This window comes from Bactrocera tryoni, unplaced genomic scaffold (genome assembly GCF_016617805.1).
Source record: "Bactrocera tryoni isolate S06 unplaced genomic scaffold, CSIRO_BtryS06_freeze2 scaffold_232, whole genome shotgun sequence".
Lineage (NCBI taxonomy): Eukaryota > Metazoa > Arthropoda > Insecta > Diptera > Tephritidae > Bactrocera > Bactrocera tryoni.
In genome coordinates, this window is record NW_024395958.1 from 181,394 (window position 1) to 325,572 (window position 144,179).

Consider the following 144,179-nt stretch of genomic DNA (forward strand, 5'->3'; position numbering starts at 1 on the left):
ATAGTTGCGCAGAAAGCATGGCCAACCAGCAGATTTGACATCCTGGTGTGTTATCAACTAATGCATTAGGACGAATTTACACAATCCACCCGAAAAACGACGATTGTTTCTACCTTCGGTTGCTATTGATTAATGTACGCGGTTCAACATATTTGAGTCATTGCGTACTGTGAATGGTACGGTGTGTGCAAATTTTGGAGAAGTAAGCCAGCAATTACAATTGCTGGAACATGTTAATCACTGAAATAAAAATGAAGTACGCACACTTTTCGCTATAAACATTTAGACAAATCAGCCTTCAAATCCGCGTCTAAAAATTGGAAATGGATCAATTCCGGTGGTTCGATATCAATTCCATCTGTCGTTTATCAATTCACGAAAGATGAACTCATCACGAATGTTCGGACATTGGCCAAATTATTGTAACAGTGATTCCTTAAGTGCACGCGCAATGTTAGCTGCCAAAAATACCGATGTAGAAGATTCAAAAGTCAAATTCCGGGAGACTTGCGCTCATACAAATCCAGTCGATCGATCTTGACCAATAGAAGACGACGCCGTGAATTATCCAGAGGAATTTCTAAATTCTTTGGAGAGGATTGGTATGCCACCGCATCATTTTGCGTCTCAAAGTTGGGTCTGTCGATATTATGTTCCCGCAATCTGCGCTATCAAATACAAAGGGGCAGAATGCTTGATTCTACACCGAGAATTTCTTTGAGTTCTAACGATTTGCCATTTTCAATTCAAACGAATTCCGATTTCGAGTGAAAATTGCATTCAAGAATGACAATCAACAGGACACAAGAATAGTCGCATAGTGTGTGGCACAAATTTGGAAATGCTATGTTTTTCACACGGTTAGATATACGTGGCGTGCTCTACGAGTTGGAAAACCATCTTTTCTGTACATCGGAACAAAAACCAAAAAATGTTGTCAAACACACTTAATTTCAATGCAGGACAACGGCTTCAGGGTCAAAGAGCACTACTAATGAAACGGATAATTTGCGGACACGTATAACGTCGATTCGTATTTACTTTGGATTCACTTTCATTTTAGAGAAGTTCAACTAAATAACACTTAATTTTTGTAATCGAAATGAATTTATAATCCATTGTGAAATGAAATATAATTTTTCCTTTTCAAATATAAAAACAAAAAAAACAAGTAAGGAAGGGCTAAGTCTTGGAAGTCACCGAACATTTTATACTCGCATGGTAAAGTGATAATCGAGATTTCATAATACGTCATTTACATTATTTTCAAATACCGTATTTTTGTAAAGTTTTATTCCGCTATCATCATTGGTTCCTAATGTTTATACTCGTATTATACAGAGAAGGCATCAGATGGAATTCAAAACAAGCTTTATATTGGAAGAAGGCGTGGTTGCGAACCGATTTCACCCATATTTCGTACATGTCATCAGGGTGTTAAGAAAAAATATTATATACCGAATTTCATTGAAATCGGTCTAGTAGCTCCAGAGATATGGTTCTTGGTCCATAAGTGGGCGGCGCCACGCCCATTTTCAATTTTTAAAAAAAGCCTGGGTGCAGCTTCCTTCTGCCACTTCTTCCGTAAAATTTAGTGTTTCTGACGTTTTTTATTAGTCGGTTAACGCACTTTTAGTGATTTTCAACATAACCTTTGTATGGGAGGTGGGCGTGGTTATTATCCGATTTCTTCCATTTTTGAACTGTCTATGGAAATGCCTGAAGGAAACGACTCTTATAGAGTTTGGTTGATATAGCTATAGTAGTTTCCTGAGATATGTACAAAAACTTAGTAGGGGCGGGGCCACGCCCACTTTTTCCAAAAAAATTACGTCCAAATATGCCCCTCCCTAATGCGATCCTTTGTGCCAAATTTCATTTTAATATCTTTATTTATGGCTTAGTTATGACACTTTATAGGTTTTCGGTTTCCGCCATTTTGTGGGCGTGGCAGTAGGCCGATTTTGCCCATCTTCGAACTTAACCTTCTTATGGAGCCAAGGAATACGTGTACCAAGTTTCATCATGATATCTCAATTTTTACTCAAGTTACAGCTTGCACGGACGGACGGACAGACGGACAGACGGACGGACAGACAGACATCCAGATTTCGACTCTACTCGTCGCCCTGATCACTTTGGTATATATAACCCTATATCTGACTCTTTTAGTTTTAGGACTTACAAACAACCGTTATGTGAACAAAACTATAATTACTCTCGTTAGCAACATTATTTGCGAGATATAAAAAAATTTATCTTTTAATCACCAAACGAAATGTTACATAAAATGAAGCAATTTGGTGGCGAAGCGGAGTTCGCCGGGTTTCTAGTACGAGTATATAAATGATCAGGATGACGAGAAAATTTTATTGTAAATCTAGGTAAAAAATTGAGATATCTCTATTAAACTTGGTTGGGTTCATAAACAGAATTTCGATTTCGTAGCTGGAATTGTAAGCGGAATACTCGCCCAGAATAATTAACCGAAAACATATAAACTGCCATAACTTAGCACAAAATTAAGTTATAAAGCTGTAGTTGGGTAAAACCTACTAAAAGCGCGATAAATCAATAACTAAATATGCTAGAGACACTAAATTTTACCATCCAGAACCCAATATATTACGACTAATTTATTCTTATTGAAAATGCCCAAGTTGTGTATAAGATTTTCTTCTTCTTCTTTATTGGCGCAGTCACCGTTTACGCGATTATAGCGGAGTTAACAACAGCGCGCCAGTCGTTTCTTCTTTTCGCTACGTGGAGCCAATTAGATATTTCAAGCGAAGCCATGTCTTTCTCCACTTGGTCCTTCCAACGGAGTGGAGATCTTCCTCTTCCTCTGCTTCCTCAGGCGGGTACAACGTCGAATACTTTCAGAGATGAAGAATTTTTGTCCATTCGGACAACAAAACCTAGCCAGTGTAGCCACTATCTTTTATTTCGCTGAACTATGTCAATGTCGTCATATATCTCATACAGCTTATCGTTCCATAGAATGCGATATTCGCCGTGGCCACCGCGCAAAGGACCATAAATCTTTCGCAGAACTTTTCTCCAGAAAACTCGCAACGTTGACTCATCAGTTGTTGTCATCGTCAAAGCCTCTGCCATATAGCAGGACCGGAATAATGAGTGACTTATATAGTTTGAGTTTTTTTCGTCGAGAGGGGACTCTACTTTTCGATTGCCTACCAACTCCGATATAGCAACTGTTGGCAAGAGTTATCCTTCTTTGGAAATCCAGGTTGACGTTGTTATTGGTGTTTATACTGGTTTCAAGATGGATGAAATTATCCACGACTTCAAAGTTATGACTGTCAACAGTGACGTAAGAGCCAAGTCGTGAGTGCGACGACTGTTTCTTTGATGACAGGAGATATTTCGTCTTGCCCTTGTTCACTTCCAGACCCATTTGCATTGCTTCCTTGTCCAGTATGGAGAAAGCAGAACTAACGGCGCGGGTGTTGAGGCCGATGATATCAATATCATCGGCATACGCTAGCGGCTGTACACTCTTATAAAAGATTGTGCCTGCTCGATTTAGGTTGAAGAAGTCGCACGATAGGGAGTCGCCTTGTCTGAAACCTCGTTTGGTATCGAACGGCTCGGAGAGGTCCTTCCCGATCCTGACGGAGCTTTTGGTGTTACTCAACGTCAGTTTACACAGCCGTATTAGTTTTGCGGGGGTACCAAATTCAGACATCGCGGCATAAAGGCAGCTCTTTTTCATGCTGTCGAAAGCAGCTTTGAAATCGACGAAGAGGTGGTGTGTGTGGATTCTCCTGTACTGTTCTCTCCATAATTTTAAAACGCTCTGTACATCAGTTGCTAGATCACATATTGGGGGTTCCACGGGAATATGCTTCGGTTTTGTGACCTTGTGATAGTCGCCGCTTCTTTTCGTAGAATTTTCGAGCGTCATCCTTGTCGGCCAGCTGCTCAAGCTCTTCATAGTCACGCAATTCGGCCTTTCTCTGTTTTTTGTCTGCAAATGCCTCTCGCCTTTCTCTTCAGCTTTCGGTATCTATCTTATCCCGCACGTTTTGTAGTCGATTGTAACGTTGCGAGGTAGGCATTTTGTTTTCTCTCCGCTGTGACACGGTACTCCCCATCGTACCAGCTGTTCTGTGATCAGGGAGACGAGTAGAGTCGAAATCCGGATGTCTATCTGTCCGTCCGTCCGTCTGTCCGTCCGTCCGTCCGTGCAAGCTGTAACTTGAGTAAAAATTGAGATATCATGATGAAACTTGGTACACGTATTCCTTGGCTCCATAAGAAGGTTAAGTTCGAAGATGGGCAAAATCGGCCCACTGCCACGCCCACAAAATGGCGGCAACCGAAAACCTATAAGGTGTCATAACTAAGCCATAAATAAAGATATTAAAGTGAAATTTGGCACAAAGAATTGCATTAGGGAGGGGCACATTTGCCCCTACTAAGTTTTTTGTACATATCTCGAAAACTACTATAGCTATGTCAACCAAACTCTACAGAGTCGTTTTCTTAAGGCATTTCCATATACAGTTCAAAAATGGAAGAAATCGGATAATAACCACGCCCACCTCCCATACAAAGGTTATGTTGAAAATCACTAAAAGTGCGTTAACCGAGTAACAAAAAACGTCCGAAACACTAAATTTTACGGAAGAAATTGCAGAAGGAAGCTGCACACAGGCTTTTTGTAAAAATTGAAAATGGGCATGGCGTCGCCCACTTATGGACCAAAAACCATATCTCAGGAACTACTAGACCTATTTCAATGAAATTCGGTATATAATATTTTCTTAACATCCTGATGACATGTACGAAATATGGGTGAAATCGGTTCACAACCACGCCTTCCTCCAATATAACGCTATTTTGAATTCCATCTGATGCCTTCTCTGTATAATACGAGTATATACATTAGGAACCAATGATGATAGCGGAATAAAACTTTACACAAATACTGTATTTGAAAAATATGTAAATGACGTATAATGAAATCTCGATTATCACTTTATCATGCGAGAGTATAAAATGTTCGGTGACACCCGAACTTAGCCCTTCCTTACTTGTTTTGGTTGCAGATGTACGTACGGACCTTGAAATGGAGTCTCACAGTTCCCTTATATCGAGTTGCTGATGAGTGTTCTCAGAGAGCAAGGATGCAAGTCGGGTAGAAAACCAGTCGGCTGGCTGGTGTGATTTTAGCTTCTCGATTTCGAACTTTCCGTTAAAGAGTGAAGTCGCCAACCACGTTTTTTAACTAGATGTTCAACCACAATCTCTGTCTTACCACGAATCCCGCACCGAATCTGGGCTTCTTTATATGAGCACTGTAGGAAATGCCACAATTACCTACTCGCCTCAGCCCTTGCCCCGTCCATCACATTTCTCGGACGGCGGTGATGTCAGCCTTTACTCAAAAGAGGACATCAACCAGCTTGACAGCGACAGTTTCCCAAGTAAGGGACCGGACATTCCAGGTGCATGTCCTTAAATCGTTATCCTTTATCTCATCCATGGCTGTATTTTACTGTTCATTGGGGGCTTTAAGCGGCGAATGCGAATAGCTGGAAGTTAGGGTTAGTTTCTGTATGATTGGTGTGTGTAAGTGATGTGTGTATGGGGTCCAACCCTTGGCCACCAGTCCAGAGCCGTATGGAAGCTCAACTGGTAGTAGTTTCGGCTACGAGGTCTGACCGGAGACTCAATTCTGGTACCACGGGCAGGAGCTCTTGGAAGTAACTCCAACCTGCTCATGCGGACTGGCCACTCGGGGAGTATCGTGGTGGTTGTGGTTCAAGCCCAAATGCGGGAAGAGCTGACCTTGTCAGTTGAATGTGGAGTTGCATTGCAACCGGGTGCCGGACCCAAAGTACGGCAAAGGTTTTAGATGGGCCTCGAACCCTACCAATGTGGTTAGTGTGTCCATTCCACACTGCCAATTGGTACTGAAAGTGCTTAGCATTCTCAGGGCGCTGATCAACGCATTGTTTTGATCCGCTGTGCTTTTGAGCGCCGTGGAGTAAGGCTGTCGTCAGCAGGTGCCCACGTAAAACACACCGGACGTTGTGCATTGGGGGCGGTTTTTACGTGGCGTGTCCCAAGCCTATAGCACAACCCTGTACAGGGGATGTTTCGCTTTCTCACTTTAGCTCGCCTTCAAACGGATGTTCTTTGGATTCCTAGAAAATACTTGATCTAGGATTGGAAGTCATGAGCTGCTTGAGCCATGTGTAAAATAATCGGTTACTTCCGCTTGACTACCGAACCAATTCAGGATATATGAAAATCGTTAAAGGATTATACACATAGAAATTTCCGAAAGGGTTAACAGACGTATCAAGATGAGGTGAAGACGTGGAGAGGAAAGAAAATACCAAGATTTATAAGCGCACGATCTCGAAAAGATAGCAGGGTGGTTGTTGGCCTAATCACAGGCCACAACTTGCTGGTGTCACATGCATGCCGTATGGGCAATATATACGAGTGTAGAAAGTACACGGAAAAAGGTACGAGAGAGACGCTAGAACATCTCATCTGCTTATGTTCCACCTTACCTAGAACACGGCTTATATAACTTGGATATTCGTAGTTCAATGACTAGATGAAATATCAGAATTATACATCAAGCCTCTATGAATCTACGCAAAAAGCGTTGACGTCGTGCACTACGTAAGCTTCAATTCGTATTAATAAACATCCATTAGCATTACAATGGACCTATAGGACTATGTATGGTGTGACAGCAAGCGTTTGTAACTTAACCTAAGCTTATTCATCGCGGTATTTAAATCCGCGGAATGTCATTCAGATTATTTCCTAACTTCACCACTTTTCTAAAGGATGTGGTTTCACTTGTTCGTCCCAGTCAGTTCTACTTAGTCTAGCCATAATTTTTGTATTCGAACTTACGCTTGTGATGTATGAAAAATAATGAAATATTTTGTTGTAATTTCCTTTTCGAATAAGAAAATTCGGGAACAAAAAATTTTTGTTTGGTATATTTTATAACATATTTGGGAAATATTTTTTATGGCTTGAGGGATTGTATAACTTATGATAGAGATTCGGATAGATGTAGAATCTGTGACTTCTAAACAGAATATTGTTTACGTATGTTTGTGTTTTAAACCCGAAAAATTCTGAATTGGTATTTTTCGCCACTTCGTAAAGGATTCGAATTTATTAGTATGGAGCAGAGTTAACAAAGACGGTCACTTTATTAATTTGAGGTCATGTAGTGTCTTATCATCTTGTTGATATAAATGTAGTGTGGTAATTATTCTGGGTATCCAGTCTTAATTGGTTTAAAATTTCAAATTAGAAATATAAATTATATTTTTTAGTCCAAAGTAATTTTCATCAATACCGGTATGACCAGTTTCATTTTTATGGTAATTATTGATTAGTTTAAAAGCTTCTTCTTCTGTTTCAATATCTTTTGCATGATATGAACAACGAACGAATCTGATATTTTTAAATCCAGCAAATAATTCTGTTAATTTATTTTGTAAAATATTATATTGATTGTAATCTAACTCTGTATTCAAACTTTTCCTTTTGTTAAATGTTCTTTTAAAATTGATTCTAAATTATCGAAATCGAAGGGGTTTAGATGCATTTATCATGTTAATTTCGTTAGTGCCTGCATTCATTCTGCTAAGAAAGTCCGCTACTAAGTTTTTTTTGCCTTTAGTGTAAGAAATATTTATATTAAATTCGCTTAACTTGATTAACGACTTGGACTCATTTTCCCCTGCGATTTAATGAAAAGCCATTTTAAGGGCTGATGATCTGATAGAATATAAAATTTGGTACCGTACGAGAATGGTTTAAAATAATCAGTAGCCCAAGCAATAGCAAGCAGTTCTCGTTCAATAGCCGAATAATTTGTTTCGTGTTCGTTTAACGTTCTACTCGCATAACATAGAGGATGGTTATTTTGTTGTAATGCACCGCCGAGAGCATCTTAACTTGCATTTGTGACGAGCTGAAACTATTCAATTCCCCCGGTTCTACGCACCGGAATTGACTCGAATTGGATCCGACCAAGGGATGTTTTTTCGGCGATCTAACACCCTGTGGATCGGTAAGTGTTAATCTTTGTTTGCCATTATTGGAGCAATGCCTTGAATCAAAGTTGCTCCGTATCCTCCTTACTCGTGCTGGCATTGAGTCCAACCCGGTCCCGGAGAAATTTTTCAGCTGTGTTTGCGCAAAAAGGCTCCATCCAAATTCTAACTCCGTCAGGTGTGTTGCAATGGATGAAGCCATCTTAAGACCTGCTCAGGCCTTAAGACTCAAAGGGAGTGGATCACGAGTTACGTGACCCTCTTTTGCCTACGCAATACTGCGACACTAGCCTCTACGCCTGTGCAATCTGCACATAGTTCGCGCGCCCCGCCGCCACTCACTCCGAGTGGCCAACAGAGGACCTCCACGTTCCCCAGGAGCTCAAAGAGGCGACACAGCTCCCACTCTAACTTGGACCACCCCCTTCCACCCCATCCTTCATCCCGCTTAAATATTCGTGCAAGAAGCAATTAGCAATTCTTGGTTCTTCGCACAGTCTGTTCCGTGCGTCAGACCCTCATACGTCGGAACGTCACATCAGTTAAGTGTTCCGGCCTGCGCACCACGCGTGAGTGGAGTGAGTCTCCCCATACTGCAGGAGTCTGCCCCCACAACACACAACAGTGGCCTCGCCAATCAAGACCACAGTGCGACAACCGCCCCTGCGGGTGCTGCAGCTGCAACAAACACCACCTACACGCCACTCCCTCAACCACAGGATCACCCACGGACACCAGCGACAAACCTGCGTTCTTCAATTTAACTGCAACGGACTCCAGAGTAAGATCGAGGAGATAGTTGCACTTATGAATCGGGAACGCGTATCGATATTTGCAATTCAATAAACCAAGTTAAACAGCCGCTCAAATCTTATGAGTTGCGCCGGTTCCAACGTTATACGTAAGGATCGCGAGCAAGATAATGGTGGTGGCCTAGCCTTCATATTGCACAACACCGTTCAGTATCGTCTAATCGATGAAGATATCAACCGCTGGGATACTACCCTAGAATGTCAGGGTATAGCTATCCGGTCAGGCGATGTCGAGCTCGAAATAGTTAATATATACATCCCCCCAGTTACAGGTTGCCCTACAGGATATCACCACGATCTTTGGTACTCCTGCCTGTCAAGCGATCGTAGGGCGATGGAGCTGGCGGGACAGATTGACGATTCGACATTCTGCACAATGAATAACGAAGCCTCCACCAGAGTTATGGGCACCTGTAATAGCTCACCCGATATTACCATTGCTAGCGGGAGTCTGATAAATAGCATAACCTGTTGTATTTTGCTAATTTTAGCATCAGACCATGTGCCCATATTTATCTCCATCGGGAAACCTCTTGATTTTGTTTCCGTGGACAACCGCACCTTCCTTAGCTTTAAGAAAGCTAACTGGGTCGGCTTCACAGAATTTACTGAGAGCACCTTCAACCCTTTACCCATTCCTACAGAAATATGCGTTGGCGAACGTCGCTTCCGCGGAATAGCGGAAATCCGCCCCAATTTCATAGCCGAAGCAGCCGTTTTAGCTAATGAGCGCGACACTTTACGCCATGCCGATCCCGGGGATCCCCGAAAAATGGATCTCAACTTAGAGACGCGGCGAATGGTAAACCATCATATTCGGACGAAATAGATAGAGCACATGAAGTCTTGCAACCTCTCCACCGGTGTGAGTAAGTTTTGGGCTACTGTCAAGGCTTTGTCTAACCCGAATAAATATTACGGCCAAGTTGAAGTTCAATTCAATGGTCAGGCTTCTTCGGACTTGAAGAAGTGCGCGAGCTATTTTAGCCGGCAATTTACCCTGCACCCTTCGGTATACAAAACCAAGCGATGTGTTAACCTACAACTGCGCAAAATGCCAAACGACTGAGCGCCACTTACTTTCACCGATGAGGAGGTTCAGAATGCCATCAACAAATCAAAACCAACTAAATCCATTGGTCCTGATTGAATCAACATGCTAATGCTAATGCATCTAGGCTCGACGGAAGTAAGCTATCTTACCAAGGTTCTCAACCTGTCGCTGACCACTCATCAAATACCCGATGTGTGGAAAGTCCGAAAAGTGGTCCCACTACTGAAAACTGGGAAACCCCCCCACACAGCGGAGCCCTATCGTCCATTAACTCACCTCTCCCTAGTAGTGAAAACACTTGATGCCTTGCTACTCCCGACCTTCACTCAGCACCTGAGCCTAGTCAGCCACCAGCATGGATTCTGAAAAGTGCACAGCACCACCACAGCACTTAGCGTTATAAACGCTCAGATAGTTCGTGACCTCAACCAGAAACCACCCTGTGAGAGAACGATCCTCGTAGCGTTGAACTTTGCAAAAGCTTTTAAGAGAGCCAACCACACAACGCTACTGCAGGACATCGAGAAAACTACGTTTCCTCCAGTACTGAAGAGGTGGACCATGAACTACCTGAGCGGTCGACAATCATCCGTACTATTTCGAAGGGAAACATCTAAATTAAGAAGAATTAAACAGGGGATTCTGCAGGGTGGTGTCCTCTCTCCGTTACTTTTTAACTTCTACATCTCGAAACTCCGCCAACCACCAGATAGGGTTTCCATAACCTCGTACGCAGATGATTGCACGATATTGACGTCGGACAATGCAATCGATGGCATGTGTTCAAAAGTAAACAACTACCTCTCCGACCTTTCTCGTTTCCTCACTGCACGGAACCTCACACTTTCTCCCCACCAAATCCACAGCAACCATTTTTACGAACTGGACAAAGGAGTATAGACTTGAACTTAATATTGCAGTCGATGGCCTCAAAATTCCTACCGTCAATAATCCTAAGATTTTAGGTGTGACTTTTGATAGTCTATGCTCCTTCACTCCCCATACGACCGCGATTATCGCCAACGTATACAGCCGCAACAAAATCCTCAAGTCGCTAGCGGGTAGACATGGGGAAAAGACAAAGAAACGTTGTTGGCAACATACAAGGCAATCGGCTGGCCGGTCCTCAATTACGTAGCACCAATATGGTCGCCTGGATGCAGATGAAGAAACTTCAGACCTGCCAGAACACTGCACTCCGGAGCACGACGGGATGCCTCTTGATGTCTCTCATCGATCACCTACATAGTGAGACGCTTATGCTCCCTGTTAAGGAGTATAATGAACTCCTCTCCAAGCAGTTTTTGCTGGGATATTTTCGTAGAAATCACTCTTGCAGCCACCTGCTTGGAGTGGAACCGTCTCCAAGGAGTGTCAAGAAGTCTTTCCTTGACTACGTCGACGACGTCGTACAGTACGCCGACCGGTCTTCGGACGCAACTGACAGGTACTGACCGTCATTCACACCTTCACCGACTCCGTTCCATTGAATGGCGTTCTTGGAGTCAAATCACCATTTATCACAGACGAAGAGCTCGAGTTGCCGCGAGAAACGCGAGTGACCCCAGCGCAGCTTCGTTCTGGATATTGTAGCAGGTTAAACTCCTACTTATCCAGAATAGACCCCGATATATCCAATATATGTCCTGCATGCACTGAGTCTCCGCATGACACTGGCCACCTCTTTGCATGCCCTGCCAACCCTACTCATCTAACACCCCATTCCCTTTGGTCCGACCCCGTCGAAACAGCACGTTTCCAGGGCCTCCCGCTAAGTAACGTCGACGAAAACATGGATAACCCTTACCATCTTAACGGGGATTGATAACTGTTAAAACAACAACAACAACAGCTGAAACTGTTTTTCAAAATCTGGGTACTTAAGCCCCAGGAATTCTGGTATTACTCTCTTAAGCTTTTCTAATGAATTAATAAAATTTGGGTCATTAACGTTTAATTTAACACCTGTTTTCAAGTATCTAATCATTGGGTAAGCTACTTTTGGAAAACCTTTTATAAATTTTCGGTAGTAATTAGTAACACTAAGAAACGACTTAATCTGTTTCACAGATTTTGGCAATTCCAATTTCAAAATTTGATCGATTTTACTAGTATTTGGCCTAAATCCTTCAGGGGTTAATATATAACCTATGTACAAAGTTTCTTTTGAAAGGAACTTGCATTTATTTTTTTGTATCTTTAAACTTGCCTCACGAAGTTTTGTTAGAACTCGGTTTATATCGTTAAAGTGCTCTTGAAGACTTGTTGAGAATATCAAAATATAGTCTAAATAGACCACACATATTTTATTAATAAAATCTTTCAGTAGTTTGTTAATAAATCTCTGAAATGTGGCAGGCGCATTTTTTAGTCCAAATGGCATTCGGTTGAACTCGAAATTTCCACATGGAGTGGAAAAGGCAGTTTTCGGCCAGTCTTCTTGTTTAACAAGAATTTGGTGAAACCATTTTGCCAAATCAATTGTAGTTAAATATTGTAATATGTAATATTGTTTAATTTCCTGTAGTCGACAACAAGCCTCCATTTCTTTTCACCTGCGTTGTTTAATTTCTTAGGAACGACCCATAATGGGCTCTTGTATGGCGAATTACTTTCTCGGATGATACCTTGTTTAAGCATGCCGTCGATTTACCTACATATTTTTTGTTCATGTATTTGGGGATAAGGATATATTTTCGAATATACCGGCCTGTCTGATACAGTTTTAATTTCATGATTTAGGTCCTTATACTTATTAAGAATTTTTCTTAAAACTAAGTTTTCTTGTTTTTGTAAGCCGCTAAATAAATTGTCAAGGACCTGCTTATCCACATTGATTTCTTCTAAAATATGAAATTCACTAAAAATGAATGGTTCAAAAAAAATTATTACCATTAAATGTAACAATTCGACTGTACATATCAATAAAGCTACGCATTGGACTCAGTATATTCTGACCAATAATTGCATTAAAATATTTTCTCTTAAAATCTAATAGTTTCCAAGTCATAGTTGCGTTTTCACTAAACTCTAAAGGAACATTTGTAATTATTTCTTCTGTAATATAAGTACTATTATTCAATGAATTAAGGCAAATGTTTTGTAGAAGTTGTATTCTATCACAAAAGGTCTATCAATGCTAAATTTTTTCGTAACTATTTGTAACTTTAGAATTAACTATAACCGAAGCTCGGTTTATATCAATATTATTTAAAAAAGTACGTAAAATAAATTTATCAATACGTTGTGGTTCATACTCCACTGGTTTTTCATCGTCAATGCTGTGTATAATAACTTACAATGTTGTTGTTGATAATTGTATGTGCACATTTCAATAGCTCGTCATATGTCTCCTTCACTCCAAAGTTTTTGTTAGCGCTCGTTTCACACACTCCCACGTTGGCGATGCACCCAGCGTTCGTAAAATGTGAATAGCAGGACCTTGTTATTTATTGAGAATTACATGTTGATAAATGTACGTTTCGAGTGTAGGTTGCTCTCCCACTAGAGTTTGTATTGACTCCACTTCTCTTATAAATGATGATAATTGCATGTGTATTGCCGTCTTTATAGATGACAATTGATTGAGCATCTTTGATGATGTTGCTCACAGTTAGCTGCAATGCCATGGTGCACTGCTAATTTCAATATTTTGCTGTTTTTTTTTTGTTGCCAGTACTTTAACAAATCCTTTGGCTTAACTCTCTCACCCGGGCGGAGTACTTTTATATATATTTATGTATGTATATTAGACTGTGCCAAATAAATAAAATATTTTTTTTTTCGGTCCCATATCAAAATTTCGTTGAGAGTCACGAAAAAAAATTTGTGTAAAAATTTGAGCCCTTTATCTTCATTTTTCAGTTAGCACTCGCAAAAATAAGAATTTTCGTCAAAAAATGTCTTTTTTCATTCATTTTTTGGTTATAGATAATTTAAAATACCAAATATAAAAAAACCCTTGGTTTGGTTTTGTAGGAAATTAAATTCTATACAAAAATGATCCTTTCTCGAATTTATAGAATCAACACCGTTTTCTTTATTGCGCATTCAATTACAATTTCTTCTATGATTTTTATTTTCAATTATTGATAAACACTTATTAAACTTCTTTCCAACGAAAAAAAACAAACTAAATCAATTTTTCTAGGAATGTTTATGATCTAAACAAGTAGTTTTTATACTTTAATTGATTGTTATATGGTACAGTAAAAGATAAAAATAATTTTATTAACAAATATAATGAAGACAAAAAGATTAATCTTCTTACAATTTTTATTTATAAGTCTCGCGGACTTATAAATTATTTATGATGTAAAATGTATAAGATATTTCTTTTTTGGATCTTTTTATATGTACGTCTATACCAGAATAGAGCTTGTAACTTGAAACGGCAGTTATATAACCCCGCCAGGGGCGCAAAAATGACCTCATAGATGTCGTTAGTATAAGTATGTATGGTTCACAGCTGATTAGATGAAATTGGCTGCATTAGCTGACTAGTTTCTATTCTATAATTTGAGATCTGTGGATATTTATTGTTATTTGTTTTGTAAAGATATATTACTTATGTCGGAAAATAGTTCAAAATATGTTTATCTTTTGGGTGCCGTTCATAATAATTTGCCATCACGCAAGCTGCCTAAAAATGGAGATGTTTTTAATTATTTCATGTTTAAGTACAAGATCTTAAAGAAAACAATTCGTGAATGTGCTGCCGAGGTTATAGAAGAAGTTCAAGAGATTTTGAGTGTTATGAACATAACACTTATATAAAAACAACATGCTATCACAAAAATCTAAACGCTTTTTACAGAATGGAGAAATTTAGATAAAAGTCGATTTAAAAAACATTCTGAGTTTCATCGGTTGAAAATAAAAAAATGTACCAATAAATTGGATGAATTATTTGATATAAGACTCAAAAAAGATATATCTGATAACTCCTGTCCTGAAGAACTTTTTTTGTTAGTAAAAAAAAGTAAAGGCCGGTTAACACCTCTACCAGATGACGTAGAAGATAGGAGTTTTCCTCTTGGACCAATAGAAAATGATACTTATGAACATGGTAATTATTATAAACTTCGTATTTGCTGACAAGACATTAAAATCTAATTTTTCTGAAATATTATTATTTAAATATCTAATCACAATGATTTTTTTTCAGTCTTAAGTCAAGCTTTATCGGATACATCTGTTTCTTTTGGAGAATTGACAATAGCTCATCATATCTTTACTTAATGTACGCTTTTTAAGATATTTTGTTTGTAAAAACTATCTATTTCTATTAACATACCAAAGATTTTTCATAAAATCGAAGATTTGTGAAATTCTGACTCTAAACATGAATTTAACTAAGCTTTGACACAATAATAAGGACTAAAGCAAAAAAAGATAAAATTAGCATAAAATTAATTATTTCAAAAATAAAAAATATTAACTGCTTAAGAGTATTCACATTTATTAAAGTATAAAAACTACTTGTTTAGATCACAAACATTCCTAGAAAAATTGATTTAGTTTGTTTTTTTTCGTTGGAAAGAAGTTTAATAAGTGTTTATCAATAATTGAAAATAAAAACAAGTAAGGAAGGGCTAAGTTCGGGTGTCACCGAACATTTTATACTCTCGCATGGTAAAGTGATAATCGAGATTTCATTATCCGTCATTTACATATTTTTCAAATACCGTATTTGTGTAAAGTTTTATTCCGCTATCATCATTGGTTCCTAATGTTTATACTCGTATTATACAAAGAAGGCATCAGATGGAATTCAAAATAGCTTTATATTGGAAGAAGGCGTGGTTGTGAACCGATTTCAGCCATATTTCGTACATGTCATCAGGGTGTTAAGAAAACATTATATACCGAATTTCATTGAAATCGGTCTAGTAGCTCCTGAGATATGGTTCTTGGTCCATAAGTGGGCGGCGCCACGCCCATTTTCAATTTTTAAAAAAAGCCTGGGGGCAGCTTCCTTCTTCCGTAAAATTTAGTGTTTCTGACGTTTTTTGTTAGTCGGTTAACGCACTTTTAGTGATTTTGAACATAACCTTTGTATGGGAGGTGGGCCGATTTCTCTGTAGAGTTTTGGTTGACATAGCTATAATAGTTTCCGAGATATGTACAAAAAACTTAGTAGGGGGCGGGGCCACGCCCACTTTTCCAAAAAAATTACTTCCAAATATGTCCCTCCCTAATGCGATCCTTTGTGCTAAATTTCACTTTAATATCTTTATTTATGGCTTAGTTATGACACTTTATAGGTTTTCGGTTTCCGCCATTTTGTGGGCGTGGCAGTGGGCCGATTTTGCCCATCTTCGAACTTAACCTTCTTATGGAGCCAAGGAATACGTGTACCAAGTTTCATCATGATATCTCAATTTTTACTCAAGTTACAGCTTGCACGGACGGATGGACAGACGGACGGACGGACGGACAGACGGACGGACAGACAGACATCCGGATTTCGACTCTACTCGTCGCCCTGATCACTTTGGTATATATAACCCTATATCTGACTCTTTTAGTTTTAGGACTTACAAACAACCGTTATGTGAACAAAACTATAATACTCTCGTTAGCAACATTGTTGCGAGAGTATAATAAAAATCATAGAAGAAATTGTAATTGAATGCGCAATAAAGAAAACGGTGTTGATTCTATAAATTCGAGAAAGGATCATTTTTGTAGAGAATTTAATTTTCTACAAAACCATACCAAGGGTTTTTTTATATTTGGTATTTTAAATTATCTATAACCAAAAAATGAATGAAAAAGACATTTTTTGACGAAAATTCTTATTTTTACGAGCGCTAACTGAAAAATGAAGATAAAGGGCTCAAATTTTTACACACATTTTTTTTCGTGACTCTCAACGAAATTTTGATATGGGACCGAAAAAAAAAAAATTTTATTTATTTGGCACAGTCTAATGTATATACATATATAAATACCTATGCCACAAACTGTACTTTGGTTAAATTATTTATTAATGTCTTCACTTCAAATTTTAGCCTGAGTTAATTTACTTTATTATATACATAGGTTCGTTTTAAGAGACTGCGGCAGTTATAGTAAGTATAAATTATACACGATTTTATATTTTAGAAATATGTACATGTGACCTGGTCTACGAAAAGGGAGCTAACGTGCGAAAACTAGTTTTCTGGGAAAAGCTGTTAAAAATAATCGTCAGTTTCTCGTTATCTCATTAATTGTTCTCTTTTTTTTTGACACCTAAGCCCCCTTTCCGTAGACCAGGTCACATATATATTTTGTTAGAATTTATATGTAAATCAATTGGCACTGCTTAAAATTATGTTGTTTCTCCTTTCAAGTCCAATATAAGAATGAGGATATGAGTAATAAATAAGAATAGCAATATGAAATATATAACGGTAAATAAATTACAAATGAGAGGACTCAATTCTAGAGGTCACCTTAAAGTTATATTAAAAAAAGGATGTTGAGGAAAGGAGAAATTAAATTTTACCCCCGAGATGACAGGGCTTTAATGGAACCGTGGCCAAAATTAAACGATGGCACCGCCCACTTTTAGGTGAAATCACATATCTCGAGACTCACTCGATAAATTTCAACCAAATTTGGAACGTAACATTCTTCTAAGATTTTTAAGTCACAATGCGAAATCGGACTGCAACCACGCCTAATTCCATCTGACTCTTTCTTTTCCAGTATACAAATCAAGAAGCAATTATTATAAAGTTCAAGTCGAACAAAACCTGCTCTGGTCCCTCGGTACCGAATATACTTGTATGGTTGACATTTTAACGAAAACATTGGTTAATGTGACAGATTTGTAATTGAAATCCACAGAGAAAACATGATCTAGCTCCTGTATAACTAATATCAGGATTTTCGAACATCCGGCTGACTTTACTCCAAATGATTGGTAATTGTACGTAAGATACTTTATGAAACCCAGGGAATTTAAAGTCAATACTTAATATAAAGTTTTGCAAGCCCCTGAAGAAATTCCCTAGTCTTTGATCTTTGCAAGTAGTAAGAGTATAAAATATTCGGCCACGCCTGAACTTAGACCTTTTTTACTTGTTTAATATAAAGTATTGCCATCACCTGAAATAATTTCCCCGGTTTTTGTTCTTGCATGTTGCAAGAGTATAAACTATTCGGTTACACCCGAATTTATTACTTCTTGGTTATTCTTTTCGAGCCCGTTTTCTTTGTATATTAACTACCTGACGGCTGCGGGCCGATGCCCTGCGCGAAATTATGTATTTTGAATTGAAAAGACAAAAATTCATATTGTGTTGATTATAATTTTTTTCGTGAGCACGCCACGTACTTATATCTGGCCGTGTGAAAATTATAGCATTTCCAAATTAATGCCACACACTATGCGACTATCCTTGTGACCTGTCGATTGTCATTTCAAATGCAATTTTCCCTGGAAACGGAATACGTTTGAACTGAAATGGCAAACCGTTGGAACTCAAAAGAAATCCGTAGAATCAAGCATTCTGCCCCATGTATTTGATAGGTGCGTCACAATCATATTGCGAAACATAATAACGACTGATCCAACTTTGAGACGCTAATGATGCGGTGCCATACTAAGACTCTTCAAAGAATTTATTTAGAAATTCCACTGGATAATTCAAGGGGTTGTCTTCACTGTCAAGACGATCGATCGATTTGTATGACCGCAAGTCTCCCGGAATTTGACATTGAATCTTCCACAACATCGGTATTTTTGCCAGCTAACATTGCGCATGCATTTAAGGAATCGTACTAACGATAATTTGCCCAATGTTCGTATAAACATTCCTGATGAGTCCATCATTCGCGAATTGATAAACGGCATATGGAATTGATATCAAACCACCGAAAGTATCAACCGGTATTGACCCATTTCCAATTCTTAGCGTATACGATGTAAAATGTCTTCGGAAATGTAATTTTTGGTCGTATCCCATAACTGCTGCGAATTTGAAGGCGCGAAAAGTGTGCGAACTTCATTCCAGTGATTATCATGTTCCAGCAATTTTAATTGTAATAGCACTCGTATGTATAATATCAAGGTATTTCCGAATAGAGCAAGTTCTCGCAAACGGTTCGCTGACGAAAGTTGAGAAAAAAACTCGTAAATGTTAATTTTGTTGCTGGGGGTGTTTCCCCTGTCTGTACTGTAATCTCTGTGTTGAAATAGAATATTTGGTTATACTCCAAATTAACTGCGAGACGCACAATAGTCGGAAAACGTTCATGAATCGCAAAAGTAAATATCATAGAAAGCGCTTTATTGCGGTTCACGTATCAACCGTATCGTAACCGCCATGTTGCTTCCTTTGTTGACGTATTTACAAAAGTATTTTATCGATTACACCAAACTGCAATACGCAACATTGACATGACTTTTGAATGTGAATTAGACAACAGTGGCAAATATGGTACGATCCATATGTTGTCGACTTCGATGCGTTGTTAACTTCGATATTCACGCCTCTAAATTGAATGCTAAATGTTCTGCCATTGTCATCTGGTGAGCGACGCTGATACATTGGATATCCATCATTTCTAGTTTCTGTTTCCGAAAGAAAAGCACGTGGATAGTGTTTCGTGCATTTATTGTCAAACATACAAACCGAAGTGGGATTGTAGTGTCCACAAGGTCCATGTACCATATTGGTTTTCATCACTTCTTATAACACTGAATCTTTTTCTGCGTCAGGAATTTCCGCAGAAATGATTTCTTCAATTTGATCTGGTGTAACCACCATCTATCATCCAACGAAGAATGTGTACGTGCGAAAAACCTATCTGTTGTCACTCAACATAGTACATCTAGCATCTATCAGCACCACATATACCTACATTAATCCAAGATAAAGTCCTTGAAACATTGTAACTGTTGTTTGAAAATCGTGCTGTGGTATCGTGACATCGCTTGCTGAATGACCGCGATCCATAATTCCCCACGTATGTATGTCATCGCATTTTGGGAGTACTTTTTGCCTTGCCTTGCTTGGGCTGCCATACGTTGATGGCAAAAAGAATGCCGATCGATATACGTATTACGGCGACCTCTTCGTGGCTTCGTAACAAATTTCAATCTGCAACACATGTAAAGTTTTCACTGAATAATTTTCAATAATTTTTCTTTTAAATAGCCGGAATAAAAAAGCAAGCGACCGAAATTGAACGATTCAAATAATTTACAAATCAAAATATAAAAAAACAAAACAAACAAAAATTGAAAAAAAAAATTGTATGCAGAAAAATGCAGTATGTCAAGAATGAGTTTACACATGGAAAATAAACACACTTTTTCAATTTCAGTAGCAAAATATATTGCTTTTTACTTTAGTTTAACTTATTTTTTTGTTCGATTATATTTACATACAGTATTTACAGGGAATTGGTACAAAAAAAAAACGGAAAATTCAATGGAAAAAGCAAACAAAAAACAACAAAAGCAAATATCATTCAATTTTGTTAGTGTCAAGAAACTCTTTTCACTATTCGTTTTTTTCACTATATTAGCATGTGTTACACGATCAACGGTAATTTACCGTTAACTATTCTACGCAATGATATTTCAAATGATTTTGTCAATCAGTTGGTGATAAATTTTTGCTTTGTTCGCGTCTAATACTCCTCTTACTGTTTTGTTAATATGCCGGGCAAAAGGTTATCATTTGAAGTGGTCCAACTATTGTACTATAATCACCAATTAGGAAAAAGTGTTAGAGAATTATCAGAAATGTTTTCTGTAACACGTAAAACAGTGTATAATGTGATAAATCGTGCGGAAAATGAGGGAAGACTAGAACCAAAGCAAGGAGGTGGTCCTAGATTAAAACTTACTGACCGTGCACAGCGCCTAATGACACGAAAACTTGATCAAAATCCAAGAATTTCGGTTAGGGCTCTTACGAAGGAACTCAACGAAGAGTGCAATATTCAGGTTTCTCATGAAACTGTGCGCCAGGCCATGCTACGACACGAATATGCATCAAGATGTGCTGTCAAAAAACCACTGTTGTCTACCCAAATTTTGAGAAACGTGTTTTGTTTGCTAAAAAACTAATTTCGGAACCTGTGAACTATTGGGATGATGTTATATTTTGCGACGAGACCAAGATGATGATGTATTACAACGATGGGCCTTCTAGAGTATGGCGCAAGACATTAACTTCCCTAGAAAGGCGTAACATCATTCCGACCGTCAAATTTGGCAAAATGTCGGTCATGATTTGGGGATGTATCTCAAGCAAAGGAGTGGGAAATTTGGCTTTCATAGAAAACACTATGAATGCTAAACAATATTTACAAATTTTAAAAGCCAATTTGTGGAGCAGTGCTGTAAAATTTGGCTTTATAGCAGACAACAAGCCAAATTTCAAATTTTATGAAGATAACGACCCTAAACATAAGGAGTATAATGTGAGGATGTGGCTTCTATATAACTGCGGCAAAGTAATAGATACACCTGCTCAGAGCCGGACTTAAACCCCATAGAAAATTTGTGGGCATTTTTAAAGAAAAAAGTTGCAAAAAGGCAGCCAAAGAACATGACAGCACTTAAAACTGCAATTCTGGAAGAGTGGCAGAATATACCTAACAGCTACGACATGGAAAAGTTAATTCATTCCATGAAAAAAAGACTGCAATGTGTTATAAATGCTAAGGGTTATCATACGAAATATTAATTTTATATTAAAGCACAATTATTACTTAATATATTTAATATAAAAGCCCGTGTCATCATTTGTGAAAAGAGTTTCTTGACACTAACAAAATTGAATGATATTTGCTTTTGTTGTTTTTTGTTTGCTTTTTCCATTGAATTTTCCGTTTTTTTGTACCAATTCCCTGTAAATAATGTATGTAAATATAATCGAACAAAAAAATAAGTTAAACTAAAGTAAAAAGCAATATATTTTGCTACTGAAATTGAAAAAGTGTGTTTATTTTCCATGTGTAAACTCATTCTTGACATACTGTATATATAAGAAGATAAGGTATTCATTACACATATCGAGTTTTCATTGTTTTTAATATGTATTCTGCTATTCGGGGCGGAGACAAATCCAACGAGTCAATAACCATGAAAATTGGCTCAGCAGATCTCGAGTTATAAGTGTTCGAACAAACCCGTTTGTTTTATATACATATAGACTATCTGACCCCGCAGTCGTTGTCCTGCGTGAAATTATGTGTTTAGAAATGAAATAGTTGAATTTATCATTTCATTTTTTTTCAATGTATCGCAGCTTGATAAACAACATGTTTTGGTTTCTGTTCCGGTTTACTATAGAAAAGATGGTTTTCCAACTTTTGACCAAGCTACGTATATCTGGCCGAATGAAAAACATAGCATTTCCAAATGTATACCATACACTATGCGACTATCCTTGTGTCTCAAATGCAATTTTCACTGAAAACTGAATACATTTGAACTGAAATGGCAAATCGTTAGAACTCAGAGGAATTCGTAGAATCAAGCATTCTGCCCCTTTGTATTCGATAACTGCGTCACAATCAGTCAGGTCCAACTTTGAGACGCAAATGATGCGGTGGCATACCAAGCCTATTCAAAGAATTTAGAAATTCCACGATCGATCAATTTGTATGAGCGCAAGTCTCCCGGAATTTGACTTTGAATCTTCCAGTTTAAGTAAACAACATCGGTATTTTTGGTAGCTAACATTGCGCGTGCACTTAAGGAATTTTAGTTACCATAATTTGTCCAATGTCCGAATATTCGTGATGAGTTCATCTTTGGTGAATTGGAAAAGGGAAGATGGAATTGATATCAAACCGCCGGAAGTATCAACCGGAATTTACCCATTTCCAATTCTTAGCGAATACGATGTAAAATGTCTTCGGCAATGTCATTTTTGTTCGTATTCCATAATTGACGCTAATTTGATGGCTGATCATCGCGAAAAGTGTGCGAACTTCATTCCAGTGATTATCATATTCCAGAAATTGTAATTGTAATTGTGTGTATAATATCAAGATATTTCCGAATAGAGCAAGTTCTCGCAAACGGTTCACTAACGAAAGTTGAGAAAAAACTCGTAAATGTTAATTTTGTTGCTGGGGGTGTTTCCCCTGTCTGTACTGGAATCTCTGTGTTGAAATAGATTATTTGGTCATACTCCAAATTAACTGCGAGACGCACAACAGTCGGAAAACGTTCATGAATCGCAAAAGTAAATATCATTCAAAGCGCTTTATTGCAGTTCACGTATCGACCGTATCGTTCAAGATCAGTAACCGACATGTTGCTTCCTTTGTTGACGTATTTACCCACGTATTTTATCGATTACACCAAACTGCAATACGCAACATTGACATGACTTTTGAATGTGAATTAGACAACAGTGGCGAATATGGCACGATCCATATGTTGTCGACTTCGATGTGTTGTTAACTTCGATATTCACGCCTCTGAATTGAATGCTAAATGTTCTGCCATTGTCATCTGGTGAACGACGCTGATACATAGGATATCCATCATTTCGATTTTGTGTTTCCGAAAAAAAAGCACCTGGATAGTGTTTCGTACATTTATTGTCAGGCATACAAACCGAAGTGGTATTGTGATGTCCGTAAGGTACATAAACCATATTGGTTTCGTATAATTCTGCTTCTATCTCTGGATCAGGAATATCCGCAGAAATTCTTTCATCAATTTGATTTGGTGTAACTACCATCCACCATCCAAAGAAGAATATGTGCGTGCGGCAAACCTCTCTTTAGCCACTCGACAGAGTACATCCAGCATCTAACAGCACCACATATACGTTGCTTTAAGATAAAGTTTACAAAACAACGCAACTGTTGTTTTAAAAGTTGTCCTCCGACATCGTGACGATCGCTTGCTGATTGCCCGCGATCCATAATTTCATTCGTATGTCATCGCATCCTGGGAATACTCGGTCATGTGCCATGGGCTGTCAATATACATACTTATGTTGGTGCCAAAACGAACGCGACCTCTTCGTGGCATCGTAACAAATTTCAATCTGTAATTGAGCACTTTGTATGAAACACACATAACGTTTCCACGGAATAAATTTCAATATTTATACTCTCGCAACAATGTTGCTAAGGAGAGTATTATAGTTTTGTTCACATAACGGTTGTTTGTAAGTCCTAAAACTAAAAGAGTCAGATATAGGGTTATATATACCAAAGTGATCAGGGTGACGAGTAGAGTCGAAATCCGGATGTCTGTCTGTCCGTCCGTCTGTCCGTCCGTCCGCCCGTGCAAGCTGTAACTTGAGTAAAAATTGAGATATCATGATGAAACTTAGTACACGTATTCCTTGGCTCCATAAGAAGGTTAAGTTCGAAGATGGGCAAAATCGGCCTACTGCCACGCCCACAAAATGGCGGAAACCGAAAACCTATAAAATGTCATAACTAAGCCATAAATAAAGATATTAAAGTGAAATTTGGCACAAAGGATCGCATTAGGAAGGGGCATATTTGGTCGCAATGTTTTTGGAAAAGTGGGCGTGGCCCCGCCCCCTACTAAGTTTTTTGTACATATCTCGGAAACTTCTATAGCTATATCAACCAAACTCTACAGAGTCGTTTTCTTCAGGCATTTCCATATAGAGTTCAAAAATGGAAGAAATCGGATAATAACCACGCCCACCTCCCATACAAAGGTTATGTTGAAAATCACTAAAAGTGTATTAACCGACTAACAAAAAACGTCAGAAACACTAAATTTTACGGAAAAAATTGCAGAGGGAAGCTGCACCCAGGCTTTTTTTAAAAATTGAAAATGGGCGTGGCGTCGCCCACTTATGGACCAAAAACCATATCTCAGGAACTACTATACCGATTTCAATGAAATTCGGTATATAATATTTTCTTAACACCCTGATGACATGTACGAAATATGGGTGCAATCGGTTCACAACCACGCCTTCTTCCAATATAACGCTATTTTGAATTCCATCTGATGCCTTTTCTGTATAATACGAGTATATACATTAGGAACCAATGATGATAGCGGAATGAAACTTTACAAAAATACGGTATTTGAAAAATATGTAAATGACGTATAATGAAATCTCGATTATCACTTTATCATGCGAGAGTATAAAATGTTCGGTGACACCCGAACTTAGCCCTTCCTTACTTGTTTTTTTTTTTGAATAACCGGAATAAAGAAAGCAAATGACAAATTTGACAATTGAAAAACAAAAGGAAAAAAGTTGAAAAAAAATTTTTGTATGAAAAAAAGTTATTTTTTCCTCGATCCACAGCGAACAACCTCTGAAAACTTCATCAAGATTGTTTCAGCTGTTCTCCAGCATTAGCGTTACTAACAGCATTCATTCGTTTGTATGGGAAAAATAAAAGGGCTCTTTTTAGGGGTTTTCCGGCAATTATTAGAATTTTTTCGCCATAAAAACCATCCTTGAGCCTCAACGGACATTTTAAAAAAAGAATTGGCAAAATTGGTCCAGGCGTTTTTGAGTTATGCGCCAGCATTTAAAATCATGTTCGTTTTTGTTTCCTTTTTAAAATCGTATTTGAAAAATTATTTTCTTCATAATTTTTTTTTTCGGAAAATTTTCCAGAATTTTCTTAAGTATTCTCTTTGTTTGGGCGGAGACCTGTCCGAATTGGTGGTAATCACCGAAATCGGTTCAGGCGTTCTCCAGTTATAAGCGTAGTAACTAACGTCACTTTCTTTTATATATATATGTAGATTACATCACTTTGTGGAAGCATATATTTACTCATATAATTTGTACATATTTTGTATTATATAATTCTGTGTTTGTTTTATTTAATAAAGATATACAGTGTCGGACCAAACTCATTGGACTAACTCGAGTCTCACAGATATTAAGTCATAACTTTTTACATATGTAGATGCATTAGAATAATATTTTTTTTTGCAAAAGAAAGATGGCATGTTCTATACTCAGGTTCACGAAATCACCACTTCCAATAAATTACCGTTATCTGGCAGAAAAAGAATTTTACAGATACTTAGAATTATAAATCGTAGATCAGACTTATTCGAGTTTATTTTAATGAGAACGATCGTGTTGTGAAATATATAAACTTTTGCCGAATAGTGCTATTGAAAATCGTTTCAGAAAAAAATAGTTGGCAAAACATATTGAACTGCACTTAAATTATTAATTGTGCGCCAAACGGAGATTTGCAAAAAATACTTTCTGGCGATATCAACTATCTCTGCAATTTTATGCAAGAACAAAGCTGAAGGAACCGTTAATAAACTAAATATTGGGGGACGTTCTAGCATCAGCCACAATATCAGTAAAGGATGATTTGAGAATTGTGGGCGAGTTTAAAAAGGAGCCAAAGATGTCAGCAAAAACGTTGTAGATAGCTTATTTAAGAAAGAGTACGCGTACAGTACAACGACGCGCCGTTTATGCTGGTGTATTTAGCTTTCGTGCTGCGAAAAAAACATATATTACTGTGCCCAAAAAATAAAGTGACATTGTATTTATTTTGAAAATTCTTTATTTATTCTTCCAAATCAATTTCATCCCCTTCAAAGTAATCCCCTCCCAATGCAGTGCACTTATGCCAACGGATTTTCCAATCTTCGAAACACTGGTTATAGTCACTTTCCGGGATGGCCTTCAGTTCCGTCTTCGCTGCGGCTTGAATCTCCTCTATCGTATAAAAACGATGTCCCCGGAGCGGTCTTTTGAGCTTGGTGAACAGGCAGAAGTCGCACGGCGCCAGATCAGGTGACTACGGTGGTTGCGGAACGATATGGGTTGGCGAAATGATCACGAATTACGAAGGCAGTATGGGATGGTGCATTATCGTGGTGTAAAAACCAAGAATTGTCATTTAACAATTCCGGCCCTTTTAGGCGGATAGCGTTACGCAAACGACGCATAACAAATAATATTCCTTGTTGACTGTTTGACCAGTTGGAAGGAATTCATAATGCACAACACCACGATAATCGAAGAAAACAGTCAACATGACATTGATTTTTGAGCGACTTTGGCGCGATTATTTTGGTCTCGGCTCTCTTTTGGCACGATATTCGCTCGATTGATCGGTTGTTTCGGGCTCGTAAGCATAGATCGAAGTCTCATCGCCAGTTATAATGTGTTTCATGATACCCTGGTAGTCGGAAAGCTTCGTTTCATACACTTCAACGCGACGCCGTTTTTCCAAAAAATTCATTGTTTCGTTACCAGTCGAGATTTGACGCGCTTGAGGCCCAAAAAAATCCTTCACAATGGTATTGGCTGAGCCTTTCGATATGCTAACTTCAGCAAGGTCTCTAATTGTTAATCGACACCAAATCTTTGATTTGTTGAACGTGAGGTTGATGGTCGCCCTGGACGCTCTTCGTCTTCGACACGTTCACGGCTGGCTTGGAACTCACTATACTACTTGTAAACATTTTTTTTAGACACAGCTTCATCACCAAAAGCTTTCTGCACCATCCTCAACGTATCCGCAGCAGAAAATTGGTTCCGTAAACAAAATTTAATGCAAATTCTTTGCTCAACAAATTTCGACATCGCAAAAAACGAGAAACTCACTTTTAGCAGCTCTCAAAACGACACGTATCTCAAACACTAATGAATATTTTGACATGAAATTTGACATAAATGTGACTGACAGTACTACCTTACTTTTTGGGCACAGTAGTATTTCCAAAAAAATCAACTATCTGGTTTGGAATTTGCGAAACTGCATATTAATTTGGTCTTTAAATGGATGTCAGTACTGTTTTCAGATGAGTCCATATTTAATTTGCAGAACTCAGATGGAATGACACGTGTACGAAGACCAATAGGAAGGCGTTTGGACCGTCGATATCTACAGGGTACAGTAAAGCATGGTGGGGTAATATGATGCTGTGCGATTGCTTTTCTGGTCAGGGAGTTGGACCGATTTACAAAATATAATTGAACATGGATAGGTTCCAAAATAAAAAGATATTACAAGCCCAAATATTACCCGATGCTATCCAACAAATACCGCCTGATTGGTTGTTTCAACATGACAATGACCCCAAACACACGTCCAAAGTTGTGAAAGATTGGATTTGGAAGAACAAGTCTATATTATGAGATGACCCGCCCAGTCTCCTGACTTAAACCCGATTAAAAACGTATGGCAAATTGTCAACAGGCAGAAACACTGGGAAAAGGTCCACGGTAATAAAAACAAGCTATTTGATGCCTTGCAGCGATCCTGGAATGGAATAAATGGCACACATATTAGTAATATAATTTCATCTATGCCTAAAAGATGTGCTGCAGTCATAAAAACTAATGCTTACCCAAAAAATACTAATTTAAAACTAATTTGTTTTCATATTAAGCAAAAGTCCAATGAGTTATGTCGCACGATTTTTTTACTTGTTTCCTTTCTGTCATAATTTGTAAATTTTACATAAGGGATGATTTAAAAGTTTCTGAATATAGAATATGCGATCTTTCTTTTGCAAAAAAAATTATAATCTATGTAAAAAGTTATGACGGAATATGTGTGAGACTCGAGTTAGTCCAATGAGTTTTGTCCGACACTGTATATGTTTCGGCAGGCTGCCTACCTCGCAACGTTACGATCGACCACTACACGTGTGGGATGGGATAGATACCGAGAGTTGAAGAGGGAAGCGAGACGCATTTGCAGACAGAAGAAGAAAGAGGCCGAAATGCGTGAGTACGAAGAGCTTGATAAGCTGGCCGACAGGTGTAATGCTCGAAAATTCTACGAAAAAATGCGGCGGCTTACAGAAGGTTTCAAGACCGGTGCATACTCTTGTAAAACCCCCAAAGGTGATCTAGTCACTGATGCCCAGAGCATAGTTAAATTATGGAGGGAACACTTCTCCAGCCTGCTGAATGGCAGTGAACGCACAACACCAGGAGAAGGAGAACCCGATTCCCCAATCGATGACGATGGAGCAGACGTTCCATTGCCCGACCATGAAGAAGTTCGAATAGCAATTGCCCGCCTCAAGAACAACAAAGCGGCAGGGGCCGACGGACTACCGGCCGAGCTATTCAAACACGGCGGCGAAGAACTAATAGGGAGCATGCATCAGCTTCTTTGTAAAATATGGTCGGACGAGAGCATGCCCAACGATTGGAATTTAAATGTGCTATGCCCAATCCATAAAAAAGGAGACCCCACAATCTGCGCCAACTACCGTGGGATAAGCCTCCTCAACATCGCATATAAGGTTCTGTCGAGCGTATTGTGTGAAAGATTAAAGCCCACCGTCAACGAACTGATTGGACCTTATCAGTGTGGCTTCAGACCTGGAAAATCAACAACCGACCAGATATTCACCATGTGCCAAATTTTGGAAAAGACCCGTGAAAGACGAATCGACACTCACCACCTCTTCGTCAATTTCAAAGCTGCTTTCGACAGCACGAAAAGGAGCTGCCTTTATGCCGCGATGTCTGAATTTGGTATCCCCGCAAAACTAATACGGCTGTGTAAACTGACGTTAAACAACACGAAAAGCTCCGTCAGGATCGGGAAGGACCTCTCCGAGCCGTTCGATACCAAACGAGGTTTCAGACAAGGCGACTCCCTATCGTGCGACTTCTTCAACCTGCTCCTGCAGAAAATAGTTCGAGCTGCAGAACTAAATAGAGAAGGTACCATCTTATATAAGAGTGTACAGCTGCTGGCGGATGCCGATGATATTGATATCATCGGCCTCAACACCCGCGCCGTTAGATCTCCTTTCTCCATACCGGACAAGGAAGCACAGAAAATGGGTCTGGAAGTGAACGAGGGCAAGCCGAAATATCTCCTGTCATCAAACAAACAGTCGTCGCACTCGCGACTTGGCTCTTACGTCACTGTTGACAGTCATAACTTTGAAGTTGTAGATAATTTCGTCTATTTAGGAACCAGCATTAACACCACTAATAATGTCAGCCTGAAAATCCAACGCAGAATAACTCTTGCCAACAGGTGCTACTTCGGACTGAGTAGACAATTGAAAAGTAAAGTCCTCTCTCGGCGAACAAAAACCAAACTCTACAAGTCACTTATAATTCCCATCCTGCTATAAGCAGAGGCTTGGGTGATGACAGCAACCGATGAGTCGACGTTGCGAGTTTTTGAGAGAAAAGTTCTGCGAAAGATTTATGGTCCTTTGCGCATTGGCCACGGCAAATATCGCATTCGATGGAACTATGAGCTGTATGAGATAAATGACGACATTGACATAGTTCAGCAAATTAAAGGACAGCAGCTACGCTGGCTAGGTCATGTTTTCCGGATGGATGAAAACACTCCAGCTCTGAAAGTATTCGACGCAGTACTCGCCGGGGGAAGCAGAGGAAGACCGCCACTCCGTTGGAAGGACCAAGTGGAGAAGGACCTGACTTCGCTTGGAATATCCAATTGGCGCCACGTAGCGAAAAGAAGAAACGACTGGCGCGCTGTTGTTAACTCGGCTATAATCGCGTAAGCGGTGTCTACGCCAATTAAGAAGAAGGAGAGTATATAATTCGTTAAATCATTGGGCAGATAGAGCCAGTACTTTCTTTAGTTCCCATACAAATAAGTACCAATTTAATACAGGTATAAAGATTTTCGAACTTCTAAGTGACTTCATTTCGCACATATTGGCCATTATGTGAGTTATATGAAAATGAGAGAGTGTGTTTTACACATAACTGTATCTGTGATTAAAATGGATAAAATCGGAGCGAAAACAAGATTTTCGAACATCCGGTATGATTATTATATGATTGGTTATGGTATGGGAGGTACTTCAATGAAACCCAGGGAACCTTTTATTAGTCCTATGGTCGCCAGTGCAATGGTGACTCATGGAGTACGTGTGGATTGCTGCCTGGTCAATAACGCATTTCAGCCATAAATAAGGATCACCGCTGAAGACGATTTTTCGATGAAAATTCGGATCATTTTCAAGTTGTAGCTCAGCCAAATTCACGAACATACGACGATTCTGGTGGTCAAGCGGCTTCAGTTCTTGCGCCAATTTGATTTTGTAAGAATGCAGATTTTTTCACCACAACGACGTCTCTGAGATGTCCAAGGCTTGAAAACGAGGTGTGAGAGACTGATTTAGGTCTTCCTCAATTGCTCTTAAAGTTGAGGCCACTGATTCCGAATTTCGGAAGCAAATTTTAATAATTTTGACTCGTGGTTGGATTGTATATCATTCCATTATAAAATGGCAAACCTTACTGAAGAAAAATGGCAAAAAGCGGAAAAGATTATAGCGTCGCCTGCTGTCATTATTGGTCTACTTTTGCAGCGTCCCTATTAAAAACCTACAAGTAACAGAAGAATCAGCTGTTTTCCAAGAATTATATACAGCTAAAATCACCTGTTCGAAATCCTCTTTTTTTGACATAGAGATGTAAATAAAAGCAATACAATATTAAAACTTTTTGTGTAAAGGTATTTGTAATGGGAAACATTCATGAAATCTCTCAAAAATGTTTTCGAAAAATAAGCTGATTGCATATTTATACCGAACTTTTTTGAGTGTTCGATTCCCCAGGAGGTGTATATTCCCCATACAGTTCTAAACCAATCTTCTCTTCATAAAAAATAGTATATGAAAACAATCAATATAAATAAAAATGAATCGCCAAACTGTATGCACGCTCATAACTTTCATATGACTGAACCAAATTTGATAATTTTTTTGCTAATGTTCGTTGAGGTTCAAGGATGGTTTACGGAGATAAAAATTCGAATAATTGCCGGAAAACCCCTAAAAACAGCTCTTTTCTTTTTCCCATACAAACGAATGAATGTTTGTTTGTTAGTAACGCTAAGGGAACGGCTGAACCAATCTTGATGAAATTTTCAGAGGTTGTTCGTTGTGGATCAAGGAAGGTTTAGAAATAAAAATGCCTTATAATTTTCATGAAGAAAAGTCGGAAAATTGGATAATTCCAAAAAGTACAAATTTTTTTTTCAATTTTTGTTTGTTTTGTTTTTTCAATATTTTGATTTGTAAATTATTTGAATCGTTCAATTTCGGTCGCTTGCTTCTTTATTCCGGCTATTCAAAAGAAAAATTATTGAAAATTGTTCAGTGAAAACTTTACGTGTGTTTCACACAAAGAGGTCAATTAAAGATTGAACTTTGTTACAAAGCCACAAAGAGGTCGCCCTAATATCGGTCGGTGTTTTTTGTGTCATCAACGTATGGCAGCCCAAGGCAAGGCAAGGCAAGAAGTACTTCCAGGATGCGGTGACAAACGTGCGGAATTATGGATCGCGGTCAATCAGCAAGCGATCGTCACGATGTCACAGCATGACTTTCCAAACAAAAGTTACGATATTTGATTGAATTTATCTTGAAGCAACGTATATGTGGTGTAGATGGACGTGCAGGTGTATTATCAACTGATGCATTAGGACGATTTTGCACAATCCACCCCAAAAACGACGATTTTCAGTGAATGGTACGGAGTGTGCAAGTTTTGGAGAAGTAAGCCAGCAATTACAATTGATGGAACACGTTAATCATTGGAATAAAAATGAAGTTCACACACTTTTCGCGATAATCATTTCGACATATCGGCCTTCAAATCCGCGACAATTATGGGATACGAACAAATATGACATTGCCGAAGACATTTTACATCGCCTTCGCTAAAAATTGGAAATGGTACAATTTCGGTTGATACTTCCGGTGGTTCGATATCAATTCCATCTTCCCTTTATCAATTCACGAAAGATGAACTCATCACGAATATTCGGACATTGGACAAATTATCGTAACTACAATTCCTTAAGTGCACGCGCAAGGTTAGCTTTCAAAAATACCGATGTTGTTTACTTAAACTGGAAGATTCAAAGTCAAATTCCGGGAGACTTGCGCTCATACAAATCGATCGATCGTCTTGACAATGAAGACGACGCCGTGAATTATCTAGTGGTATTTCAAAATTCTTTGGACAGCCTTGGTATGCCACCGCATCATTTGCGTCTCTAAGAAGGATCGGTCATTATTATGTTTCGCAATCATGCCCCGAAACTGTGTAATGGAACCCGACTGATTGTGACGCACCTATCGAATACAAGAGGCAGAAACAGGACCTAAAGATAGTCGCATAGTGTGAGGCATAAATTTGTAAATGCTATGTTCTTCACATGGCCGTGGCGTGCTCATGAGTTGGAAAACCATCTTTTCTGTAGACCGGAACAGAAACCAGAAAATGTTGTTTATCAAGCTGCGTTAGATTGAAAAAAAAAAATGAAATGATAACTTTAACTTTCTTTTCATTTCAAAACACATAATTTCACGCAGGACAACGGCTGCGGGGTCAGCTAGTTTATATATATAATAAGGTACACTTCAAGAATAGCAATTAGATTAACAATATAATATCGGGTAGTCGAAAGAGTCGTTTCGTATTTTGTCGACAGATGTCGTTGCAGTCGTATATCTCCAGTGCTACCAATCACATTGTATCATACCATATAGTGTTGGAAAGGTGAGCTTCATTTAATAACAAAAACAATAAATTCGGGGAGAATACCACGCAAGCCACCAATGAAATTTGTTAAGTTTAAGTAGTTCTATTTACACTGATGGAATTATTTCGCTAAGTTGGTAGAACTGCCCTTAATTACTATGCCAAATATGACCGCGACTAAGGGAAGTATTGGTCCGATTCAATCCACGTTGTTTTCCTTCGATTTCATTCATTTTCACACTATCGGTAGTAGTTCTTGAAATTCTCGTACTGAGAATTTCGAATTTCGCCCGGACACGCCCACTTTTCAAAAAAATTTATCCACAGGTGCACCTTGCTACTGTGATCCCCTGTGCTAAATTACAGTTTTATATCTTAATTAAGTGCTTAGTTATGGCACTTTATATGTTCTCGGTTAATGGCGATTTGTGCGCGTGGCAGTGGTCCGATTAAGATTTTTTTTGTACTAAGGAACCAGTATGCCAAGTTTCATCAAGACATCTCAATTTTTACTCAAGTTACAGCTCGATTTTATTATTCCTAATTTTTAAATTTTAATATTACGCAAGTAGCGAGCTGATTGCATCATCTTTTTTTTGTAACAGCTTACAAATTCAATTAGTGCTTAAAATGGCTTCTTAGCAGCAACACATCCACGAACGCGATGTAAACTTTTATAAAAAAAACATGAAACCACCGGAAAAACGTTTACGTGTGCATTTTATGGCAGAAGGCATCTCCAGAAAAACAATATACTCAATATTAAGTACTCTAAAAATAGAAAGGCAACCGGGTTCTGGAAGAAAGCCTAATTATGACGCCCCAAAATATTCGGAAGCTGAAGACAATGTTCAACAATAAGGATTGCATAAGTCAAACTGCAGCCGTACGAAAATTCGAACGCTCAAACCAAATATCTCCAAAGCGTCTTCTTCTTCTTCTTTTTTGGCGTAGACACCGCTTACATGATTAAAGCCGAGTTCACACCAGCGCGCCAGTCGTTTCTTCTTTTCGCTACGTGGCGCCAATTGGATATTCCAAGAGAAGCCAGCTCCTTCTCCACTTGGTCCTTCCAACGGAGTGGAGGTCTTCCTCTTCCTCTGCTTCCTCTGGTGGGTTCTGTGTCGAATTCTTTCAGAGCTGGAGTGTTTTCGTTCGTTCGAACAACATGACCTAGCCAGCGTAGCCGCTGTCTTTTAATTCGCTGAACTATCTAAATGTCGTCGTATATCTCATACAGCTCACCGTTCGACGCGCAAAGGACCATAAATCTTTCGCAGAACTGTTCTCTCGAAACCTCGCAACGTCGACCCTTCAGTTGCTGTCATTGTCCAAGCCTCTGCACCATATAACAGGACGGGAATTATGAGTGACTTATAGTGTTTGGCTTTTGTTCGTCGCGAGAGGACTTTACTTCTCAGTTGTCTACTCAGTCCGAAGTAGCATCTCTTGGCAAGAGTTATCCTGCGTTAGATTTCCAGGCTGAGATTGTTGGCGGTGTTTATGCTGTTTCCTAAATATACGAAACTATCTAAAACTTCAAAGTTATGACTGTCAACAGTGACGTGAGAGCCAAGTCGCGAGCGCGACGACTGTTTGTTTGATGACAGGAGATATTTTGTCTTGCCCTCGTTCACTGCCTGACACATTTTCTGTGCTGCCTTGTCCAGCCTGCAGAAAGCAGAACTAACGGCGCGGGTGTTGAGGCCGATGATATCAATATCATCGGTCGGCTTGTCTGAAACCTGGTTTGGTATCGAACCTTTTGATGCTCAACGTCAGTTTACACAGCAGTATTAGTTTTGCGGGAATACCAAATTCAGACATCGCGGCATAAAGGCAGCTCCTTTTCGTGCTGTCGAAAGCAGCTTTGAAATCGTCGAAGAGGTGGTGTGTGTCGATTCTCCCTTTACGGGTATTTTCAAAAGTTGGCGCATGGTGAATATCTGGTCGGTTGTTGGTCCAATCAGTTTGTTGACGGTGGACTTTAATCTTTCACACAATACGCTCGATAGAACCTTATATGCTATGTTGAGGAGGCTTATCCCACTGTAGTTGGCGCAGATTGTGGGGTCTGCTTTTTTATGGATTGGGCAGAGCACACTTAAATTCCACTCGTTGGGCATGCTTTCGTCCGACCATATTTTACAAAGAAGCTGATGCATGCTCCTTATTAGTTCTTCGCCGACGTGTTTGAATAGCTCGGCCGGTAATCCAGCGGCCCCCGCCGCTTGGTTGTTCTTCAGGCGGGTAACTGCTATTCGAACTTCTTCATGGTCGGGCAATGGAACTTCTGCTCCATCGTTATCGATTGGGGAATCGGGTTCGCCTTCTCCTGGCGAAGGCGTTCGCTGCCATTCAGCAGGCTGGAGAAGTGTTCCCTCCATAATTTAAGTATGCTCTGGGCATCGGTGACTAGATCACCTTTGAGGGTTCTACAAGAGTATGCTCCGGTTATGAAACCTTCTGTAAGCTGCCGCATTTTTTCGTAGAATTTTCGAGCATTACCCCTGTCGGCCAGCTTATCAAGCTTTTCGCAGTCACGCATTTCGGCCTCTTTCTTTTTCTGTCCGCAAATGCGTCTCGCTTCCCTCTTCAACTCTCGGTATCTATCCCATCCCGCACGTGTTGTAGTCGATCGTAACGTTGCGAGGTAGGCAGTCTGTTTTTTCTCCGCTGCGACACGGCACTACTCGTCGTACCAGCTGTTCTTTTGCACTTTCCGAAAATCAATGGTTTCGGTTACAGCTGTACGTAAGTAGTTTGAAATGCCGTCCCACTGTTACCTTATACCGAGTTGTTGACGAGTGAGCTCAGAGAGCGAAGTGCAAGCCGAGTAGCAAATCGTTCGGCTGTCTGTTCTGATTGCAGTTTCTCGACGTCGAACCTTCCTTGTCTTTGTTGACGTGCGTTTTTTGCTGCACAGAGGCGGGTTCGAATCGTGGCTGCAACAAGATAGTGGTCCGAGTCGATGTTAGGACCTCGAAGCGCACGCACATCTAAAATACTGGAGACGTGTCTTCCGTCTATCACAACATGATCGATGTTGGTTTTTCGATCCGGAGACAGCCAGGTAGCTTGATGAATCTTCCTATGCTGGAATCTAGTACTACAGATAACCATATTTCGGGCCCCGGCGAAGTCGATCAGCCTCAACCCATTTGGGGATGTTTCCTCGTGGAGGCTGAATTTACCGACCGTAGTGCCAAGGATACCTTCTTTGCCCACCCTGGCGTTAAAGTCGCCAAGCACGATTTTGACATCGTGGCGGGGGCAGCTCTCATAAATGCGCTTCAAGCACTCATAAAAGGCATCTTTGGTCACATCGTCCTTCTCTTCCGTCGGGCGTGGGCGCAAATCAGCGATATGTTGAATAGCCTCGCTTTCATGCGGATTGTGGCTAGACGTTCATTCACAGGAGTGAACGATAGTATTCGGCGACGGAGTCTCTCTCCCACCACGAATCCCACACCAAACTTGCGCTCCTTTATATGGCCACTGTAGTAAATGCCACAAGCACCTACTCGTGTCTGTCCTTTTCCCGTCCATCGCATTTCTTGGACGGCGATGATGTCAGCCTTTATTTTCACGAGGACATCAACCCGCTGGGCAGCGGCACCTTCTCAATTAAGGGACCGGACATTACAGGTTCATGCCCTCAAATCATAATTTTTGTTTCGTTTGGTGTGGTCGTCATCAAAAGGGGGTCTCTCATCCGAGGCTGTCGTTTAGTTTTCATTGGGGCCTTTTTTATGTGGCGGGTCCCAAACCCTGTGTAGGGGATATTTCGACTTCTCACTTTAATTGGCCTTCGAACAAATGTTCTTAGGCTACCCAGAGGATACTTGGTCTAAAACCGGAAGTCGTGAGCTGCTTGAGCCATATGTAAAAGAATCGCTTCTGGCCACTCCCAAGTGAATGGCGATCAGAGAACTTTCCTCACTTGCGTTAACTTCTACATATGACGCCATTCTCCAGACTTAACGTTAAAGCCAGAGAAAAGCAGCGTTGTTCAGGGTATACCGAAGAGCAAATATATCAAGTTAAATCTCAATGTCGGTGGATGTGCAAGAATTTGAGTGGAAAATCATTCATTTTGGATGATGAGAACTACTTTTCACTCCGCAAATGCCGGGAAACGATGTTTATTACACAGATGATTTGTCTATAATGCCTCCCGAGATAAACTAAAAAAAAAAAAAAAAATTTGTCCAAAATTATTCTTTATAAAGCAGTGGACTGGCAATAAATCATGAGACGTACATCAATCAATGATTGGACAAAATTTTGGTTCCTTTCATATATAAACACCATAAAAACGATGAAATCGTATTTTGGCCGGTTGCCAAATCTGTATGAGGGCACTTGTTATCATAACAGAATCATTGACGCAAAGGCGTAGAGTAGGTAGGTCCGAGCTAATGTAGCGTATGTTTTGAGCTCTTGAAAAATTTGTTTTATCACATTGCGAAATGCCGTCGGGTAGGTATGTTCGAGCTGATGTAGCGCATGTTTTGAGCTCTTGAACTGTTGAACTCTTTTATGTGAAAAATAAAACAAAGGAAAAAGATTCTTTTTTCTACAAATGCATTTCTGGGAAAAATAAGAATTCATATTTTTGGACTACTGTATAATAATTTTGGCATACATTTTATGTACCAATTAAAATAATAAATTTAATATGAGCAACGATATTTTGATTTATGTTTGTATAAGTTTATCAAATATTAGACTTCGCCCATTCCCAATCAATTTTGCATAATTTTTCTGTAAATTAACAATATTAAACTAAATACTAATTTTTTGGAAAAATGTTATTTTGAAATGTACTTTATTTTTATAATATAACAAAACCGTGTTAATAATCTTTCTACTAAATTTAATATTCTTCTTCTTCTTTGGCGCAGACACGGCTTACGCGATTATAGCCGAGTTAACAACAACGTGCCAGTCGTTTCCTCTTTTCGCTACGTGGACGGGAGTAATTAGTGACTTATAGAGTTTGGTTTATGTTCGTCGAGAGAGAATTTTACTTCTCAATTGCCTACTCAGTCCGAAGTAGCACGTGTTGGCAGGAGTTATTCTGCGTTGGATTTCCAGGCTGACTGGTGGTGTTGGTATTGGTTCCAAAATAGATGAAGTTATCTACGATTTCAAGGTAATGACTGTCAACAGTGACGTGAGAGACTTGTCGCGAGTGGGACGATTGTTTGGTTGATGACATTAAATATTTCATTTTGCCTCGATTCACCACCAGAAAACCATTAGCTTTGCTTCCTTATCCTGTCAGGAGAAAGCAGAACTATCGGCGCGGGTCAATATCATCGGCGTACACCAGCAGCTGTACATTCTTATACAAGATTGGTGTTGCTAGGTTAAGTTCTGCAGCTCGAATTATTTTCTCTAGCAGCAGGTTGAAGAAGTCGGAAGATAGAGGGTCGCCTTGTCTGAAACCTCGTTTGATATCGAACGGCTCGAAGAGATCCCCCTCGGGGATTTGCTATCTTGACGTGATGAGGGGGCTCAGTAGATATAATGATCCAAAGAGCGATGCTGGCGGTAGCGTAGCTACCAGTAGGGCCACCCATGCCGGTAAGGTCGATGGTGAATATCGCAGCTAAAAGCAATCCACACCATATCAGCGTCTGTTACTATAAGTACGGCTGAAAGCGGATGTCTGTACTTGTATCAAGCGGTTCGCTATATAAATGTGTAAGGACGGAAAACAGTAAACCCTTCAGAAGGCAAGAGGGGAAACCACTGAAGTATACTTCCCAGCATATCATATGACAATGATAGTACAACCAAAACAATGGCCCTCGGTCTCCGGCAAATCGAGGGTGCTAAGAATCCCCGGAGGTAAAACAAAACAAACTTTAAACATCGGAACATGGAACACAAGAAGTTTATACGAGCCTGGAAAACTAGCTAATACGATTTTAGAAATGGAAAAATTAGACATCGATTTACTTGGCATAAGTGAAACATGGTGGCCAGATTGTGGAGATATTATTTCCCAAAATACAAAGTTCTTTTTCTCTGGCAACCAAACTAAAAATCACCGCAATGGTGTAGGCATTATAGTTAAAGAAAATATTGCAAAATCTGTCATCGGATTCGTGCCGAAATCTGATAGATCAATGATGCTAAAGTTATTTGCAAAACCACTGAATATTAATATTATTCAAGTCTATGTATGCTCCAACGGCCGACAAAAGTGATGACGAAATAGAAACTTTTTATGATGAACTAGACGAACTTATGCGAATAACAAAACCATACGAAATAAATATAATTCAAGGCGATTTTAATGCAAAAGTTGGAAGAGAAAAAGTCGAAGGAGTTGCAGGTCAATACGGCTTAGGTGAAAGAAATGAGAGAGGAGATCGACTAATTCAATTTTGTCAAGAAAACAAATTAATAATTTCGAACACATTATTTAGCCTGCCTCCCAGAAGACTTTATACATGGAAATCTCCATCGGACGCCTCTGATAATATCATCAGAAATCAAATAGATTATATTCTGATAAATAATCGATTCTGTTCCTCAATAAAAAAGTCAATACATATCCAGGAGCGGATGTAGCTTCGGATCACAACTTGCTACTGGCAAAATTGCATATTAGGCTAGCCGTAATTAAAAAAAGAAAGCCTAAATTTAATCTAAATGTTGATAAGTTGCAAGACGAAAGTGAAACGCCTATTTGAAATTGAAATCAATAAAAAAATAAACAATATCCCATCAGGGAATGCAGAAAGTGTATGGAGCGACTTAAAACGAGATAATTTGTACTACAGCAAAAAACTCTCTTGGAATAATAAAGAAAGAAAATAATAAAAATAATTGGATGGCATATTAAAACTAATAAGTAAACGCCGGGAATATAAAAATAAAAACACTAACATGTATAGACAACTGAATAAAAAAAGAAGGAAGATGATCCGTAATGCAAAAACAAACTGGATAAATAATGAATGCCAAGAAATTGAAAGACTACAATTTTTACACGATACCTTCCATTTACACAAAAAATTGAAAGAAGCCGCAGGTATTCATTGTAAAAATCCGCCCTCAATCCTCATAAATGAAAACAATGAGGTGGTATTTGATATAAATGAAAAGAAAAGTATATGGAAAAAATATATTGAAAACGTTCATCACAGACCAACTGGCAATTATATTACGAAAGGCGAAATAGAGAGAGCTATACAATCCATGAAAAATTACAAAGCAACAGGTCCGGATGAGGTTCCAGCTGAAATTTTAAAGTTAATAAATGACAAAATTATGACTCTTTTACTAAAGCTTTTTAACCAAATTTATGACAATGGCCAATATCCAAAAGACTGGTTAAAATCAACATTCATACCACTACCTAAGAAAAATAATGCGAAACATTGTAGTGAGTACAGACTAATTAGTCTAATGTCACACGCTCTTAAGATATTTCTAAAAGTCATTCACGCCCGAATATATAAGAAATGTGAAGAGGCAATGGGTAAGACGCAATTTGGCTTCAGAGAAGGACTTGGAACACGCGAGGCATTGTTCTGTATACAAGTCTTGGTTCAAAACTGTAAAGATGTCCAAAAAGATGTATTTTTATGCTTAATTGATTATGAGAAAGCTTTCGACACCATTAAACACGATAAACTTATGGAAATTCTTCATTCTATGGGAATAGATGACAAAGAGATTCGTTGCATAAGAAATCTGTATTGGCGACAAACTGCCCATGTAAGCATCAATGGTGATATAACCGAAGAAATATCTATTTCACGAGGTGTAAGACAAGGATGCATTCTGTCACCCTTGTTATTTAACATATATTCGGAAGTAATATTTCAAGAATCGGTAACCAGTATTGATCAAGGTGTGAAAGTTAATGGTATTTTCATAAATAATATACGCTATGCAGATGACACTACACTTATAGCCGATAGCTTGATGGGATTACAAGAACTTGTAAGCCGAGTTAACTTACGTAGTGACGAATATGGCCACGCATTAACATAAACAAGACGAAGTACATGATTATTAGTAGGAAAAACATACAATGACACACACCTCATGATTAATAACAGTCCAATCGAAAGAGTTAAAAATTTCAAGTACCTTGGTTGTCAGATCAATGAAAATTGGGATTGTTCAAAAGAAATAAAATGTAAAATGTAAATACAAAAACGTATTATGTAGCCATGACCTCAACATCACAACCAAAATACGTTTTTTAAAATGTTATGTTTGGTCAGTGCTTCTCTATGCGATGGAAACTTGGACTCTAAAAATCACAGATATGAACAAGCTAGAGTCCTTCGAGCTATGGCTTATTAGAAGAATCCTAAAAATCCCATGGACAGATCGAGTTACAAACAGTGAAGTTTTGAGAAGAGTGAACCGCAATAGAGAGTTGTTAAGGACTATAAAACAAATAAAACCAGCCTACCTAGGACATATAATGAGGCACTCTAAGTATGAGCTCCTACAAATAATTATCCAAGGAAAAATTGAAGGAAAACGGGGTATTGGCCGTAAACAACTTTCGTGGCTTCGAAACATTCGACAATGGACAGGAATCCAGAACATTGGCAACCTTATAGATGTGGCGAGAGATAGAGAGAAATATGCTGCGATAATTCAAAATCTGTGATATTTTTTATTTTTTTCTTTCAATACGCAATATATAGGATATATTTAACATGTAAACAATACATTATTATATTAATATTAAGCTTATTAATATTGTACATAGTACTAAATGTTATATGATCACCAATATTCGAATACGAATTGGCAAATAAAGAAGAAGAAGAAGAGATACTTCCCGATTTTTATTGAGCTTTTGGTATTGCTCAACGTCAGTTTACACAATCGTATTAGTTTTGCGGGAATACCAAATTCAAACATTAAGGCATAAAGGCAGTTCCTTTTCATGCTTCAAAAGCAGCTTTGAAATCGACGAAAAGGTGGTGTGTGTCGATTCTCCTTTCACGCATTTCGGACTTTTTCTGTTTCCGTCTGCAAATGCGTCTCGCTTCCCTCTACAACTCTCGATCTATCCCATCCCGTGCGTGTTGTGTTCGATCATAGCGTTGCGGTGTAAGCCGTCTGTTTCTCTCTGCTGTGACACACCACTCCTCGTCGTACCAGTTTTTTCCGAAAATCAGTGGTTTCGGTTGCAGCTGTACGTATGGAGCTTGAAATGCCGTCTCACAGTTCCCTTGTGCCTTGTTGTGTTATCTCATTTCTTGATTTAGTTATATGACTGCGAATGAGAAAACGTAATTGTCAATAGTGCCAAAAGTAAATCACAAAAAGGGTAATAAAAAAGCGATTGAAAGACGCATGTCATTCGCGCTCATACAAAAAGAAGATATAGGGATAAATTTTATGTAATTTTTTCACAATATTTTGAAAATAATTACTTCATTTGTTTTTAAAGCATTTGATAGCAGAGCAGAACTGGAAATAGCAGCACAGCAATATCATCAGAAGCAGCAAATGTAAATTGTTAAATACGTTTTTTTTGTTATTGAAACGTAACAAGGATATGATTTTATATTTCATTCAAATAGCAACTAGTGACTAACTTAAACTAACAAGCAATATTTTTCATAATTTATAAGGTACAACAATAAAAGCTCTATTTTAAGCTTTATTCAAAAACTAAACTTTGTATTAAAAACCAAATATTATAATATTTGTTATTTGCTTAAAAGGTCATGAAACATTGTTCTTTTCAGTCTTCGCCTGCTATTTCTAGTTTCTCCCAGATGTCGGGCTTCAGCGTTTACGTGATTTTATAACCTTGTTGCATGTTTCGATGCCGTTTCGTGAATGACTTCCCGAACCATTTTTATGCGGAGATCACGACGTAGATCTGAATTTCGTATGTACCACGGGGCATTTACAATTTTTTGCAGAACTTTGCTTTAGAATCTTTGCACCGCTTCGATGTATAAGGGTGCAGCGCATCCTCATAGTTGAATTCCGTATGTCCAAATGGGCTTCAACGTTTGGTTGTAGACTAGGAAATTATTTGAGGTAGTTAAGGGTGATTTCTTGCCGATTAACCAGTTTACTTTGTTATATTTTAGTTTTAGTTCTGCAAGCATTTGTATATTCTCCCTCCACCTCCACCATAGACTTCAACTCGTTTAGAGTAATGTTCCATTGTGTCCATTCTACAATTTGGTTGATTGAAGACTGCATTCTGTTCGACGACTCGGAGTGATTTGTATCGCTAGTAAATAGAATGTATAGAAGTGGTCCCAAGACACTTCCTTGGGCTGTAATGCAGTATACGATTGTCCCTGTTTGATTCGGAAGTAGCGGTTGCTCAGGTAAGAGGCAAGTAGCTCAGTTAGATGCTGTGGAAAGAGTCGTCTTAATTTATGAAGTACACCATGGTGCCATACTCTTACGCCTGAGATACGTCAAGAAAAACAGCTGTGCAATTTTATATCTGTTATTCGATGAACTTGATCGATTGTGGAATGTTGCGATCTAAATCCAAATTGATGAATTGGTATAAGGCCGTTCTCTTCACGTGTGTTTTGAAGTCTTCTTACAATTACAGCTTCAAGTATTTTGGAAAAATAGATTGGACGAAATGACGAGGCCTCCTGGGCGCTTTTTCCATGTTTTTATACCATAATGATTTCAGATACCTTCCTTGACAATGGGACGCATCTGAGATCTAAGCAAGCGTTTATTATCGATGTAAGTTTTTCTAATGCTTTTTGCGTTTTTTAGTGCATCAGCTATCACCAAGTCGAAGCTGGGAGCTTTTTTTGTCTTAAATCTGGTTCTAATGATATTATCCACTTCTTTAAATGATGGTCGTTGGATTTCTCCTTCGTATTGCGATCCTTCCAGCTGCGATAAAGTTCCATGGAACACAAAGAGACTAAACGTTTCAGTTAGTTTCTCTGAAAAAACTTCCGCTTTTTCTTCGTAGCTTTTGGCCCAAGATCCGTTTGACTTTCTGAGGGGTGTATTAGACAATATTGGTTTTATTGCATTTTCTACTGCTTTCCAAAGGGAATAATCGGAATGTTTGTTTGGCGTTAATTTCTCAATATAATTAGAAATATTTTGACCCGTGAATAACTTTATTTTGGTACTGAGAACCTTGGTTATATTATTCAATTCTGTTTTGTATTAAGGAACACGCGTGATTTGCCATTTTTTATGTAATTTTCTCTTTATCTTTACTATATAAGATCTAAAATGTCTGATGGATATTTAGTATAAAAGTTTGTTTGTTTAGGGACAGGAGTACTTTTCCAAGCCGATTCTTCAATAGTTTTCGTAAATGTATGAACCTCATCTTCTAAAATATCTTGAGTTGTTATATTTACTTTAACATTCAAGGTTTGATATACTGGCGAGTGGTCCAAATTCAAGTCCAATTCATTTTCCATGGTAATGAAGGTCTTGAATATTTTTCGAGTGATGACAAAGTAGATCAAGTCAGGTAATTTTCTTGTGTCGGAAGGCCAGTAAGTCGGCTTGCCAGTAGACATGAAGTCGCATCCAGTGGACATAGCAGCTTTAAATAGCTCTCTTCCCTTGGTGTCGTGACTCTTGAACCCCATTGGGAGTGTTTTGCGGTAAAATCACCACCATTCCACCAATAGCATTAGAATTTGTTTGATTTTCAGAGGAGCAGTATAAGCCGTTGTACTTAGGCGTTTTGGTTGTTGGTTATGTTCTCTATTTTTTTCGGTCGCGTTTCTAAGTTTTTGAGGTTGAAGCACACTTCACACACTTTGGTGGTTTACAACAATATTTTCTGGACCGAATGCCTGAGAGGACTTACATTGCGGCACAAGATTCGATGGCTTGATGGGCTCGAGTTTGATGACAAAATTTAAAATAGGCTTAATTTCGTAAATTTTCTTGATGTTCTCTGTTGATTCGAAGCACACAATAAACAAATTTAAAAGATTTTTTGTTTTATATTGAAGTTTGTTTACGACCTTCGAAACTTTAAAACCCTGCTTCTGAAGATCTGTGACAATGCTTTCAGGCTCACATGAGTGATGAAGGTCTTTTACTATTACGCGTATATCACGCGATTGCTTGTACTCGTACAAGTACCAAGAAATTTGTGATTTATTTAATTTCTTTGTGAGTATTCTGTAGTCTGAACTATCTGAAAGGTTTATTTTACATGAAATTGGGCCAGTGAGCTTAAGTGTGTAAGTATTCTCAACTTCAGCGTTTATCAACGAAAGCATCAAAGGTTGATTAAAATTCTCCGATGTAATAATTGGCGGAGGGCGATGACTTATTTTTATAGCTTTTTTACCTTCTGCTGTGTTTTCCGGACTCGGAGACTTCAGCGTTACATCCGGTGATGAATCTGCTTTGCGTTTTTTACTTTCCCTCTTTTTTTTCTTCTTTAATAGCCAATTAGTTTCATTTTCCAGCTCTTCTTAGTATGTTTCTGCTACAAAGGTCGATTTTGATGAAGAAGAAGACGTTTCGTTGGCATATTTGTTTAGTGATTTCCTCAAGTTTTCATTTTGGAGTTTAAGTGCCGCAATTTCATTTTTCAATTCCTTGCTTAATATCTCCATAATCGTAAGGCGTTCGAGCAGCATACCTATTTGGTTACATTGTGTACCCCCACCGGGAGGCGGAGTTTGTATGTCCATCACGATTTTATTGAATTGTGGTTACCTTAAGTAAAAGAAACTGCCTTACCAACTGCTTTACCGACTGCACTTGCAGATAATATAGTGTCCCTGGCCACCTAGAACTTTGCGCAGACAGCAGGTTTGCCGTGTGACAGAAACAGCTGATACCCACTTTAGATATTCGGAGGAGAACCTTTGCGCGAAAATTAATTGAGTGTTTTTTAATTTGGTATTATTTTTTGTTATTGTTTAAAATTTCCAAATGTTTATGTGATAAATTGGTTATGGTTTTTAGATACTAATGTAAATAATTTCAATTAAATTGATGTGTGACGTGGTGTCAACAATAAAAGGACCTCCGGTGAATCTGCCTGCGAATTGCCACAGCCTGGATTGCAGGTAAATTAAAAAAAATTGAGGAACAAACTTATCTGTTGACCGTACACTTTGACACTTTTTTTTTTTGCAATATCTTTTTTATTTATTGAATCTGCTTTTTGTTTTAAAAGCCTAACAATAAGTTTTAAAATCTTAAATCTATTTAAAAACTAGACAAGCTCAAGCAAGTGTTTGAGCTGTTTTGGTGATACGTTGCTCCTTAGTACGCAGGCATATCTCTTCTTTTAAGGCGTGTTTGATCGCAGGAATGTACCAAAGCATTAGCCAAAGGGTTTGGGTGATCTCGGAGTTTAGATATATATTTAATTCTGCTGTCTTCTACTTCTTTCTTTACCATAGAAATACCAAGGTCTTTATGGATATTTTCATTACGCATGTACCATGGTGAACACGTGATTGTTCTAAGCATTTTTGATTGGAACCTTTGTATTATATCAATATTAGTTGCATAGGTCGTACCCCACAGTTGAATGCCATACATCCAAATCGGCTTTATGGCCGCATTATATAAAAGCACTTTGTTGTCTAGGCTAAGTTTAGAGTTTTTATTTAAAAGCCAATTTAAATTTGCAGCTCTTATCTTCATGCAAGTTATTTTACTAGATATGTGTTTTCTCCACGTAAGTCTTCTATCTAGGTGAATACCAAGATAAGTTACGTCGTTCGCTTGGGGTACTAGAATATTGTTCATTTTTACTGCCGGACACATTTTAGGTCTTAGTGAAAACGTAACATGCTTGCATTTTTGTTCATTTACATTTATACGCCAGTTGGCTAGCCATTCTTCGACAGGCCTTAAGTGCTCGGCTAATATTCTTCATGCTATTATGTGGCATTTGTTACGGCTCACTAAAGCTGTGTCATCCGCAAAAGTTGAGGTCAATATATTATTAGCTGTAGGAAGATCTGCAGTATATATGATGTATAGAGTTGGGCCTAAAACACTACCCTGGGGTACACCAGCCCTTATCTGTCGTTCGTCAGATATGAAATCTCCCACTTTTACCATAAATTGTCTATTTTTTAAATAAGACTCCAATGTTTTATACAATTCTAAAGGTAGAATGTTTTTAATCTTATACAAAAGGCCTTCATGCCACACCTTATCAAACGCCTGAGCCACGTCTAGAAATAAAGCTGAACAGTACTCTCTTTGCTCAAATGCTTTTCTTATTTCGTTAGTAATTCTATTTACTTGCTCTATCGTGCTATGTTTTTCACGAAACCCGAATTGGTGCGTTGGTATTATATTTTTTTCGTGGAGGAAAGGAGACATCTTTGATAGTAACACTTTTTCAAATATTTTAGAAAGACAGGGTAGAAGACTGATTGGTCTGTATGACAGGATCTATCAAGATAATCTGCGACTTTTTCCATGAAATAGGATAGTATCCGAGATTAAGAATTGCACTGAAGAGCGAAGAGAGCACTTCTACAGCAATATTTGGTAACTCAATTAGCATTTTTGGGGTAATATTGTCATGTCCTGGTGACTTTTTTGGTTTAAGTTCTTTTATTATTCTAATAATTTCAGTAGGTGAAGTCTTAAAAGACCTCGAGTGACTCGTTAACTGTGTTAGTAAGCTGGACAACCTCGAAGTTGTTCTTGGGCAATTTGGTTGAAATACCTTTTCAGGTAATTTGCAAAACAATTAGCCTTTTTCCTCGTCACTTCGAGCTCAATTTCCGCCCATGTCTCTGTATAGGCATGTTGGAGTTAGTTGGCGGCTTCAGGGACTTTGGGCTTTCCAAAGAGAATTTTGTTGCTTGAATTTGGACACAGCTTCTTTTATACATTTCGGCATTGATTCTTCCTCACGTTTAAGCGCTTTTTTAGTTTACGTGCAGCTGATTTCAATTGAAGCTGAGTGGAAGGGGAGCGACTTATCTGCCATTCACGCCTTGCACGCCTTTTTTCGTTTACAAGCTTTTCTATTTTTCTGTTAGTACTTTTTCTGGCACCAAGTGGCTTATAGTTTTTGTTTGAAAGTGTTGCTAAGACAGCTGCTTTAGTTATTATATCATTGAGTTCTTCTATGCTTTCGTCGATATCTCTACCTGTATTTATTTTATACTCAACATTAATGTGGCTACTCACGTATTTTTTATATTTTAGCCAATTCGTTTTATAAGAAGTCAAACCTACTTTTGGATTAACGAATGTGGGTTGTTCACATAACTTTATTAGTACAGGAGAGTGATCAGAAGATAGATCAGTACTTGTATCAGCTGTTATAAGCGATTTATCTATATTTTTGATTACAGCAAAATCAATTAAATCTGGTATTTTTTTACGATCACTAGGCCAATATGTCGGCTTACCAGGAGATATTATGTCAAGGTTATTGTGCCTATTTATAATAGTCTGATACAGCTGTCGTCCTTTCGGATTAATTAGCCGTGAGCCCCAATACGTATGCTTTGCATTGTAATCTCCACCTGCTATAAATCTATGGCCTAGTGTTCCAAAAAAGTCTTTGAATTGGATGTCTGTAATTTTAAACCGAGGTGGGCAGTATATGGCCGTCAGATTTAAGTCCCCGCAGCGATTTTTAATAGTTATTGTTGTAGCTTGTAATTGCGCGGTGGCATTGTTGGTTGGTTAACACCGTTAGCATTCCATAAACAAATGTTCAATACACTCATTTTTTACTTAAAAAAGCTTGCAACATTTGGTTTTGTGATTTGATTACCTCTTGAATCATATTTTGCATTGAAGCCATAAATTGTGTCATACATTGGGTGAGGTTTAAAATCATAGTTTCAACGCTTCCATTTGGTTGGTTTTGGGGCAATTGCATTTGTGTAGTATTGCCTTTCACCACGTTTGCATAACTCCCTTGTGCGTAGCATTGTCCTTAAGATTTACTGGTTTTGAAATTTGGACGGGGATTTTACATATTTTCATTAGATGGAATATTCATCATTTGGTTACGACGTGCTTGGATGCCCTGTGACAACTTCGATTTTAAATCTTTGTATACAGGGCAACCCCTGTAGTTAGCAGTGTGATTTCCTCCACAATTGCTGCATTTTTTATTTAAATCCTCTTTTTTAGAGTACATTTTTGAAGTTGGATGTAGATCACCACATACTACACATACACTTCATGTAGGAGTGCAATATGCTTTCGTGTGTCCATACTCTTGGCAGTTTGTACATTGTACTGGACCATTTCTCTTGTGTGGTTCCTCAACGGTGATTCTGCGATGTAGAAGATATTTTAAATTGTAAATCGGGTGTATTTCATTTTTCTTTAATTTGTTGGAATCTGGCATCAATTCTATTTTGAACATTGGTTGTGGGACTTTGTTCTTGTTAAAAATATTTACTACTGATTTAATGCTAAAACCACCTTCTTCTAGTGTTTAACATCGTTAGAGTCTTCCATCGAAGACTCTATACCTTTTATGACAACAAAGGCCTTTTGAGCTCTTCAGTTGGTAAGAGTAGTAATTCTTGATTTTATCATTGACAGGAATTTCACAATTTCTATGAAACTTTTTTCAGTGTATGTTTGAATTTTTGCTGTCATCTATGTTACCTTTTTTCTTAAAGGCACAAATGTGGAAATTGTTTGTGCCTATTATATTGCTCATTTTTGAAACAAGCGCATTTGAGCTACGCTCACGCAAATAGATTGGAGGGGGTTTGGCATTCACGACCGTGGTGGTACCCTTTGCTTCGTCGTTAGGCCCTTTGCCACACTTTTGACAATCTTTCCCTTTGAGTAAGTGCGTGAAAATAAGTGTGTGTTGTTTTAAATTGGCCTGCGCAGTCCAATATAATACGCGAAAATAATTACATATGTACATACATATCTGCTTTATGTGTTTAAGGCGGCCTGCACAATCTAATATAATATGTGAAAGCTAATGCTTGTTTTATATTTTAAATGACCAGGTAATATTTATCATTTCTTTCAGATATTATTATCATTTTTATATAATTTATCTTTCTTTTTCTTTTATATATTAAGAGCAAAGACTACATATATTTTCTTGCTCTAATTTGCGAACTATTTTGGAAAACTATCTGTCACTCTTCGGTTAATAGAGTCCTTTTCTTTTGCTTTTTGTTTCGTTAGCCATCTCTTACTTCAAAAAGTTTGTTTGGTTAACGTTGTGGTCACCTATGGGTTCTAAAAAACTGGTCGTTGGGTTATTCCTTTGGTTATTCATATATAATTTTCTTTTTCCAATTAAAGCGCAATTTTCTAATTCATAGTTGTTTAATTTATTATTTAGAAAGATAAATATTTATAAAAATATCACTTAAGCTAAATACTAGCACGAGTTTGTTCTATTCGATATTCGAATAAGTGGTTGCCAATTGTATATTAATTATTATAATAAGAATTCGGATACCAATTCTAATCCCACAATCGGCCGTCCTGACAAGTTGTTCATCCTCGAATAACTAACCCAATTTCTTTATATTTTCTGCAACTGTAGTGTACTTATTAGGTCCTTCGTGGATTCCTACTTTTTCGACTTCATTTGGTTTGCAATTCTTATTTAAAACCTCTTCTATTTTCTTAACCGCAAAATGTCCTTGCTTGTGTGCTAACTATAATCTCCTCCCTCATATACAACTAACAACTCTTTGATGAGATCGTAATATATTAACTCATTTCTTATGTAAAGCTTCTCATAGGGCCGATTCTCTAACGCTATCCTTACTGCCTTAATTCAATCATTTTGCAATTGAGCTTCCTTCTTCAATCAGTAAAAGTATACACGACTTAATGCGTCTACATGTCTCCTTCGCGTTCCGGGTCTATACTGAACTACGTCGTTGTACTCCGACGTGTTATTTAGAATAATCCTATCTTTAGGCATTTCCCCAACTTGATCATCTATGTATCTTTGATATTCGTCAAAATCTTCTAAATGTGGCAGGTCTACTCTATCCGATTTATCATCCATCTGCATCTCTTTTTCACCCAAAATTTTAAATTCACTCTCATCATTGAAGCCTTGGCCACGACTTACCGTGTCCTTTTTCTTTACATCGATTTCTTTCCCCAGCTCTTCCGAACTACTACTTATCTCGGCACACTTGCTCTGCTGAAACCCTTTCACTCACTGAGATTTCAGTTTCATCGCCCACTTGAACGTATTTACTTCTAACCGCCAACTCATAGGCACTCGTGTCTACAAACACTTCTCTACCATATTAGGTTTTCTAAATTCCACACTGCCTTTTCTAAACTCCACTTCTTTAAGTATACCGTTTCCCAAGATTGCCGCGTATGGTATAACTTGCACTCTTACTACTTCAAACTTGACATTCATTGTCACACCTCCTACAGAGATCTCCGCTATAAAGTTGCCCATTGTTGTAACCTCGCCCTTTCCTATTCCATAGGACGCGAAAGTCTTGGCGTCCATCTTACATAGTTTTTTATCTATTTTACTATATGTAAGTGTACAATATAATTATTTTAGAAAATTGTAAAATATTCAAATTTACAATATCCAAAACATTGTTTCTACTTACGCTTATACATACAGTGACTCACAACATATTTCATGTACCCTTTTATTAGAAATTAAATGTGAAATCTTTTCCATATCTTATTTTTTTTTAAAGAAATCTTAAATGTATGTCAAAGCTAAGTTATTTTACATTATGAACACATACAAAAACAAACATTCAAAATTGTTTTAATCACTGCGCGACTGACTTACCATTTGCTACCTTTCGTCTTTTTAAAATGAAAGCCGGTTTTATCACTTTGTTTGTGTATTTGTTTCAGTATAAATTTCACTTAATTTGTATGGTGTTTCACTAATATAATAAACAAGATGAGTATTTTATTTAAATAATGATGATCCGCACACAATAAGCGATTTAAGTAAACTTCCTCAGTAAATTTTACGTAATTTGTATGGTGTTTCACCTATATAATCAACAAGATGAGTATTTTATTTAAATAATGATGATCCGCACACAATAAGCGTGTTAAGTAAAGTATGGAGAGGGAACGCTGCATAGCGGTGGCGGAAAGCGACGTGGATTCAAATGCAGTCGAATCAGAACTGTTCTGTGTATACGCTGACCCTTTTTAGTGGTATGGTGTGGTGTGTGTTTGAGTGTGTGGATTCTGGACTCTCGTGTGGGTGGTGTTGATGTGGACTGTGGTGATGTCGAGTTGAGTGTGGTGAGTGTGCGTGTTAGAGATGGGTGTAGGTGTTGTGTGGGGCAGCCGACTAAGGCTCATTTAAGTATAATATATACAACAAAAACAAAATACCAGGTAAATCAACGTCACAGCTTATTCTTAGAATTAAATGAAGTTTTTTGTATATTAATATTTTGTAGGGTAACCTTTTTGCTTTAAAACCAAACTAAATTGCCGACACCAGCTGATGACAAACAGCCCCAAACCATTACATGTCGTCCACAGTGTTTAACTGTGCCACGCAGATTCTTCGGTTAGGCTAACGCCATACAAAAGACTTTCAATCGGAACCAAAGAGGTTAAATTTGCTTTCGTCGGCAAAAATAACGTCTTCCCAATACGTTTCGTCTTTATTAATACACCTTTCAGCAAACTGCAACCTGGCCTTTTTGTTACGCTCACTAATAAACGGTTTGTTTCGAGCTGTCCTATCATGAAAATCAGCTTTGCACTGTCTCAACCTCTTTTGTCAAGTCTGTAGCATTTATAGATGGTTCTTTTTTAATTTTTCTTATTATCCAACTTTCTTCGGCGTCTGTGAAAATTTTATTTGGGGTATTACGACGTTTATCAATCACTCTATTTTTACGAACAAAGCGTTGGATGATGTATTGGACGGTCGAAATACTTAATTCCATAATTTCAGCAATTTTTTTCCATTTTTGTATTGTGCAATCACCAATTCGCGGTTTTCAATAGACGTACGACGATCCATTACGTTATATTCCAATTAAACTACGTGTCCACTAACTTTCAATCTACAAATAATACTAAAAAATTACCTAATGTACCATTCAAATCAAATTTGCCTGTTCTTACTAAACGGTGTACTGACGCTAATAACGGTAATAGTTTTCACACGAAATAAGCTGTGACGCTGATTTACCTTGTATTTTGTTTTTGTTGTATATATTATAATTAAGAAGGAATTGTTTTGAATGTTTGTTTGGTACAGTTGGTGCTGTACTAATTCTAAGTACTTCAGTGAATACAGTAGTATACCTACATGTTCGCTTATGTGTACCCAAAAAAACTTGAAAAAAAAAAATATCTTGCTTGTTCTGCTTCGTTTCTGCTCCCGCCGCTTACCCTCTGCTATTGCTTGCTTCTCTGCATCGCTGTATGTAAGTATGTATGTGTCGTCGTTGACTGCTAATACGCTTGGTGTTCTAACTCGCTTTTCCAGCTTCGCTTCTACTCCCGCCGCTAACCCTCTGCTATTGCTTGCTTTCTGCTACGCTATATGTGCGTATCAGAGATCTGCAAAACTCACTTTTTCCTTGAATCAGCTCAAAGTGTAAACACAATGGCTACGACAGACTGCAGCGGCACGGCAGTGAACTGAAAACGTCGTTGTTCATCTTACTACATGTACATTTTGAGAAGCAACAATAACACAATGGCCGGCATGTACACAAAACAACGCAGTTGTCCATTTTGTAAGTACACAATTTCGTTGTGGCCATACTAATACCTTTCACTTCAATGAAATTTTAATATTTTGTTCAAAGTGAAATTTTTTATGCAAAAAATAAGTAAATAGGTCAATATTTTTGCTTTAAATTATCAATTGTTATTACAAATGATATAATAGAGCTATAATATAGCTATTTTATGCTTTATTTGTAAAATAACATCAAGTTTGTTAGAGCTGTGAATAATTTTACATTTTACATATTAGTGGCATCACCACTCTACCTCCTCTTTCTATCTTCCATTCTACTGTCAACTCTACTGTCGTCGTACTGTCGTTGGCAAAAATAGGAGGATATTGAAGTTAGCGAGAACGACAACTGTCGGCCTGCAGTCGTGTAGTCGGGCAGCTGTCAAAATAACACTGCCCATTAGAACGTGTGTATTTTAATATTTGACAGATGTAGTTTGCAGTCTGTCGTAGCCATTGTGTTTACACTTTCATACGCAAAAGTTTCTATTCAAGTCCAATCACTGAGCGAAACACAGCGTTGAGTAAAAATCAGCTCATGTTGCCGAATCGCTCATTCGCGTACAATGTGAAAGTGTAAACACATAGACGGCGACAGACTGCAAACTACATCTGTCAAATATTAAAATACACACGTTCTTAAGGGCAGTGTTATTTTGACAGCTGCACGACTACACGACTGCAGGCCGACAGTTGTCGTTCTCGCTAACTTCAATATCCTCCTATTTTTGCCAACGACAGTACGACGACAGTAGAGTTGACAGTAGAATGGAAGATAGAAAGAGGAGGTAAGTGAAAGTGATGCCACTAATATGTAAAATGTAAAATTATTCACAGCTCTAATAAACTTGATGTTATTACAAAAAAAGCATAAAATAGCTATATATAGGCTCTAATTATATCATTTGTAATAACAATTGATAATTTAAAGTAAAAATATTGACTCTTATTTAACCCTTTTTGCATAAAAATTTCACTTTGAACAAAATATTAAAATTTCGAAGTGGAAGTGAAATTAGTATGGCCACAACGAAATTGTGTACATACAAAATGGACAACTGCGTTGTTTTGTGTACATGCCAGCCATTGTGTTGTTGTTGCTTCTCAAAATGTACATGTAGTAAGATGAACGACGTTTTCAGTTCACTGTCGTGCTGCTGCAGTCTGTCGGAGTCATTGTGTTTACACTTTCAGCCTTCGGTCCGAAATGCTTTGCTCACGTTTGCTCACTTCACGAAATATTTAGCTAATGCTCGCTCACTTTACGAAATGTTTAGCTCACTTTCGCTCAGTGATTGGAATTGAATAGAAACTTTTGCGTATGAGCTGATTTAAGGAAAAAGTGAGTTTTGCAATTCTCTGGTATGTATGTATATAGTTTTTGTATGCTTTGTTCGCGATCAGCTTATGTGTCACATGCATTGCACTAAGAATTTGGTACACAACTTATATTTTAGTATGTATTTGTCATCCCGTCGATATGGAGCAAGAAGATATTTTAGAAAAAATACGTACAAACGCCTACACATTGTCAGCCCGACATAAGGGAAGGAGCCATGTTTGGAATATATTATCTGAAATTATTAAAGAGGATGGCACTATTTGGAATGGATTTACATATATACTGCCAATCCTGTAACAATATTTTAAAATATTTGCCAAAAAATTCTTCAAATTTAAGCAGACATATGAATGTAAGTGCTGCAAATCGCTTAAGGAGACGGCGCTTTTATTCAATCACAGTGAGTTTATTCATATGCGTTGAGTTTGCTCATACCCATTGAGTTTGCTCATAGGCGTTGAGTTTCCTCTTTTGTGTTTTTGTTTTCATTCAACACGATCATTGTTGAGCCGAATGAGCGAACTCTTGAGTAGAGCTATTTCAACACGAGCGTGAATAAACTCAGCAAGCAAACGAATTTACCGCAATTGAGCTGAATTTAGCTCAGTGGCGAAAATATTCTCGAATGCCATTTTGAGCGCTTGAGCCGAATGTGCTGATAGTTCGGGTATTGATCGTGCATGGACATTTTTGCGCTCAACGGAAGCCGTTCTCTGGTGCGTATGTATGTCGTCGTTAACTGCTAATAAGACTGGTGTACTTACGTACATAAAGTTGTTGCTGCTCTTATTTTCTCCCGTGCTGATGCCGATTTCACGCTGCTCTCCTATTCTGCTTTGTTGGCCGTTGTATTTACCGTTAGGTTATGGCATTCAAGCGGTATCACCTAACGCTCCTTGGACTACAGGTACAGTCTCTTCTTGGTATTTTACTTACCGCCACTTTCATAAGAATTTTACAAACGCACATAATACTTTAGAAAAAATGTTCACTCGCCACTATGTCACTTAAATTTGGAAAAACGTTCACTTTTTATTTTATCGAAAACTTTGGTCTTGGACCATATCACTGTAAGTTTTTACCGAAAAGCTCGGTTTTGCTAGTATGCCTAATAAATTTTTTTTAGTCTTAAAATTAGTATATGCAGATGTTCATATAGATTTTTACCGGGGTAATCGCTTTTGGGCGATCCCGGACGAGTCCACATTTGTAGGATTTCCTCTTTCCAATTAAGATGCACTTTTCTAATTCATAGTTGTTTAGTTTATTATTTATTTATTTTTTATTTATTTATAATAATTCATATAACAAAAAGAGTTTTATTATATAAATACATAAACGCAGCACTGGCTACGAGGCCTTCAGCCGTCTTGTAATTATAACTAGGGGAAAAATTCTAATTGCTAAGGGTTAGTAAAGATGTAAGTTGCTTAAATATATTTTAACAAATCGTTGGTTTTTAAGAATCTATATACAATTATCACGTTATTTTCTGAAGGTTCACTTAGTAGTTTTATGAGATCAATGTTGCCAGAGTTGTGGGCTGTTGGGTGAAGCATCGGACAGAGTGTGAGTAAGTGTTTGATAGTAGCGGTGTCATCGCAAAGGGGGCAAATGGATGGGCTTTTACCCGATAGTAAGTGGGCGTGTGTTATGATAGTGTGTCCAATCCTTAATCGAGTATATGTCTTCATTGCGCTAGTTGGAACTGTTGACGAGTAGATTATACGATTTCTGGCTGGGTTTATGACCGCGTAGTGATGCTAAAATGTTTTCCATTCGCTTGCGTTTTTTTGATGCCTTTTGTGCTTAATAAGGTTAAGAATGTCTTGCTTGGATGAGACGTAGTATGTTAAGGCAGGAGTCCTGGCTACATTTTTCGCAGCGAGGTCTGCAAAGTGGTTGCCTGTAATACCAGCATGGCCAGGGATCCACATTATTTGGATTTTCTGAGGGGCACCAATGACCGCGTCTCTGATGACTTCTAGCCTTCCAGCCATTATTTGTGTAATTAGATTCCAGTTCAGCAAAGGTTTGTTGAAAGACTTCGTTTGGTGTGTTTTGCTTGGACAAAAACATAAGCTTGTTCTGTAGTATTTTATCATTGATCAGACAGGGAGGATGTCGAGTGGTGAATTTGCGTGTTGCGTTACGTAAAATATTATTTTCTGCAGCGAAACTTAAGCATCTCGAAATAGATGATTGTATTCTTGGAGTTTTTCGTCTTTTGGTGGCATGCGTGATAGTTGTATTTAGTAATGGGTTGGTGTTCTCGGCCGTTTTCGCAAGAATTTGAAGCGAAGAATCTATAATTTTATTTTGAATAGTTGGTAAACCAGATTCAACCATTATCGTTTTTATTGGCGAGGTTGGAAAGGCCCGGAGACTTCGCCGTATTGCGCAATGGTAAGGTGCATTTAAAAGGTTGATACTGCTTTTGGAGCAATTGCCATAGATTGGGAGCCCATAATCTATTTTTGAAGTTAGCAAAGCTCTGACAACATTGACTAGTGTGTTCGGATGAATAAATGAATGCTTAGACGAGAGATATTTAACAATATTTAATCGTGACATTAACGAGTTTCTGACATATTTACAGTGAGCATTAAAATTATAATTAGAGTCAAAAATTAATCCTAGTATTTTCAGCTGTGTTTTACATTCGATGTTAGTTTGGTTGTGGGTTAGTGAAATACCGTTGCAATTTTCTTCCTACATACATGAAGGATATGTGTTTTGTCTAAGGAAAGTGAAGCACCAGACTCCAGTGACCAAGTCTCAATTCTGGCGAGTATATTAGTAAATAAGGATTGAGCTAAATGAACGTCAGAGACTTTTGTGTAGATTAGGACATCGTCAGCATAGATGTGGTGCTCAACTCCTTTGTAATTTCTTATCATCCTACTAATATCATCGAAAGCAATGATAAAAAAGAATGCTGAAAGAGGTGAGCCTTGCGGCGTACCATTAGAAAGTGGGAGTGTTGAAGAAAGAAAACCATTTACGTTGACTTTGAGTTTTCTGTTTGTGAGAAAGTTAGTAATAAAACGTATCATATTCTGGCCTATTTTCCATTTTCTTAGTTGTCGAATAATAATATGGGCTCCAATTTTGTCGAAAGCTCTGTGAAACTCCAGAGATAGTACGGACACGTGGTTTTTGCTGGACAAAGCGTTAGTAATGAAGTAGTCTAGTTGGATTAAAGCATCTAACGTGCCTTGACCTTTTTTGTAGGCGACTTGATTCGGTGATATGAACTTGTTTCGCTGAGCGTACCACATCAAGCGGTTAGCCACGATCTTTTCCAAAATTTTGCCCGTACATGGAAGGAGGGAAATCGGCTTATAGTTAGCAAGTTCATCGGAGGATTTGTGTGGTTTAAGTATTGGTATGACACAGGACGTTTTCCAAAATTGGGGGTAGACACCAGTATTGAAAATTTTGTTATAAAGCTTCACCAATCGGAGCTTGAGGCTTTTTGGCATATGTCTGATAATTGGATAAGAAATTTTATCTTGCCCCGGGGACTTACCCTTAACGGTAGATGCAACGAACTCGAATTCAGACAGTGAAATGTTGGTTTCTATTTGTTTTGCAGAAAAAGAAAGAGGGGAGACAGAGTAGGAAGTGTCGGACAGTGTGGTGGTTTTAGTGGTTTGAAACTGTGTGCTGAATGAAATATCTGAGCTTGTTTCAGAATAGTGGTTTGCAAATAACTCGGAAATATCGGATGGATTGGTTACCAAACCTGTTGGCCCCTTTACGCATTGAATGGTTAGATTTCTAGGCACTCCAGAAAGTTTTTTTAAAGCGTTAAAGCGTTATTTTGCTTGTGAAATCCTGAAAACATTTACGCTTGGCCTGTTTCGCGGAACGACGGAAAAGAGCATTGGCTTTCCTGAAAGATATTAAGTTGACTAGTGATCGAGCGCGTTTGTATTCATACCAAGTTGTCTGTTTTTTTGCCCGCAATTCAGCGATTTCTTTATTCCACCAAGGAACACTCTTTGAACTTGCTGTTGGCTTTGTATGAGGAATGCTAACATTCGCTGCTGAACGGATAATTTTTGTTAACCTCGCACTTTCTTGGTTAGGGTTGTCAGATATTGGGGTATTATTGCCATTTATCTCGCAATGTGTCTGAAACTTCTCCCAATCTGCGGAATCAGTTTTGAATACCTTATTTATTTTGTGGTTTTTAGTTGTTGAACCTAGGTGCAATTTTAGTACAATGGGGAAGTGATCGCTTCCGTGCAGGTGATCGAGCATACCCATTCGCACTGTGTGGCAAGTGTGTCGGTGCACATTGTAAGATCTACATGGGAAAAAGTGGAGTGAGGGAAAAGTGTGTCGCGGATCCGTTATTCAAACATATTAGTTAGAGGAAAGTAAAGCGTCTTCAATGCATTTGCCCCTCTTGTTGGCTATTGAGAGCCCCATAGTGGACTCCATGCATTAAAATCACCAGCGAAAATTAAAGGAGTAGAAGCTTGGTTGATTAATTGCAGGGATGTCTGTACTGGTAAAATGTTCATCTGGTGCAATATAGGTGCAGATAATGGTGATTTTTTTAACTAAGATAATTTCGATCGACATAGCCAGCAAGTTGGATTGAATGGCATTAATTTTGTGTGGAATATCTCTTCTTATGAGAATCGCAACACCTCTTTTACCTGTGCTAATATGTGGAAGATTGTGAAACATGCCAATGTACTGCTTAGGAGTAAAAGCCGACAAGTTGAAAGAGATGTGAGTTTCATTTAAGAGTATAATAGCTGGGGAATGATCTTGTATTAATAATTGAAGCTCATTGTAATTATTAGTGTAGCTGTTTAAATTCCATTGCAATAATGGAATCATAAGATCTATGTAGGAAAAAGAAAAAGGGAAACAGAAGAGAGCTAGAATATCAACTCGTATGAGCAGTCAGTTGAAGCTGAGTGTCACCAATTGAGTACTAGTTCAAAAGAGAGTAAAGGCTAAGCGTATTTATTCAGAGTCAATTTCTATTTGTTCAGTATGTTGAGTAGAGTATTGATTATCGTTGGAATTGCTTGTTGTTGGAAAGAGATTTTCGTGATTAGGTGGATTAGACTGCACGGTAGTGTTGGTAGTAGTGTTGTTGAAGTCAGTATATTTATTAAGCGAGTTTAAGGAGTTGTTTAAGTTAGAAATGAGAGAGGCTGTTGTTGGACTGAAAAGTTTGGGATTTAAGAAAGAGGCTTGTTGGGTACAGTTGTCGCTGATATTTTTAGCTGAATGTGAGACGTTGTTGTAGTCTGAACTGATCGATGCAGGCTTGTTGATGGAAATATGTTTGTTGTTGGCGTTTGATGAGTGATTTTTTCTAGTTAAAGAGTTTATTGATGAGTTGGGAGCAGAGGTGACCTCTGCGTTTTGTTTTGATGTACTAGGCAAGTCATTGTCGGCAATTCTATTAGCATTTTTAGATTTTGTGAGATTGTTGATGGCTGAAATTTTTGTTGGTGTGGTGGATACAGAGGATACCTCTTTAGTAGGTTGAAGCACATGTGCAAAGCTAGCAGTGAGGGAAGGGAGGGAAGTGTTTTCTCTATACTTTTTAAGGGCTTCGTGCATACTGCACTTTTCTAGTGTCTTTATTTTTAAAATTTCTTTGGTTTGCATATACTTTGGACACTTATAGTCCGAAGAACGATGCTCGCCGAACAATTCGCACACATGACTCGGATGCAGTCATTATCGTGTGGAGAAGGGAAATTGCAAGTTTCGCATGTTGGGAAACCCTTACAATGTTTTTGCGTATGACCCAATTTTTGGCATGACCTGCAGCGCATTGGATTAGGCACGTATGGTCGCACAGAGGTCATCCTCCATGCGATGTTTATTTTACTTGGAAGGAAATAACTGTTGAATGATATTAGCATAACACCAGTAGGCTTTATAACACCTTCAACTTTGCGAGTGAACTTATAAACCGCGGAAACTTCGTAAGAACTCAGTCCTTCTATTATTTCGCTTTCAGGCACATCGTTTAAAAACGCTGCATAAATGGTGCCTTTGTTACAATTAAGATGTTGATGATAGCTAGCGCTAACAGCGCCAAAGTTGAAAAGACATTTCGTTTTTATAAACTTTTCTGCTACTTGCTTATTTTTCACTAGCAGTAATAGGTTGCCGTCGCGTAATTCACTAATTTTGTTTATATCTTTGCTCACGGTAAGTAAGGCACTGTAAACACGAAAACAAGAAACCTTCGAAAGGGGTGTAGAATTCTCGTCGGATTTAATCACAATATACTTTGGATCATCACTTTTTATTGGCGGTAAGTCAGGAAAAGCATCTTGCAGGTTTTGATACGATTTTTTACGTTTTGATTGGGGACCTTGGGCCAGCGCAGCAAACCTGTTGTCCCCGAACTGGAAGCCCGCCGGGGGCATAGTATAAAAGTTATAATACACTGATATAAGTATTGGATTATATTTCTCACTTAAAATAAGTATTAATCGCGTTACTTAAGTAAGCAGACCGTAGTGCAAAAAAAAAGAACACCAAAAGAGAGCTATATTAATAGCTATAAACTCAGAGAAAGACGCTAACACAACTGCTCAGTACGAGGTTTAGTCGGTGACTGAGTTTATTATTTAAACAGATATATACTTATAAAAATGTTACTTAAGCTAAACAGTGGTACGAGTGTGACTGTTGAGCTCGGCGTTACAATCAGGAAGATGCCAAACCTTACCTCCCACAAAGTTCCTGTAATCCACTATTCGATATTGGAATAAGTGGCTGTCAATTGTATATTAATTATCATAATGAGAATTCGGATGGCAATTCTAATCCCACATTCGTTGGCTACAGAAAACTAGTGCAACGGTTACTTGTTATTTATTAGTCACCAGTGCCTATCGATTCGGTTACCTTTTTCCTTATAATTAAACAATTGAAATTTCTATTTTACTTCTAACAATCATTTTTACAAATTTTTAGTATTTATTTTGGACTAGCTTTTAAACATTAACATATGCACAGGGAAATAGTACACTTACAACATTTTTTTAAACCATGTTTTTTTGGCAATTTTTGTCAAAATGTTAGGCATACTGATTCAATTTACCATAAATTGTGACAAACGGCACCACTTCATACCAGAAAACGCATGGTGTAGGGCATTAGATTATTAATGAGGACATTACTTTCACCATGTTTGAGGGGGTTTTTTGGTGCTTGGATTTAAGGGGTCAGTAGGGTAATCTGCCCTGTTTTTTTTACATTTTGTTTTTCATAGAAATTTCTATTCTCCAATAGAACTTTTTTCATATTTCATGAGGTATATCGTGCAGTGTATAAACAAATTTTTTCGGAATTTTTTGATGACATCCGTCGGAGAAATGGCTGGGTGAATGAGATGTATTTTTTCACTGGCGGACACGGTTTCTCATGTTTGGATCATCTGAAACCCAATTTATTCTTAAAAAGTACGTGAATGGTAATAAATAAAAAAAGTAATTAAAGTTTCTTTTTTAAATTTTTCCCGATGTTTTTTACATAAATTTTGTCATAATATTGTCAATAAATTATAAATCTAGTAGGGACGATAGTCAGGCATTTTGTGAACATGAAAAAAAAAATTAAGGAAATCGGTTGAATAGTTCGACTCGAATTATGTCAGCCAGTTTAAAAAAGTTTGTTTTGAGAAAAACGCGTTTAAAGTTTGAGGTAGTGTCAGGTATTTTTAGGCTTTTTTGAAACCTTCCAATGGTAAAGTGGGTTTCTACATTAATTCTAAGGGAAGAGAAAATGCAAAAAAAAAAATAATTTTTAAAGTTTACCTTACTGACTCCTTAAGAATTTACCTTCTGGAGGATGAAGAAACGTTCTACCTTTAGACCCAATTCGATTTACTTCTGTTTCATCGCCCCATAATACTCTTTTTCAAAAATTTTCATCATCAGAGAGTCTTAGCGAAATTAATCAGCGCTTTTATATTTTTTTTAAGTTAAGGAACGTATTCCTTACAATAGTATCAAACATGAAAGCAACCTTTTGTTTCAGTAAACAGAATGCATCAAAACAACTTAAGGTTTGAATACCATAACAACCTTATCTTAAAACAAAGCAAATGTGCAAATACGTAAACAAACCTAAACAAATAATATAATCCGTATCTTAACAAACTATCAACTAGTAATAAGTGAACATACTAGTTAGTATAAATAGAATTAAGAACCATGTAATAAGTTAGTCTTAAGAGTATTAATAAAGAGTAAACATTTCGGTGCAGCCCAAAAACGTATACTTTTCATTTTTACTTCTCGTAAAAATTAAATGGGGACTCAACCGGGATGGCAAATTTATTTGCTATCCAAAAAGCCAGATTTTATTCCGAAAGGAAACAAAACAATGCGGGTTTGACAAACCTGAACAAATTTATTTGCTATCCAAAAGCCAGATTTTTTTCTGAAAGGAATAAATCAAAAAAATTCCATGGGAAGTACCGGCACTGAATGCCTGAAAAAAGTGCAGAAACAATTGGCAATGGATAGAAGTATAAGTTCAGTAACAGCGGACAATACTTCCAGAATGAATCAACATCCTGAAAAAACGAACAGCGACGAATTCAGGAAGATTCACAACAGACCCTGAAACAGCGGACAGCGCCAATTTCTGAAAAAGTGAAACAAGGTAAAAAAGCGTAGTCCCTAAAATAATGGATAATACTTTCACCAAGATTCGCAATAGACCCAAAAACAGCGGACAGCGTTGAATCCTGAAAAATCCTGAAACATTGGACAGTTAATTATTATTAGGAAGAAGCAAAGATGGCCCAACTCCAAGCACAAGTAACTGCATTGGTGGTAATTATAAACAAGTAACAAGAGGAATTTATACAAAGATTATCCTCAATCGAAAAGTGAAATTTCCACAAGCAACACCAATTACCAAAAAAAGGCACCGAAGACAAGAAAAGCCAAAAAGGAAAATTGTTGTTGAATTCTAGAAAATTAACGCTAATTCAAAACTAACTGAAAGAAAACAACATATGATACACGAAAAATTAATTAAGTATATAATATAGAAAGGTATTAACTATGAACAAAAAAAAATTATCAAGCACACGAAAAGTGAAATTTCCACAAACACAGCCAATAATTCCACAAAAAGTCACCAAAAATAAGGCAAACCAAAAAGGAAAATGGTTATTGAATTCTAGAAAAAATTTACGCTAATTAAAAAGTAAATTATAAGAGAAAAGAAAGCATCATAAATATGCAAAAATAGTAATTTACTATATAATATAAAAAGGTATAAATTATAAACACAAAAAATAAATCAAGCACATAGAATAATTAATTATTATAAGCCGACTTCAAGCCTAGATGTTTTGAAATAAGGACATTTCATTTTAACAAAAGGGAGAGTTAAGGAATGTATTCTTTATAATAGTAACAAACATTAAAACAACCTTTTGTTTCGGTAGACAGAATGCATCAAAACAACCTTGAGTTTGAATACCACAACAACCTTATCTTAAAACCAAGCAAATGTATCTAAGCAAACAATATATACATACATATGTTCACAAACAAGCTGTGTCTTAAGAAACTATCAACTAGTCATAAGTAAACATACTAGTTAGTATAAACAGAAGTAAGAACCATGTAATAAGTTAGTCTTAAGTTTATTTATAAAGAGTACACATTTCGGTGCAGCTCAATAACATATTCTTTTGACTCATTTTTACTTCTGCTAAAAATTAACTCGTGCATAGAGCGGAGCGTCTTTGAGGCGTCTTTTGACAAGCGCGCTGGATATGTTTAAGCCAAATTCTTCATTAATTTCGGCCATAATGCCGCGGGAGGACTTCAGTGGATCAACCTCGCACTTTCTCATAATTGGTTTTTTTACGTGGCGGAGCCTTTCGGATTCTATTTTTTATTTTTGGCTCTGGATTAGAATTGGCTGATGTAATAGCATTATATAGTATACCATTTTTTGCAAACATTTCATTATTTCTGAGATTTGGAAAGGATTATTCCCGTTTCTATTCGTATATTACGAACCGTTTTTCTGGAGTACAAACACTTAAGCGAAAAATAAAGCTTTGACCTTTCTTAGAAATAAGGAAAATTTTGCCTCAAATATTTGCATCAATAAGGTCGATTTTGCAGTGTGCAAAGCTGTATATACATTAACCCTTTACTGCCTGCCTATATATCCCGCCATACGATTTTTTCGAAAAATTATTGGGAAGTTTATATAGGTCAAGAAGTTGCTCTGCGAAATTTCAGGTTTGTAAATTCAGCATAACTGAGATATGCGATGGGTTATAAAATACCCATGGATTAATAAGGGTTCTTAGTGTAATACATATGTATATAGTATGTGATAACCTGTTGATCGGCTGTTCGTCAAGTGCCGATCAAAATCAACTGTGTTACGAAGTAGATGCAAGTGAAATTGATGTGTTGATATTTTGTAATAAATATAAATATATATATAAAACACGCATAAAATGTATAGACAATGAAACTTTTAAGTATGCAAGGAACTGCAGTTGGATGTAGACAGCTGGAGCCACAATGATGAACCTCGACGGCATGCAAGAATAAATAAATAAAAATCGAAATGTCGTCGTAATAAAAACTGCAAATTTGAGAATCAACCCTACTATCAATGTAGAAACATCAAAATACCATAACGTCACATTCGAAAACTTACGATCCACAATTTGATTGGTCATACTTGGATATTTGGCAACTGCCACTGTGCGTGACATTAGCATCAATCGTGTTCCTTTATTAGGCATGAAAGAAATGAAGATGAAACCACGGGGAACCTCCGATTTGGTAATCGACAGAACTAATAATATATGTATTAGCAAAGCGCTGGAATAACAATTCAGTAATAACCAGATTTTCAAACAATTCCATTATATGACTCTTTTTTGATTGTTTTTTTTATTGATGAGTAACTTTTTGACACATACGCTAATGTGTCAGGTTAAAAGATACGACCGGAAATGACGATTATTGACCAACCCTTATTAATAAACGAATACAGTCAACAGATGGAAGGCGTTGACTTATTCGACAATGCTATGAACAACTACCGCATTAAGATATGTATGTGGAAAGAAATAGTACTGGCCGTTGCTTATATGTAAATATATGCTTATATGTAATGCAGCAATGGTAAATGCATGAAAACTAAACGTTTTATGTGCAAAATATGACAACTCCAGGGTGAGCTAACCTGTATTGGTCACCCAGAACCTACCGCGTGGAGGTGGCTGCTCTACGGGTTCCTCCCAAGCCCAACCCATCCAACCAACCATATGTCAGGCTTGTTTTAGTCTGAGTCTGTGTAAAATTTATTGATAAAATCAGATTTTGTACTAAACTTTGGCACTTGTTGCCTAGATTTCAGTGTAGAGCGTATAAAACGATCACGAGATTGGGAGCCAATAACTTTAGAAGATGCCTCTGTCACCAGTTTGACGGTTCTCGACTGCCACGGTGTGAGAGGGGAATTTACTAAATTTCCATACCTCTGCAGTGTCTCCCGACAGCCCTTTTATGAGTTCTTCGTTAGAAACTGAACAAAGAACTGGTGGAACAGTCAAGGTAATAGTCTTCCAGTTAATCATATCGTCATAATTATTAGCTTTGAAATTCAGCTTTGGCACTTTATTACATCTAACCCTTCCATTTACAGTGTCAGACTCTGCTTCTGACTTCTATCCGTTCGTCAGTCATCATATTAAGGAGAATATTTTCTGGAAGAGCAAAAAAAGCATTCTGTTGAATGGATGATTCGAAAACCTTGCGCAGTTTAGCAGGTAAGTATCTCGACCTTTGAATTGCAGCATAGAGATGGCGCAAGCCATCTTTGATTGAACTGTTGAATCTTATTGAGAACCACAAAGGTGAGTAAACTGTAAGTATGTACTTGACCAAAATCTTTATTTCCTTTGTTGGTTTGTCTGTAGAGATGTATATCTAATCTCAGAATTTTATTTGCATAGGTGAGCCAGCGAGATTTGCACATGTTACCTGGATGCATCGACGCTAAATCTGAAGAACATTGACCGGAAATAACAGCTTCTGATATTTTATAGAGATAAACTTGGTCTGTGCTAAGTTGGGTCGGTTTAATAACCTTAGAAGGCCATTGGCAGGATTGAAAACTTTCAAATTTGACAACAGGCAACATCTCACAATCAAGGAGCAGTTTACCTATGTCGCCAAAGAATGTATTTAGACTCTTTGAGACACAAACTATGTGTTCGAAAAGAGCACGAAATGGAAATTCGTCGAAATGTAGAAGAAAACAACCCTCTGTAATAGCCTACCTATTCTTTCTTCTAATTTCCGAATGATTCCACCTTTCCAACCTGTGTTCGTGTTGATGCCATCAGCACCGACAACTTCTAGATGTTCCACATCAACTGAATTGTCTTGTAAATGTTGCTATATAGCTTGCGTCTCATCCTCAGCTGACCCGGAAGTAGAGGTGACGTGGCCAAAGTAATGACAACCAGGATCCGCTATAAGAGAAATATGTTCCTCTTTGACAGTGTCGCGGTAGTACTTTTCACCTTCGATGATTTGTGTAAGTGTATTGTCTTTGCAGCCGTCAAAATACAGCCCATATACAGAGTCAATACTTTCGGTGTTTTGGAGCATAACTCCAACACTTTTTTTCGCCCGACTAAACTTGCATTTGTCAGTGACAAAGCTAGCCTGATCATCTGTTATCAAAAAAAAGCAGATGAAACAATCAAGGCCGCTGCATCATCAGCATCGTTTTTGGAAGAATCCATGTGCGACGCACCTACATTGTTGTCGTCTGTATGAGAGTCTGGCTGATCTGAATGGTCACGTGTTCTAGCTGATACTTTTCTGGTAAGTGTCGATGTTGAAAGACGTTTTGAAAGCTTTTCTTTACGTTCATTTTTCTTTGTAATCCTTTTTGTTTCAGGTAGATTAACACTTCCAATGCGACCAATTCTTGTGGTTCTCTTGTCCAAGAGAAATGGTTGTTCATTGATAGGAACTTTCCTTTCCTTTGGACAAGTGCAGGAAGAAAAATAAATGCATTTACAAGCAGCGATGTCAAATAATTTTCCGGCAGAAGAGACAAAGTCGTTTCTTTTAGAGCTCAAACCTATTGGGTTCCTAAAAAACATTTGGTTAAGAGTCAGAAATTTCTTATGGTATGTGGTGAGCATTTGTACAACTCTGCTGTGTGAAACTATCGAAACCGATGACTTTTTGAAAGTATTTTCAACCTTTTTTGCAACTATTTCTGTAACCTCTTTACTCCTAGGTTCATAGTTGTCGATGAAAAAATATTTATGCGGAGACCAGTCCGAACGTGTCGTATGGCGCAGGGAAATGAATGTAAGTGATAGAACTCGGCGAAATCACCGACAAGAGTGAAGGAACTCGATGAAAAAATATTTGTGTGTAGACCTATCCGAACGTGTCCCTTGGCGTAGGTGAATGAATGTGAGTGATAGCACTCGGCGAAATCAACGTCAAGAAGTGTGGCCGCAAGCCGATTTTCACCTTGCGCTGTTACGCGCCGCATTTTCGCTCGCATCTTGGGAACGGTTCGTCCTACGGCCATGATCACAACCATTTCGGTAGCAAATGACGTGACAAATAACTTTTGTTTTATACATTTTGCCATGAGATGCGTATTTCAGGCGCTAGGTAGACAATATCACGACTTTAGGCGAATTTCCGAAATTTCAAGGCCGGAGTTGGGGTTGAAGATGCAATCCGATCTCAAAACAAAATGTTGCATTGGAATCAGGAAGTACTAAGGCAACTTTTCCGCACTATTAGAAATCCCGAATCGAAAAAAGTCCGGAATCGACCCACCCTAATGAGTATTTCAATACCCAAGTGAGTATATTCAGCTCTAGGATCTTAGCGGGTTAAGAATATTTTTTGATGTGAAACATCTATAGGCGCCGTGGCGGTCGCCACGCTGTATTACATAGTAGTCTATACGTAGTCTATATGTAGCATATATATATATGTATATCTTTACGCGGCTTGCAAAAATCTGTGTCGATATGTATGCAAACTCATACATAAACATACATACATATTTACGCTGGCTTGTTGTAGAGGCTGTTACAGCAGCAACAACACAATGTTGTGACGCTTTGTCGTCGCGTCAGTTCTTCGACACATTGACTCTCGACAAAACGTGAGCTTCGCCATTGGTTGTATGTGACAACTGAGATTTCGCAAGAAGCAATAAGTGTACACATTTATATGTATACAAAGTTGTGTGTAGACAAATTTATAAATATTATACATATGGTCTGTCATTTTTGCTTACATGCACACATAATTACATACATATATACGTGAATATGCGCGACCGCTTGGTCTTTTAATATGTCATCAAACATATAAGGCCCAGCAAATAAATATGTATGTAAGTATGTAAATATATAACTTATTAAACCTACATTAATTAAATATTAAATTCTGCATGCAGAATTGAGCATTTTTGGTGTTATATGAGAAATATAATGCTAATTTCAATGTAAAGAAATGTACGCCTACTGATTCGTTTATTTTCTATGCGCAAACTACTCGGCATATACATACTTAACTAGCTGTGCCCGCGACTTCGTCCGCGTGGGATAGTGATTTTGGGCTTCGTCTTTATCTTCGTCCGCGTCAATTTCTGTTATCAAAGAACTTCTGCGTAAATTATATTATTTGTTCTATTTTCTGGTGGCAGAATAATATATTGATTTTCTCCGCAACCTCATCTTGACAACGCGACATATAATTGGCCATGTGAAAAGCAGTCTTGGCGTAAATCGATCCCCACGTGTTTAAATGTTTGCCCCTGCGATTTATTAATTGTAACGGCGAAGGGTAGCTTAAGGCGAAATTGACTTTTTGAAATTGAAAGGTATATCATTTGGGATCATCGGGATGCTAGGTATAAGTACTGTTGGACCAACTGCTGGACCAGTCAAAACGATTGCAACGATCATGTTATTGCGAAGAAATTTGACTTGAAGTAGGGTCCCGTTGCATAAATTAGGTGGTTTCAGATTTCTAAGTAAAATTATTGGGGCGCCTATTTTTAGCTTAAGGGAATGTGGAGGAAGGCCACTTGGGTTCAAAGAATTTAGGAACTCCTGTGGGTAATGGACCACATCTTCTTGATCCATTACATTATCAATAGATGTGTATGTGACTATATCTCCTTCAATTTTATTTAAAATTATGTCATTAATTTCGTCCACGCTACTGTTTCTCGCCGCCAATATTGCCCTTTGACCCATCCATTGGTGATCTTTATTTTCTATTTCGCTGATGTCAGAGTAAACTTTTGATATTAAATCCTCAATGTTACCTACTCTTACTCCTAAATCGCGGTCAATTTCAATTTTATTTTGAAAATGAGGTATTTTCCCGTCTCCTACTAAAAGTAATTTTGAAGGGAAAGTTATACTACCTCCCCCCAAATGGGCTCTCATATTTGTCCATAATTTTAAAATATTTACAAACTTCCATAATGGAGAACTTTTTAGGCAAGACTTTACAATGTCTGCTCTAGTTCCGCTTACTATTACGGGTAAAGTTTGTCGAAAGTCCCCAGCAAACATAACAGTAATCCCAACCATGATTTTATCACAGCTTGCAGTAACATCCTTAAATAAAAACAATCAGTTTGAGTTGGATGAATGTTGTAAACACGGTAAAGTTGGTTTTTTTTTTACACCGGGATATCCTTCAACATCTTGCCCACGTTTTCTTCTAGAAAATTAATTTCTTTGCCACACGTAATACTGAGGAACTTCGTGACATAAACGGGTTTTTGCAAAATCGTCGCTTCTGCAAAGATCAAAGAACGCTGTAAGTGTCGTTGATGAAGGATTGTTAACACGATCTTGGAGATTTTCCTTATTATAACAATAAACAATTTGTCCATTTTCCAAATTAACTGCTAAATGAACTACTGCCAAAACGTTCATGAATAGAAAATTGGAAAATTCTCCAGAACGCTTCCGAGGAACTTATATAGCGACCATTTAGGTATCTTTTTACTTCATCGTTATTCATTTGTAAAGAAAATGTGGCTTGATCAGAACCTTTATGAATATACTTACAGATGTACTTAATTGCTTTGACCGATTGACAAAACTCTACGTTAATGTGTGCATTGAAAATTCGTGATAGCACTGGATTATAGGGAACCACCCAACGATTATCATTTCTGTACCTTTGACACGAATAACTGCTGTGTTTCCACCATTATCTGGAGACCTGCGCCTGTAGGTTGGGTAACCGTCATCCCCGGTTTGTGTTTCCGAAATAAAATATTTAGGGTACTTTTTAGAACAAACGTTTTCTTTCATACATGGTGACGCAGGATTATGAAATCCGCAAGGACCATGCATCATATTTTTTATGACAATATTATGAAGAATTGGATCTTGTTGTATGTCAGGTATTTCAGCCGATATTATTGCATCTATAGAATCTGGTTGTACTTTGTTAGCCAGCCACAATAAAATGTGGGCGTGAGGTAAACCTCTTTTCTGCCATTCTACGCTTTAAACAAAGGCTTTCGATGGTCCAAATATTCTTCTTGGGTAGTAGGTCTATCATTTTCTTGAGTTTTAAATGAAATACTCTAGAAACCAAACCATGTCTGTCGTAAGAATGTTGATGAGGTAATAACTCAATTTTTAATTCCGGCCATTTTGAGTTACATGTAAATGTAATGAAGAGATCAGGTCTTTCAAATTTCCTGACATATGTCATGGCGTCTTGACTTTTTTCATTCATGAATCTGTAAATGACGACGGCAATATAACGTGCTGGCCAATATTAGAAGCGTTTATATTCCCATCATTTACGACGGCATCTCTTCTGCTCTCAATTTTTTTTTGATTTCTTTTGATGAAGTCAAGCCTCTCGTAAATCATTTTTGCCGCCATATCGACACAATATTGGTTGAATAATCCTTTGAAATAATGTATGCTGCTAAAGTCATTTATTCTCACCATGAGTCTAAATGCATAAAAGTACATACATGATACTGTTTTAGATCTATCAGTAGTATCCTGCTGTGGGATATTAATACAGTATCCGTCGTTTCCAAAGGGAAATAGTAAGGGATATTGAAGCGGGTCATAAGATCTATGAATTTCAGAAACTCGTTTAAGTCGACCATCTCTCTCAGTCAACACGATATCTCGGGGACCTTTGTCTTCTTCGATTAACAGAACAGCTACCTCATCTACTACCGGCGCATTATACCGACCTCGATGCTCGTTAGGCGGTTTCACATCAGCATGAAAAATAAGTTTTAAATCATTGGCGTTCTTTTTTCCAATTGTACTTAAAACTTTTAATATACGTATTATGATCGTGAAGATAGGTTTGCACAACGTCGATAAGATCGGTTTTCAAGCTAGGGTTTAAATTTGAGCGCAAAGATATCTGATCTGCATGGGAAACAAAATATATTTGCAACAATTCGGGTTGGGCCCTTTCAGCTGGAAGTAAAACACCGATCAAATGATAAACTTGCCCTTAGACTTTAAAAGTGGGCATAAAGTTTCCCTCACCAATTTCTTTGGCACCAAATGAAGTCATCTGAAATAGTGTAGTATATTGTCTTGAGTGCTTTAAGAAATGCTTTGATGATGGATGTGAGCCTGATATCAGTTCTTTTAAAACTGTTGTAGGTTGCGGAATTTTGGGTATATTTACTTTGCCACCACTACAACACAGTCCAGGAGCTTACGCCGCCCATTTCTTTGCTTGGCATAAGTTGCAAATTTTATCCATTCTACCAATATCAATATCATTTAACTCAGTATAGTCAAGGGTGCAATCATAAATAAACGCAGCATTCAATAAATTACTGCACTCAACTCGTTGCCTGTTGAGAACGTTCAGCGCTTGATTCCAGATCACGGCTAGCCAAAGTTCGAGTAACGTTGAGATCGTTCAGCGCTTGATTCCCGTTGTCGGTTCGCCAAAGTTCGGAAACTTTGGGAGGCGAGACGCTGCGAACGTCCAACGCTCGATTCCCTAGCACGGTTTTGTTCACTGATTGCTCGTTGAGTACCCAACTTATACATATTCTCATCCTCAGTTTCATTGCTGCGCAAAACTCGCAGGCGCTTTGCAGTAGCAGTCTGCCGAGAAAGCTGAGTTTTTTTTCTAGGCATTATAGTGACAAAGAAAGAACGTAGAAAATTAATAAAAATAATGTAGAAAAAAGAAATGTAAGATTAATAATCAGGGACCTAATTATTTTTAGCTGCACTTGGTATTTACGTAAACTGAATATTATGTCAAAAGAATTACCATAAAATGAAAATAAGGTAAACTAACCTATTTATTTAATTAATAATCTACATGAAAACAAAAAAAGGATTAATTACTATGAAACTATTAGAAACAAAGTAATATACTAAAACAAAAAAATATCTACTATATAGAAAACAACTACAAAATGAAAATGTGTTTAAAAAGAATTATTACGATGATAATATATCGCAAAAACAAATCAGCGCTGCGTTCGACCGTTCAGTACGGAGCCGACCGCGCGACTGATAGCAGAAACAGTGGAGAACGTGGAACGTAGGCCCGACTCAGCTGATACGACCTATCTTACGGGGCATCTCGACAGGATAAAATCTATGTCTTACTAACTGCCAAATCTATTGCTATTGCCATTGCCAAATCTATATGTGGACATTTGTTATCATAACATAATCATTTGCGCAAAGGCGTAGGGTAGGTAGGTTCGAGCTGATGTAGCGCATGCTTTGAGCTCTTGAAAAATTTATTTTATCACATTACGAAATGCCGTCGGGTAGGTAGCTGATGTTGCGCACGTTTTGAGCTCTTGAACACCCTAAATCTTTTATGTGGAAAAAAAAGGATAAAGATCCTTTTGTTTACAAATGTATTTCTGGGGCAAATAAGATAATAAGAAAGGGATAAATACCATTTTTTTAGAAATGTATTTCTGGGAAAATAAGAATTCATATTTTTGGACTACTATATAATAATTGTGGCATAAATTTTATATACCAATTAAAATAATAAATTTAAAATGAGAAATGATATTTTGATTTATGCTTGTATAAGTTTATTAAATTTAAGACTTCTCTCATTCCCAACCCGATTTGCATAATTATTCTGTAAATTAACAATATTAAACTAAATATTAATTTTTTGGTAATATTTTATTTTGAAAATGTACTTTTTTTTCATAATATAACATAACACAACCGTCTTAGTACTCGATCTTCTAAATTTCATATTACCGAAATGAAAATGCCGTCGGCATATGTGTAAATTAAAGATGTATAAATTAAAAATGTATGCTGTAATCAACTTTATTGACCAGGCCGTGTGCTCTGGCTTAAGCTTAACTTAAATCTAACTTAGAAACCTAGCTTAACCATTAAGACCTAAGAAAGCAAATCCAGTAGTCGATGCTGCCGGCTTTGACGTCTGCGTCGTGCTGACTCTGCTTCATCCAATTGTTTATCCAAGCAATTGTTTATGCAAGCATCAATCGGATATTGACACTGTTTACGCAATCTTTAGTGACGGTCGTTGCCCACACAATCTGCTGATGAGGCAGGCAAGATGTTGTATTGGCCTCACCACATTCGTACCCAACTGGAAATTGGGCATTATGTGTTAACTTGTAAATGGGATACTGTTACATATTTACGTACACATGATATGTACATACATATGTAGACTTGTGTATGCATTATTTGTGTGGGTATGTCATACGCACATATGCATGTGCATTAGAGTGATTCAAAAAAAAAATTTTTTTTTTTCGTTTGGTACTCGGAAAAATAGGTTCCTAGACACCTCTAAGAAAGCCTCTCCAAACATGAGTTTTTAATTGTAACGGGAAGGTCCTCCTACATACAGTTTTCTATTTTTTCTTATTATCAGATAGAAAAATTTATATCTCGCTTCCAACTACTTAAAAAAATATCTTGTTTCTTAGATTTTGTGGGAAATTGAATGCTCCACAAAAAAGGTTCAATATGATTTTTTCGTAAAATCAAACGTTTAAAAGATATTAACAGTTAAAGTTTGATTATTTTTGGGAAAATTTTTTATTTCTTATGAATTTTATACTTCAATGAAAAAAAAAAATATTATGAATAGATTTTTGGAGAGGCTTTCTTAGGGGTGTCTAGGAACCTATTTTTCCGAGTGCCAAACGAAAAAAAAAATTTTGTTTTTTTAATCACTCTAATGTGCATACGGCAGCTGCACAAGAGCTACTAAAGCAGACAGTATTTGAAAAAAACATTGATGTCGCCTTACTAAGACATATCTGGCAAGGCCGCAATATGATCATGTAAAGGACAACCATTTATGTCTCGCTCCGGAGGTCATAATTTTTTCACATGGCCAAATATACGAGGCATATACTTTGTTAGCTGCTATGCTCTTCCCAGTGCCTCAATTAAAGATTTGGAAGACTTCCTCCTGGCACTTGCTCTAGAAACCAGAGGCAAATATCCAATTATAATCGCAGGCGGCTTCAATGCGTGGTCGACTGGGCGTCTGATATTTGAATTCCTCTGCCAAATGAATCTTACGATCTTAAATAGCGGAACGCAAAATACTTTTCAAAATGGAATCAAAGGCTCAATAATCGACCTCATGTTTGCCAACGACGCTCTTAGCAGGCGCATTAAGTGGACGGTGACGGACACATTTACTCTAGTGACCACATGGCTATTATTGCTGAAGTCTCTTATGCCGGAGGGACGGAACGCCGCAGCAGGAGCACATGCCAAAAACGAACATGGAAACAAAACGATTTTGATGCCGAACTTTTTGAGATGGTCTAGAGTTCAGAAAATATACAAGGCGAAGACGCCATGTACTTGGTAACCTCAGTGCGAAAAGAATTGTTCACAGCATGCGACACAACCATGCGTAGGACAGTACACCACAACAAACCGAAGCCAGCGTATTGGTGGAATGAAGAGATAGCTGGGCTCAGAAAACTCTGCAACTCAGCTAGACGCCGCCTACAACGTGATCAGAGGCAAGAAAATGAAAGCAGTCTTAGGAATTTATTTAAAAGTCAAAAGAAGCTTCTGAATTCAGCCATTGGCCGCAGTAAAAAGAAATGTTTAGAAAAACTTTGTGAGGAAGCAAACGAAGACCCCTGGGGTACAGCATACAAAATCTGTGTGTCTAAATTCAAAAATAAGGCACAACAACCCAAAAGCGCATCCATTATGAGAAATATCGTGGAAACCTTGTTCCCAAAACACCACACTGTTTCTTAAGCTAAGCTCCGAACCGAAGTCGTAGAGCCACCACTGCTAGATAGTCATGAAGAAATATTGACCATAACCAGAAAAATTAAAAGCAGCAAAGCGCCTGGATTAGATGGCCTACCAAACAGAGCATTAAAGAAAGCCATGACTTTGAAACCAAAATTGTTCGCAGAAATCTATAATGCCTGCTTAAAAGAAGGAATATTTCCCGACCCATGGAAAGTCCAGCGTTTGGTTCTACTCCCAAAACCAAAAAGCCTCCGGAGGAACCTTCATCATATCGACCTCTGTGCATGCTTGACACTATTGGTAAAGTATATGAAAGCATAGTTAGAAACCGCTTGGAGTTAGTAATCTAGAAAGCCGGCGGATTATCAGAAAGACGGCTTTATGAAAAAGAAGTCCACTATTGACACATTATAGGAAGTCGTTGACACCGCGAAATGAGTAGTAAGTGGCAAGCGATGGAAAGGGGAACAAAAAAATATTGCGCGCTGATCACCCTAGATGTGAAGAATGCCTTCAACTCAGCAAAGTGGGCAAACATAATCAAGGCTCTGTATGACATGCGCGCTCCTCAATATCTTATGGAAATTTTCATAAGTTATTTTGAAAACAGGCGACTTTTATTCGATACAGATGAAGGCACCAAGAGCTATTAAATTAGTTGCATACGCAGACGACCTTATTGTGGTAGCAGTTGCTAAACACCTCGATGACCTCCGGAGCAAATGCAACGAGTGCATAAACGGTCTGCGCCAATGGTTCTCCTCAATGAGTTTAGAACTGGCGGAGCAAAAGAGTGAAGTCTTGCTCATAAGTACAAGAAAAGTGGAGGAAGTCATATCTCTCACCATAGGGGAGTGCCAGATTCATTCCCAGCCACACCTAAAATTTTTGGGAGTAATAGTAGACTCAAGGCTCAAATTTAAGGACCACCTAGAATACACTGCAGGTAAAGCGAACAAAATCCTGAATACCTTATCAAGAATGATGGCAAATAAAGGCTGCGTGCGTTCCAGCCAGCGTTTTTTTACTCGCAAAGGTAATTAGATCGGTTGTATTATATGCGGCTCCAATATGGATCCAGGCGCTAAGCATCAAAGTATATGCCAGGCAAATAAACACAGTGCCCAGGCTGTCGGCACTAAGAGTTATCAGTTCTTTCCGAACAATTTCAAGCGATGCTGCTGAAGTAATAGCCAGTATGATTCCCATTGACATCCAGGGTGACGAGTACGAGCGAGTGTAAAAACTATCAGAGCCAACTAGAGGAGCCAAAAGAAGAGAGAGTGAAAAGCTTAACTATATGGCAGCAGCGGTGGCAAACCTCACTCAAAGCACGGTGGACGTACATACTCATACCGGATATCCATTCCTGAATCGACAGACGACATGGGGACCTGGATTTCCACCTAACCCAAATACTAAGTGGACATGGATGCTTTAGAAGCTATCTGTACAGATTCGAGCAAGACATTAGTCCGAATTGTCCGTCGTGTTCAGAGTGCTTTGAACACATGTTTTCTTTTATTGCCCGCGCTTTATAAGTGCAAGGGAAAAACTTAAAACTACACTCGGTGGTAGTTTTACGGTGGAAAATTTGACGACACTCATGTGTAAGTCCACTGAGAACTGGAGAGCTTTCAGCGAAGCGGCAGCCTCAACCATGACAAAACTGAGACACGTAGACCAGAGTAGGCGTCCGTCAGTCCGTGCCATAGAAGAGACTTAAATGTCTTAACACTCCCACGAAGTAATACTTAATCAGGTGGTTCCGTGGGAGAGTCTGGCGTTGGGAGTAGGTTAGGTTTAGCGGATTAAAGTTCCGTACTCCGGCTTTTGATGCTTCCCCCTATTTAAAAAAAAAAAAAAAACAAAAACAAAAAACACATATGTACATACATATGTTCAAATAGAGCAGTGCGCGCACATTATATTACTGATAAACGATAATATCACAATTTGAATTTGAATTGTACTTACTAAAATGTAGATGCGTATGAAAATTAAAATGAAATGTAATAATGTTATTGATGTGAAACATCTATAGGCGCGGGTAAACATGATTGTCGCCGTGGCGATACAGGCCGTGGCTACGATCACCACGCTATATTATTATTACTTAATATGGAATATATGGGCGATCCGCAGTCTATACGTAGTAATCTATCCGTAGTCTATATGTAGCATATATGTATATGTATAGTATATATGTATATATTTACGCGGCTTGCAAAAATCTGTACCAAAAACACAGCTTTACCAACAAACTTGCGTAAATATGTATGTATGTGTATGTATGAGCGTGCATACATATCAACCCAGATTTTTGCTAGCCACGGAAAAATATTTTAGGATTGACAAATACTATAAATCGACAACAGCTATGTTGCCTCTTTTCTCACTTCTTTCTGTGAAGAAACATCAGAAAGTTGTTCAATTTAACCGTCGCGAAAAGACGGTTGTAGGCAAAGGCATGTTCAGGGAGATGTAATCGTGATTGCTTTTATGAATGACGCGAGTTTGCCTGTTGAAAGTGCCCTTGCGTTCATGAATGAAAATGTTGCTGTTGTGTGTTTTTCTACAAATTTGGGCATCGACTGTTTGGCTGCCATATTGACTTGTGTCGCAGCTGATGCTATTTGAGACAATTGTTGTTTTTCTGGAACAATGTTTGTAACTTTTGCGGGTGATATATCTACATGTGTACGCATATCTGTACTATGTAAGTTTGTATATGCATTAATTGTGTGCCAGTGTCATGCGAGCATATTTACATACATATGTATGTACATATGAGCAGAGCGCACTTGTTATTAATGATAAGTGATAATATGATTTGAATTCGCGAAAGTGAATATGGTCATGATACATGTGGATAAAAGTTTTGAATGATAAAATATACGATTTATGTACATTTATCACTATTGTAATATGTTTCATTTTGTTAATATATTATGATAGTTTGTTACTTACATACATACGTACATATGTATATAATGAAGTATACACATAAGCATGAATATATCAAATATCAGAAATAATTAAAAAATAGTCCTTATTTTCATATTAACTACGAATATTGCTTTGAAAAAGTAAATTAATTCAAATGTATTCAATTGCATTCATAAATATGCACCAAAAGAACTCATATGAATACACCGAAGTATTTGCATATAAACGTATAAAAATATAGGCAAAAGAGCTAACATATGTACGTCTGTAACAGCAATATATAGTTCTGAGCATAAATTTTATTCAATGCTCGACCGAGTTAGCCAAAAATATTTTTACGTTCTCCGTGCCGTGAACCTTCTCTATGATAAATGTTCTCTGCTACATATAGACTTCGGATAGACTGCTAATCGCCCATATATTCCATAATAATAATAATATAGCGTGGTTATCGTAACCACGGCCTGTATCGCCACGGCGACAATCATATCGATATGGGTATATGCCATTAATATCGTTCCTCCAAGAAGAATTTCAGTTGGAAATAAACAACAATCCGAGAGAATTTACTACAAGATATGGAACAACAATAGATGCTTTATTTATTAGATATTTTGATAATGTGATGTCTAATACTTATGTAACATACTTCAGTTATCATCGACCAATTGTCACAGTAGTACCGTCAGAGGCAACTTCGAATGTAACTATTACGGAAGTCACTGATAAAAATAATTGAGTTGACGTGATTTTAAACAAATTTTTGTAAAAAATTTTGTTTACAAAGAAAATAAATGTTTATTGAATAAACTATCTGTCATCATTTTCCTAAAAAAAATCATAATATTGTATTCTTTCATTGTGTACCATATTTAGTTCCTGTCATTATCTGTACATTTTAACCTACATATTACTTGTATAAAATAATTTCGATGTTTCACATCTGCCAGCTGTCAACTGACAGCTCACTCTTTTTTTCTTAGTTTTTGTTTGTTATGAAAATCCTTTACAAAAACCGGTTATGTTTAATTTTACAGGTATTTCTTATTTTCTAGTTTGCTGGAAAGCTTTGAAAATACATTTTCTGGTTTTTTAAAATGTCTCAACTTTGACCTTGAAAATGGGCACATATTAATCGAAATTTTGTCCTGTCTTATAAGGAGTGTATATTGTTTTACGTTTCCTCTATGAATTAGAAAAAAAAAATAAAATCGATATTTTCAAAAATTTGCGAGATACTCTTGTTCTTTGCGTGAACACTTTTGTGTGTATTTAAATACCCATCGGGCAGAAATGGGTTAAAAACACAACTTTTGGTTCTTCTAACTTTGCATAATTTACAATACTAAGGACATTAATTCACATGTATGTAAGCAAATTTAACAATAATATTTTAAATTATTTATTTTGGAACTATTAGTGTTGTGTTTGTATTTATTTAATTCTAATTCATTATAATTACATATGTATTAAAATAAAGTATTATACAATACCGAATATAAATGCACGTCTGTACTCAACGGTAGCGCAATCCAGAAGAAGGAAGTTGCGTTTTACAAAGTTTTACAAACTGACAGGGTTGATAACTGTTAACACTGAAATCCAGTGCTGTACATTTTTAAGTTCATATCACATCCCCCTCTTAATTATAGACTAATTTATTTATTTCTAAAATCAGGAGCCGTGAAACGAGTAACCTGCTGTCGTGATCCGTTGCTTCTACGAATCGGATTGTTTGAATTCTGATCTTCTGCAACGTTTTTCTCTAATTGCGATGGTGCACTGTTTTGGTCATTAAAATTGTCTTGCAACATAACCGTTGCTGAATGTGTGGATGTCGATTCAGGTACAGGTGTCCATTGATCTGGCAGTATAATGCTGGGTGTTTTGTTATTACCTCCTGTGTTTGATCTTGGTTTGAGTTGGTTAATATGACGTCTTATGGTACCTACATATGCTTCACTTTACCATAAACATTATTTTTTAATTTATTCTATCATATACTAGTTCATTAGGTTGAAACTTGTGTGTGTCTACTATCTTAGATTTTGACTGTGTTGGTGTCTCAAATAGTTGAGTTAACATGGTACGAACTGAACGACCATGGAGAAGTTCAGCAGGTGTTTTACCATTGGAATTAGGAGTAAAACGATAAGTAGCTAAAAATTTGACTGCGGTGTATCTGATAGATAGACCTTCGTTGATATTTTTTTGAGCTGCGGTTTTAAATGTTTGGACAAAACGCTCCGCGAGTCCGTGTCACTTTGGCTATGTCGTCATCGATGTTTGGTCACCAAACGTGATGTCGTGCTAATTGCTTCATTCTTACGGCTCCTCAATGTCCATCATGTAAGAGTTCTAGAATATTTTACTGTAATGATTTTGGAATAACAATACGTTTTACGTTTGCGTGTAAGCAGAGAAAATTTTGATGAAGAGTAAGAGATAAAGTAGATAAAGCTAATCTCCGAAGAAAATATGGTGTAACTTCGTTATAACCTGGCGATAGTTGTGTAGGCCAACCTGCTTTAACAAAATGTTTAACTTTACGTAGTATTTCGTCTCGTTCTGTGTGCCTACGAATAATATTAGCATTTATTGGTAATTGTATGTGTGTAACATTGTAGCATGCTTCCGATGTATCAAATTGAATATCGGTACTTACAGGTAAACGAGAGAGTGCATCCGCATTACCATGTGCGTGTGTATTACGATACTTGATATCGAATTGATATGCCATAAGTATGATTGCCCAACGCTGAATACGATGCGAAGTCATTTGTGGTAGATGCTTGCTTGGATTAAAAATGTTTATGAGAGGTTCATGGTCTGTGATTAGCTAAAACTTTCTCCCATGTAAATATTGGTGGAACTTCTTAACTCCGAACACTATTGCTAAACCTTCTTTTTCAATTTGACTATATTTAAGTTAATGCTTATCCATAGTTTTAGATGCAAATGCTATTGGACGTTCATTTCCGTGCGAGAGAACGGCGCCAATGCCAGAAGATGAGGCGTCGGTTGCTAGCGTAATTGGTAATTGTTCATTGAAATGTACTAACTGCGTAGCATTAATTATATGTAATTTAAGAGCTTTAAAAGCTTCTTGCTGCTCTGAGCCCCATGTAAAATGAACATTTTTGCGGCGTAGCTTACTTAGTGGAGCGGCTAACTGAGAAAAATTTGGAATAAAATTGCAATAGTAAATCACTTTACCTATAAAAGCTTCTAGTTGCGTTATATTCATAGGTGGTTTCAGTTGCTTAACTTCTTGAATGCCTGAATAGTCTGGAAGGATTCCCTTCGCGCTTACTCTTCTACCCAAGTACTCAATTTCTTCCTTCAAAAAGAAACATTTTTCCTTTTTGCTCTTGATACCGTTGTCTACTCGTTTTACATGTTCTTGCAATGACGGTGCGGTAATAATAATGTCATCCAAATAATTTCCACATCCTTCTTTACCATTGAGGAGTTGTTCAAGATAACGCTGAAAAATTGCGGGTGCGCTGGCAATACCATATGGAAGTCTTTGATACTGGAACAATCCTAAAGGTGTATTGACTACCATTACTTCTTTGGAATCGTCATCCGACTCCTTCGACCCAACTAGTTTTGGTACTAAGACAATTGGTGACGCCCAGTTACTAGAACGGTATTTGCCTGCTTTTATAAAATTCTGCATATAATGTTTTTGTACACTTTTGTAATTGCGATCTATTCAATAAGTTCTTCTCCTTAATTGGCGTAGACACCGCTTACGCGATTATAGCTGAGTTAACAACAGCGCGCCAGTCGTTTTTTCTTTTCGCTACGTGGCGCCAATTGGATATTCCAAGCGAAGCCATGTCTTTCTCCACTTGGTCCTTCCAACGGAGTGGAGGTCTTCCTCTTCCTCTGCTTCTCCCGGCGGGTACTGCGTCCAATACTTTCAGAGCTGGAGCGTTTTCGTCCATTCGGACAACATGACCTAGCCAGCGTAGCCGCTGTCTTTTAATTCGCTGAACTATGTAAATGTTGTTGTATATCTCATACAGCTCATCGTTCCATCGAATGCGATATTCACCTTGGCCAACGCGCAAAGGACTGTAAATCTTTCGCAGAAAACTCGCAACGTCGACTCATCAGTTACTGTCATCGTCCAGGCCTCTGCACCATACAGCAGGACGGGAATTATGAGTGACTTATAGAGTTTCGTTTTTGTTCGTCGAGAGAGGACTTTACTTCTCAATTGCCTACTCAGTCCGAAAAGTAGCACTTGTTGGCAAGAGTGCTCCTGCGTTGGATTTCTAGGCTGACATTGTTGGTGGTGTTTATGCTGTTTCCTAAATATACGAAACTATCTAAAACCTCAAAGTTATGACTGTCAACAGTGACGGAGAGCCAAGTCGCGAGTGTGACGACTGTTTGATGACAGGAGATATTTTTGTCTTGCCCTCGTTCACTGCCAGACACATTTTCTGTGCTTCCTTGTCCAGCCTGGAGAAAGCAGAACTAACGGCACTTGGTGTTGAGGCCGATGATATCAATATCATCGGACGTAGAGTGTAGTGTGTGTCGATGGTCCTTTCACGGGTCTTTTCCGAGATTTTGCGTATGGTAGAATATCTGGTCAGTTGTTGATTTGCCAGTTCTAAAGCCACACCAATAAGGTCCAATCAGTTTGTTGACGGTGGGCTTTAATCTTTCACACAATACGCTCGATAGAACCTTATATGTGATGTTGAGGAGGCTTATCCCATGGTAGTTGGCGCAGATTGTGCGGTCTCCATTTTGTGTTTCGACAGACGTTTCGACTGGTAATGTTGCAACGCCGAATACATTCTTTAAAAGTTCAAACAATTCCATACCGACCCATGACAGAAAAAATGATTTTTGCTTGTCTGGACTGCTTACCGAAAAGGCCATAAAATGTTGAGAAAGTTGTTCCAGGTAGGATTCCCAATTCTGATGGTCTTTATTAAATGCGTGGAACGGTGGAACCACTGTTGCTTCTTTTCTGCGATTAGGACTGTCCGCATTGAACATGGACTGCTGAATTGACTGCATCCACTGTTTCTGCTGTTCGAGCAACGATGCTGCGAATGCTTGTTGCTGCTGTACTAGCTCTTGTATAAGGCTGTCGCTTGTCATTTCGACGATTTTGCACTACGGCACTTAGCTTTTTCATTTAAAACGGCCAGATGATGAATTTAAACCCTCTTAGCCAATAAATGTGTTTGTACTTATTTATTTATAATTCATTATAATTACATATGTACATATGTATTAAAATAAAGTATTATACAATACCGTCTGTATTCGACGGTAGCGCAATCCAGAAGAAGGAAGTTGCGTTTTACAAAGTTTTACGAACTGACAGGGTCGACAACTATTAACACTGAAATAAAGTGTTGTACATTTTTAAGTTCATAACAATTAGTATTAAGTAATTTAAAATTTAATAATTTAAGAATGGAATAATGATTGGGCCCGACTTTTCCTCCGAAATTTGCAAATAATGCAAAAAATGAATAGAAAGAACAAATTTTTTTTTTGTTTTTGTATTGATTAAGGTATCTACATAATATTTTTATACTCTTGCAGCCAGTTGCTACAGAGTATTACAGTTTTGTTCACCTAACGGTTGTACGTTTCACCTAAAACTAATCGAGATAGATATACTTGTAGGCTTACATAAGTATGTATATGTATACTTAAACGATCAGGGCAGCTGCAGCTTTTTCTCATTAAAAAAATTGAATAATACATTTTAATATATTTTAAACCATAACTTTCAAACACATCCTTAAAAGAAATTAATAATATTATTAATACAAATTAGCACCAGAAAAAATTTTAATTTTTTAAACAACTGTTTTCAATTAGCTGTCGCACTTTATTCACGTTTTATATAGTAACGCATTCACTATTTGGGAAAAAATTAACAAAACGTCAACTGCGCAACTACAAAACTAAGCGAATTTAGTAGTACATAGGGTAACACAAACAATGCAAGGCTTTCAGGAATATAAATAACGGTATACCAAAACATTTAATCATTCTACTCATCAGCAACTTAAAAAATTTGAAGGTTTCGAATTAGCTGTCAACAGCTTTATATATATTATATATGTATGTAGGTGGTACACGATATTGATATCATCGGCCTCAACACCCGCGCCGTTAGTTCTGCTTTCTCCAGACTGGACAAGGAAGCTAAGCAAATGGGTCTGGCAGTGAACGAGGGCAAGACGAAATATCTCCTGTCATCAAACAAACAGTCGTCGCACTCGCGACTTGGCACTCACGTCACTGTTGACAGTTATAGATAATTTCGTACATTTGGGAACCAGTGTAAACACCACCAACAATGTCAGCCTAGAAATCTAACGCAGGATAACTCTTGCCAACAAGTGCTACTTCGGACTGAGTAGGCAATTGAGAAGTAAAGTCCTCTCTCGACGAACAAAAACGAAACTCTATAAGTCACTCATAATTCCCGTCCTGCTGTATGGTGCAGAGGCCTGGACGATGACAGTAACTGATGAGTCGACGTTGCGAGTTTTCGAGGAAGGAAAAGTTCTGCGAAAGATTTATAGTCCTTTTGCGCGTTGGCCACGGCGGGCTATCGCATTCGATGGAACAATGAGCTGTATGAGATATGTAACGACATTGACATGGTTCAGTGAATTAAAAGACAACTGGCAACGCGCTGGGTACGGAGGCCATGTTGCCCAGATGTGTACGAAAACGCTCCAGCTCTGAAAGTATTCGACGCTGTACCCGCCGGGGGAAGCAGAGAAAGAGGAAGACCTCCACTCCGTTGGAAGGACCAGGTGGAGAATGACCTGGCTACGCTTGGAATATCCAATTGGCGCCACGTAGCAAAAAGAAGAAGCGACTGGCGCGCTGTTGTTAACTCGGCTATAATCGCGTAAGCGGTGTCTACGCCAATTAAGAAGAAGACAAATGTATATAAGATATATGTATGTATATAACTCATGCACAGACCGATTTATTCGACATTAAACTTGCTGGAATATTGAAAATCATTATTAATATTGAGAAGATAGCTGTATAGGTATTTATATACCCTGCCCCCTATACTTACAAATGAATATGAGCTTAGTTCATTATTAGCAATGAAGCAAGGTGTCAAATTACAACAAGTAGAAACGACAAAGGAGTTGTTTGCAAAAAAGCAAGCAGACATGAACATCCACACAATGAAAAAAGGCAGCGCGCGTGTGGGTCCATTACAGGTAACTATTTTGCTGGTTGGCATTTGTTAGATGACTATTAAAAAAAAGTTTTTGGTATCCCATTTAAGTCAAAAACAGCAGTTTTCGATGATTTTATAAAATTCAAAGCAATGGTGGAGAATCAATGCTCGAAATATAAAAAAAGTCCTCCGAAGGGACAATGGACGCGAAATTGTAAATGAAGTGTTCGACAAATATCTTACGAAGTTAGGCATTATCCATCAGAAAACGAGACCCTACACCCCCGAACAGAATGGCAGTGCAAAGAGGCTAAACCGGACAATAACTGAAGAAATTAGATGAATGCTGCTAAATGCAAATTTGGAGGACAGATTCTGGGCCGAAGCTGCTATAACTGTGGCACATCTTCTGAATCGTACACCATGCAGAGATGTCCGGAAGAGTTGTGGTCCGGAAAAATACCAAACTTAAAAGACCTCAAAGCCTTTGGTTGTAAGGCAATGGTTCACGTATGTAGCTAAAGAAAAGCGCAGAAAGTTAAAATCTAAATTTCTAGAATGTGTTCTTGTAACCCTCTACTCTTGTAGTACCCCCAAAGGTGATCTAGTGACCGATGCCCAGAGCATACTTAAATTAGGGAGGGAACACTTCTCCAGCCTGCTGAATGGCAGTGAACGCACAACGCCAGGAGAAGGCGAACCCGATTCCCCAATCGATGACGATGGAGCAGACGTTCCATTGCCCGACCATGAAGAAGTTCGAATAGCAATTACCCGCCTGAAGAACAACAAAGCTACGGGGGCCGACGGATTGCCGGCCGAGCTATTCAAACACGGCGGCGAAGAACTGATAAGGAGCATGCATCAGCTTCTTTGTAAAATATGGTTGGACGAAAGCATGCCCAACGATTGGAATTTAAGTGTGCTATGCGCAATCCATAAAAAAGGAGACCCCACAATCTGCGCCAACTACCGTGGGATTAGCCTCCTCCACATCGCATATAAGGTTCTATCGAGCGTATTGTGTGAAAGATTAAAGCCCACCGTCAAGAAACTGATTGGACCTTATTGGTGTGGCTTTAGAACTGGCAAATCAACAACCGACCAGATATTCACCATACGCAAAATCTCGGAAAAGACCCGTGAAAGGACCATCGACACACACTACCTCTACGTCGATGATATTGATATCATCGGCCTCAACACCCGTGCCGTTAGTTCTGCTTTCTCCAGGCTGGACAAGGAAGCACAGAAAATGTGTCTGGCAGTGAACGAGGGCAAGACAAAATATCTCCTGTCATCAAACAGTCGTCACACTCGCGACTTGGCTCTCACGTCACTGTTGACAGTCATAACTTTGAGGTTTTAGATAGTTTCGTATATTTAGGAAACAGCATAAACACCACCAACAATGTCAGCCTAGAAATCCAACGCAGGATAACTCTTGCCAACAAGTGCTACTTCGGACTGAGTAGGCAATTGAGAAGTAAAGTCCTCTCTCGACGAACAAAAACGAAACTCTATAAGTCACTCATAATTCCCGTCCTGCTGTATGGTGCAGAGGCCTGGACGATGACAGTAACTGATGAGTCGACGTTGCGAGTTTTCGAGAGAAAAGTTCTGCGAAAGATTTATAGTCCTTTGCGCGTTGGCCACGGCGAATATCGCATTCGATGGAACAATGAGCTGTATGAGATATATGACGACATTGACATAGTTCAGTGAATTAAAAGACAGCGGCAACGCTGGGTAGGCCATGTTGCCCGAATGTGTGAAAACGCTCCAGCTCTGAAAGTATTCGACGCTGTACCCGCCGGGGGAAGCAGAGAAAGAGGAAGACCTCCACTCCGTTGGAAGGACCAGGTGGAGAATGACCTGGCTACGCTTGGAATATGGAATTGGCGCCACGTAGCAAAAAGAAGAAACGACTGGCGCGCTGTTGTTAACTCGGCTATAATCGCGTAAGCGGTGTCTACGCCAATTAAGAAGAAGACAAATGTATATAAGATATATGTATGTATATAACTCATGCACAGACCGATTTATTCGACATTAAACTTGCTGGAATATTGAAAATCATTATTAATATTGAGAAGATAGCTGTATAGGTATTTATATACCCTGCCCCTATACTTACAAATGAATATGAGCTTAGTTCATTATTAGCAATGAAGCAAGGTGTCAAATTACAACAAGTAGAAACGACAAAGGAGTTGTTTGCAAAAAAGCAAGCAGACGCGAACATCACACAATGAAAAAAGGCAGCGCGCGTGTGGGTCCATTACATGTTAACTATTTTGCTGGTTGGCGTTATTTATTAGATGACTATTAAAAAAAAGTTTTTGGTATCCCATTTAAGTCAAAAACAGCAGTTTTCGATGATTTTATAAAATTCAAAGCAATGGTGGAGAATCAATGCTCGAAATATAAAAAAAGTCCTCCGAAGGGACAATGGACGCGAAATTGTAAATGAAGTGTTCGACAAATATCTTACGAAGTTAGGCATTATCCATCAGAAAACGAGACCCTACACCCCCGAACAGAATGGCAGTGCAAAGAGGCTAAACCGGACAATAACTGAAGAAATTAGATGAATGCTGCTAAATGCAAATTTGGAGGACAGATTCTGGGCCGAAGCTGCTATAACTGTGGCACATCTTCTGAATCGTACACCATGCAGAGATGTCCGGAAGAGTTGTGGTCCGGAAAAATACCAAACTTAAAAGACCTCAAAGCCTTTGGTTGTAAGGCAATGGTTCACGTATGTAGCTAAAGAAAAGCGCAGAAAGTTAAAATCTAAATTTCTAGAATGTGTTCTTGTAACCCTCTACTCTTGTAGTACCCCCAAAGGTGATCTAGTGACCGATGCCCAGAGCATACTTAAATTAGGGAGGGAACACTTCTCCCGCCTGCTGAATGGCAGTGAACGTACAACGCCAGGAGAAGGCGAACCCGATTCCCCAATCGATGACGATGGAGCAGACGTTCCATTGCCCGACCATGAAGAAGTTCGAATAGCAATTACCCGCCTGAAGAACAACAAAGCTACGGGGGCCGACGGATTGCCGGCCGAGCTATTCAAACACGGCGGCGAAGAACTGATAAGGAGCATGCATCAGCTTCTTTGTAAAATATGGTCGGACGAAAGCATGCCCAACGATTGGAATTTAAGTGTGCTATGCCCAATCCATAAAAAAGGAGACCCCACAATCTGCGCCAACTACCGTGGGATTAGCCTCCTCAACATCGCATAAAGGGTTCTATCGAGCGTATTGTGTGAAAGATTAAAGCCCACCGTCAACAAACTGATTGGACCTTATTGGTGTGGCTTTAGACCTGGCAAATCAACAACCGACCAGATATTCACCATGCGCCAAATCTTGGAAAAGACCCGTGAAAGGAGAATCGACACACACCACCTCTTCGTCGATTTCAAAGCTGCTTTCGACAGCACGAAAAGGAGCTGCCTTTATGCCGCGATGTCTGAATTTGGTATCCCCGCAAAACTAATACGGCTGTGTAAACTGACGTTGAACAACACGAAAAGCTCCGTCAGGATCGGGAAGGACCTCTCCGAGCCGTTCGATACCAAACGAGGTTTCAGACAAGGCGACTCCCTATCGTGCGACTTCTTCAACCTGCTCCTGCAGAAAATAGTTCGAGCTGCAGAACTAAATAGAGAAGGTACCATCTTATATAAGAGTGTACTGCTGCTGGCGTATGCCGATGATATTGATATCATCGGCCTCAACACCCGCGCCGTTAGTTCTCCTTTCTCCATACTGGACAAGGAAGCACAGAAAATGTGTCTGGAAGTGAACGAGGGCAAGCCGAAATATCTCCTGTCATCAAACAAACAGTCGTCCCACTCGCGACTTGGCTCTTACGTCACTGTTGACAGTCATAACTTTGAAGTTGTAGATAATTTCGTCTATTTAGGAACCAGCATTAACACCACCAACAATGTCAACCTGGAAATCCAACGCAGGATTGCTCTTGCCAACAGGTGCTACTTCGGACTGAGTAGGCAATTGAAAAGTAAAGTCCTCTCTCGATGAACAAAAGTTAAAGTCAATAAGTCGCTCATAATTCCCGTCCTGCTGTATGGTGCAGAGGCTTGGGCGATGACAAAAACCGATGAGTCGACGTTACGAGTTACGGTGTCTGCGCCAATACAGAAGAAGAAGAGTTCTTATAGCCCACAGCACTGAATCAAAGACATACAGATTGTATGACCCCGTAGCGAAAAATATTATCGTTAGCTGTGATGTAGTTTTTATTGAATATCATATTAATTTATTGTTGCCAGAGCCATCTTTAGTTGCCAATTCAGGGGTGGAATGTTTGGAAAAATTACCAATAGAAAACGGAGTGATGCAACTTCTGGTAACAGCCACCCACATACAGAGGAGAACCATGAATCAATAATTGATGCAGAAGGAATAACAGATTTGGACCATGAAGGAGTCCGTCACTCTGAGCGATTGCTGCATATATTACGACCAAATTATAATCTCTGCATAACTGAATATGTAACATCAGATCCAAACACTGTTGAAGAAGCAATACCAAGTCTAGAACGTAGATGATGTCATCCTATTCGCCAATGATAAAAAGCTGCTGATCTGAAACTTTCAAAATGAAAGATTTGGGTGCAGTATGCGTATTACTCAAAATCTGACTGGGCAAATGATGTTAATGATCCCGCCCAACAACTATGCTATGTTTTTCTTTTAAGAATGTTGCCATTTCTTGGGCTACCAAAAAGCAACGTACTATAGCCTCATCATCTACTGAGGCCGAATTAATATCAATGGTGGCTGCAACACAAGAATCAAACTGGCTTAAGCAATTTGAAAAGGATCTAGTATCTAAAGCTTCGAAATCTATGACCTTATTCTGCGACAACAAAAGCGCTATATACATGAAAACAACTCATACTCAAGCAGAACGAAGCATGTAGACATCAAATCAAACTTCACAAAAAAAAATTTAAGATGGTCAAATTAAGTTATACCATATTGGCAACGATAAAATGATAGCCGATATTTTTACGAAAGCCTTATCGGCACGGAAACATAACAACTATCAAACTATTTTTTATTAAAAACTGGGTTTGGCAATTCAATGTAATTCTTTATTCCTGTAAAAGTTCATTTGATGCCATTATGTATTGAATTCGATTTCCTTTGTATGGCCACCACGAGCACGCTTGCAGAAGTCAACCGGTCGACGGTTTTCAAGCATAAATCAGCCGGTACTGCTGCAATTTAAAGTTCATGGTTCGTAGTAGTTCATCAATCGTCGCTGGCTTGTTGGCATACACCATAGACTTGACGTAGCTTCACAGGAAATAGTCGAATGGCGTCAAATCGCCCCACCGCACATAGGAGCATTTTCCTCCAAAAACTGGACAAAAATAAAAATTACAAACTTCAGCGACGCTACTCAAAATAGATTTTTTTAGTATCTAAGTAACCGTTCTACAATAAACCGATTAAATGAATGGCCTTCAGCCCGCTGTATTGTCACACAAGTAGTCGGAACATAGATTTCGTTCAGAACGCATGTGCTTATTCGCGAAACTCCCTATTGTTCTCGAAATTGCAAGTGATTTTTAGTGTTGCGTGAAGGGAATTCTGGAAAATATTTTTCATGAATTGTGGACAACGTATGTATTTAATATTGGTGAAATCCCATATCTCGGGACCGGACTAACCGGTTTCGACAAAATTTGGAACATAAAATTCCTTTCATATTCCTATGTTACTCTGTGAAAATGAGCGAAATCGGACTACAACCACGTCTACTTCCCACATAACACAATTTAAAATTTGATTTGATTCGTTCACTTTTTAGTACACAAATAAAGAATTAATTAATATAACGGAATAAAATTTTGCCATAAAATTCCCTTAAAGTAAGCCACCTTTTGACTAATAATTGCCCAAATCAAACCAAAACTGTTCAAGCCCCTAGGTACCGAACATGTGGACCCGATACCAATAGTTGACTTTTGACCGAAAATATCGTTCAATGTGTGAGATATGAAATTGAAATTCGCACAGAATCCTTTTCTGGCAATGGTATTTCATTCTGTCAAAAATGGGTTGAATCGGGTCAATACTGTCCTGAGCCTCCATATACCTAATATAAAGATTTTAGAACTTATAGGTAACTTTATGCTGGATATATCCGCCAATACTTGGGCCAACTCAATGAAAATTGCAGAACATGTTTTATTCATAACAGTGTTTCTTTGCGCCTAAAAGAGATACAATTGCGCGAAAACTTGAAACCCATCCCATATAATTATTACCCAGATTTTCGAATATCCGCTTGACCTTGCTCCATATGATTGGTGATTGTAGGTAAGGTACTTAAATGAAACCGAGTTACCTTTTTTTGGGTAGGTGGCATATTAATAGTATGTGGGATAAGCAAAAATAGATAAAATCTGGTCAGCACTACCTCCTACTCAAATACATTCAATAAAAATTGTTCGGTTGCACCCGAAATTAGCCGTTCCTTACTTGTTTTATTTTAATATAATGCATTATTATATTGAATCATGCATTTTATTCATTTCATTCATATAATCACTTTAAATAATTTTGTCCGGTTTTTGAGACCAAATGCTCCTATGTGGACCGATGCGGTCAATTGACTGCGCCATTTCGTGAGATAACACGTTCACGAAACTTGGCTTTCAATAAATCGATTGTGACACTCGATGTTTGGCTTGTGGTGCCGTCCTGTTGGAAGCACATATTGTCCAAGTTCATATCATCCAATTCTGGCCAAAAATATTTGCTTATCATTGAGCAGTAGCGGTCTTGATCATCACGGAAGAAGTACGGCACAATGACGCCGCCGGCCAATAAGCTGCACCAAACCGTAATTTTTTCGGAGTGCAATGATGACTCATAAGCATTAGCCTTATCGCTGATGATTTTTCGATGAAAATCCCGATCATATTCAAGTTGTTGCTCAGCCGAATTCACAAACACACGATGATTCTGGCGGTCAAGCGGCTTCAGTTCTTGCATCAATTTGATCTTGTAAGGATGAAGGCCAAATTTTTTTAAAATTTGCCACAACGACGTCACAAAGTTGCCCAACGCTTGAGAACGACGTGTGAGAAGCTGATTTGGGTCTTCCTAAATTGATGCGCTAGCGGCAACAATATTTTCGACATTACGGGCACTTCTTTATCTCGATAGCACGGGAACATTTTGCAGTGTGCCTGTTGATTAATTTTTTTCCACTAGACGCTCAATTGTTGATCTGAAAGGACCATTGTGACGACCATAAATTGGACGTAGCGCTCTTAAAGTTGAGGCTACTGATTCCAAAACTCGTTAGTAAATAATAATAAATTCGACGAGTTGTTCGATCTTTCCATAACGAAATATCAAACCTCACTGAAGAGAAATGTCAAAAGAGCAGGAAAAATATAGCATCGTTTGCCGTCCCTATCGGTCTACTTTTGCAGCATCCCTATGAAAGACCCTGGGACCCTAACGAATTATTATTTCTAAAACCATTTTGTAATGAACATAAATATTCAATTTAGGGATGGTGTTGAAAAAAAGGTAAATTTATAATCTTGCGAAACACCCTGTATATACCTTGAACTTACTACTGACAGATGTCATTATGAATAGGAGCTAAGTTCATTATTAATAAACTTCCTTCTTCCGTTTGATACGGTCTTCAAGTTAACACGCGTTGACTTTGCTAACAGTAAGTAACTAAGTAGTATACTATGAGAATTGTTGGTAGTATCGACCCGATTTTATATATTTTTGCCAATTTGCCAATACTACTTAACATACCACAGACTAATAATATGATAATATGCTCCCTGATAATTATTCAAATAGCATACTTATATGGAGCCAGGTCACCCAGATGTTATGTCTTATATGTTAGCTAGGTCAAGTATTCATCCGATTTTATTTATTTTAGGCACAAAGATACGCTGTTATCTGTCAAACACGCCCTCTCATTTTGATTGAAGTATTAGATATATAAGAGCCAAAGGAAGTATTGAACCTGGTCAACCCATTTTTGACACACATACAAACCATTGTCAGAAAAGGACAATTATTGATTTATCGCGCTTTTAGTAATTTTATCAGTGCCGTTATATATGGAGCGGGGTTATCATCCCATTTCATCCATTTTCAAACAGTCGGTAAAGGTTCTTAGATGTAAACCTTTTAGAAGGCGGGCAACGCCCATTTTTAAACATTTTTTGCCCCGCAGCTGCATTTCCCACAGCAATCCCCTGTGCCAAATTACAGTATTATAGCTTAATTTAGTCTTAAGTTATGGCACGGTGCACCTGGTGATAAAAAATTTTTAAATAGTGGGCGTCACGTAATGGGTTTAATGTGCATATCTCCTAAACCACTAAAGCTACAACAACGAAATTCGCTCAGCACGAATATTACAAGAACTACAAGTACTAATGTGAAATAAATGAAACCGAAAGAAAAACACTATATCTTTTTATTTATTGAATCTGCTTTTGTTTTAAAAGCCTAACAATAAATTTTAAAATCTGAAATCAATTTAAAAACTAGACATGCAAGTGGTTGAGCTGTTTTGGTGGTACGTGCTCCTTAATACGCGGGCCTATCTCTTCTTTTAAGGCGTGTTTGATCGCAGGAATGTACCAAAGCATTAGCCAAAGGGTTTGGGTGATTTCGGAGTTTAGATATATATTTAATTCTGCTATCTTCTACTACTTTTTTACCATAGGAATACCAAGGTCTTTATGAATATTTTCATTATGCATGTATTATGGTGCACCCGTGATTGTTCTAAGCATTTTCGATTGGAACCTTTGTATTATATCAACATTAGTTACACAGGTCGTACCCCACAGTTGAATGTTATACATCCAAATCGGCTTCATGACCGCATTATATAAAAGAACTTTGTTGTTTAAAAGCCAATTTAAATTTGCAGCTCTTATCTTCATGCAAGTTTTTTTACTACATATAAGTATGTTTTCTCCACGTAAGTCTAGAATAATTTAAAATGTCGTCGCGAAAGTGTGAATATGATGCTGATGCATTTTGTTATATAGTATATGGCAATTTCGAGATGTAAAATATGAACTAAATGCATCTCACGTTCTCTGTGAAGCCTACGAAGCATATTTTGACTGCCCTGTTCGGAATCAAGACAAGACTTGGGCTCCACATGTTGCTTATAGTTATTGTAAAAGATGTTTAGAAGGTAAAGAAATTTTTATTAAACGGTGAATTAAATACATTATAATAGACATATTAGTTTCTATATCTATATGTTAGGTTGATATCGAAATGAATAAAAGGTCTATGAAATTTGCAATACCATAAATCTGGCGAGAACCAAAATATCACGCTAACGACTGCTACTTTTTCATTGTGAATCCGAGTAAAAGGCGTAGAGGTAAAAATGAAAAACCTATTGAATATCCTCACCTTGAATCTTCTTCTGCTCCAGTTTTACACGATTTGACACGACCTGTACATGAGCCACCGATAAAATTATTGCAAACAAGTAAGGAAGGGCTAAGTTCGGGTGTCACCGAACATTTTATACTCTCGCATGATAAAATGATAATCGAGATTTCATTATCCGTCATTTACATATTTTTCAAATACCGTATTTGTGTAAAGTTTTATTCCGCTATCATCACTGGTTCCTGATGTATTTATTATACAGAGAAGGCATCAGATGGAATTCAAAATAGCGTTATATTGGAAGAAGGCGTGGTTGTGAACCGATTTCACCCATATTTCGTACATGTCATCAGGGTGTTAAGAAAATATATTATAATTTCATTGAAATTGGTCTAGTAGTTCCTGAGATATGGTTTTTGGTCCATAAGTGGGCGACGCCATGCCCATTTTCAATTTTAAAAAAAGTCTGGGTGCAGCTTCCTTCTGTTATTTCTTCTGTAAAATTTAGTGTTTCTGACGTTTTTTGTTAGTCGGTTAACGTACATAACCTTTGTATGGGAGGTGGGCGTGGTTATTACCCGATTTCTTTCTTTTTTGAACTGTATATGGAAATACCTGAAGTAAACAACTCTACAGAGTTTGGTTGGCATAGCTATAGTAGTTTCCGAGATATGTGCAAAAAACTTAATAGAGCGGGGCCACGCCCACTTTTCCAAAAAAATTACGTCCAAATATGCCCCTCCCTAATGCGATCCTTTGTGCCAAATTTCACTTTAATATCTTTATTTATGGCTTAGTTATGACACTTTATAGGTTTTCGGTTTCCGCCATTTTGTGGGCGTGGCAGTGGACCGATTTTGCCCATCTTCGAACTTAACCTTCTCATGGAGCCAGGAAATACGTGTACCAAGTTTCATCAGGATATCTCAATTTTTACTCAAGTTACAGCTTACAGGGTCGGACGGACGGACAGACAGACATCCGGATTTCAACTCTACTCGTCACCCTGAACACTTTGGTATATATAACCCTATATCTGACTCTTTTAGTTTTAGGACTTACAAACAACCGTTATGTGAACAAAACTATAATACTCTCCTTAGCAACTTAGTTGCGAGAGTATAAAAAGTAACTCATCTCTTAGTTCTCATAAAGGAATTCCGAGAAGGAATTTTTACCGACACCAGAACAACCAAAACATCATTTCGTCACCATAGAAGATTTTAATGATTTAATTAGAGGTTTAAATTTGCCAAAAAGTAAAGCAGAGCTTATAGGCTCTCGCTTAAAACAGTGGGAGACTATATTTGGGGTTTATTAAGAGATAGTATTGATTGATTAATACACGAGGAATGCACCGCGACCTTTGGTCTATTGTGCCCTCTCCTGGCTTACATTGACTGACCCAGCCCCAGCGCATTGATGAAGTTCAATAGACTACTGGGCGCTAGTGAGGCTATGCGATCCCTATCCGGAATCATTGATCCTAAGGCCTTAGCCCTGCGTCTGCAGACTGCTGTGCAGTCAATCAGCAGGTGCTCCGGGGTGTCAGGCTCCATGTCGCAGAACCGGCAGTTAACGCAAGAGGATAGGCCCATGTTGTACATGTGCCTATTCAATTTACAGTGGGCGGTGTACCATGCGACCAGTAGCCTGAGTTTGTTCCTGGGGAGGTTTATTATAACCTTGAACCTGTTCAGATTGTATCCTCCTATCAGCAACTTTGCATGTCTCATGCCACGCGTTTGCCGCCAATGCTCCTCTCTGCCCACTCCTTCTTCCTTGCGAAGTAGCTCCTTTATGGTATGTGGACCTACCCCAATAAAGGTTCTGGTCCCACCATCTTGGTGGAGGCTGCGGAGCGGGCTAGCTCATCCGCCAGTTCATTACCGGCTATACCTCTGTGACCAGGCACCCAGATTAGGTGTACCTGGTTACGTTCTGCAAGGCTGTTCAGCCTTTCCCTGCACTCCTGCACTAATAGCGAGTTGATTTCGTAAGAAGAGATCGCTTTTAGCGCCGCTTGACTATCGCTGAGAATGGCTATTCTCTCATTGCGATAGTTGCGATGGAGGTTTATTTCTATACACTTAGGAACCCTCCCATGGGTATCGAGAGCCTAGTGCGTGGACCCGCAATCCCCGCACCGATTCCCTCTGACATTTTCGAGCCGTCGGTGTACCACCTCAGCGTACTATTCCTCAGCAACAGTTCGAGATTGGAAACATTCCACTCGTCTTTGCTGCCGAGGGTGACCTTGAACTTCTTCTTGAAGTTAACTGTTTTCGTAGTGCCGTCCTCGGGAGGAGGGCTGATGGTACATCGCCGCTTATCTTTTCCATCCTCTGGGACGAGATTACCTTACCTTTGCCCCACCCTCTGCCGTTATTTGCAGAATTGTGTGCTTAGCTACCTGACCAATAACCAAATGAAGCGGAGTAAGCTCCATCAGAACCTCCAGTGCTGCCGTTGGACAAGTGCGCATTGCGCCCGTCATGCGAGACACAGGCTAGCCGCTGCAGCTTCGATAGCTTGGTCGCCAACCGAAGTCTGCGACGCTATTGAGGCCCAGGCCACCGCCCCGTAAGTGATTATTGGTCGCACTATCATGGTGTACAACCATCTGAGGATCCTTGGCTTGCAGCCCCAGGACTTGCCCGCCAGCCGGTTGCACACCATTAAAGCTTTTGTTGCCTTGACCAGGGTCAGGTTCACATGCTGCTTCCACCGCAAGGTAGAGTCTAGCATCAAACCTAGGTATTTGACACTGCTGGTCATTCCTATCTCTCTGCCCCCAAGTGTGAGATTCCTGAGACCGGGTAAGGACCTACGTCTCGTAAACGGGCCTACGGTCGTCTTGGAGGGATTGATGTTTAATTCAACCTCCTTACACCATATCTTCGCCAGGTTTAAACCTCTTTGTATTAGGTCACAGAGAGTGTCCTCGTATTTGCCTCTTTCTATAATTACAATGTCGTCCGCATACCCTTGGCAGCGGATCCCATTGTTAGTTAGCAGTACTAATAGGTCGTCTACGACTAGACTCCATAGCAGGGGTGATAACACACCTCCCTGTGGGCAGCCTCTTGTTGTGCCAAGACGAATCCTCTTATCACCTACTGTGGTCTCAGCAACTCTGGTACGCAATACAGCTTCAATCCATCTGCTCACCGGTGCTGCCACATTCCTTTTTTCTCCAGTGCCTTGGCTACACTTTTATGAGACGTGTTGTCAAAGCTGCACCTTCGATATCCAAGAACGCGCAAAGCATCACCTCTCCATGCTCCAGTGAACTCTCTATTTCAGAGGTCATCTGGTACAGAGCAGTGTTGGTGGATCTACCCGTTTCTGTAGGCATGCTGAGCCGCATGCAGGGGTGCTCTCTTTAGCACTGTCGACCTTATTTCATGGTCCACGATCTTCTCCATGGTTTTAGTAGGAAGGACGTTAGACTGATTGGCCTGAAGGATTTCGCCAATGAGTAGTCCTTCCTACCCACCTTGAGTATGAAGATCACCTTCGATGTCCTCCATACTTCAGGGATGTACGACATTGCGAGGCTTTCCTCAGCAGCCGAATCAGGTGGGGCAGTAAATACTGCTCCCCTGTTGCAACAGCGCTGGAAAAATACCATCCACTCCCGGAGACTTGAATCTCTCAAACGAGGCCATTGCCCACCGGATCGAGTCCGCCGTAAAAAGCCGTTTTGCGATACTCCAATCCTCGCGGGATGGCCTGTGTTCGATCACAGGTAGACACTGGTCCACCTGAACCGTCTCCGGGAAGTGCGCCCGCAGAAGCTCCGTCGCTCTGTCCTCTGCGCTGGTCGTGAATGTCCCATCTCCTCTTTTTATTGCAACTACTGCGTCGTTTGTGCCTCTGGCCAGAGCTTTATGCAGCCGGGCCGCCTCCGGCGTTGAGCTAACGTTCTCGCAGAAACTCTTGAAGCTAGCCTGCTTTGCAGACCTGATCTCCTTATTGTATAATGTGAGATAGCTCCTATATTCTTCCCAGACCCCCGTACGTTTCGCTTTGTTGAATAGGCTGCGTACTTTTTTCCGGAGGTCTGATAGTTTCCTTGACCACCAGGGACTATTTCGCCTGTCAGTGGTCACTTTAAGGGGGCAGCTGCCATGATAAGCGTTAATGACAGACTCGTTTAGCTTAGATAGCCTAATCTCTAAGCCTGGGCCTGACACGCTGCTATCAGTCTACCCCCCCTGCTCAATTCCACACTTAGTATATCCCTGAAGGCATCCCAGTTTGCCTTCCGAGGGTTGCGTCTGGGGAAGTTTCTGACCTCTACCTTAGCGTGAACCTTAAAATTCTGTGGTCTGACATGGAGGGCTCCGTAGAGACCCTCCATTGCGAGACCAACCCATTTGCAGGCTCATTGCTCAAGGTGAGGTCCAGTACCTCCCTCCTGTTTATAGTAATGAAAGTGGGTTCACACCCCACATTCTCTATCACTAAGTTGCTTCCTATTATAAATTCTAAAAGGGACTCACCTCTTGAGTTGCAGTTCGTACTGCCCCATTCCACATGGTGGGCGTTTGCATCGCACCCAATTATTAGGGGAAGCCTGTGTCTTCTGCAATGCTCCACCAGCCTTTCCACCATCTCCGGGGGTGCCGTGGGTACCTCCCCTGGGGAAGTAGGCTGAAGCCAGGACGGAGTCCTGCCTTCGAAGTCCCTGGCTTGCACTGCCACCAGATCCTGCGTCAGAACTCTGAAATACAAAAGACTTCAATGTTATTCCTGACAACTATGCATGTTCTGGGTCTATCGCCAGAGAGATCCCAGATTACCTTATTTGACTCGTGCTTTGAGGCCTTTAACCTCTCCTCTATGGACCCAAGGCTCTTGGATCAGCAGTATGCCCAGCTTCTCCACTGTGAACCTGTTCGCTATGACAGCCGAGGCTGCCGCCGCGTGGTGCAGGTTCACCTGGGCAACTTCGTGTTGACGGCCATTATAATATTGGTTCGAGGAAGGGTATAACCTCTTCCCCGCCGTCAATCACGCTGCCGTCCGGTGGGTCTCCTAGCCTTCAGGAGTTCCTGCGTGGAGGGTGAGCTCTGCTCCCTGACTGCCGGAACTAGCATCCGGGACGTCGATGGACGCTGCTGGCATTGCCTGTCCAGTCCGGCTTCCACTATGCTGGGACGCCACCTCGTCGACCTGCATTGCTGCTGCATCCGGGGGTTCCACAGTCTTTGCCTGTTTTTCGACACCCCCGCTTTTTTCCGTTTCAGCCTTCTCTGCTTCCTTGCTGCCAGTGGTTGCAGACTTGTGGGGCCGCATGACCACCGTGCTAAACCTGTAAAACAGGCGGAAGCTCGCTGCCCGAACGTACTTGTACGATTCGTCATCGATATACAGGTTCAGTCTCCAACCTATCATATCGCCTACTTTTTCCACCTTGCTGCTAACGATGCGCCAGGACGATATACTGAGGCCCAGGTTCTGGTTTTTCACCAGACCTAAGGCGAACTCATAGGGTTTGTCCCCGCATCGAGGGAGGAACATAGTCATGCTGTGCATGATTGGCACATCTTCCGCCCTCTTCACGCAGAGGACAGGACCCTTCCAGTCCCCCAGCTTTGGAGCGAACTCCCGCAGCCAGTTTGCGGACCTCTCGTTGTTGCAGTCCACTTGTATCATCCCACCTTTAAAATCTACTCCCAGGAAGGATGCCGCGTATTCAGCTCCCCTGAACACCTCTTCCATAAGGAGGTCCTGGAGCGCGGTAAGCTCCTCCGGTGTTAGCACCTCAGCCGGGTAGGTTTGAGGCAGTACAGCCATGCGGATGCCTTTGACAGCATCCGCATATCTGCGCCGCCTCTCCTCCACCCGGTGGGGTGCCGATTCGGAAGGTTGGCCTCCGGCTGCCTTTGTGATGCTGCCCCTCCGTCTTTTAAAGTTGGGGGGCTCCTGCGGCGTGATTTGGCCGCTCTTTCGCTTTGCAGCTTGAGCGTACGAGTCCGAGGGCGCTGCCCTACCACCGCCACGCCCTGCTGGCCGTGCAGCACTGTCCGGGCCACGATTGCTGGCTCTGCCGTCTTGCGCGCGAGCTGTCGCGGTCCTGCCACGCACCTTACTTGGGGATGCGTTGCTCCCTTTGCTCCTGCTTTTTGCCATAGCCTCCGCTTCCTCGGGGGTCCTTCCTTCTCGGAGGTAGCGCAGGTACCATTTCATACTGGCACCACTCAAACCTTTCCTGTGCGGGTCGTCACATCCGCCAGGTTTGCCAGCTTCTGGAAGAGGGCGTTGCCCACCTCTTCTGCGCCACCTCCTCCGTCCACTACGAGCGCCGTCGGGCTCTGCTCGATGTGACTCACACGAGTCCGACCCGCTCCGCCTTCTGGTGGGGGTTTTGGTCCCCTCGCCAGGCGAGCGCCGCTGCATGAGGGCATGTCGTCGTCATCCTCCCTGGCATGCTCCTCAAACAGCGCCCGCTCCTCCGGCGAGAGAGCGTCAAGGAAGCTGAACTTCCGCCCAGCTCCTTGACCTCCTTTGCTCGCTGCTGCACCAGTTTCCTTATCGTTGTCCGAGTCCGTTTTCCGCGTTTGTTGCCTTTTTTCCGGGTTTGTTTGTTTAGGTTTTATTGTGCTCATCTTTTCCTTACGACCCTTGGCTCAACAGGGTGAGCTGTCGGGTCTATTATTTTAATGGGGAACTAGAAGGTCCGCCACGCCAGAGCCCCTTGACGCGGTAAGGCCACAGTTACTCCCCAATTTGGCCCGGTGTTGGGGAGGCTCCGTTATACTACAGCCGAATTAACCTCCTGGCTGCAAATCATCCAATGGGCACGGGAGTCGCATAACACCCTGGATTAGGAGGTGGTAGCTCTTGGTTGGCGCACGCATGCGGCACCCGACAACCTGCCTGGGCAGTGCCAGTCGGCACCACCCACACCGGTTGGGGGATGCCGAGTATGCCTTACGCCTAAGCCCCTGCACCGCGGCAAGGTGCCTACCATTCGCAGAGGTAAGAGATAGTACCTATGAACATAAAAGAAAAAGTAAAAGTGTGTAGGTAGGTAGGTAGGTAGGAGTGCAGCGCTATCGATGCGATTTTGATACACTGTTCGTAGAACCTCCTGTATCTGCTATTATCTTTCACTTCCTCTCTCAAACCATTTTGAGGTTTCGATGAAACTACTTATGTCCGATATGTTTTTAGTGGAAATCCATCCAAGGTTTGGTGCTTGATGGATTCCAAGTGTTTTGTGTCGGATCTGTGCTAGAGCTGGGCATTCGCAGAGAAAGTGGAAGATTGTTTCCTTGTTCCCTGCTACTCCACAGCCACGGCAGATGTCGTTGTAGGGCATACCCCTTTTGGATGCGTGTTCCCCAAATGGCCAGTGCCCTGTTGTGGTAGCTGTTTCTCTGTAAATACTTTTTCTTGACCTATTTAGTAAGTCGTTGGTTCTTTTCATGTCATATGTTGGCCATAATTGTTTAGATATGACGCATTTTGTAATGTTTTTCCACCTGTTGTTTGCAACTTGTTGAAATTGTCTATTGATCTCTCCTTTGATCGATCCTAGCGGGCTTGGTATTAGCTCCGCCTCGGATTCGTTGAGTAAAGCTCCTTTGCCAACTTGTCAGCTTTTTTGTTACCGAAAATGTTCCTGTGGCCGGGAAGCCAGATCAAGTTTAGTTGCAGCTTGTCTTTTATTGAGCTTAGTGCTCTCTTGCAGTTGTTAACTACGCTGGAATTTGTCATGGGTGAAGACAAGGCCAGGAACTCCGCCTGGCTATCCGTAAATATAGTTGCTTTTTTTATATTCCCGTGGTTTTCTAATAGAGCTTCGCAGGCTTTTTCTATGCCTAGTACTTCTGCGTGGCAGATGCTAGCCCTTTTCAGTATAGAGAGAGATATGCCTAGATCCTCGGAGAATACCCCCTTGCCTACTCCGCAGTCCATTTTGGACCCGTCGGTATAGACTGAAATGGTATCTTCCTTTCCTATTGAACCTCCTTTCCATTCTCGTCTATATGGTATCCTCACCTGGAAGTGTCTATTGATATCCAGCTTTGGGAGAATGTAGTCTGATTTATTAATGGTGAGCTTGTTTAGGATAACACTATGTCCGTATGACCGTACGACCTGATTGCACCAGTAACACCTGCACATGCTGTTTTTTGTATACCATTTAATTTTTTTATGTTTTATTGTTTGTTTAGCGCTGGCCACCATACCAGAGCTCCATATGTAAGTATAGGTCTTATGACAGCCGTATATTTACATCCACATGATTATACTTGGTTTGAGGCCCCAATTCTATTTGACAATTCTCTTACAAGTATAGTAGGTCATGTATGCTCTGTTTATTCTTTTTTCTATATTTATTTTCCAGGACAGATTGGTGTCAATCTCCCCCCCAAGTATTTAGCTGTGGGGGATAGAGTGAGTGTTGTACCGTTTAGTACCAGAAGTTGAAACTGAGGTATCTTGGTAATGCTTGTTTTTAGCCCGTAGGTTTAACCTTCAAAGTGGTCTTTCCATAATCTCGCTGACTGTTGAAAAAAACATGCCTGATACCAACATCACTATATCGTCTGCATACGCTACTGCTTTCACTCCCCCACCGTTTAGTTGGAGTAGTATTTCGTTCAGCGCTACAACCCATAAAAGCGGGGAGACGACACCTTCTTGAGGCGTCCCTCTACTCACATAACTTGTTTGTGTTGCAGCACCGTTTGATGCTATAATCTTTCTATTCTCAAGCATCGATAGTATCCATCTGCACACAGTGTCATCTATGCCACCATGTGTCAGAGAGTTAATTATAGCATTTACTTCTATGATATTGAAGGTGGCCTCTAAGTCTAGAAAAGCAGTCATGGTGTATTGTTTGTGGTGTAGTGATTTTTCAATTGGTTGATCGGGCCTTTATGTACGCATGTTGGGACTTCGATAACTTCTCCGCCATTATTGTTCTTACGTGTAGATCTATTAACCTTTCCAGTACCTTCAGCATAAAGGAGGTAAGGCTTATAGGTCTAAAATCCTTGGCATTCTCGTGTGTTCTTCTGCCTGGTTTTGGGAGGAGCACAACTTTACTTCTTTTCCAACTTCTTGGGATGTAAGATAGTTGAATGCTAGCCTTGTATATATTTTCAAGCCTTAGAACCATTGGTTCTACCAGTTTTTCAGCATTATGGGCATAATCCCGTCAGGAACTGCCGCTTTAAATGGTGCAAAACTATTTATGGCATATTTGATTTTGCTTTTGTCTGCAATTTGGCTTTGAAAATCAGCTGCGTTCAACGGTGGTTCTGGTTGAACCCTCGTTGAAGGTGTTTGCTGACTCCCGGGGAAGTGCGTTGTAATTAGTACCTCCAGAGACTCTTTTGCCGAGGAGGTCCAATCACTTCCCTCTGTCCTAATGTAGGCAGTATCAATTTGATCTTTGGATAGCATTTTCTCAGCCTAGCGGTTTCTCTGCAACTTTTTATCGATGTGCAGAAAAATCGCCATGAGTCGTTTTTAGCTATCTTGACTGCTTTTTTGTATCTTTGCATAATATCTTTATATGGCTGTCAGATTTTGGTTCTAAAACTCTCATTGAAAGCTTTCCTTAGTTGTGTTCTTAAATTCGTGTGTTCACTGTTCCACCAAGGAAGAGACTTTCTCTTTTTCAAAACTGTTAGCGGAGTAGATTTATTGAAAGTTGTGGTTAAGATTTTTTCAACTTCTCTACTTCTGAATCTAGTTCCTGAGGATTTCTGATACTCTTATTGCCTCCTTTTTTGATGCATTTTGTTGCTATACTGTTAAATTTTCCCCATACTGTTTTTCTAGGGTTTCGGTATGTGAGAGGAGCACTGTATTTCTCGCGGTTGCTGAAGAGTATCCAGGAGTGATCCGATTTGAAGGCTCATCGGATACCCTCCAGTTATAAACAACGAGACTGTCTGTGTCTGTTGATAGCGTGAGGTCAAGCACTTCCTCCCACCCCGGAAACCTATCCGAGCTTGGGAAAATAAAAGTTGGCTTATCGCCCTTGTTGCAAATACTTAGATTACTATTCAAAATATACTGCAAGAGTGACTCACCTCTGGTGTTTATATTGGAGCTACCCCATACGCTGTGCCTTGCGTTTGCATCACACCCTATTAAGGACATCATCCTTCATGTTCTCCTCTACTAGTCTGGCGAGCGGGGCCGGTGGTAAGTCTTCGTCATGGGCCAAGTAGGCCGAGACCAAGATGCATGCCCTAGGTTTACCTCTGTTCCGTGTGTAAAACAGGTTATAGTTGCTGCTGTTTAGCCCTTTAATGGTATCATCATTGACCCAGGGCTCCTGTACTAGGCTGATGTCGATGCCCCTCTCGTTCACGAGGGTTGTCAGATTCGCTGTAGCACTCTTCGAGTGCTGCAGGTTTATCTGTACGCATCTTATGTTATTGGGCATCTCGGGTTTCTTCAATGCCCACATTCCTTAGCAACTGGCTGGCGTCGTCAACCTCTTCCGTGTCGTCTTCGTCAGCCGTTTTTGTCGCCCTTGAGAGCCTCAAGCTGCAAGCACAACAGACAGCCGAACGATTTTCTACTCGGCTTGCACTCCTGCTCTCTGAGAGCACTCGTCAACAACTCGGTATAAGGGAACTGTGGGACAGAATTTCAAACTCCTTACGTACAGCTGCAACCGAAACCATTGGTTTTCGGAAAGTGCAAAAGAACAGCTGGTACGACGAGGAGTGCCGTGTCGCAGCGGAGAGAAAACAGGCTGCCTATCTCGCAACGTTACGATCGACCACTACACGTGCGGGATGGGATAGATACCGAGAGTTGAAGAGGGAAGCGAGACGCATTTGCAGACAGAAGAAGAAAGAGGCCGAAATGCGTGAGTACGAAGAGCTTGATAAGCTGGCCGACAGGGGTAATGCTCGAAAATTCTACGAAAAAATGCGGCGACTTACGGAAGGTTTCAAGACCGGAGCGTACTCTTGTAGAACCCGCAAAGGTGATCTAGTCACTGATGCCCAGAGCATACTTAAATTATGGAGGGAACACTTCTCCAGCCTGCTGAATGGCAGTGAACGCACAACACCAGGAGAAGGAGAACCCGATTCTCCATTCGATGACGATGGAGCAGACGTTCCATTACCCGACCATGAAGAAGTTCGAATAGCAATTGCACGTCTGAAGAACAACAAAGCGGCAGGGGCCGACGGACTACCGGCCGAGCTATTCAAACACGGCGGCGAAGAACTGATAAGGTGCATGCATCAGCTTCTTTGTAAAATATGGTCGGACGAAAGCATGCCCAGCGATTGGAATTTAAGTGTGCTATGCCCAATCCATAAAAAAGGAGACCCCACAATCTGCGCCAACTACCGTGGGATTAGCCTCCTCAACATCGCATATAAGGTTCTATCGAGCGTATTGTGCGAAAGATTAAAGCCCATCGTCAACAAACTGATTGGACCTTATCAGTGTAGCCTTAGACCTGGCAAATCAACAACCGACCAGATATTCACCATGCGCCAAATCTTGGAAAAGACCCGGGAAAGAGAATCGACACACACCACCTCTTCGTCGATTTCAAAGCTGCTTTCGACAGCACGAAAAGGAGCTGCCTTTATGCCGCGAAGTCTGAATTTGGTATCCCCGCAAAACTAATACGGCTGTGTAAACTGACGTTGAGTAACACCAAAAGCTCCGTCAGGATCGGGAAGGACCTCTCCGAGCCGTTCGATACCAAACGAGGTTGCAGACAAGGCGATTCCCTATCGTGCGACTTTTTCAACCTGCTTTTGGAGAAAATAGTTCGAGCCGCAGAACTAAATAGAGAAGGTACCATCTTCTATAAGAGTGTACAGCTACTGGCGTATGCCGATGATATTGATATCATCGGCCTCAACACCCGCGTCGTTAGTTCTGCTTTCTCCAGGCTGGACAAGGAAGCACAGAAAATGGGTCTGGCAGTGAACGAGGGCAAACCGAAAGTGCCGACTTGGCACTCACGTCACTGTTGACAGTCATAACTTTGAAGTCGTAGATAATTTCGTCTCTTTTGGAACCAGCGTAAACACCACCAACAATGTCAGCCTAGAAATCCAACTGAGGATAACTCTTGCCAACAGGTGCTACTTTGGACTGAGTAGGCAATTGAGAAGCAAAGTCCTCTCTCGACAAACAAAAACCAAACTCTATAAGTCACTCATAATTCCCGTCCTGCTGTATGGTGCAGAGTCTTGGACGATGTCAACAACTGATGAGTCGACGTTGCGAGTTTTCGAGAGAAAAGTTCTGCGAAAGATTTATGGTCCTTTGCGCGTTAGCCACGGCGAATACCGCATTCGATGGAACGATGAGCTGTACGAGATATACGACGACATCGACATAGTTCAGCGAATTAAAAGACAGCGGCTACGATGGCTAGGTCATGTTGTGCGGATGGACGAAAACACTCCAGCTCTGAAAGTATTCGACGCAGTACCCGCCGGGGGAACTAGAGGAAGAGGAAGACCTCCACTCCGTTGGAAGGACCAAGTGGAGAAGGACCTGGCTTCGCTTGGAATATCCAATTGGCGCCACGTAGCAAAAAGAAGAAACGACTGGCGCGCTGTTGTTAACTCGGCTATAATCGCTTAAGCGGTTTCTACGCCAATTAAGAAGAAGAAGAAGAGAGCCTCAATGGACTCATCGCAAAAGGGGCACTAGTATTGGTCTGCTTGCTTTATTTGGTTTTTCCTCCTTGATCAGCTGCCACTCATCTATACCAGGTATAGATTTGTTCTGCAGCCTCAATTGGAGGCCTACAAAGGCGTTGCTGATTTTCGCAACACTACCCGTTAGGAAATCTAGGGAAGCCTGGTCCGCGCACTTGATGACCCTGTAGCCCCTGAGGGTCTCAGAGGAGTTAAACTCCGGGTGAGTACCCGCCGGGATGTCGAGTACATAGCTTAGCACCATACAGGACAATCGGACGTCAATCTCCACTCATCTTTCCTGTACCGTGCTCGGAGAGGAGGAATTACTATCTATGATGGCCACTTGCAGGCTATCCCTGGCTACATCACAGAAATTCCTTGCCGCTGTTGCGCTACTGTGTTTGCCTTCACTCCGCCTCGGTTTTTTAGGAGGAGTTTCTGGTGTTTCTGTAGTAGAGCGATTCCTTTTTTGTGAAGTGCTCTCCTGTTTGTTCTCTTCTAGAGGTTCTGATTGCTTCCTTTTCAGGTAGCTTTCATATTCCTCCACTATTGATTTGAGGCGCTTTGTTTCTGCCTCATCAACTGGGGCACCGGCTGCTGGTGGACGCTTCCTCCCTTAAATCTGCTGTTTTCACTGCTGTATCTACCGGTATACTTTGGGTGGTATGTCCGGCAGTACTCTTACTCGTCTCCTGGCTGGAGGCGAGTAATTCGTCTTCTTCGGATTCCGTAATGGGAATCCTGTAGTTCATGTCCTTAGTCGTCGCTGTTGTCGTCAATTTGGTTGTTGTAGTTGTTGTTGTTGTTGTTTTGTTGCTTTTATACCTCCGACCTCGCCTGGGCATCGGAGGGGACCGTTCGCGATCAGCTATTTATTACCGTCCGCTGACCATTCAGCCCTCGGCACGGGTACATCGACACCTTGGCTTAGGGTGGTGTTGGTGCGGGTATCCTCATACTTCCACAATAGGAGATGGGCATAAACCCTATGGTTTATTCATCCATATCAATATTGTGGGAATTATGAGGTATCCCTCTTAGTTCGTATGATTAGAGTGCGTTTCCTTTGGGATGCACACTTTACTTTTATTTAGGCCCCTTCTCCACGACAAGGCGACCAATTTCAAACTTCTTCTGCTCCAGTTTCACACGATTTGAAATGATCTGTACATGAGCTACCGATAAAATTATTGCAAAAAAGTAGCTCATCTCTTCGTTCTCATAAAAGTAATTTCGAGAAGGAGTTTTTACCGACACAAGAACAACCAAAACATCATTTCGTCACTATAGAAGATTTTAATGATTTGATTAGAGATTCAAATTTGCCTAAAAGTAAAGCAGAGCTTTTAGGCTCTCGCTTAAAACAGTGGGAGACTATATTTGGGGTTTATTAAGAGATAGTACATATGAACATAAAAGAAAAAGTAAAAGTGTGTACTTTTAAATTATTTTTTACTTTTTTGTAAGTTATTTTGATAGTAAAACTTAATAAAAGTATTTCTTTAAGTGATTTAGTTTTCAATTAAAAATTAAAACCACATATTTTAAAAAATATCGTTAAAGCGGTTTCCTAAATAAAAAATCAAACTTTTTCATGGCTGTGGATTCTAATGCGTGGTGACTTAACCGTTTTCTAACAAACACTGCGGTTCCTCCATGTGCCTTTCAATCTGGGTGGTTTGTAATATAGAGTCTAAATCCCGGTATAAAAAAATTGTTTTTGTTCGTACGATGAGTTTCTGACAATATCATTACATCAATATTATTTTCATCCAGAAATCTACTAAGTTCCAGTTTATGTTGGTTAACAACGTAAGCATTCCATAAGCAAATGTTCAATACACTCATTTTTTACTTAAAAAAGGTTGCAACATTTGGTTTTGTGATTTGATTATCTCTTGAATCATATTTTGCATTGAAGCCTTAAATTGTGTCATACATTGAGTAAGGTTGAAAATCATAGCTTCAACGCTTCCATTTGGTTGGTTTTGGGGCAATTGCATTTGTGCAGTATTGCCTTTCACCACGTTTGCATAGCTCCCTTGTGTAGCTTTGTCTTTAGGATTTACTAGTTTTGAAATATGGACGGAGATTTCAATATTTTTATTAGGAGGAATATTCAATATTTGGTTACGACGTGCTTGAATGCCCTGTGACAATTTCGATTTCAAATCTTTATATACTGGGCATCCCTTGTAGTTAGCAGTATGATTTCCTCCACAATTGCAGCATTTTTTATTTAAATCCTTTTATTTAAGAGTACATTTTGAAGTAGGATGTAGATCACCACTCACCACACAGACACTGCGTAGAGTGCAATAAGCTGTCGTGTGTCCATACTCTTGGCAGTTTGTACATTGTATTGGACCATTTCTCTTATGTGTTTCCTCAACAATGATTCTGCGACAGAGCAGATATTTGAAATTGTAAATCGGATGTAGTTATTTAATTTTTCTTTAGTTGGTTAGAATTTGGCATCAATTCAATTTTAAACATTGATTGTGGGACTTTGTTTCTATTCTTTAACGTCACTAGAGTCTGCGGCGGACTCTATACCCTTAATTACAACAACTAGGCCCTTAGAGATCTTCAGTTGATACGAATAATAATTCTTGTTTTTATTTGAAAAAAATTTAACGATTTCCATAAAACTTTTTTCAGTGTAGGACTGAATTTTTGTTTCATCTTTATTGCCTTTTTTCAAGGGCACTAGATGAAAATTGTTAGTAACTACAATTTCACTTAATTTCGGAACAAGCGTATTACTGCTGCGCTCGCGCAAATATATTGTAGTTGATTTGGCATTAATGACTGTGGGGGTACCACCGTCATCTGAACCACTGCTTAGTATGGCAAATCTGTTGCCATTTAGGATTTCTGGCTTTTTACCATTTGGCTTGCCTGGTTTAAATTTTATGGTATTGACCGCTGATTTAACTGGACTTAATTTCCTTTTTACGTTAATATAGCGATCAATACCAGTCTGAACAGACGGCCCTTTTTTGCTTGGTACATTCTCACCTTGCCTTTGTTTTCCTTCGCTGTCCGGATGCTTGCTGGTACCTGCATACTGGTTGCTGTCAGCGCATTTGTTGTTGTCTGATTGCTATTCTCTGCTACTTCTGCTGACTGCGCTTGATTAGTTGCCCTTTCAGCTGATCGCTGCGATGATGAGTCATCGACGTTAGTTTTGTTTTTGCCAGGAGTTCCTGTGGTTGGCTCGACAAAGCTAAAGTAGGCACATAAAGAACGCCTAAGGCCTAGCTGGTGAGGCTGAGCAGCGCTCATTTTTGTTTGCTCGTTTATTTTTCTTTTTTGTTTTTTGTTTTTACTTTTTGTTTCGTGCACAATTTGTTTATGTTTAATAATAACAATTTGTGTGCACTGTTTGCTATTTGTGTGTTTTTTATTTCATAATTTTTTTCTTTTTTAATATTGCTTGTTTGCTCTTTCTAAACACTGAGTTCACGGAGCGAATTAAAAACACGTCCGTACACTTTGAACACTTGTTAGATGTTTTTGTCACCTTTTGAACAAAAAATTTTCAAATCCAATAAAAACTGTTCAAGACCCTAGGTACCGAATATGTCGACCCCAGTACCTATAGTTGACTTTTAATCGAAACTGTCGGTCAATGTGTGATATATATAACTGGAATTTAGGAATATCCTTCTCTTATATAGGTGTCTGTATATTAAAAATGGGTAGAATCGGACCAATACTTCCCTTAGCCCCAAATACCTAATATGAAGATAATCGAACTTCCGGTAGACCTTGTATCGCATATATTGGCCAATATGTGAATTATCCCAATGAAAATAAGAGAGCGTGTTTCATTCATAACAGTGTATCCTTGTGCCTCAAATAGATAAATTTGAGCGACATTTTGGCTAGCTCCTTAATACCTAATATCAGGATTTTCGAACATCCGGCTGTCTTTACTCTATTCCTGTATGATTGGTTTTACCCCTTAAAGTATTTCCCTGGTTTTGATTCTTGCAAGTTGCCAGAGTATGAACGTTTACACTCTAGATATTTCTCGTACATTAACACCTGATAAGGAAAGACTAGCCGAAGAAGAATTACTTTCTACACTACGATAATATTACAGGGTCATACATTCGCAAAACTAGAAGAAGCTTTGACTTCATAGGTTCAGCATTAAAATTTATAGCCAGTAATACCGATCAAGACGACTTAATAAAAATCAAAAATCAAATAAATACAAACACATCAAATAACAACAGACAAAGAGTCCTAAAGCTCCTTTTTGAAAATTTATTTTGAGACAACAAATGGTATTAAATTGTCAAATCAACATAATTATTAGTGTTTAGTAAGGTTGTCTTTCTGAAGTATATTCAGTGCATTCGGCTATTTTTAGGATGAGTGAAATTATTCAACAAAGAAGTGTCATTAAATTTCATGTGCGGAATCAAATTTCAAGTGCCGAAGCGTTCAGAATGTTGAGAAGAGCTTTCGGTGATAATGGTTTTTCGCGGGCAATTGGTTCAAAATATTCAAAGGGGGTCGAGAACGCGTTGACTACGAACCAGTTTCAGGACGGCCATCAACATCAACTGATGATAACGCGTTAATAATATAAATAACTTCATATTTGAGAATAGACGATTAAGAGCTAATATCTTAATGGCATCGTTGGAATATCCGAAGGATCAATGAAATTCATTTTGACAAATAATTTAGGTCTAAGAAGAGTGAAAGCATGATTAGTTTCAAAATCACTAAACTTTTTTGAAAAACAGCGATGCATTAAAGTCTGTGAAACAATGATTTCCGACTACCAGGATGTCATAAAATATATTATTACTGGCGATGAGTCTTACATAGATCTATGCTTACGACCCGCAAAAAGACGATCAGTCGGCCGAATATCGTGGCACAGGTGACCCGAAAAAATCATGTCAAAAATCTAAGTAATGTCTTCGATTATCAAGGTGTGGTGCACTTCGAATATCTTCCGACCGGTCAAACGATCAATAAGAAATACTATTTGAGAGTTATGCGTCGTTTGCGTGAGCTTTTCGTGAAAAGAGACTGGAATTATGGACCGACAAGTATTGGTTTTACACCACGATAATACGCTGTCGCATACTGCCCTGATCCTTCGTGAGTTTTTCCTCACATTTTCTACCAATATCATACCGCAACCACCATTAGCCTGATTTAGCTGCGTGTGACTTCTGGCTATTCAGCATTTTCAAACGACAGTTCCGCGCAAACCGTTTTGAGGTACGAGCATTTAAACTATTCCGGAAATTGATCTTAACAACTGTTTTGAAGATTAGAAAAAGCGTTGGCACAAGTGAATTGCGGTCAAATCGATAAACTTCAGTGGGACTGCATAGATTTTGAACAATTTTAAAGTTTAGTTAGTGCATAGCATAGAATAGTCGCATTTATGTTTAGTAGTTTGATAAATAAAGAACGCGTACACTTTGCGTGTGGAGCTAAAAACATAATGTTTACAAAATTTTAACGTTGAAAAAATAATTCGAGTTAGATATGGTTCTGTTTAAGGACATATGCATGTGTATATATCTACAGTACCTGTCCAATAAATTACGAACGAACAAAAAAATTATCCGGAGTTCTAACTTTAATAATTAATAAAAACATAAATATTTGGCGTATTTAAAAAAAAATATTTTTTATATGCTATATACATTAAACTTAAATTATCACATTTTTGTATTGCATCATATCCAATATTATTAAATTATATCAAAAATATAAAATTTTTGTTTTTGTTCGTAATTTATTGGACAAGTACTGTAAATGCATATTTTTCTAAAATTATTGTTATTTACTTTTATTTTCTCTCTTCTCTAAATATTTGCGAAAAGACGTAAAAGAAATAAGAGTAAAATTTAATTTCCGTATATAACGGGTGATCTAAGTAGAAGTACTTTCTCCAACAGCCATTTTTTGGATAGATCACGCGTGAGCCGTTTCACGCTATCATGTTATTTCACACTGTCATGTTATTTCTGATCGTCTTTGTTTGGCATTTCATCATGGAAAGTCTTACGTCTGAACAACGTTTACAAATTGATCATCTTTATTACGATAGTTCACGTTCTGTAAATAATGTGTTTCACGCGCTTCGCTCAACTTATGGTTAACATAATCGCCCTACTGGGAGTACTAATCGCAACACCATCCCCTATCTGTAGACCCAACATTCAAAATTGGTTAATATTCGACCGAATAGACTAAGTCCAGCACGCAGCCAGGAAACTATTGCAGCCGTACCTGAGAGTGTGCACCAATACCGTGCAGAGTCGATTCGGCGCCGTTCGCAGTAACTCGGATTGACATGTGAAACGACTTGGCGCATTTTAGGTCGAGATCTTAAATTTCAGGTGTACAAAATACGGCTTGTGCACGAACTGCAGCCGCTCGACCTTCCCAAGAAACATCACTTTGCTCTATGGGCTTTTGAAAGTTTTCGACTTTTTCGAGCAAAATTATGTTCAGCCATGAGGCCCATTTCTGGCTCAATGTGTATGTAAACAAGAATAATTGCCACTTTTGGGACGAAGAGCAACCGGAAGAGATTAAATAGCGCTCATTTCATCCAGAAAAACAACGGCAGCAAAACAGTACACGTTCATTCGCCAGTTACCAGTCGAAATGTTCGAACGAGTCTTCGAAATTTGGACTCAACGGGTGGACCATCTGAGACGCAGCCGCGGTAAATATTTGAAGGAGAATAAGCACTTTGAAAAAATAATTCATTCATTTATGTGGTCATTGGAGCAATGCCTTGCAGCAGGGTTACTCCGTATCCTCCTGACTCGTGCTGGCATTGAATCCAACCCGGGCCAGGAAGAGTTTTTCTGCTACGTTTGCGCACAAAGGTTCCATCCAAACTCCACCTCAGTCAGGTGTAACACATGTAATGGATGGAGCCATCATAACAACTGCTCAGTCCTTAAGACACACTGGGAGTGGACCACAAGTCAATACTGCGACACTAGCCTCTAAGGCTGTGCAATCTGCAAACAGTTCACGCACCCCGAGTGGCCAACAGAGGAACTCTACGCTCCCCAAAGCTCAAACAGGCACCATAGCTCCCACTCTGACTTGGTAGAATCCTGGGCTTGTGGTGGCGGCATTCTGACACCTCAGTATGATGTGGTGACACTCATCAGAAATGGCTGTCGGGCTAATGTCGCAACCGCCCCCGTTCCGTTAAAACCCTGGCAGGCCTCAGAGTACGTTAGAAAGCTAAAGTCAGACCGCCGAGTCGCGGCCAAGATCGTGGAACGTTATGGTGACACGCATGTTGGTCAGGTATCTGAGCAACATGCTAGTACACTCCAGTGGATCAAGAGGGTGCTGAGCGAGGACTATAGGGCAGGACAGGAAGCTAGCAGAGTAGAACCGGCGGTCAAGCGGCAGAGGTCGCACTAGGGAGAAACATCCCTTGGTAAGAAACCGCGAACGGGAAAGGCGCCAACCTTTAGCGAAATGGCTAAAGGCGCTGGTGCTACAGTTTTGGGGTGCTCGACCGCAGTTGGGAGAGGGTAGCGGCGGCTATCTCGTCGGTCTTCCTGAGGGTGGTCAAGGAAAATACAAGCTCACAAGATGTGCTGACGAGAGATCAGCCGTCTTATATAAGAAGGCAGTATCCCAGGTGGAGGAGTTTTGGAAGGCAGTCAGACTGGAAGCCGTGGGCAAAGCGGATCTTCCTCTTCGTCCTAGGCCTCGCGTTTGGCTGCCGGCCGATCCTTGCACTGCGAGTGAGATTGAGGAAATCCTCAGATATGGTAATCCCTCACTTCCAACGCAGGAGTGGAGAGTGTTAAGGCTAGAGAGAAGCGATGAACCATATCGGCAAGCGCTGATAATGCTAAACGCGGAATCCATAGGTCCTCTCAGAAAAAAAAAGGGAGCCATAAGCTATGGTTTTGAAATTATGGGGCTGAAAGTACTTCCATCAGACCCAAGCTGCGGCTGCGGTGGATGTGACAGAGGGCGCTGACGGTCAAACGACGGCAGAAATCGAACCGAATCTCTCGGACGTGGCGAGTACTGGGGCGGTTCGTCGATCGGCGACTCCGTCTTCAGCCTCGAACAACTGTTTGAGGAGGTGCGGGTCGATCACGACTTGGGCGCTGAACTAGCGCTCCTAGAGGAGAGTCTGAAGGATGAAATTCCTCCAGATTAGCCTTCAGCATGCGAAGGCGACCTCCGCCAACCTATTGGTCCGACTGGAGCAAGACGGAGCTGATGTCGTCCTGATCCAGGAACCGTGGCTGACTGGCAACGGGATATCTGGATTGAGGACAAAGAGCCATAGGCTTCTGACGGCCAAGGATGCAGGTAGGAAAAGAGCTTGTATGTTGGTAAGGAATTTCTTTTAACGGTATTTCTTTTACCTAACTTCAGCAACGCTGACCTAGGCACAGCAAAACTGGAGTACGACAGCGGAGATTTCTGGTTTATCTCCGCGTACATGCCACACGATGATGCGGTGGAGCCACCTCCCTTTCTGCTGAGAAGGAGCTTAGTCGAAGCATCTAAGACTGGCACCGGCGTCATCATCGGTTCCGACGCTAACTTGCGACACCAAATCTGGGGTAGCTCGGATACCAATAATAGAGGTGAATCTTCTACTTTTGTGACCACAGGCAGGGAGGAGGCTCTCGACCTCACCCTTACCTCACAAGGGATTGCCCCGCTGATCGCGAACTGGAGGGTGCTCGACGATCACTCCTTTTCAGGTCACAGGTACATCGGGTTTAGTTTAGGCGGAGAAGGTCCGCCTAGGAAATCTTTCAGAAACCCTAGGAACACGGATTGGGAAGGTTGCCGCAGGAGGCTTGGGCAAACTCTCCCACGCGCATCGGGGGTGGACTCGTTGGCCACTATCGATGCGGTGGAGGAGTGGGTTGAAGTCTTCCGCTCGGCATGCAATGCCGCGCTGGAGAGGTCCTCTCCACTGAAAACAGCGAAGGGCAAAGGGATACCTCTATGGAGGACAACGGAGCTCTCAGATCTCAGGGCGTCATGAAGACGTTTATTCAACAGGGCCCGCAGAAGTTGGTTATCTGATGACTGGGCTTTGTATAAAACAGGACTTTCAATATACAAGTCCGAGTTAAGAAAGGCTAAGAGGATTTCCTGGAAGATCTTCTGTGAAAAAGTGAAGGATGTCACGAGTCCTCTAGATTCAGGCGTATTCCCACAAAAAATCAAGTGTCCCTGGGGTATCTCAAGGACGCAAATCTGAAGTGAACCCTCATCCACAAAGACTCTGGAGAGTCTGATGGACTGGTATATAAGGAGGCGTATTCCGAGAGACTATCTGTCAGGAGCACAACATGCTTATCGTGAAGGCAGTTCAGTGGATACTATGGTGGGTCGATTCCGGACTATTTTCGATTCGGGATTTCGAATAGTGCGGAAAAGTTGCCTTAGTACATCCTGATTCCAATGCAGCTTTTTGTTTTGAGATCGGATTGCATCTTCAACCCCAACTCCGGCCTTGAAATTTCGGAAATTCGCCTAAAATCGTGAAATTGTCTACCTAGCGGCTGAAATACTCATCTCATGGCAAAATGTGTAAAACAAAAGTTATTTGTCACGTCATTTGCTACCGAAATGGCATAAGTGATCATGGCCGTAGGACGAACCGTTCCCGAGATACGAGCGAAAATGCGACGCGCCACAGCGCAAGGTGAAAATCGGCTTGCGGCCACACTTCTTGACGTTGATTTCGCCGAGTGCTATCATTCACATTCATTCACCTTTGCCAAAGGACACGTTCGGATTGGTCTCCACACAAATATTTTTTCATCGAGTTCCTTCACTTTTGTCGGTGATTTCGCCGAGTTCTATCACTTACATTCATTTCCCTGCGCCATACGACACTTTCGGACTGGTCTCCACATAAATATTTTTTCATCGAGTTCCTTCACTCTTGTCGTTGATTTCGCCGAGTGCCATCACTTATATTCTCTCAACAGAACACAGAACTCAAAATGTCTGTATCTAAATTTAAATTTAGACAGAAATGTCATGTGTTTGGCATATATCCGTACAATCTCTCTGAGCCCCAGTTACCTACTTACCAGGATGTTCTTTTGTGTTATCAGTTTGAAAGATTTCGTATAGGGCGACTCCGAGGCGACAACTCTGAATCTAGGAGTAAAGAGGTTACAGAAATAGTTGCAAAAAAGGTTGAAAATACTTTCAAAAAGTCATCTATTCCGATAGTTTCACACACCAGAGTTGAATAAATGTTCACCACATACCATAAGAAATTTCTGACTCTTAAACAAATGTTTTTAAGGAACCCAATAGGTTTGAGCTCTAAAAGAGACGACTTTGTCTCTTCTGCCGGAAAATTATTTGACATCGCTGCTTGTAAATGCATTTATTTTTCTTCTTGCACTTGTTCAAAGGAAAGGAAAGTTCCTATCAATGAACAACCATTTCTCTTGGACCAGAGAGCCAGAAGAATTGGTCGCATTGGAAGTGTTGATCTACCTGAAACAAAAAAGATTACAAAGAAAAATGAACGTAAAGAAAAGCTTTCAAAATGTCATTCAACATCAACACTTACCAGAAAAGTATCAGGTTGAACACGTGACCATTCAGATCAGCCAGACTCTCATACAAATGACAACAATGTAGGTGCGTCGCACATGGATTCTTCCAAAAACGATGCTGATGATGAATTTTCTCTTCCATCCTCTAAAACCAAACAAAACACACTAGTATTAGAACACACTGCTTTAGCTGCCCAAAGATTTGGAGTAAGTGATAGAGCAGCGGCCTTGATTGTTTCATCTGCTTTTCTGGATGCCAAAAAAGCAGGTTTGATAAGAGAGGATCAGACTAGCTTTGTCACTGACAAATGCAAGATTAGTCAAGCAAAAAAAGTGTAGGAGTTAAGCTCCAAAACACCGAAAGTATTGACTCTGTATATGGGCTGTATTTTGACGGCCGCAAAGACAATATACCTACACAAGTCATCGAAGGTGAAAAATACTACCGCGACACTGTCAAAGAGGATCATATTTCTCTTATAGCGGAACCTGGTTGTCATTACTTTGGCCACGTCACCTCTCCTTCCGGGTCAGCTGAGGATGAGACGCAAGCTATATGACAACATTTACAAGACAATTCAGTTGATGTGGAACATCTAGAAGTTGTCGGTGCTGATGGCACCAACACGAACACAGGTTGGAAAGGTGGAAACATTCGGAAACTAGAAGAAAGAATAGGTAGGCCATTACAGAGGGTTGTTTGTATTCTACATTTGAACGAACTTCCATTTCGTGCTCTTTTCGAACACATAGATTGTGTCTCAAAGAGTCCAAATTCATTCTCTGGCGATATACGTAAACTGCTCCCTGATTGTGAGATGTTGCCTGTTGTCAAATTTGAAAGTTTTCCATCCTGCCAATTACCTTCTGAGGTTATTAATCCGACCGAACTTAGCACAGACCAAGTTTATCTCTATAAAATATCAGAAGCTGTTATTTCCGGTAAATGTTCTTCAGATTTAGCGTCGATGCATCCAGGTAACATGTGCAAATTTCGCTGGCTCACCTGTGCAAATAGAATTGTGAGATTATACATTTCTACTGACAAACCAACAAAGGAAATAAAGATTTTGTTCAAGTACATACTTACAGTTTACTCACCTTTGTGGTTCTCAATAAGATTCAACAGTTCAATCAAAGATGGCTCGCGCCATCTCTATGCTGCAATTCAAAGGTCGAGATACTTACCTGCTAAACTGCGCAAGGTTGTCGAATCATCCATTCAACAGAATGCTTTTTTTGCTCTTCCAGAAAATATTCTCCTTAATGTGATGACTGACGAACGGATAGAAGTCAGAAGCAGAGTCTGACACTGTAAATGGAAAGGTTAGATGTAATAAAGTGCCAAAGCTGAATTTCAAAGCTAATAATTATGACGATATGATTAACTGGAAGACTATTACCTTGACTGTTCCACCAGTTCTTTGTTCAGTTTCTAACGAAGAACTCATAAAAGGGCTGTTGGGAGACACTGCAGAAGTATGGAAATTTAGTGAATTCCCCTCTCACACCGGTGCAGTCGAGAGAACCGTCAAACTGGTGACAAAGGCATCTTCTAAAGTTATTGGACCCCAATCTCGTGATCGTTTTATACGCTCTACACTGAAATCTAGGCATCAAGTGCCAAAGTTTAGTACAAAATCTGATTTTATCAATAAATTTGACACAGATTCAGACTAAAACAAGTCTGACATATGGTTGGTTGGTTGGGTGGGGCTTGGCCCGTATCTCGGGAACGGTTCGTCCTACGGCCATGATCACATATACCATTTCGGAAGCAAATGACGTGACAAATAACTTCTGTTTTATACATTTTGCCATGAGATGCGTATTTCAGGCGCTAGGTAGACAATTTCACGATTTTAAGCGAATTTCCGAAATTTCAAGGCCGGAGTTGGGGTTGAAGACGCAATCCGATCTCAAAACAAAAAGTTGCATTGGAATCAGGAAGTACTCAGGCATCTTTTCCGCACTATTAGAAATCCCGAATCGAAAAAACTCCGGAATCGACCCAGCCTAGTGGATACCGCCTTGCATACTATCGTGTCATGGCTCGAGGAAGCCATTGAAACCAAGGACTTCGCGGTTGGGACCTTCCTTGATATCGAGGGAGCTTTCAACAATGTCCTGCCTGAGGCAGCAGTAACTGCTCTTGACGGTCTTGTCGTTGAATCGAACCTCAAACACCTCATTCTCAATCTTCTGTGCGACAGAGTGATCGAAGCAGAATGAGGCAGCGTGCGTGTGAGGCGAAGCGTTAGTAGGGGAACACCGCAAGGTGGGGTTCTCTCTCCTCTTTTTTGGCTTCTAGTCGTTAACGAATTGCTCAAAAAACTAGAGGATCGCGGCTGTCTGGTGGTTGCCTATGCAGACGAGTAACACTTATGGTCAAAGGAAAGTTCCTTAGCACCGTGTACCAGTTGACGCAGGGTTAGCTCAGTGTTGTAACAAAATGGATGGTCGGAAGTGGACTCGCCATTAACTCAAATAAGACGGAAATGATCCTATTCAGCAGAAAAAATAAGATCCCGTTGGCACCGTTGCCGCAAACGGGAGGTATTCGCCTGCAACCGGCGGACACAGTGAAACATTTAGGGCTCATCCTGGATAAGAAGCTTTCATGGAAGCCGAACATCGAGGAGAGAGCAAAAAAGGCATCTATTGCCTTATACTGCTGTAGAGGAGCTATTGGCAAAAGATGGGACCTCTTACCAAAAGTGGTCCTCTGGCTCTATGACACCATAGTCAAGCCCACCTTGTTCTATGGTGTCTTTATGTGAGTGAGGGCTTTATGGAAGACCACACTTGCCAAGAAACTCGAAACCGTTCAACGGGCTGCGCTAATTAGCATATGCGGTGCATTAAGATTGACCCCAACCGTGGCACTTAATGCAATTTTGAACATAACGCCGGTGGACATTACCGGTAGGTGCATAGCCGCGAAGGTGGCTATCAGACTCAGAGAATCTGAATTCATAAAGGAACTCGTATCTGGACATTCGTATATCCTCACTTTGACTCCATAACGGATCATCTGGGTCATGGATTCGCCATTTCGAAGAAGGAGCCGCAACTCTGCCCATATACCGGCGAGGGTGGGAAGAAGCCGTTGGAGGATAGGGGCAGTAAGCTTCTTCACGGATGGGTCAAAGCTTGGGGGGAAGGTCGGCGGAGGGTCTACTGTCGGGAGCTCTCCATAAATTCCTGTTTCAGGCTTCCTGACTACTGCAGTGTATTCCAGGCTGAGGTCGCAGCCATGAAGGTAGCAGCAGATTTGCTGGTACGGAGTGCACCCATCTTCAGAGAAGTGACCATTCACTCTGATAGCAGGGCGGCAATACCAGTCTCGAACTCATTCACAGTGCGCTTAGGGTTGGTCGAAGAATGTCTAACGTCGCTATCTCTAGCAGCTAGATTCTTTGTGATTAGACTGGTGTGGGTGCCGTGCTACAGCGGAATTGCAGGTAACCGCAAAGCTGATGAGTTAGCACGGAAGGGCACTCTAGAATCATTATCAGTAGAATGGGTACGGATCGATGCTCCTGTATCCTCCTGTGTTCTACTATTAGATGGCTGGGCCACGCAGATGCTTGTCCAACGCTGGACCAGCATCGGTACTTGTGCAGTTGCAAAGACCTTTTGGCCCAAGATAGATCGCAGGAGATCTAGTGATCTCTTAGCCCTCAGTAAGGCTAACCTCTCATTAGTGGTGGGACTCTTGACAGGCCACTGTCCTATTGGCATACATGCTGTAAGAAAGGGTATCTTACCGGATGCCGAATGTAGAAGCTGTTTGGAAGAAGATGCGGTGGAAACAAGCCAGCACTTCCTGCTTGACTGTCCCGCGTTTGGGAGGTCAAGACTTAGACACTTGGGGGCGCATACCTTCGGATATCCTATCGATGTGGCCGGTGTTGAAGTTAAGCGTCTGTGTAATTATGCATTGGCTGCAAAGCGCTTCGCCAATCTGTAAGTCCGAACACGGGAGTTCTTTTCAATGGCATGACAAAGGACTACCTTATTAGTCTCCGTGTGATCTCTGATCAGCCATCTAACCTAACATAACCCTAACCTAACCTTAAGGCTGCTCAATGACTTCGAAGACCTTTTCTTTAAAGAAAGAGATAAACTATCATGCACCAATGAGGTACAGCATGAAATTATAACAACAATTTGTAACCCTTAATGCTCCAAAATTTATAGATATCCTCAAATTCATGAAGAGGAGATAAAATGCCAAATTGAAGAAATGCTACAACAGAAAATAATCAAAGAAAGCAATTCACCCTACAATAGTCCCTTATGGATTGCAGAGAAAAAAGTAGACAATTCCGCGAAAAAGAAATATGGAATTTTCATCGACTACAGAAAATTAAACGAATTTACCGTAGATGACAAATTTCCAATTCCAAACTTAAATTCAATCCTAGACAAACTAGGTAGATCACAGTACTTCACCACCTTGGATTTAGCCAAAGGGTTTCACCAAATCTTAGTTAGAGAGGAAGACAGAAGAAAGCCCGCCTATTCAACACCATTTGGGCATTACGAATTTATTCGAATGCCATTTAGATTAAAAAATGCTCCATCAACTTTTCAAAGATTGATGAATAGAGTCCTTAACGAACATATTAATAAAATATGCTTCATATATATGGACGATATTTTAGTATTTTGGCACTTCTTTAGAAGAGCAATTAACTAATTTAAAGCAAATATTCAAAGCCCTAAGGCTAGCAAAGTTAAAAATACAAGTGAACATATATGAATTTCCCAAGAAAGAAACTCAATTTTTGGGCCACATTTTAACATTAGAAGGAATTAAGCCAAAGTTGAAATCATACAAAACCTAAAGATACCTAATACCACTAAAAGAATAAAATAATTTTTAGGAATGACAGGATTTTATAGGAAATTTATTAAGGATTATGCAAATATTGCACATCCTATGACGCAATATGTAAAAAAAAGAACAAACAATAAATATATACAATCCACAATTTATTGCAGCGTTTGAAAAATTAAAGGATATAGTTACAAATTCACCTATATTACGATATCCTAATTTTAATAAACAATTTAGGATTACAACTAACGCTAGTAATTTCGCAATAGGAGCAGTTCTATCTCAAGATGGTCACCCCATTGAATATGCATCAAGAACACTAAATAATCATGAAACAAATTATGCTACTATCGAAAAAGAACTCTTAGCGATAGTATGGGCCGTGAAATATTTTAGGCCTTATGTCTTCGGTAGGCAATTTGATTTGGAATGCGACCACCAACCATTTAAATGGCTAATGACAAAATACTCCGGGAAAGACATAAGTCCAAGACTTCAAAGATGGTTAGTGAGTTTGGGCGAATATAATTTTTCCATAGAATACATTAAAAGGAAAAACAATTATAAAGCAGACTTTTTGAGCAGAATAAGAAATGACGAAATTATTTCCCACATAGACATTTTCCAAGGGGATGAAGGTAGCAGCATGTCAGTAGAAGCAGAAACTGTCCATTCACAAGAAAATTCAGGATTTGAAATTCCAATATTAGATACAATTGTTAATGGGTTTAAAATGCAAATAATAATAATAAAGGAAAAACAAACCACCGTCGATTCTATATTCAATTACAAACGAATTTATATTGATCAAAGAGATATTGAAGAAAATGGAATAAGAGACATTATTTGAAGGGAAATATGTAGACGAAAAGTAGGTATATATTTGCATCTTAGCGATCATGATTATTATAAAGTACATAAAATTATTGAAGAATTTGCATCTAATCTTAACGTGAAATTTGTCAAATGTTCTTACTTAGCAAAAGACGTTGACAACGAAGAAGAATTAAGAAAACAAAATGCATTATTTCATAAAAATGAAAGTGGTCACTGTGGAATTATAGCCACTTACGAAAAATTAAAGAATAAATTATGTAATCCTCATATTAAAGAGCAAATACATAAATAATTGCGATACATGTTCAGGCGGCAAATATGATCGAAATCCTATAAAAAACAAATTTTTTGTTACTGAAACACCCAAAACTACTAATGAAACAATGCATATTGATACCTACGTAAATAGCAAACATTAATTTATCGTCTTCATTGATAAATTTTCAAAACATGCTACATGTCTACCACTTACGGACAGGAATAGCAGAACCATTGTAAGTCAATTACAACAATTTTTATCCATAAAAGGAAAGGTAAAGAAAATGGTGTTCGACAATGAATTTGAAATAATAGATCACGCAATAATTTATGATAGGCTCTGTAAAATAAAACAATCAAAAATAAATAAAGCAAATATGAATAGGGGAGCATATACAGTAACTAGACAAGAAGGATTTATAAAACACTATAAAAATGTAAGACATAAAGAGGAACCAAAGTTTAAGAAAAAACCCTTACAAGGAATCCACACCACTAACATAAAAAGACCACCAAATTTGGCAACTAGTCCATTGAATATATTAAAATAAATCATTAATTTAAATTTGCAGGTAATAATTAATCTCATCATCTTTAGTAGAAGTAAGAGGTAATTTAATCACAAAAAAAATAACACAAACTAACGGATGCATAGAAATTTATAATAATAATCAAAACATACCGATAGAATCCGATTTAATTTTACATAAAGTAGATATTCAAGAAACAAAAAATCTACTCTTTCACTGTCACTTTAACTCAACAATACAGCTTATTAAATAAACAATAAACCAGAATCAGATGAATGTTCTTTATCAGATAGGAGGATTGCATAAAACTATAAAAGATGTTTTGCTACAAAATACCTATTTAGAAAAATTACTTATGTTAAATTCAATTAAAATCATATTGAGCATATTCAAATATATATAACTACAGCACAAAATGGCATAAATTATGCCAATATCCTTACAAAAAATGGAATAAATTATTATAATATAAACGTTGAAAAAATTAAATACTTAAGAACGGCAATATTTGAAAAAGAAAGAGAATTAATATTTGTAATCAAAGTACCTAAAATATTTTTTAATATACAAGTAATAACTATAATACCTTCCCCTTATTTAAATAAAGAAATAAATGCTGAAATTTCAAATGTATTCAAATATAATGATAAGATTTATGAGTACAAGAAGAATAAATACTGTACAATAGATAAGACGTGAATTAATTACAAATTTTAACTCAGAAATATTTAATATTAATGACGAAATCATAATTGTAAAAAATGCAAAAAATTATTTAATTCAAAATAATTGTGTCTCGGAACCATTACAATTAAATGCAAATTATATAATAAAATACAACAACTGTTCAATAGAATTAACAAACCAAAAATTTTCAAATTACAAAATGTTTATTGACAAATTTATATTATCACAATCCAACAATATTACTTTTAATGCCACTCTAACTTTAGAAGAATTAAAATTAACGTCGCTACATAATCTGAAAGAAATAGAAGAAATAAAATACAACAATAAAGTTGTAACATACAGTGTACTATCAGTGGTAATATTAATAGTACTATTCTTGGCAATAATATTAATGTGTAATTGTAAAAGAAATAAAGAAAGAATTCAGGAGAATCCTTCGTCTGGGGGTGGAGGAGTTACATATATAGTTCCACAAACAGCAATATGTAATGAAACCCCCAACGTAGACGAAATCATAAGAAAATACTTAAATCAACCCAACAACATTACTGTGTAAAACATTTATTTATTTGTTGGTTTGATTTAAATTGACACTCACATAAATATGTATAACGAAAACGCAAGTGTCGTTGCTTCATAAAAATTAAACAACGATACTTGCAATGCAAACAAATTGTATATAAACATTGTGGCTCAAATTTCATGACACCGAACTTAAATTTATGAATACAACACGAAACCTTATTACTTTTTACTTCCATAAGCAAAAGTCAAAGTAATAACCAATTGTGTAGGAATTATTTGTGCGTATAAAAAAGTACTTAAGCCACATAAATGTCAATGCACCTAATTTAATACTTGGAAAAGTATTTAAAAATTACATATATAATTTTGTTTACATTTACTTATTTTAATCAATATTAAAGGTTTCATTTTAAGAATGAAATTATTGTAAAATCAGTCTTAAGACCAACATGAAAGAATAAAGACATACAATTTTAGTTTTGAAAAAAAAACTTATGATCTTTCCTTTCATAAAACATATAATTGGCGAGCTATTTTAGCCGGCAATTTACACTGCACCCTTCGGTAGACAAAACCAAGCGATGTGTTAACCAACAACTGCGCAAAATGCCAAACGGTTGCGCCCCACTTACTTTCAACGATGAGGAGGTTCAGAATACCATCAACAAATCAAAACCAACTAAATCCATTGGTCCTGATGGAATCAACATGCTTATGCTAATGCATCTAGGCTCGACGGGAGTAAGCTATCTGACCAAGGTTCTCAACCTGTCGCTGACCACTCATCAAATAACCGATGTGTGGAAAGTCCGAAAAGTGGTCCCAGTACTGAAACCTGGGAAATCCGTCAACACAGCGGAGTCCTATCGTCCATTAACTCTCCTCTCCGTAGTAGTGAAAACACTTGATGCCTTGCTACTCCTGACCTTCACTCACCACCTGAGCCTAATCAGCTACCAGCATAGATTCTGAAAAGTGCACAGCACCACCACAGCACTTAGCGTTATAAACGCTCAGATAGTTCGTGACCTCAACCAGAAACCACCCTGTGAGAGAACGATCCTCGTAGCGTTGAACTTTGCAAAAGCTTTTAAGAGAGCCAACCACACAACGCTACTGCAGGACATCGAGAAAACTACGTTTCCTCCAGGACTGAAGAAGTAGACCATGAACTACCTGAGCGGTCGACAATCATCCGTACTATTTCCAAGGGAAACATCTAAACTGAGAAGAATTAAACAGAGGGTTCTGCAGGGTGGTGTCCTCTCCCTGTTACTTTTTAACTTCTACATCTCGAAACCCCCACAACCACCAGATGGGGTTTCCATAACCTCGTACGCAGATGATTGCACGATATTGACGTCGGGAAATGGAATCAATGGCATGTATTCAAAAGTAAACAACTACCTCTCCGACCTTTCTCGTTTCCTCACTGCACGGAACCTCACACTTTCTCCCCACCAAATCCACAGCAACCATTTTTACAAACTGGACAAAGGAGTATAGACTTGAACTTAATATTGCAGTCGATGGCCTCAAAATTCCTACTGTCAATAATTATAAGATTTTAGGTGCAACTTCATTCCCCATACCACCGCGATTACCGCCAACGTATAGAGCCGCAACAAAATCCTCAAGTCGCTAGCGAGTAGCACATGGGGAAAAGACAAAGAAACGTTTTTGGCAACATACAAGGCAATCGGCTGGCCGGTCATACATAGTGAGACGCTTATGCTCCCAGTTGAGGAGTATAACGAACTTCTCTCCAAGCAATTTTTGCTGGGATGTTTTCGTAGAAATCACCCTTGCAGCCACTTGCTTGTAGCGGAACCGTCTCCTAAGAGCATCAAGAAATCTTTCCTTGACTACGTCGACGACGTCGTAAAGTACGCCGACCGGACTTCGGACGCAACTGACTTCCGACAGGTACTGATCGTCATTCACACCTTCACCCACTCTCTTCCAGTGAATGGCATTCTTGGAATCAAATCACCACCCATCGCCGCTCAAGTTGCCGCGAGAAACTCGAGTGGCCCTAGCGCAGCTTCGTTCTGGATATTGTAGCAGGTTAAACTCCTACTTATCCAGAATAGACCCCGATATATCCAATATATGTCCTGCATGCATTGAGTCTCCGCATGACACTGGCCACCTCTTTGTATGCCCTGCCAACCCTACTCATCTAACACTCCTTTCTCTTTGATCCGACCCCGTCGAAATAGCACGTTTCCTGGGCCTCCCGCTAGATGACGTCGACGATAACATGGATAACCCTTACCATTCTAATGGGGATTGATAACCGTTAAAACAACAACAGTTATTCTTGTTGTTGGTGTTGATACTGGCTTCAAGATAGAAGTAATTCAACTTCCAAGTACTGACTGTCAACTGTGACGGGGGAACCAAGTCGTGGGTGCAACGACTATTTTTTTGATGACGTTTGTTGATATTAATATCGTCGGCGTATGATAGCAGCTGAACACTCTCATAGAAGAATGTGTCTGCTCGATTAAGCTCTGCAGCTCAAATAGTTTAGTCAGTTAAATAGTCAGTAGTACATTGAAGAAGTCGCACGACAGGGAGTCGCTTTGGTTGGTTTACACAGTTATATTAGTTCTGTAGGGATATCAAATACAGACATCGTAGCATGAAGGCAGCTCAGTTTCGTGCCGTCAAACCCACTTTTAAAATCATCCTCTATTCAATGGGCTTTTTCATGATTTGGTGCATGGTGAATATCTAGTCAGTTGTTGATTTTTCAGGCCTTGTCTGAAACCTCGTTTGGTATCGGACGGCTCGGAGAGATAATTCCCGATCCTGACGGAGCTTTTGGTATTGCTTGACGTCAGTTTACACAGTAGTATTATTTTTGCGGGGATACCAAAACTAGACATCGCAGCATAAAGGCAGCTCCTTTTTGTGCTGTCAAAATCAACTTTGATATCGATGCAGAGGTGGTGTGTGTCGATTGTCTTTCACGAGTATTTTCCAAGATAAAGTACAATCAGTTTGTTGACGGTGGACTTTAATCTTTCACACAATACTCTAGATAGGATATATGCGATGTTGGCGAGGGTTATCCCACGGTAGTTGGCGCAGATTGTGGGGTCTATGTTTATGTGGATTGGGCGGAGCACACCTAAATCCCAACCTTCGGGCATTCCTTCGTCCGACGTATTTGAATAGCTCGGCTGGCAATCCGTGGTTTTGTTGTTCTTCAGACGAGAAATTGCTATTCGAACTTCTCCATGGGGAAGCGGTTTCGCCATCTCCTGATGTTATGTCTTCACTGCCATTCAGCAGGCTGGAGAAGTGTTCCCTGCATAATTTTAGTATGCATTACCGCTATCGATCAGCTTGTCAAGCGTTTCATACTCACGAATTCTGCATCTCTTTTTTTGTCTGCAAATGCGTCGCGCTTCCCTCTTTTACTTTCGGAATCTAGCTCACCCGGCACGTGTTTCGGCTGTCAGTTGTGATTGCAGCTTCTCTACGTGGAACCTTCTTTGTGTTTTTATTGCCTTCTCACTTACTTGGAAGATACTTGGTCTATGACCGTGAGAATCATTTCTGGCCTTTTCCAAGTGAATAGGCTTCAGAGAACTTTCCGTACTTGCGTGAACTTCTGCACAAGGCTCCATCCTCCGATATGGATATACACTGAAAAATTTATAAAAATTACATAAACTCTCATGGATACGGCGGCAGTCTACAATGCATTCTAAATAGTTATCACTAATCTTCAACAAACATTTTCTCTTCTGGAATCGAAAATACCTTCTCCTATTTACGAACAACTTTGTAGTTATATGATGCTGGCTGTCTCATTAATAGGTGGCAATGGCATAAAACAATTTGGAACTCACAACGTGTAGGCACAAGCATACACAATAATGGGAAACCTGCACAAATGTTAATTAAAACAATACAAAACATAATTTAGAAGTCATAATTAATCGACTAGATGACTCCTATACTGACCTTTGCAATCTATCTTTATTAGAGGAAGAAGTGATGAAGATTCGGCAAAGCAATATTCTTTTGCATGTATATTATGACCAACTATACCAAGCACTGAATGTGGTTCTTTCAAAAATCAAAATAGCTCACAAACACGAAAATGAAGCCAATGCACTAACAAAAGAGACACAGTCTAAAGCAGTGAAAACATTTATTTCTGGACTTCTTAGTATCGCTACAAAAAATGCTCTCTACTCTCGAGCATGTCTAACGCCCATATGCACATGGTATAGCACGCATAGTGCAGCATTACTTGCATTATCAACAACTTGAATGCACACAAAGAACTGTCTTCTCTCCATTAGCAACAAAACCATATCAAGAGCAACCCCAATACATACCAACAATGCCATCTCACCAACTCTAACACTCCAAGACTATATCAGGAACAACCATGACTTCAGCAGTTTCGAGTCGAGTCAATCGACTTTGACTCATCAGCACAATACATGCGACCTACGCTACAAAGCTACATGTAATCAAACTTCGCAAACACTACCGCAAAATCCATTCCGATAAGATGTAGAACACATGAAACCAATTTAAAAGAAACAAAGAAAATATTGCACAAAATCAACGAAAAAACCAACGTGTCAACCGAATCTTACATGTGGAGCATTAATGTATAATTAACCCAGCGGGGACAAAATAAAGGCCACCTTCCCTTTCTCATGAATGCCTCACAATGACCTTCGTTTAGTAGCGTAGGGTAAGGTGTACAAAATAAAGAGACAAAGTAGGCTAAGATATTTATTTTCAATGCTGCACAGCGTTTGTAAATTTTTTACTGTTATCTGCCATCGACCTCTTGTCGCCACCGAATACTGCGTATATGCAACCGCGTTACTGTTTGAAATTATTGTTCTATTTTTCGTTGTCTTCGGAAACGCTGCGTTTATGCATATAAGTAGTTATTATATTTTCTCATTTCGTTCGCGGACTTACAAGTAAGTTGTAGTTTTTTAAAAGTCTAGATTAATATACATATATATGGAACTAATTGAATAGTAAATTAATTATTCTATTGAAATGGGAAAACCTAAATGTGGAGTGAGTGATAGACATTTTCGTCGACTTGTGGCAAGAAAAAAAAAGAGCAGAATTGAAATCGTGAAAAAAAGCTATTGTTCCAGAAAATGAAAATGTTCCTAGTTGTAGCAAAAATGTATCCGAAGAACTAAATATAAATATATGTAATGTGCGTAATGCGGCTACTGGTAAATCTAACAACAATAATAATGTCATAAATGCGAAATTAAGAAATTGGTGTGTCAAATATAAAATTCATAAGAGGGCATGGGATGAAATTCTCCAAATATTTCGTAGTGCTGAAGTGCGTGTACCTGCATCAAAGAAACAATTAATGACGTTGCCTAACTCAGAAATTAATATAATTGATGCGTCGCCTGGAAAATACTTTCATTTCGGAGTAGAAAGTGCCCTTTTTTTGATGACAATTTCTTTACCTCCAAATATGGATTGCCTATATATTGATATCAATATAGACGGGTGCCCGCTTTTTAAAAGTTCAGTGACACAACTTTGGCCAATTTTAGGAGCAGTGTCAAATCGTAATGATATGAAACCATTTTTGATTGGCGCGTATGTAGGTAACCGTAAGCCGAATTCCATAAACCAGTTTTTAACAAATTTTGAAGATGAAATAAAGCACTTAATGATCATGGCTGGTTCTTGAATGAAATAAAAATGTCTATAAAAATTTGCAAATTTATTTGCGATGCTCCGGCAAGAGCATTTCTTGCCGGTGTTGTTGGCCACACAAACCGCAATGGGTGTTCAAAATGCACACAAACTGGTAAGAAGATTAATAAAAGATTAACTTACAGTAAAACTCAAAGACGGATAAACTGTTAGAGAAAGCGTTTCCGAAATCTACAAGCCTGGACATAAGTATTTCCAATAAAACGCGTTGAAGAAATGAAACATTTTGGGGAAAATGCTGAAATGTTTCCAAAAAAATGACGTAGTAAGTTAACTGAAAGAACAGTATTTTCTGCGAAACTATATAATTAATACTTTCCTGATTTCAATAGATTTGTAGCATTAAAGAATGTGTAGGTTCAACACCTATTACAAAATCTCTAGAATTTATCATCACAGAACAGTGCTTGTTAGAGTACAATTGGGATGGGCTGCAGAAGAAAAAATCATTAAAAAAAACCAACTTATTTGGAAAATTTGTGTTTGGTAGGTTTGTTTTAATTAAATACATAAATTCACAACTCACAATCGCTATTTCTAATTTTAGATGCTCCGAAGTCCCCCGAATACGGCTTCCCAAATTACGAAAATGATATTAAAAAATCGATACAATTAATAAAAAATAGGGTGTATAAAAAAACCTATGATAATAAATCAAAATAATGTATTGATGAATTAAAAGACTTTCGTGTCATTATTAAACAACTTTTTTTTATTAAAACAATAAGGCCTCATTTACTCCTTTTTTAGATAGCAGAGGTAAGGCCTCATTTACTCCTTTTAGAGATTGCAGAGGTGAGGCCTCATTTACTCCTTTTTTACGTCGCTTGAGGTGAGGCCTCACGATGTAGGACATGCAATGTTATAAAGATATGAAGCTTATATGGCGGAGTAAGCCCTTTCTACCTTACGATTCCGACATGAATAAGTCCATATGAAGGCCTTTTATGCCCCGCTGGGAACCAATAAGCGAATACCAAGAAGAGGGAATCATTTTTAATACGCTTTTATTAGCTTCACTTGTAGGTATGTAAGTATGTATGTATGTTTGTATATTTTTTAAATAATACTGAGTCGTAGGATATTTGAGCGGTAGGAAGGCGATAGTAAGCAGAGAACGTAAAAGAATAGAGAAGGTTCACGGCGCGGAGAGCGTAAAAAATATTTTTGGCTAGCAAAATGCGATGAGCGTGTTTCACCACAGCAAGATCGGAAGGAGAAATCTTAACAGTGGCGCGTGAACAGAGCTGAGCATTCAGTGAAAATTATTTTCAGAAATATACATTGCTATTACAGACGTATGTTGGCCTTTTGTATGCAATCATATTAATTGGTATGATTATCATTTTGCGTATTTTTATGAATACATACAAAACTGATAATATTCTAAGTAAATTATGCTATTTCTAAAACAATAATTTAGTAAATGTGTGAATAACAGTTAATTTTTAAATATTTCTTATGTTTGGTAATATAGAATAATTTCATATGGGAATATGTTTGTATATATGCTATATATTTATATATGTATGTATATGACATACTATCATAGTAACCTAAAAAACTTAATATATTACAATAACATTGTATGTAAACTTTTCTTCATTTAAATTTCCATATGCATCTAGATATTAGCACATATGTACATATATAGTTACATATGAACATATATTCACATGCAAGTAGAATTCAAATCCAAATCGTGATATTATCATTTATCAGTAAAAAGTGTGCGCGCACTGCTATATATGTACATACATATGCATATGTGTACGACATTGCCGAACAAATAATGTATACACAAACCAACATACAAATATGCGTACACATGTAAATATGTGCGTATGACATTCCCACACAAATAATGATACACAACATGCATACTTACATGCGTTCACATGTAGATATGTATGTCACCCGCAAAACTTTCAAACATTGTTCTACAAAAACAACAATGGTTTCAAATAGCGTCAGCAGCGTCACAAGTCAATATGGCAGCCAAATAGGCGATGCCTAAATTTGTAGAAAAAAACTTAACAACAATATTTTCATTCATGATCGCAAGCGCACTTTCAACAGGCAAACTTGCTTCATTCATAAAAACAAACACCATTGCATCTCCTCGAACATGCCTCTGCCTAAAAGCGTCTTTTCGCGACGATGGCAAAAGCTAAAAATCATGAATTTAACAATTTCTGATATTTGTATGAGAAGATAAAAGTGACAACCCCGCAAATATAAGTATTAAAATATATTAGAATAAAATTGGCAGCATAGTTTATTTGTCGATTCTCAAGTCAAGAAATGTGTCAAAGAAAATATTCAATATTCCTCTGATTTATGTGTACAGTGGATCCCGGTTAAGTAGTACCCTGCTTAAATGAAAATCATCTCTCTTAACTGCCTATATATTGCTGCATCTCATGGTTTGTTTTTTAAAATACATAGAAATTATTGTTTTAAGTGCCACTCGCCTAAGTATCTGCACTCGCTTATGTATCCGCACTCGCCTTTGTGCCATATTATATTTTTATTTTTAACAAACCACAAAAATCTGTATTTATGATTGTGGCATATAACTGGGATTGACTGTATTTGTCAAGGAATGTAAAAAATATTGTTACGCGGCTTGCAAAAATCTGCGTCGATATGTATGCAAACTCATACAGAAACATACTTACATACATATTTACGCTGGTTTGTTGGAGAAGCTGTTACAGCGGCAAGGGAATCAGTGGCAATTGGCGATCGTTCGCTTGTGTTTTTGGCACAGCTCGGATTTTCTACCAACAACACAATGTTGGGACGCGTCAGTCTTTGGGCACATTGAAGTGCTGAACACAATGAGCGCGACCGACTGCAAGCGACATCTGTCAAATATTAAAATACACACGTTCTTATGGATGCAGTTATGTAGTTGGGCAGTTGCATCAATAACTGTGTCTATAAGAACGTGTGTATTTTAATATTTCACAGATGTCGTTTGCAGTCTGTCGCGCTCATTATGTGCAGCACATCAGTCTTTCGACACATTGACTCTTTGACATGAAAGCGAAACATATGAGCTTCGCCATTGGTTGTCCGCGTCAACGGAAATTTCGCAAGAAGCATTGAATGTACATATTTACATACATTTGTTGCATGAGGACAAATTTACGGACATTATGCGTATGGTTCTTATATTTGTTTACATGCACACATAATTATATATGGGCAAATGGGCGACCAATTGGTCTTTTAACATGATATCGAAAAGTTTATTGACCAAAGCAAATATTTGTTTAAGTATATACATATGTACATATGAATGTCTTACCAAACCTATATAAAATGCATAATTAGGTAGTAATACAAATCTTATTCAATTATATATTTGCAAAGATTTTATGGAATTCATCATAAAATAGCTCAATTTTAAAATACATACATATGTACATACTTGTGCTTTCATGACAAATACATATATGTATAAATTATATGCAGCATCGTTTGCGCACAGTAAATATTCGAATCTGTAAGCGTACATTCCTTAACATCTTAATTATCATTATTTTTCTCATTTAACTCTGAAAATGGTCAATTCTGCTATTTTCGTGTCCCCTCATGTTAAATGTGGTGAAACACGCTAATTATTTTTCTGTGGTGTGGTGAAACACGCTCAACCAAAATAGGTAATATCCCAAACGTGAAATATCCCTAATCGTGAACCTTCTCTATAAATATACGTTCTCTGGCATAGCCCATTTATACATCCTGGGGAGTAGCAGACAGCGCGGCATACTTTTTGGCTGAAGGAATATTTGGGGATGAAGCTGCAATATACATATGTATATATAAGCAACTTTATTGTGCATGAAGTGGTCATATTGATATACCCTTAATATTCATTTTTCGACTTTACGACTTGTTATAATAATACGGATATACTCGTGAATGTGTTATTTTTATTGAGGTTATTGACAATTTATATATTATCGCCTTATTAAGGTTAGCAAATCCACGCCTGGTTCAGATATGGCCAGAATATGTGCTGCTTTGAAAAGATTTCCTGTGGTTTGGGCCGTAAGGTCGGAGGGATCTTGCGAGAGTACAGTGAGTGGCCGTGAATTGAGAACGACTTTATATCGAGTTAGTAATATAGACAGTTTTTAATAATTAATTTGAAGCATTTTACAGCTTATTCCCATAAATTATCCATATGAGAAGCGCTTAGACAGATGTGATAAGTGCGAGCTTTGCTTTTTATACTCTCGCAACAAAGTTGCTAAGGAGAGTATTATAGTTTTGTTCACATAACGGTTGCTTGTAAGTCCTAAAACTAAAAGAGTCAGATATAGGGTTATATATACCAAAGTGATCAGGGCGACGAGTAGAGTCGAAATCCGGATGTCTGTCTGTCCGTCCGTCTGTCCGTCCGTCTGTCCGTCCGTCCGTCCGTCCGTGCAAGCTGTAACTTGAGTAAAAATTGAGAATATCTTGATGAAACTTGGTACACGTATTTCTTGGCTCCATAAGAAGGTTAAGTTCGAAGATGGGCAAAATCGGCCCACTGCCACGCCCACAAAATGGCGGAAACCGAAAACCTATAAAGTGTCATAACTAAGCCATAAATAAAGATATTAGAAGTAAAATTTGGCACAAGGATCGCATTCAGGGAGGGGGCATATTTGGACGTAATTTTTTTTGGAAAAGTGGGCGTGGCCCCGCCCCCTACTAAGTTTTTTGTACATATCTCGGAAACTACTTTAGCTATGTCAACAGTAAACTCTACAGAGTCGTTTCTTCAGGCATTTCCATATACAGTTCAAAAATGGAAGAAATCGGATAATAACCACGCCCACCTCCCATACAAAGGTTATGTTGAAAATCACTAAAAGTGCGTTAACCGACTAACAAAAAACGTTAGAAACACAAAATTTTACGGAAGAAATTGCAGAAGGAAGCTGCACCCAGGCTTTTTTAAAAAATTGAAAATGGGCGTGGCCTCGCCCACTTATGGACCAAAAACCATATATCAGGAACTACTAGACAGATTTCAATGAAATTCGGTATATAATATTTTCTTAACACCCTGATGACATGTACAAAATATAGGTGAAATCGGTTCACAACCACGCCTTCTTCCAATATAACAATATTTTGAATTCCATCTGATGCCTTTTCTGTGTAATACGAGTACATACATTAGGAACCAATGATGATAGCGGAATAAAACTTTACAAAAATACGGTATTTGAAAAATATGCAAATGACGTATAATGAAATCTCGACTATCACTTTATCATGCGAGAGTATAAAATGTTCGGTGACACCCGAACTTAGCCCTTCCTTACTTGTTATAAGTATTTTTTATTTCAGTCTTGTTCTAAAAATTTGATAATTTAGGAAACTTTGAAAGGTGTAGATTTTTCTGAGAAAATTTTGTCGCATGAGTGTGCATGCAATTGGATAGATACATGTATTTTCCATGTGGTGGTTTTTCAGATCAGGCTAAAACAGTTTTGGAATTGGATTTGGAAATATAGTGATATAATTTACAAGAATTCTGCCATATTGAAAAGCGTATGCACTATGCGTATTCTAATTAGCAATAACACATAGCTCAAGTCGTGATAGACTTAGTGTTTTTAGGGAGACCACTTTTGCTTTTGCTACTAGTAATTAGGTTGTGGCCGTTGTATCGCTTTGTGTGCGCATATAGATATTGCGCAAAACGCCTTTTCATAGGCGGGCCAATATGAGGGGTGTCGGGCAGTTGTAGCTCTCGTAGTAGACGTACCGTCTATTACTCAAATGAGTAGTTGTGGCTTTGGAGAAGTCTTTACAATACCGATATTCTAGGGTTTTTTTATTATTTGGAAAAGCTTCCCTAACTTTTGAAATTTGCTTAATGTAAGCTGTAAAATGCTTAATTGTAAATTAAGGTATTTGTTTGCATTATCCTCAACTAGAGGTGGTATGATGGTAACTGATTCTGCACCTAGTCAACTTAGAATCCACACGAATACCACGAAGGGTGGTTAAAATTTTTTCAACAGCATTAGGTATGATTTGCGATATAAGATCGCTGCCTATTAGTATATCTATATGAGCGGAGTGTTGCAGTTGGAAGCAGCTAGCTTTAGATGTGAAACCTTTTGCTAATGTTTGCTTTGTATATAGGAGCAGATTTTATTTGAGTTTTGGACTACTCTTTCGCCCATTCACATAATTGTTTGTTGGTAGTTTTAGCATATTTTGTATCTTAGCCGCTGTAAATTTACGATGTGATCCTTGGTCTATTGTGGTCTGTGGGAAGAAGTACCCTACTTTGAATTCTGTTGTGTAACTTTGGAGATTTGTGTGCCTTTGAGCAAGTTGGAGTCTTTTGGGAATTTTTAGGATTTTGTCTTTGGGGAGTTGTTTTATAACCAAACCCGTCCAATCAGTTTATTGACGGTAGGCTTTAATCTTTCACACAATACGCTCGATAGAATATTATATGCGATGTTTAGGAGACTTATTCCACGGTAGTTGCTGCAGATTATGGGGTCACCCTTGGATTGGGCAAAGCACACTTAAATTCAAATCTTTGGGCATGCTTTCGTCCGACCACAATTTACAAAGAAGCTAACACATGTTCTTTATGAGTTCTTCGCCGCCGTGTTTCAACAGCTTGGCCGAAAATCCATTGGCTTCCGCCGCTTTATTGTTCTTCAGACGATTAATTGCTCTTTGAACTTCGTCTTGGTTGGGTAATGGAACGTATTCTCCATCGTCATCGGTTGGGGAATCGAGTTCGCCTTCTCCTGGCGTTGTGCGTTTACTGCCATTCAGCAGGCTGGAGAAGTGTTCCCTTCATAATTTAAGTATGCTCTGGGCATCGGTGACTAGATCACCTTTGGGGTTCTACAAGGGTATGCTCCGGTTATGAAACTTTCTGTAAGACGCCGCATTTGTCCGTAGAATTTTCGAGCATTACCCCTGTCGGCCAGCTTATCAAGCTTTTCGTAGTCACGCATTTCGGCCTCTTTCTTTTTCTGTCTGCAAATGCGTCTCGCTTCCCTCTTCAACTTAGCAGAAGGAAGGTGCACCCAGGCTTTTTTTAAAAATTGAAAATGGGAGTGGCGTCGCCCACTTATGGACCAAAAACCATATCTCAGGAACTACTTGACCGATTTCAATGAAATGCGGTATATAATATTTTCTTAACACCCCGATGACATGTACGAAATATGGGTGAAATCGGTTCACAACCACGCCTTCTTCCAATATAACGCTATTTCGAATTCCATCTGATGCCTTCTCTGTATAATATATACATTAGGAATCAATGATGATAGCGGAAAAAAACTTTACACAAATACGGTATTTGAAAAATATGTAAATGACGGATAATGAAATCTCGATTATCACTTTATCATGCGAGAGTATAAAATGTTCGGTGACACCCGAACTTAACCCTTCCTTACTTGTTTTTTGGTTATCATCGAAACTCAAAAACTTACAAATAAGGAAGAGCTCAGTTCGGGTGCAACCGAACATTTTAACAACTTTATAAGAGCAAGATTATCCCTTAATTTCAATTATATGTATGAGACATTGACCTACATTTCCGATCAAAAGTCAACTATAGGCACCGGGGTCTACATACCCGGTACCTAGTGGCTTGAACAGTTTTTATTGGATTTAAATACTTTTTGATCATAAGGTGGTAATTGTGTCTTGATTTGTGTACTGGAAACTGAACGTATCAGGTGGAATTTAAAATTGTGCTATATGGGAAGTAGGCGTGGTTGTTGACCGATTTCGTCCATAACATGTGACATGAGAATGTTAAAAGAATGCTTCTTACTAAATTTTGTCGAAATCGGTTGGACTGGTCCCGAGACATGGGATTTCACCAAAAAGTAGGCGGTGCCGCGCCCATTGTCCAATTTTCACACCGGCTCCCATAAAGCGCCCTCATACCGTCTCGTAATAAAACTTAATATCTCTGGCGTATTTACATAGTTTCGACTTATTGCGCTTCTAGTATTTTTTAGCAGTACCGTTATATAGAGAGTGAGTTGCGTTATCCTCCGATTTCATCGATTTTCGCACTGTCGGTAGAAGTTCTTATAAGATATATACTCAAAAAATTTGGTTCTTGTACCTTCAACGGCTTAAGAAATATGTACATTAAACTTGTTAGCCCGCTTTTATAAAATGTTGCCCACAAGTGGCCCTTGCCACTGCGTTCTCTTATACCAAATTACAGTTTTGTATCTTAATTTAGTGCTTAGATACCTCAATTTTTGCTCAAGTTGCAGCTTGCACGGACGGAGGGACGGACAGACAGTCACTCGGATTTCAACTTTTCTCGTCATCCTGATCATTTATACATATACAACCCTATCTATCTCGATTATTTTTAAGTGATACGTACTACCGTAAGGTGAACAAAATTTCTGTAGAAACTTGTTGCAAGAGTATAAAAAAGAAAAAAAATAACGCTTTTTAATACACAGGTACATAAAGCCACAATCAATAGTAACACTAGTTTACAGTATTGAACTTTTTGTCTGTTGCCGCGAATTCTGCGATTGATATTGTTCACTTATTACTTGGTTTTGTCAAATCTACCTTCAAAAATTTTTGAGCAGCTCGAGTTACTTTGTTTTTGATTTTTGTCATTTAAACATATATATTAATCGAAAACAGGCATATTTTCCTGTGTTAAGATGAGTTTCTGAAGTTTTTGCGTCATGAGTAGTTCAAGAAGACGTTGTTTAAATAAACCAGATCATTTTTGCTACATACGCGGAGAATATGTGTTTAAAAATTTTAGAAAAGTTATATCAGAGTTGGCGAAAAATACCTATTTTGAGTATTTTGGGGTGCTCTAGGATAAAAATAAGAATTCCTGGGTTCCCAATTGTGTTTGTAAATCTTGTGTGGAATATTTAAGACTATGGAAAAGTGGTAAAAGAAGTGCCTTTAAATTTGGAACACTGACTATTTGGCGAGAACCACGAAATCATCTCGTAGACTGTTATTTTTGTAGTGTGAACATAAACGGTTTAAACACTAAAAATCGAGCTAAATGGCAATACCCAAGTACAAGTTGTGTTCAACGTCCAGTGCAGCGCTCACCTAACTCTTCAGAGCCTAAAAATATATCTGAACCCTTAGAGCAAGACACTGAAGGACCAAGCTCATCAGAAAATGATGCTGATTTTGAAGGTATGTCTAATGAGCCAAAACGCTTTTCCCAAAATGAGTTGAATGATCTTGTAAGAGATTTAAATCTTTCTAAACAAGTTTCAGAAAATTCTATGACTGAGTCAGAACTAAAGGCTTGGACAGAATTCGTATCTGTGATGCAGAATTTTCTCGGAAATAAAAAATCTGAAAATTATGCATCAAGACTTACGCGACATGGAAGAGGGCTATCAGGGTTTCTGGGATACAAATATGATGTCTGACTATTGTTGGTCTCTAATACGTCATTTTCCAAAGTGTACACATCGGAGAAGAGCTTTAAAACGAAGTTTTTTAGAACTTAATGATTAATTATTTTTCTTAATTTTTCTTAATAAATATATGTTTTTTTCTGTATAATACTACATAGCTGAAACTCTGAAACTAGAGCTGATAAAAATATTTAAATTATATTTTTGGAAATAGCATATTATATGTAGTCAGCAACAGCTAAAACTTCTTCGGCAACAAATGTACTGTAAACTAGTGTAATGATAGCACTAAATGTGGATCTTTAACAAATAAATTAAACACCAAAATAACATTATATTAGTCGTGATTAGAGGACATTTTATTTGCATAAAATAAAATATACATATAAAATAAAATTCTACATTAGTATAGCAATATAATATATCTGTATATAAATTTTTAATTAAAAAATAAACAAATTTTCGATTGAAAAATTAATACCATTATTTTCAAATTAATTTTTTATCTTTATATAAATATATAAATTTTTATGTAGTATATGATTAATCTAAAACTAAAATAAGTATGTGCATCCTAAAACTAATTATTACCTTAATCTAACTTAAAACTATTTTGATCGAAGTATATATCTACATACCTTACTAAATTAGACTTATTTTATAATTTATATTTAAGCTTCATATTTATATTATGACGTTATGCTGTAAAATGTCTTAAATTCAAAATAACCTGCTCCTATTTACGTTCTGGAAGAACATCTGGAAAAATATTAGCAATGCTATTAAAAATTCAGTATATGTAGTTTTATAAGGCTCACCAAAAATTATATCAATGCACTTCAATTTCAAAAGCGCTTATTTCCTCCTATGTCCCTCCAAATTGTAGTAAAAAAAAAACATAAAAAAAAAAAAAAAAAAAAAAAAAAAAAAAAATGGCCATTTGTCTTTACTAGTAGACGCATTCACAAGGTGCGTTCCAAAGTAAACTTTTTGAATCTAGCGCCCCTTGGTGGCGCCATCTATATGCCGACTGGTGCGCCATCTGTGTGCTGTGTGGTGCTGCTATCTTTATCAATTGTCCAGTGAGAATTTCATGGGCCAATCAAGATCCGTCATTACCGGAAACTCCAATGAACCTGTGCGTGAATTAATCAAAAATCAGCCGAAATCATCATTGCAATTCATGAAAACGGAATAGGACATCTACAAAACATCGATTTATCGCATTTTGACTGAAGGTGTGTGGACGGTTTGTTCCGCACAAATTGACTGACGACCAAAAATTGCTCAGAATCCAACATTCTAAGGACATCATTAAAAAGGTAAAAAAAGACAAAAACTTCCTTAAAATATTGTGAATGATGACGAAACGTGCTGCTTCCAATATGTAAAAGTAAAGTCCTTTAGCAACTATACTAATAAATAAATATAATATATAGAAATATTTAATTTCAAAACATTTGCAATGAACACCATTGTGGTTGAATGACGAAGATTGCGAACTACCTGGACCAGACATTAGGGGATCACATGCCATGTTGAATCGGCCGCTTTGAATTATTGTCTTTAAAAAAATGTATTATAATTTTTAATTTCAAATTACAATACAACTCATTATCTTCCTGAACGGTGGAAACTTCAGTGAATGCATTTTCTGACAGCGTCAAAAATATTATGACAATCGGCGATCGTT